The sequence below is a fragment of the Vanessa atalanta genome, chromosome 23, assembly GCF_905147765.1.
Source record: "Vanessa atalanta chromosome 23, ilVanAtal1.2, whole genome shotgun sequence".
In the NCBI taxonomy this organism is placed as follows: domain Eukaryota; kingdom Metazoa; phylum Arthropoda; class Insecta; order Lepidoptera; family Nymphalidae; genus Vanessa; species Vanessa atalanta.
This window is the reverse complement of record NC_061893.1, coordinates 7,415,673-7,549,055: the sequence shown is the minus strand read 5'-3', so window position 1 is coordinate 7,549,055 and position 133,383 is coordinate 7,415,673. Positions and strand designations below refer to the sequence as shown.

The window sequence follows — 133,383 nt, the reverse complement described above, 5'->3', positions numbered from 1 at the left end:
CTTACTATGAAGCTTGGACTCCAAAGAAGGATATAGGTTTTTTATACCTAACATCTGACGACTATCCCTTAATACGTCAGTAAAGTCGCACGTGACTACTAGTATTATAAATATTAACTTAAAAACTTGCAAAGAACACGTAATCGTTACAATAAATGCAAAGATAGTTACAGAAAAGAGAATTAATTTTAAACTCGACTCTACCTTAAGATTAAATATTGTTAAGTGTAATTCTATTTGCCTCTTTTTTATTATTTAAATAATTAAAAAAAAAACAATAAGTATTGCTTGTATGTTTTGTAGTTTTTGTATTCTTAATTTAAATAATTTAGGAAATATTTACAGAAATTCTTAAGGAACTAGGAACTATTTAATATAAGAAAACACAGACTAACTAAATTCTTTCTCTATTCTCATTTTAAATTGTGAGATAAGCGATTAATAGTTTGAGATTATCGTTATAAAGATGCCACTTCTATTGTTCTCTGATCTATGAACTTAATAAAGGGATGTTTCAAAGGGCTAAGTGTCCATACACGCGTTGATACCAAACCAATGTTTCCGGTCAACACCACCCGCGTCCGGCCCGGAAGTGAGGGTCGACTTACACGTGCTCTGATTAGCTATCGTTTAACATAACGATTTAAAATTGAGATTATACTTATAATAACTCAATCGTTAAGATATAATCAATTTATTACTTGATCTTACTTGTCTGGAATTAGGAAATACGCCAATGTGCCATCTGATGGCGAGTCCACAGACATGAAAACTATTTTCTATACCGGCAATATTATAATTATGAGATCTGAGTTTCCCCTTGTGCCTTTTGTTACAAAACTTACTCATCTTTCAAACCAGCAGTGTTATTCTGTAAGAATTCACTTCGTATCTCACTTGTGAAATATTGACAGCCGACTAGAGTTTGCCGTTGGTCTATATTCATCCAGTGTTTCCCAGCCACTTGCACTATGTTACCAGCCCAACGTGCCGCTGGTCTTCCTCTTCTTCTCATGCCTATAGGCCCGGACCAAGAAGTCAATCATTTTGTCCATCTGTTATCAGTCATTCTAGCTATATGTCCAACTCAGACGTTTAATAATACGCCATTTTAATTAATGTAAAATATCCCATTTTGACATTTCGCTCATGTTCTGCGATGACTTTCGAGTTTCTTCTTATATAATACCTCTACACAACAAAATAATACAGAACAACAAATATTTGAGGAGCTTGCATAAACGTGTATCGATAAAAAAAAAATGTTCAGTGTTCTACGTAGCCTTATAACTTCTCTATATATGCTTGATTCCGTTAAAAGTCGTAAAGATTTTTAATGCCAAATGCTGATTGGTCTCAAGGAACATAGATCAGCTTGTTGATTGGTCTTAAATAACATAAAAATCTAATAAAAGAAACTGGAAGGGGCCCTCCATTGCTACATTTTTGACAGAACCAAGGAACTTCGCGCGAATTCATCTGCATGATTTCAAAGTCAAAATTTTTATTCAATATAGAATCGTTGAAGTTGCTTATTGACTGTCAAAAATCCATGACTGGATTGTTAATAAGAACGAAAAAAAGCGGTTTTTGTTGTGTCAAAAAAAGGAATTAATTTCTCAACGAAGTTATTAAGTATATTTGAAATGGCCCTTGGCGATGGTTTAATTTTAATATTTTTAGCATAATATAATGCAAAAATATAACAGCTCGTCTGGGTAAATACGACCCACTCACACACCCATTCTCCAGCAAAGAGCAAAATTTATTATTTTTTGTGTTGTGGTTTGAAGGGCGAGTAAGCCACTACAGGCAGAAGGGGCGTAACAGTTCGTTCGTTCTCAAGGTTGGTGGGGCATTCACAATCCAAGGAATGAATCAAATCATCAAATCAAAATATACTTTATTCAAGTAGGCTTTTACAAGCATTTTTGAATCGTCATTTAACAAACTTTAAAGTAAAGCTACCACCGTTTCGGAATGTAGATTCTACCGAGATGAACCGGCAAGAAACTCAGTAGTTACTCTTTTGCAACATCTAAAAATATAGTCATGTTAGTTAAATACAATTATATACATATGTATATAATTGTGTAATGTGGAATATGCTGCAAACCTTCTCCTCAAAGACATTTACGGGCTGCTAATGGGGTGGGTATACATGTGTATGTTATGTAAGGAAAAAGCATTATCCCCCTCCCTCTTCCTCTTTTTTCTTCTCGTTGTTTTTCTGTCAAGAGATTCTCTCGAGCAGCTCTCAGTTACTGAGTTGACAGAGTTCGCACTACATGGCGTACGGCGGACGGGTTTAGGTTAGTCTCCAAAAGCACGTGATGCTGTTGGTTCAGCTAATCCATCTCCAGTTATGTCAAATAGCTGTCCCATCAAATTATGACAGCAAAGGAACAGAAAGTGTTGTTTCATCAATTCGCTAGTCTCTGATATTTGCCACCGTAGTCGCAAAAGAACAGCATTATAGGTGTTCTATTTTAAACACAATATACAAGATATCTCTAACCAAATTATTCAGTATATGCCAAAAAATTATATACATTTCACAACATTGCAGCTGTTTCGTGTTATTTAATTCATTTGACAATTAACTTTTGCTAATATAACTTATATCAAAACATTTTGACAACAAATGCTTACCAATAATTCGGTAATGAAACAAACGCCCTCATCGCCCTTTTGTAAATATATCTATTTAATTAAGCGATTCGCGATATTAATTCGATTATTACTCCTCGTAAAAACTTACAAAACAGACTTTTGCCGCGCAAACGACGTGCCGTCACGGAACACGCCATGCCATAAAGCAATTTGGATTTTATCGTTCGGTAATAGAGATTACATTGGTTTATCACAACAATCCTCTAATTACTGCCGCGCATACAAGCATTAGCACGCCACCAACTAAATACATTGTAAAAGCAACCTTAAAAATATGCAACATAGGGTATATTTTTCTTATCATCTATCAAGATTCTAATCAAGTAATCTTGAACAATTACATTTGAAGGAAATTTGACTTTAAATTTAATGGGACAAGATTTGAAATTCAACAGTGGGTAAAAATGTATGTAGTGTCATCTATCGGACATTAGATCGAGTTAGTTCGTTCCGGAATGTTAATTTAATTAAAATTGGAACGTTTTGCCGCGTGCCCCCAAGTGTTGCCACGCGACACGACGGATTTTTGTCGTTATTCAACTGTCACTTCATTATTGGAATTGAATTTGGAACGTTTGCGGGTTTTTAATTTTTTTATGCGGCTCTTATCTGATTGCTTGTTAGTTTTGTATTTCGAAAGATTTTTCCTTTAAAATTTTATGCACTTTTAATTATTTTTTTATAGGAATTGTTGTTGTTGTTGTTCTTGACATAATAATAAAACATTATTATTATGTCAAGATGAAGTATCTAATAAAATTGTAAACGACAAATAACATTTAAAAAATAGTTGAGCTATAAATAATTATTCAATAAAATGTTATATTATATCGTAAATTAATGTTATTTTAAAAAATAAGGGATTACCAATAATCTCACTAAACTTTGAATGATATACCTTCGTTTACAATCTGGAAAATTAGTGTCAAGAGTGTTATAATCCAAGAATATATAAGATTATATATTAACAAAAGGCAGATGGAGCGCTCGGGCGATAATAGTGAAGCGACAAAGGCGAATACAAAATCAAAAACGAATGCAAATTCCCTGTAGTGTGAAACGACGCGTCTTTGTTTAATACATAAATAATTATTAATAATTAAAGGAATTACATAATAAATAATACTTCTTATTATTGTACTGACAGTTAGGTCTATACAACCAATCGTAACTGACCCCTAAACTAAATCATTCAAAACCGGTCACCCATTCAAGACACAGTATGGGGCGTGACCACTTACTATCATTGATATTATATCAATCAAGGTAATTATTTCATGAATTTTAAATGCGCTTAAGAGGTGGACATACGTTGTTGACTTTGCTCGGGTGTTACCAATAAAAGTGTCGTGGGGAAACCTCACACCTCCTGAACCTTCAAGTTCAGCACAACGCCTCGCCGATTTAATAGACGATAGAGGGGTTCCATAGCGATTTTCGCGTGGGAAGAAGACTTGCCCTGGTCTTATCCCAGTAGTGGGATATTCACAGGCTGTTAATTTATTTTAACCTTTTAACTAACCCATGACCTTATAGTCATATATATTTTAGATTTTTTTTTATAAATACTAAATTAAAAATAGAATAAGTATATCAATTAATTATTTGTGTACCTTTTTTAAATTCTAAGAAAAAAGGTTTAATGGAAATATAGGCATTTTTTTAAAATACACTGAATAAACCAACTAGCTAGATTTTCTCACATTTCTGTTAAAATTAATCTACAGTGTGTGTATGACGTCATAGTTGCGTGAGACAGTTGATTTGTCCCATTCCGTCACTAACGTCACTAATGCCCGCAATACACGAGGCTATGAAGCATTAAGCTTGTACACAAGCTAGGAATAGGGATCGAAATATTACGAGTACTATTTATTTATCATTTTGTTTTAGTGTAACAATCAGTACAATAACACAGATAATAAAAAATGAAATAACACACAAACCAAGTTCAAGTCTCCACCAATAATTAATAATAATGAGAAGACGAAAGTGACTACTGAGTTTCTTGCCGGTTTTTCTCGGTTGAAATCTACTTTCCGAACCGGAAACAGCTTTACATTTAATTCAACACTGAAATTATTCAAGAGTGCTTTTATGACTACTTGATTATGGAATATTTTTATTTTGACCAAAAAAAATGAACAATATTGTACGTTCACTTACCACCAAGTTATATCGAGCAAAGAATCAACATCAAGCGAATGAATATATCAAGAGAAGCCCTACGCGATAGGGCTTTTAGCAAGCCCGTTAGGTAGGTACCACACACTAATCACATATTCCACCTTTAAACAGCAATACTACTGTTTATTCCCGGTATAATTACAATCACAAGGCACATAACATCTCAACTCCCAAGGTTGGTGGCGCATTGGCGATGTAAGGCTTAGGTATTTTTTTTTATTCTGTCCGGGTCCGCATATGACTTCACTGCACCTGACGGTAAGTGGAAGTAGAGTCCAAGCACGAAGACGACCAGTATAGTCAGCAAGAATGAGCTGAACTAGTCTCTTCACGCCTCGTTTGATGGCACCCAGGTTATAAGAGGAGGGAAACTCGTGTGCTGGTAGAGAGTTCCAATTTTTGGCGGTGCGACAAATAAAAGGTTACCAAATTTCTTTGTGCGCGATGGGATCGATGTCATACTTTGGCGGTGACATCGCGAGCCAGTACGCGTAGATCTGTAAAGGAAAGGGGAAGCAGGAATTAGAGAGAATAATTCCTCAGAGCACTCACCGTGAAACATTCGATAGTAAACGCTCTGCGCCGCTATTTTTCGACGCAAGCGTAAAGATTCGAGGGTGTTGTGACTTTTACGTCGCCAATAATGCGGACCGCACGTCGATGCAACTGATGCAAGGCATGAATACTTAGCAGAGCCATCCCAGAGGTGCGAGCAATATTCAACGCAAGACCGCACCTGTGTTTTGTATAACAGGAGCAGATGTTGTGGCTTGAAAAAACACCGTACCTAGTTCAGGAGGAGTTCCGAGTTTCCGTGAGGCTGTTTTGATAACAGTCTAGTTATAATCCCTTGGATTTAGGTCGCAGCGAACGTCAGTACCCAGTACGGAAATTTGGCTTTGTATCATTAGCGTAGTGCCACGGAGGGATGGAACAAGGGAAAATGGTGACATTTTCGTTGTGAAAGTGCATACCTGCGTTTTCTTGGCATTAAACTCGACAAGAATATCAGAACCCCATTTGGCAATGAGTTCTAACGTCCTATCGAGTTCAACAACAAGATCCTTCCGCCTCTCCTCAGTTTCGGCGTGCTCAGCTACTGCGCGTCCGTGGTAACGTTTCTGTATATTACAGTGGTGACCACTTGCCCATTTGACCTTTCGCTTATCTGAATTATAAAACGAAGTTCTCTGTAGTATAATGAATAAGATTACTTTTAAGTTAATATCGGGAATTAAAAAGTAAGTGAAAGACAAAACGTTCATTGTACTCATTTTTGGAATGTTCTATGTAACAAATATTATATTTTACGGCATTACAGTTAGTAAGTTTCATAGACAATATTACTCGTCTTATGTTCTTAAGAATGTCTACATTTATACGAAATTTAGTGTTATTTTATAAAGTTGATTCCATAAGTGTAATAATTTCGTAATGTCTGAAACAATGAAACGATCGTCAATTAATTACAGAGTAATTAGAATGTGAAATATCATATATCCAATATGCTGTCAATTCCTGTGACAGATAAGCGAAATGGCCGCTAATGGCCAGCTCGCTGTCAACTATGTTTGTTTTTTAAACATGTAATTATTCAAATTTCGAACGGCAGATGCGTATGGATACGTTAATCGATTTTCGACGCGTGTCGCTCGCTTTACGACTTTCAAATTGTATTTGAGCGAAATTATACCGTTTTTACATAGCTATAAGTACTAATTTATCAAAGCTAATAGTTTTAGTTGTGATGAATTATTTTATTAAATTAATAAAAAATACTAATACGATAATGGTCTTTATTTTGTTGAGAATAGAAACGTTTTTTCTGTCAAATGTTAAACTTAAGTTTTTTATAATATTGGTAACATCAAAGTTAATGATGTGTTTGATTACGATTGTGTTAGTGGAGCAATTAAATGGATTAATGACTCGTGTCTGTTAGTGATACTGAGTAATTTTTCATTAAACTGAGTTTACGATTACTTTGTGTTACCGTTATCAAATAATTAGTTAGTAAATATGTGTAATTGAAGATTGCGGATTCAAGTCCGGGTAAGCGTCATTGAATCTATATATGCTCAAAGAAAAACAACGTCTGAAAATCTTCATGTGGTGGTAAGTGCAAGCCCGCCAGAGTAGATACCACACAATCATCAGGCATATAACATCTGAGTTACTAAAATTGGTGGTGCCTTGATATGAGGAATGATTAATATTGGTTCAGGTGACCTTTGCCTATATAACAAAATAAAAAACTGCTGTTACGTAAAACGGATATAAGGTTCAAATAAATAAATACTGTCCCTGATAGAGGTTTGTCTATAAGTGAGATCGACGGCTCAAAGGATTGATATACCGAGTTCTCGCGGGATGCATTAAAATATTCTCACGGCGCACTATTGATTTGTATTCGTATAAATCCCACTTTAAGTACAGTGTATCTTTAGATTATTTATTTATTAACATAAGTATTGTATTAATAATAAAATATAAACAGTTACAATTCATTGCGTTTACCTACTTATAACTATTTGCATTTTTAATTATTAGATTAGTGGTACGGTATACGATGAATTCACAATAGGATTAATTTTGTCCTTGTTTTTTTTTTATAATTATGTTTGTTAATGTTAATAATTTGTTACTAAAGCATTATATAATATAATAATTTTGGCTGAGCCCGCGGCTTTGCTCGCACAAAATTTCTAAAACTTTACCTGATTTGAAAAAGCGACTTATGTCCATGTTAAGGGAATCAAACTATCTCCGTAGCAAATTTGATCTAAATAGGTACAGAGGTTTAAGAGATAACAGAGAAGGTCATTTTCGTATTTATAATATTAGTAAACATTTTTCTCTAACGTAGCTAAATAATTTCGATACACACACGAGTTTTTGAATGGATACAACCGAAGCCACAAGGCGAAGTTGTGGCACAATGCTGTGCTATAATAAATAGGTCATCAGTAGACGGTCGTGGGCTGATGATGATCATTTTGTTGTAAGCTGGTCAGATCACTCGGGTCTCATGGTCTCATGGAACCTATACATCATGGTTGCAGTTCGTTACCTTCTTATTGATCGTATTGTGTAGGATTATCACAGGTAGTCACCATTGGATAGTCCAGTAGTACTTTATAAAGGCAGACTAATTTATTGGTCTCCTGAACCCTCAGAAGTAGCTTTGCCCATAGATACTGGCACTGTTAAATATAACAGCAGTTTCTCGTCAATGCACTCTTAACTACGAATACTAAGATGTTTTATCGGTCGCAGATTTATATGGATAGCTGTCTAGATGATACTGTTGTCGTCCGACACGTTGATTTTACTAATTCAAATATTACGAACGTCTGACGCTGTGACAGCGCCAGCGCCAGGACCAAATACCTCACTCAACAAAGAACCCACACTGACAGATGCATTAAATCTTTATATTTCCACCAGTCGGCTGTGTAACAAAATACGTGCACGTCTTATATTTTTTACAATTGACATCTCACAACTGACAATGTATAAAACACGTTGTGTGTTATTGTCATTCTAACAAATGAGGTCGTATATAGGTCACCAAAAGTAAATTTACGAAGATACTGGCACTGTCTAATATAATAGACGCTTCTCGTCAATGCACTGTCAACTACGGAATCGAAGATGTTTTATCCATCGTGTATAACTGTCTCACGGGTGGCCTGCCTATAGGGCCGCAGATCTTCAGGCTCTGGGTTCCAACCCTATTGAGTCATTAAAGTCTGGAAGTAGAAAGGGCGTACACTCTTGTGCATCGGGAAGCGCGTAAAGTCATTCGTTTTGCGCTTCAACACTTTCCAGCCGTATCGGATTACCCGTCCCGTCGGATTATGGGATTGTGAGAAAATAGACCGTAACTGTTTGTGCACACACTTGTCCACTACAACGTGTTCTGCGTAGTTGGCTGGTCTAAGGAGGTCAGAAATCATCAATACTTAAAATTTGTAATAAGTTACTGAGCTATCTTCATTTCGTAGTGGTGATACCTTTGTCTATCAATAATCTTCTTTATACTTATATTTTACTGCCAACGTAACGTTTGTTTCCAGTTTGAAAAAGAATTATAATTTTTTACCCTCGTTCAGACACCTATCATCGTTATACTGTACATTAAAGATGAATTCCCAGTTTCGAATAACGGTTTTTCAGGTCAAAAGTGTTAATATCCTATTCTATCCTTATAACCCTTGGTTGTTTTTTTAGAAATACTTTGATGACTTAAATTTTTCATTTTGATATACTTACTGGTGGTAGGGCTTTGTGCAAGCCCGTCTGGGAAGGTACCACGCACTCATCAGATATTCTACCGCCAAACAGCAGTACTCAGTATTGTTGTGTTCTGGTTTGAAGGGTGAGTGAGCCATTGAAACTACAGGTACAAGGGACGTAACATCTTAGTTTCCAAGTTTGGTGGTGCATTGGCGATGTAAGGAATGGTCAATATTTCGCCATTGTCTATAGGCTTTAAACTTCATTTTGACATGGTTGTGTTATTGTATTTATGTGTATCTATAAAGAGATTAGTAAGCAACGTATGTACGTATAAATGCAAAGTAATTCGCTCACCCAGCCCGAACAGAATAGAATTTAAGACAACAATAATTGATGGTATTGATAACGAGCGGATGCCGTGTTTACGATGTGTTTATAAGAATTTTTCATTTTAAGGCTAAGTCGATTTTTTTTGTTTCTTTGCTTAATATCGTGATTCGTTATGAGAAAATTTAACTGATAACGATGGATCATCTTAAATATCTTTTTTAATAATTATTAAAAAATATATCTTACGCAAAAGTATTTATTAAACAAATATAAATTTGTTTGTTTGTTTTTTTTTTCGTATATTTATTATTTCAATATTCTCGATTCATAAAAGTAGATTTATGTAAAAATGTAGAGATAGTCTTGTTATTTTTTTTTTTTGTAAATTTTGAGGTAAAGCCCTATACCGTTCAAGCCAAATTTCAATGTTCAATCGTGTATATACTTAACGATAAATTGTTTAATTAAATATTTAAATATTTTATACTTAATATTTTGCAAATTTCTATACCTTTTATATAAAAATCTAAAATGAATAGTTCATTTATTGAGAAAGGCTATGTTTTTAAAATAGCTTAATTCGGGAGATATTACAGGTAGGAATCGGCAAATTATTATAAATATATTTCATAAATATAAACGAAATACCAGTGACTGACTTATCATGAGATCTCTGGTCTACTACTAAATACCTAAACTATAGGTCCGATAAACTTGAAAATAAACATAGTTACTCCTTCCGTACAATGAAGAAGGTGGGGTTGAACTCTGAGGACGGACAAGTAGTAGTATTTATACTGATACTTACTTTAGAATTCAATTAAAATCGAAATCTCAGCCTTCGATGGTATAGCAGTTTAACTGTCTGTAATTATGTCTTCAATTGGGAACACCAGTATTGGCTGTATCCGTCTATCCCACTGGGCTAAGACGAAGAGAGTTGGACAAGTTGGCCTTGCCCTTCTAAAGTTAAGAAACAAACTACCTGTAGTGGACATGTTAACAGTTTTGGACGTTTTGTAAAGTACACACAATAATAATATATATTTGAATTATTTTAAAGAAAAAATTACATAAAACTGGCCACTATATTTTAATTTTTTTTTAAATATCAAAACCGTCTTCCCCTTATCTAATACCACTTCTAATAACACAAAGTGGGTTCGAATATAGCTGTAAGAAATGTTGATAGTTAATGCTTTTGTAACATTTATTGATTCATAATTCATGTTAGACTAAGCGACCTCGTGACTTTGCATGTTTGTTTAAGGACGTGATTAATTCAGTTCTTTAGTTTTGTTGTAATGCCTAACTGAAAAAAAAACTATTGAAAGTATCTAAACCTTATATCAGAGCGCAGCGCGTTAATAAATCTGACCTAACTAATTTTAGGTTATTTATATAACTAGTGTCTTGCAAAAAATATAATTATTTATATAACTAGTGTCTTGCAAAAAATAGAATTACGAATACCGAAATAAATCTAACATCAAATACATTTAAAGACAACACGGCATTCAAACCGACATCCACGCGTCTGCGCAAACACAACGCGCTTTTTTGCGCAATCTAACTGTTTGTAAATAAATCAATGAACGTTAAACAACGAATTGATTAGTGTACGTGAGTAAAATTTGCACAAGTAAGCTCTGAGCTGATCATATGGTAACTTAACAAGGGAAGGAAAACTTAATAGTAATTAGGTCACTTTTAAAAACATATTGTATTTTTATTTTATAAGCAGTTAATTATTTAGAGCAAAAATAAATTTGTCAATCCACCAAACTGCATTGGGATGTGTATAGGCTTTTAATTTAAGTTACTTAATATAAAATTGATACTGTTTCGATATCATCATAAAATAAAACAACTGGTTTTTATTTTGTACTAAATTTCTACCTAAATCTCCTCCATAAAAAAAAAAATACGTAAAATAAAAATACTGGCAAAATTTTTACTTCCTTTTTTTTAATCATTTTTTCGAAACAAAATCGTACTATCAGATGTTAATTGGTCATAAATTTCGCAAGTCAGACATTTGCCGGAGGGTGGTCGTGTTCTAATCAACATTTTGAAAGTTTTATAATTAAATGGGTACTTATAACTCCAAATGTTAGTCAATTATAAACATACATTTAATAGGTTTTAGTTCTAGTTCTTCTTTGGTAAAAAGTTTTATAATATATGTAAAAAAAAGTAAAGTAACAGCTCGTAAATGTTTCACTGCTGGGTTAAGGCCTCCTCTCCCCTTCGAGGAGTATGTTAGGTTATTCCACCACGCTGCTCCAATGCGAGTTGGTGGATACACATGTTGCAGCATGTCATTGAAACTAGACAACATGGAGGTCATATAAAATAATTATAAGGTGTAATCTAATTAATGAATCATTAATATACTTTGAGAATATATAATAAACGCTATTTAGTATTGTCAGAGTACTTCAGTAATGCAAAAAACAATGTTGAAAACTTTTTCGATTTTAATTTGCCAATCACTACGATATAATGAATAAAAACTTTGCAGGATACAGCAACATTGTTGCCCCGTAAAAAAACAAAATGAGGTCACGATGACGTCATTAATTCTCCTATATAACATGCTTCTTATGGAATAATAATAATGATAACCAACAAGCGTATTTAACATGACAATACAAACAGACAGAAGACCGTTATTCCTATCTCGGTTAGATCTATATGTAGATAATTATCACATTTTCGGGGCCTGCGCACGCGCAGTATAATTTCGACTTTCGCCCCAATTTTAATGATCGAACGTAGAATGAATATGAACTGTTATGCAGTTTAATTTACGGATGAGCCACACGCAATACACGCTTATACCATTAGTGTGACACATTTTAAGATATCGTACATTATATTTAATTATTATTTTATTACAACAAGACTAGGGACTGGCAATCGCACCACCAGACGGTAAGAGGTAAATGACCGGCCAAGTGTGAGTCGGACTCGCGCACGAAGGGTTCCCGTACCATTGACTAGGTAAACAACAGTACCGCAGGAGGAAACAACGCTACCGAACCTTCTCAATAGCCGCCTCAGGGACTAGGAGGATTCTCAGTACCTCGGGAATCCCGCGTTGAACTGACCGACCGACGAGGGCGTCACAGTAGCATGCGAAAGTGATCCCGTGGCGCCCGCTGAAAAGACGGAGAGGGTACCGCTGGTTTTGAGTAGGTATTCCGGTGTAGAGCGCAGTCCTGGGCACCGGAGAGTCCCACACGCACTTCACGTGGGAAAAACACGTAATGCGTTTTTCCAGCGAGAAAAAAAAGGTAAACAACTGTAGGTACACAAATTTAATATTGAGTACGGAACCCTAAAAAAGTGCATGACGTATTATATATGTATACATATTTATTATTAAAGTTAAAATACAACTGAGTATTTTGTGAATATTTCAAGTGGCTATCTACTACCAATATTTAAATCGAGCAAAAAAATCGCGTTTGTTGTATTTGGGAGTCCCCCATAAATATTTATTTTATTTTGTTTTTAGTATTTGTTGCTATAGTGGCAACAGAAATACATAATTTATGACAATTTCAACTGTCTACCGCGGTTATTGAGATACATTCTGTTGATAGACAGACGGAACGCACAGACAGCGAAGTCTTAGTACTATGGTCCCGTTTTTACCCTTTAGGTGCGGAACCCTAAAAATAATTAAATACTTTATAAGCATTTCTTACATCGCCAATGTGCCATTAACATTGGTAACTAAGATGTTCCTTGTGCTCGGAGTTAGACCGAATCACACACAATTCAAACCGAAACACAATTGCTGTTATCGTTAGATTCGTGATGAGTGGATGGTACCTACCCAGACGAAGCTCGATGGTAAGGCTCTTTGCCTTACCATCGAGCAATTATATCCAATTATCGGCAGGAAAAAAAAAACAATCGCGCGTCTATTGGCATTCTCATTATGAGAATACTTTTACAGATTTGGAACATTTATTTAACTTCTTCATAGTAATAATGAATAGAGCTGAGATGGCCCAGTGGTTAGAACGCGACCATCTTCAACCACAGGCAAGCATCACTGAATTTTCACGTGTTTAAAATGTGTTTATAATTCATCTTGTGTTCAGCGGTGAAGGAAAACATCGTGGGGAAACCTGCATTTGTCCAATTTTAACGAAATTTTGCCACATGTGTATCCAACAACCCGCATTGGAGCAGCGTGATGGAATAAGTTCCTAACCTTCTCGAAGGGAGAGGAGGCCTTAGTCCAGCAGTGGGAAATTTGCAGACTGTTATTGTCGTTGTTATTATGATTCAATAAACGTATTAAAATTCAAGACATGTCTATCGTTAGAAGCTCTATGGCATAGCGAATGACAAATCGAAATATCCTTAAAATATTCCAGAACACAATCACCAAGCCAGCGATAACGTATTCACTAATTAATTCGATAATTAACATGAAAACAATTAATATACGTTACACGAATTGCATAATGTTGTTTTGCCTTCTCGTACATTAGCTTATCGTTACAGACAGACAGATGTAATTAGGCAATAAATTTACTTCCTTATGAACGATGTGATAATGTTGAATGGCTCGCTGTAATGCAAACGCGATGGACGAGGGTGCGACGGATATTTAAATTTCGAATGTGTTCGAATATTTAATATGTTTTTTTTAATAAGTAAGAAGATCAAGAATCATCAAACATACAGCCATCGAATATAGATGTGCCAATATTATACTGTAAGAAATATTGATAATATGTCCGTTTTTGCGGTAGTTCTACTGGTTTACTCGCCTTTCAAACCTGCATGCAGTATATATTTTTTATTATGCTTCTATTAGAATATTAAACATTATCATCAACCAATCGCAGTCTACTGCTAGACGTAGGTCTCTCCCAAGTTGATTCACAGCTCCAGGTTCTTCGCCTTTCACATCCAGAAGAATCGCAGTTAGATCCCGCTGCGTATTCAGGTCATCAGTTGAGATAATGCCTGATGCTGCTGTTAAGTCCTGTAAAGTGAAAATAAATTGTTGTTCATGTGTTATGAATTAGTCGTTGATCTAGTGTTTAGTTTATAAAGCTTCACATCCCGAGGTCCTGAGTTAGATGGAAAAAAAGATGTTTTTTCTGACTAGGAATTATATCTGTCATCCAGTTTGGAAGTGTTTACATTGCCTCAGAGAGCACGTAGAGCCTCCATCATTCATGTTATATTGTATTTTTTATCCAATTGATTTTGAGAGTTAGTAGAATATAGTTATAAATTAATCTAATAAACACTTTGTCCCCCGACATTGCTACATGGAACGAGTGTTTCATAAAATGTATTTTTTTTTATCAAAGTACTTTTTAACTAGCTCGAGGCTCACTCTGTTCGGTCGTATGTATGAAGCCTGAGGGCGATCGCTTCACTAATGTTTATTTTATGTAAAGCGCACGTCCTCACTAGGAATTAGTCAAATCCAATTACTGAGCCGCGATCGAGCGAACCGTTGCGTAACATGGAACGGTACGGCTTAAACCTTTAAGATAATATATGTTTTACATATATAACAATTCATATAAAAGCAAAAGTATGTTAACAGCCCGTTATCCAGACTCCTTGCATGTCTCAATAATAAAAAAAATTGGAAACCAACATATTTTTATATCAAAGCCTAACGTTCTATTTTTAAAAAATATTTTTGATATTGTATAAGTATGCAATGTTAAGGTGGTATCAGACAAATTCCTTTGAAGAACGATTACACAAGTATAAGTATTCATTTCGATGCCGATAGCTTATTTCTAACATTTTAAGATCGGCGTACTAATTAATTCATTTGTCACTTTGAGTGACAGAACAAAACGAAAGACCACCATTAGGAACTAAATGTAATATTACAAATTAATTTTCTATATATTTTGTATAAATTTCTTACAATATAAGGAATGGTGACTAAGGCTTCTTTCAGTCAGAACATTTACAATCAATAAAACACAGCTGTATATTTTACTATTTTTTATCAAAATGGGCTGAAAGTTTTTACTCCTTCGTGTCGTTATTATTTATGCGACTACAAAAATAATAATTAATTGTGTCTCTAGTCCGCGTAATAATTTCTAATGTTACCATACGCTTCTTCATCGTGTTTATAGAAAATATGAGTATGTATACTTTTTGATAATAAGTAACTTTTAATTACTAAGCAATGACTCAATACATATTTTTTTGACACTAAAAATGAAGTTAGCATAACCTTAGCCTTATGTTCGCAATTTAAAAATAATCATTGTCATGTCATCGAAGATTTAAACTAAACAAAATATCATGCTTTAAATATCGAACAATCGATTGTAAAAAACCACCTCAATTCAATAAAATAAGCAAAAAATAACTGTATTCGAAGACGATAAAGATCACATTAATATAATGAGACATCAAAATATACTATAAAAAAATATCATAAAGTTACAGGAAAATGAACTCTAAGTCCATGGTGATAGAATTTTAATAACAGCAAATGTGTTTTTTTGTAAAATCTTAATACGTTTTGAAATTTGAGGTGTGAGTGACGACAATTCGAACGCCGTTGACGCGTCGTATTTAAAAACATTCGATTCCAATTTCAAGCTTTTGAGAAAGAAACGTCACGGCACAAAGAAAGTTTGTATTTATAATAATTTTTTAAGTGTTCAGATTACAAATAAATTGTAACAAAAATAAATCGTAAACAGGCTTCAAAAATTGAGTATACTAATATTAAACGCTTTAAATACATATTTTTTTGGTTTTTTTTTAAGGACTTTTTGTTACTAAATTTCTAAAACATAGATGTATACGCTATATACTAGTATGTTAATGTGATATATTTAACAGTATTTCTACAAAACAGGATTTATATCAATTTAACGTATATAAATTAGTTTTCAATAAAGCCTTTTCACTGGCTGGTTTTAATCAAATCGACGTTGAATATTGTCTGCCTCAATTATTTTGATCATACACATTTAATTCCAGTATCGTTTGCACAATACCGGTTCAATTAACAGCAAATAGTGCTCAATTGTAATTCTGTACTAACGTTATTTACGTTTACGTATAAATCAAAGATAGCTTTCATGTTATATACCTATTATTGTTTGCTATTTTGATCTGTATATAAAAGGTCTATTTATAAAGGAATTATATTATATTAAAATATGAAAGATAAATTTATAAATAGAATTTAATGCGAAATATTATAACAAATACTTCCTTGTTGCCGCACCCGGGAGGGAGTGTTCAATGACATCTACTGATGTTTTGAAATTAGAACGCCGCATTCGCAACTTGAACCTACGAATTACAATTTTTAAAAAAAGAAGGGCGATGTTTTATTCTTTTCTGCTTCTGTTACCGGCGCAAACTTTAATATTGCCCGTACTAAAAAAAAATAAGCGAATTTGCGTCTTATTTTCAAATACAGAGAACGTATAAAGATTTCGTAGTTATAAATTTATGTTTGTCGAATCATACAAAGGCGTTTATTTTTCTCTTTGTCGCGTATTAATGCGTCGATTTGGGCGTTAAGTTCCTTTTTTGAAAAATGAATAGGTAAATACCATCGGGTCGTGTTGCATGGCGTTTAGTATAAGCGGCTTGGAAATGATAGATTTATAGAATTATATACTTTAATATGTATGACGTAAATTTCACTTTACAATAACGGAATAGTCAAATCAAAAGGTATTTAGATAATAAGCTTAAGCATGCGAAACAAAATAAAATATGTTAGGGGAACATTGTTTCTTAATAAATAACTTTTGTAATGTGTCGTATGTGTGTGTGTGTATGCGTAAAAGAAAATTATAATATTTAATTATGTAATAATTATTAGTCATTAATAATTATTGATTGTAATCGAAGCTTTCATTGAAATGATTTCAGTTGTGAAGTGATAATTTCTTATGGGTACGCTTCGTTACGTAACGCGTTACGGCGCCAGTCTGTCTGGCTTCGCTTTATCTTACGCATACGACAGCGGTAGGCAGGCAATAATGATACTAATAATGTACAGTCAGAGTAAGAAAACCTTCGTCAGTTTTCAAATTCATTCCTTTATCAAGTCATAAACACTTAGTAATTTTTGAAACTAAAGCATTAAACAGAAAACTGCACATAAAATGAAACTAGCATAGTATAACAACTGGGTTCAAAATAGTGTACATTGCGTCGTAATATGTCATACTCAATCGGTAAAGCAGATTATCGCTCATACTGCGCACACGAAAATAGACCTTAAGGTGACGAACCTTTTCCCTTTTATACATAAAATTCTAATGCATATTCCAGAATTTTAACTAAAATATATTTTATAATCAATTAAATATTTTATTAATAAATAACCTATAATATTAATATATACATAAATTTAAGCAATAAACTTATGTTTTCAAATAGTTTAACTTAGATAAGTTTAAGTTATCACTTCTGTAAGGCGTCCCGAGACGATATATGATTATTTATTGAATACTGTATGTCGGCGGCTTGGATGGACTAGTTGATGGTAAGTGGTACCATTTAAAGGCATTGATACTGTAAGAAATATCATCCCTTCCAACGCCAATGCAACACCAACATTGGACCAAAAATGTAATGTCTATGCCTCATTCACCCTTCACATCGGTATACAAAATTGAGTATTTTTGTTTGACAGTATAGAATATGTAATGAACCGCATCTCTTTCACGAAGGCTTACTAAGAATACTATTGGAAGAAAACTCACCACCACCAAAAGCAACCACTGAACCAGACGGTTGACAAATATACTCTTTTTAACAGATATATCAACGGCAGATGGACGGAAGTTACGATTAAAATTAAATTAAATGTGACAACCCCATTTCCTAAGGGTTTAATTGTCCATCGCGACCTCCCCTTATCTGTGACTATGATAAAAATGTATTATTATTTACCTATCATAGATAAAAAAAAAATACAATCCAGAACTTGACACAAGTATTTTAATATATTTGTATTGATTGGCTTGCTAGTAATGTTTAGACACGCAGGAGCGTGTCAGCCAAGTACAAGTAACAGAACTGGCGAGCAGCACCTTGTGTAATATTACACGAACCATTTGGAGCCACTTTTGACTTTCTCATAACTCAAAAACTATTTGCCATAAACGTGTCAAAATTGGCTCATATATTGAGACTCGCGAGATACATATGTGTTCCTTAGCCAAGACAGACCTTAGGCTATAATATGTTATCCTAAGTTATAAGAAGAAATGATATTTTATGTAGTTATAAATAAATTTCAGGAAGGACCATTGTACTTGGCACCCATTTAGATCTCACTTCTTTTGTCGTTGAAGTCAACAATCAAGGTATATATTATAATATTGGACTTGGCTCTCATTTTTACATTTATGTTTTTGATGGGATATAAGTATTACTAAATTAACATCATTACAAAGTATAAAACAAAGTCATAAGTAACAATACCACTGTCTGTCTGTCCCTGTGTATGGTTTGATCTTTAAAATAATACAACGGATTTTGATAAATTTTCTTTTATAGATAGATTGATGGAGAGAAACATATTTAATTATAATTTTAGAGGTTTCTAAAGTGATGTCGTAAATAAACACATTTTTTTGCGCTTACATTGCAAATGCTGGCTGAACCCTACAAGATAGATCAAAATAATGTTCTACAGTATTGTACACCTTAAAAAGTTTTTCAAAAAGGGCAAAGATAGTATATTTCTATCTCTTAGGGATAATTTACAATTACCATTTTTAGCCTTTACTTTTTACGAGAAGTAATGGCTTATTTTCGAAGCGATTTTAAGCAATACAGCAATAATCCTTATCCAATTAAGTACTTTAAATATATTGTTCTATTTTTAACTAAATTGTAACGTTACTCGTACGTTACGTTTAAAAATAGAACAGTTGTTAATGTTCTAAACAGCGCAAGTCCTTAAAAAATCAATAATAAAAGTGTTCATTTTCAATATAATAAAATTGTAAAAAAAAATTAAAAAAATAAATAATAAATACAAACTCCACATGTCTATTGCCGTATATTTTATTTTTTAAATAAATAAACACTAATTACTATATCATCAGTTATAATATTATCATAGAGAGTTTGATTGTCATTTGTCATGTTTGCACAGAGCAGGTAAGTAATCTACATACAAAACGCAACGTATAAGAGTAATTCTAGTTGCTTACAAATCTGTAGATCACGAGATTCCAGGTTCAATGAATGGGTTAAGTCATTAAAAATTATTTAAAGGTTGTCGTTGATAAAAAAGCGTGGAGCTAATACTTAACGTCCAGGCAGGATATATTATATAATTGTATTTAACTAACATGAATTTGTATTTTTAAATATTGAAAAAGAGTACCTGAGTTTCTTGCCGGTTCTTCTCGGTAGAATTTACATTCCGAACCGGTAGCTTCACTTAATACAGTTTGGTAAAATGACGATTCAAAAGTGTTTGTAATAGCCTACTTGAGTAAAGTATATCTTAAATTTGTAGATCCCGAGATTCCGTGTTCAATTGGCGAATCTTTAAAAAAATATTGGGTTTTGTGAAGAAATTCTCATCAGCAGTCCGGAGTCTATAAGCTGGGAAGTTACACTCCTGTGTCTCGGATAGTACGCAATCCGCGAATAATTAAAAATTTCTTGGGTTTTGTGAAGAAATTCTCATCAGCAGTCCGGAGTCTATAAGCTGGGAAGTTACACTCCTGTGTCTCGGATAGTACGCAATCCGCGAATAATTAAAAATTTCTTGGGTTTTGTGAAGAAATTCTCATCAGCAGTCCGGAGTCTATAAGCTGGGAAGTTACACTCCTGTGTCTCGGATAGTACGCAATCCGCAAGTAATTAAAAATTTCTTGGGTTTTGTGAAGAAATTCTCATCTTCAGCCTAGAAGTTGGGGAGTTACAATCCTGTGATAGTACGTAGAGCCGTTGGTTCTGTGCCTGAATCACTTCTGATCTTCGGAATTACTGTTCACTATAGATATGTCAATCAGTTGACTAATGTGGACCATTTTCATAAGAAGGTCTTTTTATAATTTTTGGTTATTTATAGTCACGGACATAAGGTTTTAAAATAAATCTTCAAAAGTACATATTCGTTAGATTGGAATGTTTATTGGCTTTTACCTAAAACCCCCTTCCCAGTGGAAGGAAACTAGTATTATATTTTCTGTTCAACAAATAATCCTTAGTCATATTTTTTTATGGTATAGGTTGGCAGAGGAGCCAATGTTCCACATGATGGTGGTCACCAAAGCCCATAGGAAATGGCGCTGTAAGAAATATTAACCATTCCTTATATCATCAATGCGCCATCAACCTTGGCCGAGAGCCGAGATGGCCCAGTCAGTCAGATGGCTAGAACGCGTGCATCTTAACCGATGATTACGGGTTCAAACCCAGGCAGGCACCACTGAAATTTCATGTGCTTAATTTGTGTTTATAATTCATCTCGTGCTCGGCGGTGAAGGAATACATTGTGAGGAAACCTGCATGTGTCTAATTTCAACGAAATTCTGCCACATGTGTATTCCGCCAACCCGCATTGGAGCAGCGTGGTGGAATATGCTCCAAACCTTCTCCTCAAAGGGAAAGGAGGCCTTTATCCCAGCAGTGGGACATTTACGGGCTGCTAATGCTAATGCTAATGCCATCAACCTTGGGAACTAAGATGTTATGTCCTTGTGCCTGTAGTTACACTGGCTTATTCATCCTTCAAACCGGAACACAACAATACTGAGTGCTGCTGTTTCGCGGTAGAATATCTGATGAGTGGGTGGTACCTACCCAGACGGGTTTGCACAAAGCCCTAGCACCAAGTAAACTGTATATTTATATTTGAAAATAATTGTCGTATGTCTCATATTACTTAGTATGTAATTGTTATTAAAAAAACAGAAAAATTATTAAACAATGTGTAATATTAAAATGAGCAAGTAATTGAATTAGAATTAATGCAATGTACGCATTCCGAGAATCGAGTTTATAACGATTAATTTTTGGACAAGAACATCCGATTACAATCTACACTCCCCGTGTTTTGTGGTTAGACTACTAACACTATGAACTTCAGTCCTTTATGTTTGATAAAATATATTTAAGAGCCGAGATGAGCTAGTGGTTAGAACGTGTGCATTGTAACTGATGATTGCGGGCTCAAACCCAGGCAAGCATTACTGTATTTTCGTGTGCTTAATTTGTGTGGTGTAGGAAAATATCGTGAGGAAACCTGCATGTGTCTAATTTCAACGAAATTTTGGTTGGTGAAAACAACCAACCCGCATTGGAGCAGGTCAGCGCAGAGCATAAGCTCCAAACCTCCTTAAAGAGAGAGGCGGTCTTAGCTCAATTTAAATTATTTCATAAATAATTTAAATTTAAATCGACAAATTAAAAAAAAACTTCAGCTTAGAAAAAAAAAACATTAAAAAAATTGTTCCAAGTTCAAACTTATAGAATGATAACCTATTATCAGTTGAACAAAATTAATCAAACACGTTGCGATCAAAACAGCGCGTGTCTAATTGTGTTTTTATTCAAATAACGTTAGGATCGACAGATAAGAAACGTTTTATATTAGTATATTTACATACAAACATACGCGCGTCCGAACATATGAATCATCGAGGTATTATGCGTATAATAATTGATTATTTGATAAGCTTTTTAAACTTGGAACTCTTTTAAAGTGGGGGGAGTTATTTATGGGAATTATACCGTCTGGATGTAAGTGCGAACCGTAATTATATGACATTGTAGGTCCTAAAGGTGGTCAATGTAACTGTTGCTAAATTGGAGTGGGGAGAGGGTATTCTTTGTTAATTAGGCGTTATTTTTCCTTTAATAAAACAATGTCTCGTACGTTCAGTAATCATTCCGGATATTTCTATATGTAGAATAAATTATTAAGGTTATTTTAGGGTGTGATGTTGTTGTACAAGAAGTTTGATCGTAAGTCACAAATTATATATTCAAATTTAACTCGGAATTAACTAAGATTGGCCATTTATTTGTATATAAAAAAAAAAACTCCTGCAATAGAACGTAAGTGGTTTGTTTTCTACTTAACACAATTTTTCGGACACTCAATCTATGCATTAGGCGGACTATTGAGCTTAGTGGGGCTCAATCATGTAGTACACGAAACTCTCAACAAATGATAAGCAACATTGACAAGATCTTTTCACATCAAATAAATAATCTGTTAATAAAATAAACTTAAAAAATTTAATCTAATTTGTATTTTTTTCTATCCTTACTCTCACGCACACTAAGACATCCTGTAGTTACGACCATAACTCATACTAATGCACGCGGATGATAATTTTACGTAGACAGCTTTCGTGAGTGAATAGATCTATTTATACAATAATTATAATATTTAACGGATACACGCCTCATTATACCGTATCCCCGTAATTCGATTTTAACATTTTACGTGATTATTCATCGGATCGAGCATCGAATATCTTCATTTGCTAGATAATCATAGTGTATTTATAGATATGGGAACTCCCATATCTATAAATACACTATGATTATCTAGCAAATTAAATAGCACCTCGATAGTGTATTGGGGTATGCGGGTTCTTAAAAGCGTATTAAGTGTTTCTGTCACGAAATCTTCAGTTTAGATGTTCATCGTTTAGGTTCATTACATTTTACATTACATTACATAAACAGCCTGTAAATTTCCCACTGCTGGGCTAAGGCCTCCTCTCCCTTTTGGAGCATATTCCACCACGCTGCTCCAATGCGGGTTGTGAATACACATGTGGCAAAATTTCATTGAAATTAGACACATGCAGGTTTCCTCACGATATTTTAGTTTACCGCCGAGCACGAGATGAATTATAAACACAAATTAAGCACATGAAAATTCAGTGGTGTCTGGGTTGAACCCGAAATCATTGTTTAAGACGCACCCGTTTAGGTTCACTTAAAAAAAAATTAATGTATTTGAAGGTTTTATTTGTTTTAAAAGATTATATTTTTCTTGTTATATGGAAAACTAAACCTCACACGAGTACGATAAGGATCTGTTATACAATTTTGAGATCGAAAAACAAACATAAATAAAATAGATTCTTATTTTTTCCGGCTACAAAACGGCTATTTCTTTTAAAATACAAACCATACAAAACTTCCTCTTGAATCACACTGTTTATTGTTGAAAACCGCTTTAAAATCCGTTGCGTATTTAAAAGATCTAAGCGTACAGACATGAAGCGACTTTGTTTCAAACTATGTTTGATATAATTTATACTTATTAAATTGAAAAGCGAAATGTTTATGAAGACTGATAACGATTCAGATTTAAGCGAAATTGTACGTTACTGTCATTGATGTCGCTTTTATTTTTTTCTAAATAAATATTCAAAAAAAGAACTCTTTCTTACCATACTTAATGTATTTGTATTATCTATGATGTACTAATATGGCGTAAATGTCTTTATATGTACGGGTTGCCATTACAAGATGGCGATTGAACCTTCATTGGCATTAAAAGACACTTGATGCCCCTGCGACTTGGTGCGCGTTGTTTGAATTTAAGTTATTTGGATATTGTAGCGTGATTTTATTTTTATTCTATATATAATTCTAAAATAAAAGTAAAGTCTAAGTTACTCCTTATTACAACCGCTATCTACCAGTGAAAGTCTCGTCGAAATCGGTTCAGCCGTTCCAGAGATTAGCCGGAACAAACAGACAGACAGACAGAAAAAAAAAATTAAAAAAAAAATGTTATTTTGGTATATGTACCGTGTTTACATACATATGCATTTAGTAAAAATGGGTTATTTTAATATTACAAACAGACACTTTTATCATATGTAGGTATAGATGAGAAAAACTTAGATTTGAAACAAATTCGGATGATTCTTTATGTATATTTTTAAAAAAGACAGATGTACTATCTGTTTAACACTTCTTACTTTCACTGGAATATATTAACGAACCTATACATCAATTATCAAAAAGTTATGTAACTGGTGCTTGTAATTATTACCCTGGCTCACTCACCCTTAAAACCGAACCACAACAATACTGAATGTACTATTTTAAGTGTACTACACTATTTGGTAGTCAAATTTGTGGTGAGAGGATGGTACCTACATATATGAGCTTAGACAAAGCCCTACCACCAAGTAAACTCTATTACAGGAATAATAATTTAAGCTATTGAGATATATAGTATGTTTCAATTTACACATAAATGAGCAATACCGTTCGTCAAAAGAGTATGTAGTGTGTCTTAGAATATATATCTAACTTTGTATGTAATGCATAGTCTAACATAACTGACGCTCGGTTCAATAACTAATGCCAGTTAAAAGCTCAGTAACGTACAAAACTCATCTCTATGCTCCCATACGAATATTAAACCATTAGCCGCGAAGCAAACGAAAACAAATATGTGACGTCATACGTTACGATAACGTTACGTAGAGCCGTAAATAAAACACGTTCCAGTAATGACTGTATAACTGATATTTACGCGTTTTCATCAAGGAATATTCTTAATGCGGCTTAGTGATTCGATACTTTCGCTAATACGTAATGTGTTAAACTTATTAAGAAATTGTATTTGTTTTATCCATAATTATTTGTTGTTCTCGGTTTCGCATATAAAAGTAGACTATGTCCTGGAGTTTAAACTCGCTTTATACCAAATTTCATCAAATTCGATTCAGTAGTTTGGCCGTGAAACAGCAAAAGACTGACAGACAAACAAATCTACTTCCCTATTTATATTATTAGCAGAGATGTTTGATTTACGATTTTCTGATGCAAAAGAATTCAAAATTGTAACGTATAGATTTATAAATACTATCATCTAACATTAATGAGAATCATTTATTTGTCAGATTAAATATAGCTGCAGTACAAATCATATTATATAGAGAGAGGGGCTTATTTCTCTATACATATATAAATTTATTTATTTTTCCATTTTTTCGTTATTAGATATCATCATTGTTAGACATTTGAACATGAACATAATTTAAATCGGTAATTAACTCTTCCAGAAAAGTATGTAAAACGGGTGCAACGTACATTATGAAATAATATTATTATTAAACTTCTGAGCCCACCTTACAATATAGCACAGAATATTGCTAGAAAAACATCAATATTTATTAAGTTTGTAAACTTAAAATGTTGTACATTCACACGAACTGATGCACAGATATTAAAACTATGAATAATGTAACTGGTATCGAATGAGATGGTCGTAATACGAACACACATTACACCGAAGCCGTGCAGCAGTCAAAAGTAATATTCGACGAATAAAAAGCCAGCCGTAGTTATCATAGCAAAACGAATTAAAAAGCGGGCCTTCTAAAAGTATGGTTTCGGCAAAGGATTGGATAAAATGATAAAAATGAAATATGATGGCTCGGAGCTCGATGCGAGTGAGGTGCTAGTGATGGGAAATAAATGTATCGATATTTTTATTGGATCATGGAAGTTAAATGATCATAAAATTTTTCTTGATAATTATTTGAGCCTGTGTCTTGATGAATAGGTATATTATTTTTGTGTTAAATATTCTACAGCTACAGATAATTTTGTTTTGGGAATCAATTTATGTTTGATAATAGGCGTTTACTGAAAATCTCCTAAGTTATACTTCCTTGTTATAACTGTGTGTTGTGCAATATTGTCGCTAATTGGAAGCCGATTTCGATATTAATTTTTAATGTGTATCTTGTATCTTCAAAGTGTTAACATTTAAAACCATCTACATAGTCTCAATAAATAGGTAAAACCGCTGGTCCTGCGCATGAACTCTTTCCAGTTTCGTCGGATTCGCCGTCCCATCGGATAATAAGATTGAGGGAATAGAGAGTGCACCTATGTCTGTGTGTGTATGAGCAACATTGAATATCCACTTTTCCACACTCCAACGGCTACCACACGTAAAAGAGTAACAAAGTCGTGAGTCTATATTAAAAAAAAAAGTGTTGTTTTCTGCTTCCCATGAATTTGCTAATTTTTATGAGTAACTAGTTCTAGCCCACGGCTTCTCTCGCGTTTTAATGTTTGGTATAAATGTGTTAGGCATTAGAAGTAGTAATATGTCCTTCCTTAGAGTTCAAGCTTGCTTCATACCAAAATTCATCAAATTCAGCTCAGTGGTATGGCAGTGAAAGAGCAACAGGCATACCGACAGAGTAAATTACGCTTTTATAATATTAAGCATAGATATATGTTAAAAAATTACTTAAAAATATAAAAAACTCAACTAATAATTTTATATAGATATATAACTTAAAAAAAACTTATTTAAAAGAAAACTCATCGATAGCTCTCTTCCGTCCCTACACACGCGAACGCGTGCCAGGCCCATCGTCAAAAGAATTAAAAAGTGGCGCGCTGCAAATGGGTTGCAAAAAATCGAAAGCTGAAAACCGTCAAAGTAACGTGATTAAGGCATGGCTTTGAGTTCGGATTACGAAAATCTAGATATTGGTGCATGAAATATTGCTAGAGTAAATTAATACATACATCTATATATTTTAATAAATTAAATTATAATTACTGTGATTGAATTTACTGCTGGTAGGGCTCTGTCGAAGTACTTCTGGGTAGGTACCACCACTCATAACATATGAGTAACAGCAATACTTAATATTGCTGTGTGTGTGTGTGATACTGACTGACTAACATTCGGTTTTAAGAGTAAGTGTAATTTGAGGCACAAGGCGTTTTGATGATGTAAGGGGCTGATTAATATTTCTTACAGAGTCAATGTCTAATGGCTCTGGTGACCACTTATCCTTAGATGGTCCATTTGCTAGCCTATCTACATTATACTAAAAAAAAATATTATTAAAATTACTATACTCTGGTCATTGTCTATGGATCTATAGTTTGGTCATTGGTTATTATAACACACGAGATCGCCAAACACAAGTGCTATACTATTTCCTTATTATCAGGGAACGGCAAATTGACAAAACCAGAGAGATATACAGAAGGAACGATTTTACGTGTTTTCCGAGGTGAGGAGAAGTGACGTCACTATTGGCTCACAAACCTAGACCATATATTTTGGCATACAACCTAGCCACTAGACCAGCAAGACAGACAATCCAAAACTTTCCACAATGAAGAACTAGCGAGAGACTTATAGTATTAAATACATTCATTTTTTGCTCACTGATATAATTTTGAGCTAAATAATTCCTTATCTCCAAATCTCTACAAACGTCAATAACTATATAAAAAAAAATCATATAATAATTCCTTAAATTCATTCGCTTCGGCGAAAATAAAACAAACGTTAAATTTCAAGGCGGTATCGAATACAAAAAAAATGGCAGACGCCACGAAAAAAATTGGCTTGTCTATGACCAACAATAGTCTTTATACCCGACAAAGGAATTACCGATGGTACTATAGATAAATAATATTTTTCATAGCCACTGTTTATGTGCGGTCTTTGCAAGAGTTTGCAGCGATTTAAAAAAAATAACTTTTGCCTTTCACATATATATAGTATTGTACAATTTTGTAAAGTCTACAAATCTGTTAAACTTACTATATTGTGGCCCTCAAAAGTTTTTTAAACTTAGAAATTTTATTATGTATGTATGAACATTAGCGAAGTAAAATTAAATTGGTGCTGCTGCGGCTGAAATTGGTCAGGAGTATCGTTTTAATATCATACATATTATATCAATATACATTACTAATAATGTTAATTATTTTTTGACGTGTGACGTTGACCAATGAGCGCGCGGCGCTGGACTTGGCCTTCAAATGATATCAACTCATTTGCCGAATGAATATTGTAACGATAATGATACCTATTATGAAGGTGAGATGTCAGACGTTCCGAATCATATACGATTACTGTAAGACTCGTTTTTAATTTAATATTTCTACATATTATTTATGCGTTGGACACGCATTTATTGGGTTAATTGCAAATCAATTAATACATTCGGAATTTGTAAAAACTCTATATAATATCTTAACTATTTCTTCCTCCTTAAATCACCGGTGATGAAAAGTTATCACCTTATTATTTAATGGTGTTTCTGTTACTGACGTCATACCCGCTGTAAGCTCACCCCGTGGAGCTCGAGTGAGGGTGCGCTAAGGGTGTTTCATACGAGTTATTAGCTCCTTTGTCGATGTTCTATATTTCACGCATCGCTGGTCTCGTGTGGGAGTGCTCGGATCTGACCGACGTTCGTTTTAAGTGCTATTTGTTAACATTGTTAGATATTTTGTTATAATTTTTAAGTGTAAAGAATAACTATTATGATTTTTAACTTGTTCAGTTTTTTATTTCGTTAATGTTTTTTTTTGTTTATTTCATTGGTAAAATTACACAAATATATGTTTTTTCTAAAGTTCAATCGCTATTTATAATTATTTGGATTATTTATTATAATTTCTTGGGATCCATTTGCTTAACAAAATATGAAAAAAAAAAAAACAAAAACATTGATATAAGTAATTCCTTATTAAATGAAAAGACTGGAAAAGAGTACTTAAGAAAGTTATTGAAAAAAATATAACGGGTTCACAAAAAAAAGGCTGGCCGGCAATAATTTTAAAATAAACGGATCATGTGCGCCTAATTTCACCAAACTGTATTCAATGGCTTAGAAAATCGCAAATTTTATCTATATACAAAGATGGCCGCTTGACAGATGTAAAACCGCGCCGAACCCTTTGGGAAATGTCAAATGGTAGCAGATGCCGGTAATTTGGTATTTGCCAATTTGTTGACAATATCATTGTAGTTTAATGAAGTGTTATAATTGTTTCGACAGTTAAACTTATCTTTGTACGCGTGCGTCCATTTACATTTTTTGATTTTTTAAATATATTTTCATTCTTTTTTTTTATGGCTTAAGGTAGTTTGGATTCAGCATAAAATTATTCTGCCTTTCAACTATCAACAAGTATTGTTTGTTAAAATATTTATTTTATTAAGTACATAATAATATTCTGCTGATATTTTTAATTTTGCCGATTTTTAAATTTTGTTAAAAAAATTTAATAGATAAGATATTTTATTTACCATAACATTAAAATATGATAAAAAAGCGTAGTTCTTTCCGGTCGAATCTACATTCCGAACCGGAATATATATTGTTCTGTAAAATGACGATTCAAAAGTACTTGTAAAAGCCTACTTGAATGAAGTATATTTTGATTTTGATTTTCCTTATTCAGTGTAAGAAATATGGAAACCATATTGGTATGTATTCCCTTTGGAACTTATAATTTATTAGCCATGTAATATTTAAAATCTAATCGTATAGCAAGATACATAATTTACATAAATACTATTTACTAAAACAAACAATACTTAAAAATTGATCCGTCAACTTTAACCGTTCTGATAAATTATGTCTTCGAAAAACGTAATAATTAATTAGAAAAAAAAAAAATTGGTCAGCTTAATGTAATGTATTCAAGAAAAAAACTGGTTGGAGGAACTATCTGTACAATTTATTTTAAATTAAAAAAAAAAAAAACTAAAATTATTAATTATAAACTTTAATATAATTTTACTTTGGCAATACTATAATCAACAAGTAAATAATAACACTAAAATAACTGAGGATGGAAGAATTTGATCAAGTGCGTGTACTACTTCATTTAACGGAAGCTAAATCCATTAACAGCAGAAACGTTTGATTCAGACGTTACATAAAGTAACTTTGCCCTCAAATGCGACCTTGAACGTGTTTATTTAACTTTCGGCACCAATATTACGTATCAATTTTTTTTTTATTATGGTATAGGTATAATTTTGAACCACAGACCCTAAACATAACAGATTATGAGACATTATTTGGTTTGTTGCCTATGGGGCGAGTAATTGGAAAATCAAGTAACCCCATGAGGGTGTGGCGTTCGAGTGAGGATAATGGGTTATGAGATTATAGTTAATAAGCGTCATTACTTTGTTTCGTTTTAATATTGTTTAACTTTTTATTCAGTTCAGACAAAGTTACATATAACATATATAATACATATAATATTGGTTTGTACAAATTAATCTTATTTCAATTGGGTGTAGTGCTGTACTCCTCGCTAGGTTATAAAATAATCTGTAATAAGGAGTAACAGTCCCGTTCCCTTCTTTAAGTGTTTCTAATCATTGTGTACAACATTTGAACACGTTATTAAGATTTACAAAAAATATACAATATTATATTCCATAGTTATTTTACAAGTGTGTGTGTATGTGTTTGTGTGTGTGTTTTAATATTGATGTTAGACTTCGCACATATGAAAATTGAAAGTGCGCTCAGCAAGAAAACATTAAGTAAGTTTATATATAATAAAATCAAACCAAATCAAATCAAATCAAGTTTATTCAAGTGAACGTCACAACGAAGCGTTTTTGAATAATATTTTTTTGATGAAATTTGATATAAAGCTAGCTTGAACTTCAAGAAAGGAAATCGGCTACTCGTTATCTCGATTACCGCGGTTAACATATATTATATCATAAACGAGAGACTAGCATCATATAAAAAATGTTATAATCGTAGTATTATTGTAAAAAATATTTCTTTCACTTGGGGTCTCAAAGCCCGTCTCGGTAGGTACCAGCCACTCATCAGATATTCTACGCCAAACAACAGTACTCAGTATTGTTGTGTTCCGGTTTGAAGGGTGAGTGAGCCTGTGTAACTACAGGCACTAGTGACATAACATCTTATGTTCCCAAGGTTGGTGGCGCATTGGCGAAGTAAGGGATTGTTAATATTTCTAACAGCACCATAAGCGGTTTTTAACTGTTAAGGTTAAAATATTGTTCGAACCAATTATTCGACTACTCGTTTCGCAGCGATCGTTTTTTTAGTTGCAACTAAAGGCACAAGGGACATAACATCTTAGTAAAATACAGTTTTAATCAATATTAAATTGCCAAGTTTACCAATATATTTATAAAAGGATTAATAATTAAATAAAGATAATTATGTATAATTTTTGTTTATCTGTAATATGTGAGATATAGTTCTTATGAGTGTATCTTAGAAGATAGAAACTTGCTATCCCGTAATCTTGTGCCGTATCCATAGCATTTAAGTACTTATCTCCAAGTCTCTACAATTTTTTAATATATCTCCTAAAGTTTAGCCAGTGTTAGCCACGTAGGAGTGAGAAAGCAGCTTAGAAGCACCGCCATTGTTCAACTGTGGAATATTATTATAGAAATGAATACCATGCCCTAGGAAGGATATATTAACTTTGCTTGTCGATAATTGGTGTTATTAGTTTACCATATACTAAATAAATTATAAACATATGAACTGTGACTGTTAATCGGGTTTGAACCACTAATTTTTAGTTAATATTGACGAGTTATAACTACAGTACCATGTCAAAAGTAGACATTAGTAAAAAAGTAATCTTCAACGAAGTAGTATAAATCTCCTCCATTCAAGTGCCACGAACAATGGGTCTTCAAACACCCTAAATGTATTCAATCATTTAACTAGTGTTTATAGTCATTAAGTACCCGGATTTGTCCCCTAGCAATCCCGAGCGATCCCGGATGAATCCCGCGAGGCACATCGCAATCCCGCGAGACCACGCATCTGATATGTCCATAAAATTGCCATGTTTTGGCAGTTGTTTAAGCAATACCTATATGGGTTTTGCTTGTGGTTTTTTATGTCTGCTGTGGGATGGGGAATTGATTTGGTTTTTTATGAGTTCCATTTTTGATTATATCTATAAAAAGTTTACAGTAAAAGTCGTACATTTTAGAAATTGTATTTTTCAAATAGATGATATTTTAATGAGCCGAGATGGCCCAGTGGTTAGAACGCGTGCATCTTAACACAGGCGCGCATTACTGATTTACCGGTGGTGAAGGAAAACATCACGAGGAAACCTGCATGTATCAAATTTCAACGAAATTCTGCCACATGTGTATCCACCAACCAGCATTGGTGCAGCTCGGTGGAATATGTTACAAAACCTAGTCCAGCAGTATGCTGTGTTTAAAAAAATAAAATAAAAAAATCTGATTTGTGTACTGCCTGGCAATGAACGTGACTAAATAAAAAAAGTACAAATTAAAGATTTACAGATATGTTTGAGACATAAATAAAACAATAAAAAAAAAACATTTGAGTGTTTTTGTAAAGTATCCAGTATATAAAAAATTTATTTAATTTACTTTATATACCACTGGCTACGAATGCAGATCATATCCGCCTTTAACTATAATCCGGCAGTCAAGTACATAGATGATTACAAACAATTTTTCACTGCGTTGTACCTAAATGTATTTGGTACGGCATTAGAAAGACTTTTGTATGTTTATGCACAGGTACGCGGATAGGCAAATAGGTCAATTGATGGTCAGTAGTCGCCATAGCCCATACACATTATTCCCGAAGGAAATTCAGCCACTCCTTACAGCGCTAATGGTAACTAAGATGTTATGTGGTACATCAATACTAAGAACAGCTTAGCAACAGCTGCTTGGTAGATTACATAATGAGTGGGTTGCACACACACAGGCTTGCACAAAGCCCTACCACCAACATATATATATTCACTAAATTAAATTACAAAACAAAAAAAAAAACCAGTTTATTAATTAGTAAAAAATATGGACCAAACTAAATGTTAGGTTTTCATAATATTGCATTTATTTCTAGAACATCTAAGACATACCAGCCAACCCCCGCCCGGGGCGCCACTAGTCGTCCAATTATCCTCCCTCGCAAAAACGCTCTTATGCTATTGGCCGAAGAGTAATTACTACGCGACTTAATATCACGTACCCTTTGATGTGCCGCTTTGATGTTTTCGGTCCTTCTAGCCGGATGCGTGTATGAAGTTATATCGTTAATTTTTGTTATTATTACTTGTTTATCATTTCATTTGATTATTACGTAAAAAGAAAACACTTATTAGTTAAATTTAATCTTGTTTATTTTTTTTAAGATTTCTTTTAAAAATAGCCTTATTAATATTATGCATTTACTTATTTTACTTTACCTTTGCCAATTTTAAATTAACTCGAATAAAAGTTAAAAGTTCATTGATCGTTTAAACACATTTCCAATCAATCAGATTCCAAACCTTAAATTCGAAATCAAAACTTGTTACAATTCGAAGAGTCGAATTAAATCGTAACCATCGAATCGAAAACAAATATCTCAATTCAAATTTCGAGCGGGCTTATTCTAAATTCAAATAGACAATGCTGGCTAAAGAGGCACATTAGAGATTTGAAACAGCAACGCACACTAAAATATGATTTTATTTTTGTCTTTTCTTTAATTTTTTATTGTAGATACTAAAATTCATTTTTAGTCAAAATACACTCGCTTTTGTCCGATGTATTTGTAGCTGGCCACCTGCCAAATGCCAATTTTCCTTGGGAATCATATTGCTAGTGGATTGGATGGAGATCATTAGTGGATAGAGTAGAATATAATAGAATAGAAAAACTTGAGATATATATATATTTTAGTGCTGATAGATCTGAAATGACATTGACATTATTAAGGTATTACGTTAAAGTCTAAATGAGTACCAGTTTAATTATTTATGTGACCATATAAAAAAGTAAACCAATTAAGGAGGTTTATTATAAACGGTTCGTTTATAAATTCGAATATTTCCAAATTCTCCTACACGTTGAGCGTATTTAATCCAAGAAGTATTTCAGTGTTAGTTATTCTTAACGGGACTATTACACGACCGGTTGGCCAAATGGCGCGAAATCCGACCCCCGGCCGAACCCAAAACATTGGGGCGGGCGCGCCATAGATTATAAAGCAATTATTTTAAGTCATTTACAGGATACAAATAACATTATCTTAGGTTTATTTATGTCCAGAGCAACTCGTTTTGAGGCATTGCAGTACAATATTGTATAACTACCCATATTTTTATATTTGCTTAGTATATTACGTCGTATTTACGTAGAACGCCCTTCGCTATTTTTCGTCTATGACAATCTGACTCTATGGTCATTTATTTATCTGTCTCAGAAATTTCCGAACACATAGACTGATATACTTTTTACTATTATATTTTTATAGTACGGCATGATTCGGAATAATGTTATTTTTGCCGCCTCTATCGTGTAGTCTTTGCCGCATTAGGCCGGAGCGCCCGCGGGACGCGTAATGGCGCCCCACTAATGGCCCCAACACATATTTTCAATTCATTCCGACCTATTAGCGGTCGTCTAGCTCCGGCTTTATTATAACGGATCAATTCTTTACGATTATCTTATCTCTGTTATATTGTCTATGGTTTGAGGTTTTATATTACAGTAAGTAATATTTTCATGTGTGTGTGTGAAGTGACTTTATTATCTGTTTTTAAGTTGCTGTATTACTAAAGTAAAGTGTAATCAGGCCGAAAAAACTATTCAAACAATATTAATAATAATTATAATTAATACAATTTAATTCTCTGTGGACATTTGCGGTTATTTTCGCGTCCATTTTGTTTATTATAAAAAGAAAACATACATAATAGGAACTGTCTCATTAATTTTTAAGTTCTTTATTTAAATATTCGAAATTCAAACAACAGTACAATTTATCACTAAAAGTAACAAATGAGATAATAAATGAATTTAATACCTTACGAGAATAAAAAACACATCCACTTAATTGCGACATTAATTTCAACATTACGTCATTTATTTACCGCTAACTTGTAATGGGCTTAATGTCATTACTTTAAAAAAAAAAACAGACACACCCCAAACATTACGGCCAGTAGTAATTTTATTCATAAACACTAATTGACACGGAAACTGATTCATATAGACTTAATTACACGCGCCACCCTCGCTAGCGGGTTTTAACAACGAATTACTTTTTTAAATACTCGACGATCTTCATGCTTTTAAAAAAATAGCCACCGTCAAAGGGATCCATGGAAAACAGCGCGAAAAGAGGTTTTATACATTTGTATTACAGCGTATAATCTGTGTGATCACATGCGACCTTCCGATTCGGAATTCGAACGGCCCATCTGCCGCCACAATGGGCACTTACATGCGCACTTGGAATGCTTTTTTGAAAATCGAATGTCATTTTCTTCTTTCATTTAAAAACAACTCTATTCGTTATTATTATAAGGTACAAATTCATGTGCTTAATTCGAAGATCTCCCTCGATTTTATTCGGATTAAGTATAATGAATCGTAAATTCGATCTTTGACACCTTTTTCATTTGGATTCCATACATTTCTGTGATTGTGTGATATGAGTTCATACATTTATCGCATTTATTACATTAACAATAAGGTTCAGACTTGTGTGTGTCTTCAACGTGTGTATTAAGATGTCTATTCGATAGTGATTTGGAGGGTAAATGGAAGCTAAGCTTGATTCTATTTGTAATGTAATTGTGTTCTCTTGTGATGTAGACCATATTTATTTTGGTAGGTTCTTTTATGATATTTAATTTTTATTAATTTTAAATTAAAGCATGATTTTATATAACTTTATTTTATCATCTAACAGGTTTTTACGATTTATTAGAATTGAAATCGTAGTATTAATTTAGTAAAAAAGCAATAGTTATACTAATTTTTTTTATCAAATATTTTAATAGCATTATATTTTATACATTTATAATCTGCTGTTCGAAATTTAAATCTTCAATTATAAACTAAATGAAATATCACTGAAAGCCCTCGAAATTACTAATTTTTGTGACGCGCGCTCGCTTCGCTTACAGGCGACAGTGATTTTAAATTTAGAATTGTTTTTTTATTTAAATATAAAATTAATAGATATTGATACATCAAATGTTTAAATAAAAGTTTAAAACATTTTTTAAACTACGTATGTAATTGTCTATATTTTAGGCTTTAAATGTTGAATTTTCATATTCTCTTTATCATAATCTGTGGTTTATAGTCTATGCTTGCTTGTCAAGCTACAGAGTAACCGCGCCTGATTTCCCAGAGGCACGCGACGCGCCAATCACAACTCTCTGTAATAGGGCTGACTCTAAATTTTTTTTAAATATTTAAACTCAACATAAAACATTTGTATAATACGAATAAGTTTTTAGAAGCTTTTTTATTTTTTAACATTATTGCATTCAAAATTACTTGGTGGTAGGGCTTTGTGCAAACTCGTCTTGGTAGGTACCACCGACTTATCAGATATTCTACCACCAAATAACAGTACTCAGTATTGCTGTGTTTCAGTTTAAAGGGTGAGTGAGCCAGTGTAACTACAGGCACAAGGGACATAACATTTTAGTTCTCAAGGTTGGAGGCGCATTGGCAATGTAAGGAATGGTTAATATTTCTAACAGCGTCATTATCTATGGGTGGTGACCACTTAACATCAGGTAGCCCATATGCTCGTCCACCAAACTATACCATAAAAACTGACATTTTGTATGGGGAGTAAAACTGTAACTGCAGACTCAAGGGACAAAATATTTTAGTCGCCAAGTTCGATGGCGTATTGGCAATGTAAGGAATGGTTAATACTTCTTGCAGCACAATTGTCTATGAGTAGAGATAGCCTTACCATCAGGTGGACCATTTGGCAGATTGCCTACCTATTTTTAATTAATAGACAATTACGATCATCATTACATCGTCAATTATTATTATAAGCACCTAAGCAACAGGTATATATATTACCTATATATCATTTGTCTTATATTATATTGGAAAACTATTTTAAATATTATATAATATATATAATTCTTTGATTGAACTTTGATACCATATAATCATTTACAATAACATTTTAAAACAATTCATATTACTATGGAACAAAAAAATATTGTAATAAAATGTAGGATTATAATTGCGGTAAGGTGAGTGGCAACCTTGACCCCTAATTCAGCTCTCAGTAATCAACAACCACCTCAAAGGTGTCGCCCTATATTCCGAATTAAGAAACAAACGTACGTCACTTTTGAAATTAGAACGACGTTCAGTTCGTCTTCCTGTTATATCTTAGCGGCTAAGTCAAGAGGTACTATATCATCAGAACTATAATACAATAAATATATTTGAAAGCAAAGTTCGGTTTTAACATATGTACTTAAATTAACATTATAAATAATTTAACTTGGCCTATAAAAAATTTGAAGCTCATATCAAAATAAGGTGTCTTACTCAATACAAGGTTATATTTAACGACCTCCGTGGTCGAGTTGTGTGTACACCGGTTTTCATGGGTACGCCACTCCGAGGTCCCAGGTTCGATTCCCGGCCGAGTCGATGTAGAAAAAGTTCATTAGTTTTCTATGTTGCCTTGGGTCTGATTATCATGCTTCAAAGTCAATAACACTTATTGACTTTGAGGCATGATAATTATATTTCAATTGTATTTGAGTGACGTAATATTTTTTAAATGTTTACAAAGAGTAACGATTGACTTTCTTACCGGTTTACGTCAGTATCAACGTTCCAGATCGGTTGTAACATTTAATTCCGTAAAATGACAAATTACAAGTGCTCGTAAAGACTTACTTGAATAAAGTATATTATGATTTTTGATCATTTAAAAAAAATTATAACCTATTATTAATGTGTCGCGAATTGATTAAAAGAGGTAGATAGATCTTAGTGGTGGTTATCTCTGTACCAAGTAACGCAAATAACGCAAATGCGTGATACAACGTATCACAGTTTGCAACTCAAAGGGTAAGTAACCCAGTGTGATGACAAACACAGCGAATACAACGTCTTAGACTCATGACAGATCATTACACGTGTACTAATGTAAAGCAACTTAAAAAGGGAACAAGTGTTATGTACGACGCGTACGTTTTTTTATCTATACTAATATTATAATAAGATAAAATTTATTAGTTTGTATGTAGGGGGTAATCTAGTAGGTGATAGGTTAAGGTCGGAAATGCAAACACCATTAAGACGATAAAATATTTTATTGTCAATAAGTTCGAGCACATTCTGGAATAAAAGTGTGAGAGCTGTCATAAAAAAAAATAACTAGACAGCTAGGGATCATTATTCGAGACCCAATTATTATTAACCATTTACACGGTAAGTTACAATGGACATTATGTAAGACCTATTAAATTATTATTTACCTTATGACATTGCGTTTATAAAGACAGGTCTAAAGGTAAACTACATTATTCCTAAGTATTATAGGGTATGATTCATACTTAAGTCACAACCTAGTACTAGGTACCATAGTTACCTTCCATAAGTAAATTGTTTTTGGCCTAAGAGGTCATAGCCCAGCCGTGGGATATATACAAGCTTCTTTTTCTAGCACTTCTTTTCTTAGAATTATTAATATTCCTATCTCTCCTGCTTGCGTTATAAAAGGGGAGAAATGGGTACCTTAGGGACATTCTTTTATTATTACAAACTAATAACTCTACACTCTACACCAACCATGAGAGGAAAAATAAACAACATTTGACAGCAAATTGACGCGATATCATTGGTCGAGAGCTTGATTAATCTATGATATTCACTATGGATTTTGAACGTTTTGAACGACGACGAAGCTGTTATCGGAATTTTGGAAGTAAAATTAAACTACATATAAGGAGTTAATTGTAATAGTGTTGTATTATAAATAAAGATATATTAACCATAAACTCCTAATAATGCACGATAGAGTTATTAGCAAATTGCATAAAATACGTAAATCTAAGGTTTGTTTATCTTTATTCCTACTTCGATTAGAAAAGGCTATAATTATGAATATAACAATTTTTTTATCAGTCGATTGGAACCAGCAAACAGCGAAGCAATTATAGACACTGAACCGTGAAAATCGATGTTATCAGTTATTATTATTAATAATCGATTATTCAAGCTGCCCTTCTGTATGATACGTATCTTCTAAATACAAAATATTTTTTATTTTCGTATTCTCGATTGAAATAAATCGCATTGAATACTATCACATGCTATTATAAATCTTTGTGTATTCTAAAACATGGTATATGCCTAATGTTAATAGAACAGACATTTTTGTTTCTGTAAGCTGGTGTTAATGATGTCTATGAGCGGTGGTAGTCACTTTCTATCAGGTGAGACTCCTGCTTCTTTGCCAATTGTTCAATAAAAAAGCGTAAATATATTTGTACAAAGTTCACAAGTAGAACTTTCGGCAAACGTATCTGTCATGCATTGTACAAGGTATTTAAACTTTTTTCGAAAAGCGTTGTATATAGGTCGTTATAGTTAGGTCCTTTTTTCAATTGGTTAGTATAAAAAACGCTCCTCAGTTATTAATGTGTATTAATTATTTTATTTAATTAATCAAAAAATGCTCATTATTATAGTGAACCAGCGATTGAACTACGTTTAGTGAGTGTAATTAAAGTTAAAACGACCTATGTTTTAGATATGGAATAAATTTCAAATATCGTTAAAAATAAAGGAAAATTGCGAAATTATTATAATAAAATGTAATGGCAGTTATGAAGTTACACGTCTCAATCCGACTATTTTCGTGATGACATTTTTTTTCATCCGATGATTTTTCCGTTCCACCACACTCGCGAATGACTGCGTTCTCATTTGAGCAATGGCATTTGACGGCTGTGCCTTTGTCGCAGTGGAGTGAAAAAAAAAATGTTTTTTTTCGTTCGCGCCATTTTTGATTGAAGCTTTGGATACAAGTCTTTTGGGTTCAGTGGGGGAAAATTATTATTTTGAATCGTTAGATATTGCGAGATCAATAATGTATTTTTTTTAGAAAATTAAAATACAGATGATGATACCTTTGGATTGTTTTGAATTGTTGCCAATATTGTAAACGCTCTATATGTATATTGTCATACAAAATATAGTATACAATGTAAACGTACGACTTTCATATTATTCTTATTAGTCATAGCTCGATAATTTTTATTATTCAAGTCATACATTTCATATAAAAACACACATAATTACTGACAAAACAAAGACAATCTTTATAAGATTTTAAATTAACATGGTTATTTTTATTACTAACAGTATTTAAAACTGGATATTTACCACGGTTTTTATTTTTATTTGTTTTATTTTTATTTGATTCTCCTGAACAAGACATTCTACGAATGTCGAAATATCGAGCTCCAACAAATAAAAATAAAAAAACATGGTAAATATCCCGTTTTAAATACTGTTAGTAATAAAGACAATCTTGTCTATTATTTTATGTTTGAAATATATAATTAAAATATTAAAAAAAACATAACACGTCATATTTTATCTGTACACATCGAATAATTAAAATCAAACTCGATATAAAAACATTCATTTGAAAAAAAAAATACAAAGTCACGAAACTTTATTAATCAAAGTAAGGGAAAACAAACTCGAATAATCCAATAGGATCTGAAACTCATCAATATTTATTGAAAAAACTGTTCGTGTCGAATGTTAAACAATTCCTCTGTTACATGGCAAGTCAGGTGAAAGATTATTCTGGAACACCCTTAAAAAACAAACACATGCGAAAATAGCACTTATCACCTTTAACATAAGGCCTTAAAATTATTTTCGTAAACGCAAATATATTGACATAACAATGTTCAAATACAAATTACTTTTGCGTGAAAGTTAATCCAATAAAACTAATAATGGTCCGTATTCCGATTAAATAAGATTCAGTTTCAAATGAATTGTGTTCCTTATATACGAATGTTGTTTGTGGTATATGATAATACCATTTTTCATATTAAAACTTGTCCAATGCGACGTGTCATTCCCGAGTGAAATATTGAAGGAATGAAGTTGTAGAAAAAAAAAGGAGATTTTTTGAATCAAATCTATTATCCCCGCGCTTATAGAAAACATTATCTATTAAAATGAACTGTGAAATTTTTGCGTTTTGTTTCAATATATCGATTATTTTTTTTTTTTATATATTTAATCACGAGATATTTATGTATATGTTTTAACAAGAGGATCCCAGACAACGTTCGAAAACATCAAATTGTAAAATTTAAACGATTTTTTTTATCGAACGTTTAAACAATTTAACAGGCACAAAACACGTAACACCTTCGTTCATAAGGTTGGTGAAGCATTGGTGTTGTAAGAATTGGTTAATATTTCTTACGGCGCCAATGTCATAGACATTATAACCATTTTCAATCAGATGCTCCATTTGTCTATTTTATAAACATAAACTATAATTAAAAAGAGCCGAAATGGCCCAGTGGTTAGAACGCGTACATCTTAGCCGATGATTTCGGGTTCAACCCAGACAGGCACCACTGAATTTTCATGTGCTTAATTTGTGTTTATAATTCATCTCGTGCTCAGCGGTGAAGGGAAACATCGTGAGGAAACCTGCATGTGTCGAATTTCAGCGAAATTCTGCCACATGTGTATTCCGCCAACCTGCATTGGAGCAGCGTGGTGGAATATGCTCCAAACCTTCTCCTCAAAGGGAGAGGAGGCCTTTATCCCAGCAGTGGGAAAATTTACAGGCTGCTGATGATGATGATCATGATGAAACTATAATTAATTATATTAAAATGAACTGACGTATGCACAGACAGACAACACAATAGAAGTATAACTTTGTCAATTAGCACCAGTTACCATTTAGCGAAAGAAAATTACTTAGATTAGATTTACAAAAGACTTCATCATATTCACATTGGTATATATAACATGGAGTACTATCGGTTCTGAGAATTCTGTTTCTCTCATGTACAAACTTCGTTTATCCAGTTATGTGACGTAGGGCGTAAAACTAAGTCCCCCATGATGGGGCGAGAAGTCGACGGTTATCCCTCGAATGGGCATGTAAATCCTGACCAGATGGAAACTAAATATTTTAAGCTGAAGATATTTTTTTCAGGACTTAGTAAGAAATATTTAGCCTCCTTGATATTTCTTTAAGTCATAGCCTTTAAGTTTAGAATTAACAGGTTTCTTTTGGATGAGCGTGTACCATCTTCGTCTTCATCTACACTTTCCATCAGGTGAGATGGAAGACAAACGCCTTTTCCATTATAACTACATAAAAAAAATAGGGTTACTGTGATAGGAAACACAGGTGTTCCCCAATGTAAACTTGACACCTCGAGAGTATTACGTCACAGAGGTAAGGGTTCTTCATGCTTTAAAAGGCAAAGTAAATTTAAGGACTATGATGTTGCTCAGAATTTCTTAAAAGTAAGAACATAACTTCTTATTGCCCGATGCTGGGATTCTATGCATTTATCTAGAAACGTACTGTGATTGAAGCTAGGTACTGCGTTGTAAACTATCAATTACATTGAACTAACAGCTGACTATCACCTTAAAATAACAATTTCAATGTACAAATGCAGGACTGAGGACTTTTTCTCTTGTTTTAGTTTTTGGGTTTCCACCACCAATATTGATTGCGGTTTGATCTAGCTGATTCACATTCGACACCTACAGATTTCCTTACCGTATCAAAAATGCGAAAAAATATTGTACAACGCTATTTTTATTTTTTATTCGTATATAATTAAGGATTTAATGCAAATAACTCTCATGTAAATAATAAAAAAAAGTATATTATTAACAAAAAATAACGAAAACGTTCATAGCATTCAATATAAAATAGTTTCAATTTAAAATATTTTCATTCATTTAATTAAATATATTATGAAAATAAAACAGCTACATATATTTGAGATAGTTTTCTATTTATTTAACTATTTATTTTATTAATATATATACTTTATTTATAATAATTATACACGACAAGGTTAATATACGTTAAACATACTACAACAAGCCGAATATGTCGTAGTTAGCGGACTATTAAGACTTTTTTTTTTCTTTTTCTAAGTCTCATATGTTAGTTGCACATAATATTCGGCGTAAAATCAAAACTGTTAATTTTCTTATGATTTTCAATTATTAGGAATTTTAGTCAATTTTGTAAGTATTTTTACCCGTTGCACTTAGTCGTATAACCTTGACTTGCTACAAGGCAGAACTATTCGTAGTGAACCGTTCTAAGAAACGTTCATCTGTAATGTCATTCAAAACATGCAAAAAGCAATCAATCAGACACATGCATTAAAACCTCTTCCAATTACAACCCCAGTTATTTCGATCGGGCAACACTAAATTACCGAATAACATGTTGACGACAAAATGCTTTTCAATCAGTACTAACAATATTCCCCCAAAAGGGCCCCTTTTGTACAGTGGCCCCCAAATGCCAATCTGAGAAGATTGCTTTTTTTCTTTTGTTAGTTTTCAATGCGTGTATGTAGCTCTGAACTCAACGAGGTCCTTTGTAGGTGATTAAATATGGCGTTCTGTCAAAATACATTCCCTAATATTTCGTGTGTACTCTGTGGCGCGTGACGTAGAGTATAAATTGAAATGTCATTTGAGTTTTGGCGGCAAATTGTTTTGCTGTATAAAATACGGATTGGTTGTTTAATGGTTTCTTGATTCGAGTACGATTTATCCAGTGATTAATTCCAAGCTTTGAAAGAGATGAATTACTGTTTAAATATACTGTCAGAAGTGTGTCATGACTTCATTACGAGGAATCAATATATATTTTGAAAACGTTTTAGCAATATTTAAATAATATTTTGATTATTATTTTTGTTTTTTTTTTTGTCTACAACAATGAATTAGTCGAGTTGTTGTTTGTCAGTAATGGTGAATTTGATATGTCATTACTTTGGTAATTGGATATATCAGTCATTATTACGCACTCATTAAAATATGTTAAGTAAAGACACCTTGTTATTTTTAATATAGGAAAAATATCTATTATTACTATTATTTTTATTTAATTATAATAGGCAGGCGAACTGGACAGTGGTCTACCTTATGATTAGTGGTCACCACTCACCACACTACACACTACACTCACAGGTGCTATAGGAAATATTAACCATTCCTTGCACTGCCAACGCGCCACTATATTTAGGACCTAAGAAGTTCCTTCTCTAGTGCTTGTAATTAGTTGTGCTGTTTAGCAGTAGAATAAATGATGAGGGAGGTGGGATCTCCCCAGATATGCTCGTAAAATCTGTATTTTCATGACGTGTTCCTATATTACATAATGGTACCATGCTAGTTGATATAATTAAACGAATCTTCATAATTTGTTTCTTGATATATTTATAGGTGTAAAGACAATAATTAAACAGTAGTACAATATTTTCAGTGTTATGGACAGACCAGGCTATAATAACAACATGAAGATGAGATCATAGCCAGTTTGCGAGCATGACAGATGAGCAATACCTGCGTCTGCTAATAAAAAAAAAATGTCAGAATAGTTTAAAAAGATTTTATTAGTCCAACAGAAAAAAATATATAAAGCTTTATAAAGTAGCTGCTTTAGCGTTTGCACCACCGAGATTTTTATTGTGCACAACAATAAATAAAAGTTAAATACACTTTAGTTTATTCGACAAAATTCAGACAAACTTTAACATTGGAAAAATATGGATTTTTTTTAATGTATAAAGTATGCGGACGGGCAATTGGGTTACCTGATGTTAAATGATCACCACAACCCATTGGCTCTATCAAATAGCCTTCTAGAGCTTAGTCCAAAACATCGCTCCACGGTAGGTTGGTGAATACATTACTTTATTTTTAATATTAATACTTGACTGGATTTGAACTCGTAATCTCTGTCCACTAGGCCATTATGGTTTTCATTTATATAAGTGCAAATCTTTTTGGAGTTGGACAGAGGGGACAACTGATTTTTAAAAGGACGTATTTAACTTAAATAAATTAAACAACAATTTGCCTTTTGTCCCTCTAAAGAGTTTCCAAATTCATCCCTTCCTTAAACAACTCATAACGAATCTAGATAAGTTACAAATCAATTGAATGTATTCGTATAAAACACCAAAATGTATGTAACGGATACAAGTTTTGCGAAAAGTTATTTTTTTTTATTTATTGGAAAAGTTACACCATCAACTTATCACTAAGCACTTAAAATTAATTTCTGACTTGGGTAACATACAAACTGATACGTCTTTAAAGGTGTAAACAACATTGCCCTTCAAAAATTTTTTTGATAGTAAACTATATAAGCCAAACTAACCTATATAAAATATAAAATTAAATGTTAAAAACGAAATAATAATTGAAATTATTGAGCCGAGATGGCCCAGAGACTAGAACGCGTGCATCTTAACCGATGATTTCGGGTTCAAACCCAGGCAGGCACCACTGAAATTTCATGTGCTTAATTTGTGTTTATAATTCATCTTGTGCTCGGCGGTGAAGGAAAACATCGTGAGGAAACCTGCATGTGTCTAATTTCAACGAAATTCTGTCACATGTGTATTCCGCCAACCCGCATTGGAGCAGCGTGGTGGAATATGCTCCAAACCTTCTCCTCAAAGGGAGAGGAGGCCTTTATCCCAGCAGTGGGACATTTACGGGCTGCTAATGCTAATGCTAATGCTAAAATTGAAATTAAGATAACAAAGAAAAAATACCGTACTGAGGAATATAAAAGCAAATTAGAAGATTTATAAAAGAAAAAACAAAACTTAAATATATTACTTATAAGGTATGAGATCGAACAATGAAATCTTTGGAATGTTTAACAAAATTAGTTTCATTATTATGAAAGATGTCAATATCGCCGTTAGATAAAAAGTCATTGAACGAATTCATTAGTCTGTTAAGAGGTGCATATTTACCTAAATTTGTCATATCATGACCGAAAAACTCTATGAAGATGTTGAATTCGCTTGCAAAGGCATTTTTCAAAATCCTATACAGACATATATTATGAAAGAACAAATCCAGACGATACACGATCGTGAAATATCAGAAGGTTATAAAAAATACACGAACATTACAGTAATGTTTGTGTTTTAATTGTTTTATTAGAAGCGAACAAATGGTCTAAATAGTCGTCTCATATTCCTAATTGTTTTTGTCTCATGTTCTGTTGAAACACTTGGAGTATCGTTGCAAAAACCCTAATTAAAACCATAAAAAACTCGCCTTCTTGCCTTCATTGGTGACAGGAGGGCTGGTTCTTTTTTTGATTTAACGGGGAAATGCTGCTAGCATTCTTGCCACCATTCCACGCGGTCAAGATTTATACAGAAAGTATTCTTAATTCATATTTGTATATAGTTAAGACCGTATTGTTAATAATTGTTATTAAAATAAATGTTTATTATTTATTATAATCTTATATTATTTCTCTCTTTTTTAATTTCACGTCTTAATCACTACATATTATACAATGAAGTCCACCCACCGTGTACTAGTATGTACGTATAGTCTCAAAAACTACAAAACGAATTATTATACAGCTTTCATTATTATATGCGGCGCAGTAATTCGTGATGAAGGTAGATTTACAATGAATTGAGATTTTGTCTAAATTGAGAGGTTGTCGGAAATATTATACCGACCAATGGAGATGTAAGTATGAAAAAAGGTAATTAACCTTACATTAACGTATTTCATACGATTCGCAAATAACTCAGCTATATTGTGCACTACTAAGAGTTTATCATTAATATATCTTTATTTATAATACAACACTATTACACTCAACTACTTATTTCCCCTTTAATTTTACTTCCAAAATTCCGATAACGGTTTCGTCGACGTTCAAAACGGCATTTTTTCGCAAATCCATAGTGAATATCACAGATTAATCAAGCTCTCGACCAATGATATCGCGTCAATTAGCTGTCAAATGTTGTTAATTTGGCTTTTCTCCTATTGTGGTTGGAACAGAGTATACATTAAATTATTATCGAATATTGAAGGCGCCTCTCATTCATAAATAGATCTAAACCTACCTACTCCAAAAGCGCTTACAAAATATCCTTAATTATTATTTTTTGATTTTAATTTCTTATTCATTCCATGTTATTATGATAACATAGTTTTAATACTGTAATCTAGGCGACACCTTGTAACTTTGACATTAAAAAAAAAGAAATGTCAAAGAACTGATTATTTATCTTAACATGATGTGTATTATCATTGGCTGTATGAAAGTTAACAATGAATTTTGATTGAATATCATGTACTTTGAATGCATCTTAGTTATAAACTTTAATTTTTTTTTTTAGCATTAGCAGCCCGTAAATGTCCCACTGCTGGGATCAAGGCCTCCTTTCCCTTTGAGGAGAAGGTTTGGAGCATATTCCACCACTCTGCTTCAATGCTGGTTGGCGGAATACACATGGTATTAAAGTTTCCCGATTAAAATATAAGCAAAATATTGCTGTCAAATGTTGTTTATTTGGTTTTTCTCCTATTGGTTGGAATAAAGTTTAGTATTATACTTACGGGTCTGGTAGGGAGATTTTATTATAATTTCACTTATGTTTTGCATATATAATAAATATAAATAATAAAGGAAATGTAATCCTTTATTATTTTTATTAATATAATATCAGAATGTATAATATAATATAGAATGTATGTCAGTATCTATGTATGTATGTATGTATGTAAGTAAGTATATATTTATATATTTTTGTATGACTATGTGTATGTATATTATATGATAATTATTATTTAATATACATTAACAATTATAACATGTGACACCACACTTCTCTGAAATCATGACTGTGTTGCTAAGCCCATAAGGTTGTCTGGTAGAAATCGCTACCTAGCGATAAGACCGCCTTATTGTGCATCTACTTTTATTTTGTATATATTTCATTTTTATTGTTAAATTACTGTGTTACTGTGGTGTACAATAAAGTAAATTATTATTATATTATTATTATTATCAGAAACTATTCTCGGTTAAGTTTTGTTATTACCATCTATTCCAATCAATGTAACACTACAGTTTCCACATACATTGTACTTGTATATGTTGAATCACTCATCATCCAAATTGAAATGAATCAAAACTAGTTTTAATTTTTTGAGTTAAAAAATCTATTGAGTGGAAATCATGTGTTCACGTATCCGCGTTAGCCGAGATGAGTTAGAACGCCTGCATCTTTATCTAGGCCAGCACCATTGAATTTTCATGTGCATTTGTGTCTATGATTCATCTCGTGCTCGGCTTTGAAGGGAAATATCGTGAGGAAACCTGCATGTGTCTAATTTCAATGAAATTCTCCCACATGTATAGCCACCAACCCGCATTGGAGCAGCGTGGTGAAATATGCTCCAAACCTTCTCCTCCAAAAGGGAGAGGAGGCCTTAGCCGAGCAGTGGGCAAAGTTACAAGCTGCTAATGTATGTAATGTAAAATATAACAAATTTTATGGATTAGTATGTATTTAAAATTGTTCAAGAAGATACGAAAATTAGATAAAAGACTCATTGATAACTGAAAAGAAAGTCATAAGCGCTTACAAAAATCAATATTAAAAATTAACATATTTTTTAAGAATAGTTTTTAAAGATAAAAAAACTAGTTAATAGTTATTCAAAATATCAAGCTTTTTATGACATTCTTAAAAAAATTAATTAATTCAACGCAAAATTTATATTTAGAAAACGTTATATTTTGATAATAAAAAAAAAAAACGCTAAAGAGATAGATTTAGTTAAGGTAATAAAAAACGAGTTTAACGGTGTTGCCAGCTTGGCTCGCAAATTACCTCGACAGAGTTCCCCCTAATATGGGGGCTGGAATCACGGGAGTTCCAATTTAGTCTGTAATGTACCGGCTTTAAGGTGAGTCTGAGGTGTTATTTTATAGCCGGAGTATGTACAGACAATTTTTTTTTATTTGTAAATATATTGTGTTGCTTTTTTGGTTATAGCGTTTACATAATATGCATTTTTCATTCTTTTTTAAATCATTGACTGTGATATACTAGATCTAGATTAGATCTAGATCAAAAGTTTCGTTAATAGTTACAAAAACTGCATTTCATAATGCCTAACAATTAAATGCACATGATAATTTTATAATTACTAAACAAGGCGCTGAAGAAAGTAGCAGTCGTGACGATCTGCATACCATAAGAAAATCATTAATAGATACTAGTTACTATATAACAATAAATTCTAAACGAAGGGATATATTATCTTATTATTTTAAAAACCAAACAAACATTAATATAATGAAATTTCTAACAAACAGAAATATTTAAATTTCTACCACGTATAATATGGAACCTGTTATACAATCAACACTTTCGTAGCGTCTAATAAAATGTGGATGAAATAAATAAATTCAGGGCTAACCGAGCGACAGCGAAAGTTAATTTGAAAATGGAATAAACAGCAACCGACCAATGGAGTGGGGGCTCGAGGGAGCGTCGGCGAATCACGGCGCGGGAATTTTCGCGCGCTGAATTTTTATTAGCTCAGATAATAACGCCATTTTGCTACTCCCTTCTTCGTTATTCTGTGTTGCCACATGAGAAATTGAAAGTGACGTAAATGTGTATGGAGTGGTTACGTGACCAATTCGTTTGGGGATCTCTTGTATTATTTGTTGTTTTGTCATCGTGATAATAACACTGATGGTTTTTCACTTTTTAACTGATAATTGATAAAAGTTGTTACAGAAATTTATTTTCACAGGATTACAGATAGTAAATTAATTGCAATTAATAATATTTATTGTAAAAAAAATAATTAAGAAATGCAATACTTAATCGTTTTTAATTAAACTTATTATATAGTATCCGTACGCGGCTACGGTCGCGTGAGATGCTAAGTGTGTTAAGTAAACTTTTCGGGAATAAAAATAACCTATGTTCTATTCCAGACTATAATCTACCTAGATCTAGTTAGATTATAGTCTGAAATAATACAATCCGTGCCAAAGTTCATTTAGATCCGTTCGGATATGATTTAGAAACAATCTATCCATCCAAACCAGTTATTAAAAGTTTTAGTAGTCTTCCAAGTTTCATAATTTATTTTTAATTTTTATTTAATATTAAGGTAAACATATAATATAAAAAATAATAATAAAAAAAAACACAAAAAGTAAATAAACAAAGAAATTAAAATATTCAAAAATAAAATAAATACGTACTAAATATAAAATTGTTGGGGACATACATACTCTTTCGTAGAGATCGGGACGGAGTATGTATTAAAACCGACTGAAACGTCGAGAATGCACAGACGTTATGTACTAAATATATGTAATGTATGTGATTAATTAAATACCGCATTGAATACGTTAATATAAAGTCGATTATCTTTGCTTCTTCTTCGATTCGAATACGCCATAGACGGGAACAGAGCAAGCAAATGGGTCGATTGGATCGATCTTGTCATTACATAGTATAAAACAAAGTCGCTTCCCGCTGTCTGTCTGTCCCTGTGTATGCTTAGGTCTTTAAAACTACGCAACGGATTTTGATGCGGTTTTTTTAATAGATACAGTGTTTCAAGAGGAAGGTTTGTATATATAATACATACATAATTTAGTGGAGAATCACTGATAATTTTAGAGGTTTGATGATGTCGTAAATAAACACATATTTTTGCGCTTACATTGCAAAGGCTGGTTGAACCCTACGAGATAGATCAAAATAATGTACTACAGTATTGTACACCTTAAAGAGGTCTACAAAAAGTCCTCGATGGTTGGTTATCTTAGGGATAACCCACAATAGCCATTTTTTATCCTTTATGTTTTACGAGAAATAATGACTTATTTACTAAGCGATTATAAGTAATACAGCATTAATCCTTATCCAATTAAGTACCTTAATATATTGTCCATTTAATAAAGATCAAAATGTGCCCTGCACAGCAAGTAATTTAAATGAATATTTTTGAAGATATTACAGATTTAAAATGCAGGGACATAGCTGTTTGTATTTTCTAATGAAAAAAAAAACTGTGAAAGTTGTATATATACACATTCTGTAGTATATTTAGCATTGCACTCGTGCGAAGCCGGGGCGGATCGCTAGTATTTTAATAGTTTAATAATTGCGCGTATCGGGAAACTTTAATGCCCGTATGCAGTCTGGTTTCTAGTTGATACAAAACATATTCGACGCCTTTGATTATTTTTATAACCAGAGTGACGCACTACAAAAAACTAAATAAAAAAAATCCTTTATTATCTTGGTCGGTGTGGCAGCTACGCGTACTTAGTAGCCAATTTTATGTCATTTTTTTTTTGGATGCGTTCTCAACATTGGCAGTCCATATTAATATGTGGAGAGAAAATTTTGAACAGTTTTTTAGGATTATGGTGCGCACGTGTTAGACTTGTCTTAGTTAAAGTTTATAGAACTAAGATGTATTCAAAGTATTCAATATAATACACGACATGTTAAAGTTAAAGATAAATAATCAGTTTTTTGACATTTCTTTTTTTTTTTTTTGTGAAAATGACAAGGTGTCGTCTAGATGGCCTTTTTTTTTTTTGTTTAACGAGGAGGAAATGCATTTACGCATGCCGCCCGGTCGGAGGACCGGGACGGGTATGTGGGACTCAACCGGGAACTAATGCCCCGTGCCAGGGCACGTTAGACTTACCCACTAAAACCATCCTCGGGTTTCCACCATGCCGCCGAGTGGTGAGGCCACGGGATCGCCAAGGGCATGCAACCGCGACCCCACCAGCGGCAGCCGCCGTAAGGCGGCTGAATATACATGGAAAGCGCGCCTAGTGCGCGCCTTCCTCCTCATCCTCCACACGGGAATGTGGCGAACTCCCCCGAGTCCGCCACTGGAGGCCGGGCGTCAACGAAGCTGACGCCCTGCGGCGGATAAGATGGTAGGCTCCGCCGCAAACCGCCGGTGTAAAACACCTGGGAGGCTCGAGTAGCGAGCCCTCCCACTCCCTCCTAGCCAACGAGGCCACTCACATGGTCCGCCCTGACGCCGATCAGGGACGTACCAGGAGCAGCCCCGCGGCATCCCTCCCGCCAGTCTTAGCCGTGGCCGACGAGCAAGCTCAAGCCGGCCCCGTTGCCCAGGGTACACCACGAGGAGGTGACTGACATGTACCCCGTCGTCTAGATGGCCTAATTTTATCTATCTAACTCATATTTTTATTAAGAATGTATTTCGATCGAATTTTGACTAATGCGCGATTTATTTACAGAATTAAAACTATGTTGTCATAAGAACATGTAAAGAAAATAATTAAGAATATTTTGTAAGTGCTTTTTTTTCATGGCATACGCTGGCGGACTGGTTGGACCATATATATGTATAGACATGGCGCTGTAAGAAATATTAACCATTCCTTACTTCGCCAATGTGCCACCAACCTTGTGAACCAAGGCCCACTAGTGCCCTTGTTCCAGTAATTAATTTGTCTTATGTCCCTTGTGCTTTGTGCCTTATACACTGGCTCACTTACATTTCAAATCAGAACAACGCAATACCGAGTACTGTTGTTCGGCGGTAGAATATCTGGTGGTACCTACCCAGGAAGTTGAAGTATAGATCTATTTACGCATGAGAGGCGCCTTCACTGTCCGATATTAATTTGACATAGCAAAGGCGCGCCTTCATCTGTAAAAATATCTATAATATTTTATAACTCTACCATGCTAAGGAGCCGAGGTTTGTTTAATGGGTAGAACACGAGGATCTTAATTGAAGGTGAGGTAGACTTTCTTCTTCTATCTTGCTCTTTAATTGTTTAAATGTCATCACTCGTTTGGTGCAGTGAAGGAAAACAACGTGAGGAAACCTAAATGTGAAACCAAGAACAGCGCAATGAAATAAATTTCTCTGCCCAGATGTGGGATAATATATTTGTGAGGTCTTACATTAACTGTTACTAACATAGCCGTTCAACAATACCGAATTCTGTAACAGAGATAACAATAATAATACAGCAGTATTTTTTATAAACATTTAATATTGATTTATTATTTTTTTATTATTAAATATTAACGGTTCTATTTGTAAATCTGTTCAACACTGATTATCTCTTTCTGACATTAGTGATTTAACATGGGAAAGAAGAAGACGGCATTAACTAATCACCGCCGCAACAACATTCATAGATAAAGTCATTAATTTGTTAAAAAAAAAAAAAATATTATAAAACATTTCAACTTAAAATTAAATTATTAGTATAAATTAAATTGAATAAGGTATAATTCGAACGAGTACTACACTGACTTTGTATAGCGAGTTTCCTCAGCCTCGGGCGGAACGCGGGACGGCTAATTATTTCCCGCCCTTTCCTTCCCGCGCCCGATCAACGCTTCCGGAGCGTGGAATTTATATTCAAATTTGAAATGTTCAATTTTCGAATGTATATTGAAAATAATTGTCAATGTGCCACGAAAAAAGTTTTTATATCACGGTACACTTTTTAAGCAATTCTTTAGCCATTTTTTTTTTAATTTGGAACAGATATAATTATTTAGTTTATTATATTTTTTAAAAATGGAACAACTTATATATACAAAATCTATTGGTCGCCATCGTGCATAGTTGGTGCCGTAAGAAATGTTAATCAATTCACACAAACCAATGCACCACCAACCTTGGGAACGAAGACCCACTAGAGTCCTTGTTCCAATTGTTGTTGTAATTAATCTGGCCTCTCAAGGCGAATAGATTCACATCAAGAAATGATAAGAAGGCTTGTGAAGAAACTGGTCTACACTTTTGGGACCCCAAGCGCCAACGCTTACTGCCAATGCTAGACTCTGTTAAGCTATCAAATACAGAACCTAGCAGTTTGGAAAGGTAACATCGCTATCCTGCAATGCCATACAATGTATATTTACTATATTTTTTATATTATGTCTGCTGTAAGTACAAGCTTGCGAATTCCTCACAGCTGCGCTGAGACTACTCTTTTTTCAGGGAATAAATTTGGAGTTTATTCTACCACGCTGCTCCAAAGAGAGAGGGTATATAAATACAGATACCAGTGACAAATTCCATCCGAGACATGCAGGTATGATTTTAACACCTGGAAATTAAGAGGCGCTGATCTATGTTATGTTATATATAAGATTAATTTGCTTTTTTTTATGTAATAAGTATGCGTACGGGCAAATGGGCCACCGATATGTTATGCCCTTGTGCTTATAGTTACACTGGCTCACTCACCCTTCAAACCGGAACACAACAATACTGAGTATTACCGTTACAGTTATTTGATAGGTGGATATTCAGGGCTAGTATGTTTATTTAGTTTGATGTTAGTTTTTCATTTCTTTGTTCAGACATTGACATATAATTCAACACAAGATTATATAGATGATAAGGGTGGAGCTAATACTTGTTGACTTTCAGGTAGGATAAATTATATTATATCATTGTATTTAACTAACATAACTTTCTAAATTAAATGTTGGTAAGGTATTGAGTTTCTTGTCGGTCCGTCTCGGTAGAATCTACATTCCAAAGCGGTGATAGCTCTACTTAATATACTTCTGTTAAAGCCTAATTGAATAATGTATATTTTGATTTTGTTAAAAGGGACATACCAATACAAATAAACATATAAATTCCCATTTAAACTCAAAATATTAGCGGTGACGTAACTCCAAATAAACCTCCCTAACATCTAAGATGATTTCTCAAAAAGGAATAATCTTATATACAGTTTAAAAGACGAAATGATAGCAATCTTTTATCTTTTACCCTTCTATATTAAACTTCGCGAGGGAACGTCTTCATAAAGATATGAAAGAGATAGGAATACGAGTTTTCACAGAACAGCGGGATTGAACGAAGTGCTGCCGATGACTAACGATGTTACATATACTATTAAATCAATCGTATTGAAATTGAATTTATAATTTACCTCTTGGATAGAAAATAATGACTTGAATCTGTATAAAAATCAAATGAGATCAAAATACTTTTTATTGTACACCAATAAACACATACTTTAGTCACGTTTAAGAAAGAGCCACAAGAGGCGGCCTTATCGCTAAAACAGCGATCTCTTCCAGGCAACCTTAGGGTAGAAAAAACACAGAAATAGAAAGTATAGATAGAAATAGTAATATATCATCATATTAATAATCTTATATATTAATAGCGTAAGCCGATTTTTGTCCCAGTTTTGGGACGAGGGCTGCACATAAAAATCGTTTACGGTCTCATTTTGAAGACCTCCAGCCGTAGATGTGCAGAAAAATAAAGAGGATTCTTGATTGCTATTTAATAAATGGATGCGATTTAACAAATAATTAATTTTAAAGAGCGGAAAAAAGTTACTGGCCGATTAGAGAGCGGTGCTACGGAAAACGCAAATATTCTGACTGATCTAATTTATACTGTTTGATATTCGAAATCTTTTGGGGCCAAACGTCCAAAAAAATATTTTTAGTAAACGCGAAGTTTCACAGGAGACCCACCAGTAATAATTTTAATATAGTACGACACAACTTAGATGTAACATCGGCAAAATTCATAATTTGAATTCCTAGATACTTGAATTTCATTATTACACTGATTTAAACTAATATCACTTCAAACGTCATCTACTTTTACTACACTACTATTTTTTAATAACTGTTAAAATCGATGTTGCTAGTTGCAATAATTATAATATGAAATAAAAAAAATGTAACTACGAAGTTTGAATACGCTTTCCTGTTACTTTGTGCATTCCTATAAATGACATGTTCATACAGATTTTTAATTTATACACACACACATAGTAATTAGAGCTAATATCTATGGACAATGTATATCATTTGTTTATTGACCTCTTACTATCAGTGACCCAAACCAAACCTACTATGTTTTAAAAAAACCATCAACTTGCTTGGAGCTACGCTGTTAAATCATTACGTAGAATACCACGACCAGCAGAGGAACAGATACCGCTGTATAAAATAGACATATATTCAAAATATATCTCTTCCGCGGTAACGTCTGTTCTCAGCTCGTATAGGTAATTAGCGAGTCCCTCGCAAACGCAACTTTATTTATTTCGACGACTCGCCTTCATTTAAGAGGTTTGGGGTTTATGTGGATGGAATCGTTTTGATACAAGGATTAAAAGTTGATATCTATTTTTTTTTTATATACAGATTTAAAATTCATTCAAATCAAATCTAAATATACTTTATTCAAGTAGGCAATTTAGATCTAACACCGGTTCTGAATGTAGATTCTACTGAGAACTGATTAGAAATTCAGTAGTTTTCTGAAAATCAGTTACATATGTTATTAAAAATATTGGATTATTACTTGTACACTTTTTAATCATCTACTTAAGCCTTTATAAAATAAAACGACTTATTAATCGAAGTTTGATTGAAATTTAGTAATTGGAAAAGTATTTGAGAAAAGTTGTGTTCCGGCTTCAGTGAGCCAGTGTAACTATTGGCACAAGGAACATAATTTCCTACAGCACTAATATCTATGGTCAGTGGCGACCGCTTACACTCATTTGTTCTAACCACTGCGCCATCTCGGGAATAATAATATACCTACTCAAAATAGCTAATATAAAAAAAATACTATCAAATATCAAGTGGCTTCTGTCGAGCTATAAGAGTTTATTCATGCTCTTTAGAAGAATATCTCAAAGGTGTAGAGCTAAGTTACAATATGAGATACATTTGCGCGCATAAATCTTAAGTAGATACAATATATTAAACTTATATATTTATGTATAATGAGTTATGTGGAAGTTTGAGTTAATGATAAATATTTTATATTAAAATCATTTTTGTCTCCGAATTTATATCGTAGAAAAGAATAATAAGCAATGATTTATAAAATGCATGTTTTAATAAAAAAAATGTCAATGTCATGAAATAATAATTATTGGAGCTGGCAATGCGAGGTGACAATTCTTTGGTGATTTTAGAAAAAAGTCACATCTATGCCTGGGACTATGTTTGAATTTTAACCGACTTCAAAACAAGAGATTATAATCGGTTATATTCATGTTAGTTATCTTATTTCGTCTGTCATTTATGAACTGATTTCAATAATCGTTTTTTTGTTTAGGACTGTATACTTACCGTCTTTTTCCCATTTAAATTTAAAAATAAAAAAATAAATCAATTTGTTTATTTTTTCGATATAATTTCATATAGTAACTAAAATCAACGAAAATCAAAAATTTTTATTAATACCTTACTCAAGTTCGTACGTTGTAAGAATAAGAACATTTGAATAGTCAGTTTATCAGTTTAAAGTATTTCTTATATACCACGATAACATAAAATATAGGAAACATTGTTGATAAGCAAAACATGCGAATACAGAAAATAGAGTCAGCATACTATGTAAAATCCTACAAGGTAATCTTTGATGGCTTGTATCTACATAGTATAAAACGAAGTCGCTTCCCATCGTCTGTCATCTGTATACTTATATCTTTTAAGCTACGTAACGGATTTTAATGCGGGTTTCATCAATAAAGAGAGTTATTCAAGGGGAAAGTTTATATGTATATATACAAATTATAGAAAAAAAAACCGAAAACTTCCCTAGCCTCTAAAAAAATAAACTTTTTCTTTTGTTCTTCAAACTTAAATTGTATACAGATCCTTATTGGTACTCATAATTTGTATATATATAATAATATATTTACTTGCTATGTATTTTTATTGCATGTCGATTGGGAAAGTATTTCTTATCAAATATTATTGCGTGTTGATGAAATCAATTATCTGTTCTTAAATAGTATTTATTACAGTAATTTAATGAAACACTTTTCTCCCCGAGCGTGTTTTAGCTAAGATGGTTTTCTCCCACAAATTTGGCCGGCGCTGCTTAACACTAAATGCTGTATCGTACACCCACGACGACGGCTTCGTGTGGACATGCTTAATCAAAGATATAAATACATTTATTTATTCTTTATTGCGCCAATAATCAAAGCTTAATTTTACATATGGATTAAACAAAAGTTGCATGAATACTATCTATTCTAATGTTATAAATGTGAAAGTAACTCTGTCTGTCTGTCTTTTACTGCCAAACCAATGTACCGAATTTGACTAAATTTGGTATGAAGCTAACTTGAACTCCAAGGAAGGACATAGGCTACTTTTTTAGCCTAACACATGACCAACCAACCCCCTAAAACGCGAGTCAAGCCGCGACCGACAACTAGTTACACATAAATATAAATTAAAGACAGATAAAGAGCCGAGATGGCCCAGCGGTTAGAACGCGTACATCTTAACCGATGATTTCGGGTTCAAACCCAGGCAAGCATCACCGAATTTTCATGTGCTTAATTTGTGTTTATAATTCATCTCGTGCTCGGCGGTGGAGGAAACCTGCATGTGTCTAAATTCAACGAAATTCTGCCACATGTGTATTCCACCAACCCGCATTAGAGCAGTGTGGTGGAATATGCTCCAAACCTTTTCCTCAAAGGGAGACGCGGCCATAGCCCAGCAGTGGGAAATTTACGGGCTGTTAATGTTAATGTAAAATGTTTAAATATAAATTAAAAATAGTTAAATCACCATGGCAAGAATGCAGCATTTCCCCATTGAATCGCAATTCCGATTCTCTGGGCAAAAAATGGACTAACTGTCACTAGTATAGATAACAAGGTTAGGTGTTATACTTTTACTAAAGGTATCACTATCACACCAAGGATTTAATAACTTTTAGTTTAGTGAAACCTCAGGGCAAATGGCAGTGACATACTAGGAGGAGGAAGGGACGGCTCGCCACAGACCTCCAGTCTTGGAGGCCCCCAAATGCATCCGCGTTCCCCTGATCAAATCCTAAGCAAGACTTTAAAAATGTGCTCAGTACCTACATAATTTCCTCAAGATAAAAACGCTGCACTCTACAGTCATCTAGACTTTTTACACATAAATATATATACTCATTGAGTATAAATTTTTTTTTTAAAGTTGTAGGCCTTGTTCGGCTTTGCCGCTCGGGCCTCTGACGGCGTAGTCCGCCACTGGTATGTGGCCATCGAGACATAATGTCAAAAATCAAACATAATTTTATAGATAATATAATTAAATTATGTTGCAAACAATGCAAAGTCAAAAATATTTACATACCGATAGCAACAATAAACTATCTTAAGAAGATTTTAAATTAACATGGTTATTTTTATTACTACAAGTATTTAATACGGGATATTTACAATGTTTTTTAACTTTATTTGGTGGAGCTCGATATCTCGACATTATCTACGAATGTCTTGTACACGACTTTCTTCTTTATTCTTTCATATTAAACACTTGTTGTAATAAACTATTCTTGTTTCCGAATAATATCTACTCACACCCAAAAATATTAATGACACGACATTAATATTTATGTGATTATTTTTCATTTAAAATGTAATTCCTAGCAATAAGACTGTTTCGTTTTTTTATGTAGGTCGAAAAAATAACCCCTAATAGTAGTTTCTATTAAATACTAAACATATTGAAATATCTAATGAGTTACTTGACGTTGATTCGAACTCATTTGAATTTAAAACTTTTTTTTTAAATCATCACCTCTTCAGATTCAGACCACATACATCATCATCTTCAATATTTTTTTAAAACAAGTGTTTTAGGAATCAGTTATACTTGCTTAAAATAAACAAATAACTTTTTATAATATGAGCTCAAATTAAGCTATCCAGTTGACCGCGATGATTGAAAACGACGAACCTCGCTTTAACCATTACTTACATCACCAATGCCCCAAAGACTTGAAAACTAAGATGTTATGACTATAATTTTGCCTGTAGTTACACTAGCTAACTCACCCTTCAAACCGAAATATTGTATCGCGGTTTGACGCTAAAATTTGTGATGGGTGGTTTGTAACCCAGAAGAGTTTGTATGAAAGTGGAAGGATAAAAGAGTTCGTATATAATTTATTAGACAAAACTAGCGACATCTTATATATAAACGTCTTATCCATATAATTTCAAGCGACTCCTCAAGCCTCGGGGAACAGCAAGAAAGTCACAAGTAAAATTTAAGTAATTATAAGGAGCGCTAATCAACGGAGTTTCTTAATTACGATTAACGGTCCGTCCGGCCCCGCGAGATGCTATCGCTTGTTCGCAATTTGAATTTTCAAATTTAGAAGACTAATATAGAAAATAGACAGGTATTTTGTGTGGATTTTTTTTTTCTTTTTAATATTTAACAAAGACCGATAATTTTGGCTTGTCGTATAATTTGATTTGTCGTTGGTAGATTTTTATTTGTTTTTAATCTATTAAAAAATTAAAAACTGGCTTGCATAATGCTCACCACCAGAAAATAATACTGGAGAATTTTAATTCGATAGCATTTTAAAAGGGTTTGAATCTGAAATCGTTACGAATTATGTGACGTAGCCTCTAGTCCATTTCAGATTCGACCTTCGACTTTTCAGGGTATATGAGGTGTTTTGATCTTATACAAATAAATAAAAGTTATAAATTTATCAATTTATAACTATCAAGATTAAGACAATATTAATTAACAAGTTAACAGTCAACACAATTACTATTTTAATTTTGTCTATCTGTGGAAAATGTTAAAAACTCAACTCAGACATAACTATTATAAATATTAAGCAAAAAAAAAAGCCATCTCACGTCATCATCCCTTAAAACAAAAAAATAATATAAATACCGTATCCATTGCAAGTTAAATCTTTGGGCAATATATTTAATGTTTACATTCCTTGAAAACATCCTAAATTGAAAGAAGGGTTCCGGATGTAAGCGACAAAGTTATCTCAATCTTAAGAAACTGGACGTTAAACTTGCTCCTATTTCCTCCAAATGAAATATAAACAATGTATAAATACAGGTTATACTGATCGAGAATCTAATCGAAACTGGGGCCGTGCTTAAGTCTCTTCAAAGGTGTAAAATCAGCTAACGCTAAATCAGGGTGTGAAGGTGCTTTTTTTCAATGATATATGTAGGCAGGTAGGTCTTTCTCGGGGTTTGAACCAAAGGCCTCGAAATCTACAGCCTTGTAAACTAGTTACTAGAAACCGAGTCAGTCAATAGCGTGTACTAAGGAAACATAATATACTAACAACACAAAGTTTGACTAAACAATGTGCATGTCTCTGCAAACGTCACCGCGACAAAGGGTTCGGATGCTATAGATTAAATCAATCCTTTGTTCTCTGTGGTATGTTTGTCTTTGGTAACATCTTTACATAGTTAAGGTGAACTGAATTAGGCCTGCGTTTTTTCTTGTCTTTGAAACGTATTTGATTTGCTAGGATTTTTTATACCATAAGAATTATCATTGCAAAGTCCGCCATAGGTTCCATTTCTCGTGGTATAATGTGTTCCGTGCCTACCCAATAAACCTCGTACAATGCCAAAATGAAAAAATAATAAAAAACTGCTCTAATTTAAACATTATAAAAAATACGGTTGAAGTTAAGGTTAATAATAATTATTTTTTTCATCGAGCTTTAAACCTCAACGATTCTATAGATATTTTACTTTAAAACTATTTCAGCATTGTAGATCTAATAATAAAATGTTACGTAACCAGGACAGTGTACACAAGGGTTAATCCGTCACCATAGACAGTATGTACACAAGCTTAAAACGTATAGAATGCAATTCCGTCACAGCTTTTCCGCCCCATTTGCAACGTCCTCGTACAGTCGAAACAGTCTTTGAGCCGTTTGAAAATCGAACCTGAGCGTCAATCAGCCAAATTGGAGGTCCATAAAGATCGGAATTTAAAAGCCCGTTTACACTTAATCGAAACGATTTTTTTTAATTTATCTGCTTATTACATATTAAGTATATATTTCATGTTAAAATGGTATTATGGAAATTATTTCAAGATTATTTATATTAATGTTAATAATCGCAGTTGTATAATACAAATGAACTTTGAATTGGTAGTAAGTAGTGTATCGATTCTTCACTTAGCAAGATATTAATGATAGCTTGGACTACTTTTTATGCAAGTCACAACAGCCTACTAAAAATATTGATTTTTATATACTTTGTAATTGATTGTTTAATTTGTTTTAATTATTTAATATGTCACGTCACTTAAATTCGATCTTCATTTTTACTTTTGGGTTATTAAAGTCAAGGCATCTTAAATTAAGTCTCATGAAATCTTTAAATAATTTGCGGATCGACAAACGCAAGCCAAACATAGCATACATTTTCATTATTTAAATCGTTTTAATTTTTTGTAAACGGTCCCTAGCGCGGTCCTTTTACGATTCTCAATTCAAATTTCAAATTCGCCACGTTTTGAAATTGGAAATGAATGGACGTTGGATGCGCCTTCTGTTTTACGATATTCAAATTTTTTTGCTGAAAACATCTATGGCCTTTTGAGTTTTATTTCGAATGCTCCTGAAAAAATGTTTAGTGGTAATATTTATGGACGAATGTAAAATTAAAATTACTGTTACTGTTTTATTCCAGTGTTGAAACATATATGTATATATATATATTTGTTATTTTACATATTCTGACAACAAGAATAATATCATAACAGTCAACCAATTTATATTTTATTAAAAAACAAATGGACCAACACTATATTATCTTGGTGTGCGTGGTGTGCTTGGAACTCGCCAAACGTCATACTTTACTAGTGTGCGTGTATTACACGTTAAAAAAATAATGGTCAATTTTTTGGTGCGATCCTGGATATAACAGTCGTTCTAGATATATAAATAATCGAAGATCATATATTTAAAATGTATGAATTTATGTATCGTGTGTATGTATTCTCCAAGTAAACTTCCTTAAAAAAAGGCAGAAAATCACTCAAGAAATAGAAATAGTCGCGGCCATATTGTATACATCGTTTGAAAAAATACAAAACTGAGTTCATCATTTAACTATCCACACAATAGTTACATTGTTATTAATACTTAACACAAGGGCCTTTATGAACTCATAGAAACAAAAATATTCTATTATGACCCTTATTTCTTGATACATAAGAACCATCATAATTGTAAATGCTTATTAAAATAATTATTGAATTTTGTACCTTATTGTTTCAGAAATAAGAACGATAAAAAAATAAGCTTAAATATGGAAATTTTTGTGAGCCTTATGTTTAACGTGATTAAAGCTACATTAGAAAAAACAATTCAGATTCAAGTGCAATATTGATACACCACGCGGCTATAAATTGGCGGGAATGATGAGTTTTTTTTTTTTAATAATTGTTATTTTGATAATATCTATAAAGTCTAAGGTGCACAAAATTTATAAATTATTTTGCGTTTTCCAAATTTAAATATTCTTAATTTAATATTTTTTAACCATTGCCTGTGTTATAAGAAAGTTATCTTTTACGTAAATATAAATTAAAAAAAATATTGATTAGCTTCGTACGCCTATTAGTTTTATTCTACATGAAGCGGTCACTAATTTTGAGGTACATGGTATGTACCTATTATTATCATACGTGTAACAAAAATTGTTGTTAATTGAAACAAAAAGAAAAATTTCAATTACAAACTCAAATATTTCAACAATAGTTAAAATATTATAATAAAAAAAAAAAAACAAACCTTTAAATGTAAAGCTTTCCACACACGCGCCTCTTTATCGTAAAGCTGATTCTACACGGTTCTCACAGGCATATTGTATTTAATTAAGGCGGTAATGGCAGGCGCGTGGCCCTCGTTTATTCGAGTACTTAACTAAGTGGAGGTGAGTGGGTGCTTTATTTTTTTGAATTTGTAACTGAAGTATCGTTGGTTTATTTAATGATTGGGAATTCGAGTGCGGGTATTGATGTATGATTCGAAATTTAAAAAGGGGTTTTGTGATATTGTAATGTTAAAGGTTTGTTTTTGAATTTAGATTATGATCATTTTAATTTTATTTTTATAAATATTTGTATAGTTTTTTTTTGGCTATCAATTACGCTAGGCAATGTTATAATTCTCTTATTTTTTTTTAAATTAAATCTATTATAATGTGCTTGACGACTAATAATGTGTTTATTATTAATAAAAAATATAAATTACTTATAATAGATAATATAAATATAATGTAACAAGAACTTACTTTGTGGTATTTACTTGGTGGTACCACGCACTCATCCTACATCCCACCACAAAGCAGTATACTTACTTATACTTAGTATTGTTGTGTTCCGGTTTGTTTGAGCCAGTGTAACTATAGGAACACGGGACATAACGTCTTATTCTCCAAGCTAGACGCATTGGTTATGTCAGGTCACCGATGTCTATGGACACCGTACGATGCCAAAAAAAACTTACTTTAACCTTTTGGTATGAGTTTTTTTGTATATTGGTTTAGTAGCTTTTTCAAATAGGCATTACAATATAAAAGTGTTACCGTTATATTATATTTATAATAAGTGACGCAATCTATAGCTATAAATGAAATATATGTCACCAAGTCACTCAAACAGACTACTATTCAAAACGTATCAACTTGTATGTATATATATAGCTATATGTATATTATAGCTATATGTATATTTGTAATGTTGCTATGATTATATTGTATGTATATATATAGCTATATGTATATTATAGCTATATGTATATTTGTAATGTTGCTATGATTATATTGATTGTTTTTGTAGTTAATTATTTTTACATACCAATAAGTCATTTATAAACATCTACATAATATAATTGAAACGATAATTCAAAAAGATAAAATGATAATATAACCCTCCACACTAATTTTAGTCGTTAGTCAGTGAAAATTGATATATGGCGCAAATTGTGGGCACGTGTGGGGAGGCCTTAATGGATTCACTAAGTTGGTAGAACTGACTTGTATTATAAAGAGCTGTCACATGATAAGCCCTTGTATGGAGTTGAGAACAAAAGAGTTTGTATATGTTACATTGCCGTTACGAAAAATAATAAGCAATTAGTTACCGATATGGTGGATTTTTTATGTTATAATTAGGTTGACATCTCTTAGTGTCACTGCCCAGAGACATTGGTACTGTAAGACATATTAACCATTCATTACATCGCCAATGCACCACCAACCTTGGGAACCAACCTTGGTGCAAGTAGTTACACACCAATACTGATACAGATGAGCTTGTATAAAGCCCAAGGGATAACATCTTAGTTCACAGGGTTGATGGCGCATTGACATGTAAGAAATGGTTAATATTTCTTTTAGTCTATCGGTGGTGGTGACCACCTTAAATCAGGTGGCACGTTTGTCCGTACACCAACCTGTTACATAAAACGAAAACTTAGTACGTGCAATAGTGAGGAATAAATTGATCGAAAATTAGGTTAGTATTTGTCTTCAGTTAAGTTCTTACGTCGCCTATCTCGATTTAAGACGAAAGGGTCTACCAGTGCGTCATTTCATGACGTACGCTGCTGAAACGAAGATGAACAACGACTGAGGGACTGGAGAAAATTTCAAGGTCGCGCAGTGCGCTATGTAGTGAGCTATCATTGAAAGATTAAATCGGCTATAACTGAATCCGGGGAAAACCATAATATATTTTTTTACAATTTTTTTTATCATCGAATAAATTTTGTCAGTGCTATATATTCCAATGCTCAAAACTAAGCTATATAAAAAAAATTACAAACGTCCTGACGACAAAAATATATATTTATTTTATCCTATAAAGTTTACAATTCTCAAAAAAGATTAAATACTTTCAAATGTATTCCTTTGCTCTTGTAATGATTTTATCTTAAAAAAAAAAAACCTTTTAAGCTGAAATCGTAATCCGAGACGGTGACGCAAAGGACACTTTCTAGTACTTATCACGTGATCTGGAAACAAATTGTAAACAATTTGTAAACAACGCTAACGCTCTGACACACGCGCATAAAGATCTTACGACAATTACTTTAGGGTTCCGCGTGCAATAAAAAAAATATATTTTAATGTATATCTATATAAAAGCGAAACACCGCTCACTGATTAATCACGAAATCTTAGAAACTACAATACCTAAAAACTCGGCAGGTAGGTTCCTTATAGGGTATATACTTCCGCTATGAACGGATTTTACGAAATTCCACCCCTAAGGTGGTGACCGGTTCACCGGTTGGAAGTTCGTTTTTTATAAATTTACACGCGTAAAGCCGCAGGTTCAGCTAGTTTTATGTAAATAACATATTAGATGCGGAAGTTTTTATAACGAACGGTTTCACTTTAGAGTGATCAGTCGTCCTTCCTTGAGGTTTAAGCTTGCTTTATACAAAATTTCATCAAATTCAGTTCAATGGTGGTTGTGAAAAACAACAGTGGTTACAGACAGACAGATTTTCTTTAGCATTTATAATATAGTATAGATATTATTAATGACTAAAAACGACAGTAGTTACGATTTTTTTTTTTAATTATATACGGAACCTTATGAACTCTTAAGCACTCACACCTGAAAGTTTTCTCTAAGAATTGCTAATTCGATACTAATCCATTATCAGATGATATCGGCGCTGCGACGAACACTTCGGGCGCCATTATTAACAAAACATTACGCTTTCGGATTCTTTGGTATCTTTGTATAAAATGGTCCGCGCGGTTCGTATCAAATATATTAACAGAAGATTTTTTTGTCATTTACAACGAGTTAAATAAATATTGGAAATTTAGTCGAATTTTTAATCTTAATATATTAAATAATATACATTTTTTTTAATTTGTTGTAAAGTAGTGAAAAATTAATAATATTTAAAATAGTGACTGTAATTAGGTAGAATCACGAACGTTAGTAAAATACTAATAATTCCTTAAAAGTTCATATTAAATTGTATCGAAACAAACCAATAAAAAAACTATATCACGATCAGATCGATACGATTTGTCTATTTAAAATAATCAAGGATAATATAATATACTTTTGACAAATATAAAAAAACAGCATTCATTCTAACATAACATTCGACGCTTCCTCGAATACGGATATCGTTTAAAATTTAATTGAAAAGAAATACAATTTAAAAAAGCTAATCAATGTCGAAAATATTTACATTTTTAAGATAAATCTATCTCTTTCTGATTGATCATTGATTTGACATTTGCCAGAAGGATACAGCCTTAAAACACCTTTGCAACATTTACAGGTAAAAACGTTACAGATCACGCAAACCAAACTACACTCAATTTCTTTATTAGAGACAATATTGTGTTTTTTGTTAGCATTAGCAGTTCCAGAGACAATTTTTTTTTTTTTCGTTTAACGTCATTGAAAGTAAAAGTGCTCGGATTGAGGGATTAAGGATTTTAAATTTCGAATGAGAGTCGGTAAGTGTTTTGATATATGAACTTCAAATGCTAATTCTACTTTTTATATAAGATTCACACCATAGATATGATAGAAGTAGGAGTTACTATGACTTTGCTTATAGATCAACGACCTAAATACTTTCAAGCAAACAACTAAACCTCCATTTGATTTGTAATAGACATTTTTTTAATTTCTTTTTTTTTATTATGTCTTCATAACGTCCTTTCAGTGTTTCTATTGTATCTTGTATAGACAAGATCATTCCATAGGGATTGATTTAAGCTATTTCAATGCATTTGTTTATGTTTTGTAGATACACACGTGACAGAATTTCATTGACATTAGGCTCATGTAGGTTTCCTCACCATGTTTACCTTTATCGTCGAGCACGAGATGAATTATAAATACAAATTAACACATGCCGATCCAATGATACTTGCCTGGGTTTGACCCGCAATCATAAGTTAAGACACATGCATTCTAACCACTGAGACTTCGAATCAAAGCTCTTAATTATGTACAAATTTAAAAAAGTGGCTGCTGTACAAATCTCGACCGCGTGGAATTTATGCAAGAATGCTAATTGCATTTTTAAGTTGATTGTAATCCTCTTTTTGACGACCTCCGTGGTCGAGTAGTGTGTACACCGTTTTTCATGGGTACGCCACTCCGAAGTCTCGGGTTCGATACCCGGCCTAATCGATGTAGAAAAAGTTCATTAGTTTTCTATGTTGTCTTGGGTCTGGGTGTTTGTGGTACCGTCGTTACTTCTGATTTTCCTTAACACAAGTGCTTTAGCAAGTAGCTAAAGCACTTGTGTTATGGAAAATCATCATTGGGATCAGAGTAATGTATGTGATGTTGTCCAATATTTATTTATTATTTACTGTTTAAACATTAGCATCGTTTGTGCCACTAATTAATAATACGATCTCGCATCGAATTTGTAAAACGTCGTAATCCAATGTTAGTTTAATCACTTAACTCATAGAAAGGAGACAAATACGTCCTTCTAAAATTGAAAAAAAAAAACATCAGTGACGTCACAAACACGCAATAAATCGTTACGGAATTACTTTTAATATTTGCGGTCAAATTGTAATACTCCATTACGGCCCCATAGAGAAACGCACAGTTCTTAGGGAGTTTATCGCATTAGATCACAGCAGAGTGGCCGTTTTTTTATCTAAGTCCGACAAAGACGAACACACAATGGTGTTACGTAATGTGAAGCCTTATGGCGTTTCAGACGAGACATATTATTATGATTATTATTTTTACTTTTTACTAGTAATTACTGGTTGTTGTCCTGTGTCGCTCAACAGGGTAGATTCCACCCCCCTCATAAATTAATCCGTTATGGTGATGGTATGTTATAACGCAGTACCACAGGGCAAATAAACTTATAATAAATGTACGTTAAGCTTAATTATTTATTAAAATTATTATTGTATTAATAAAAGTAAAAGGTTTAACGTAAAATGAACTCATTTAATTTTATATACCTAATTGTTATGAAATGTGTAATGTTTATGTTGGCGATACTGTACCGTTAATATATATACATATATGTTATATACATAAGGGAGATAAATGAGGATCTTGTTATCATCGTAGCTAATTCAGATAATATTTTACTCTTTAAAATCGTTTATTATCTTTTTATATTTTGATTGATAATTCATTTATTTTCCAATGAAGGCTGTCAACCCGTGATTGACGCTAATACAGTCGCCGCCGCTCCCTCTGCTTCACTCAGGCGTAAAGATGATAGTGTCATTCTTTTAAGTGTGAGATGGCAACTACGACATATGTTACACACACAGGACAGGAAAATGAGCCATCTGTAGGTGTTCTGCTCATAGATATTGGCGCCGTAAGAAATGCTAACAATTCCTTACATCGCCAATGCGCCACCAACCTTGGGAGCTAAGATTTTATATCCCTTGTGTCTGTTACATTGGCTCACACACTCAGAACACGACTGTGATATATTTTATACGTGATGCTATGGTTAACACTCGTATTTATTGTTATTCGAGTTGCTATAAATAAACTAACAAACAATTGAACGTGTTTTTTTGTTATCCACAACGACATCCACCCAGAGTATGCGTAGAGTTAAGTATACATATATAAAAATTATTATAAATAATTTCGTTCCTAAACACTAAACTATATTTATTTTTACAGAATATCCAACAAAAAATAAAAACATCCGTGTGAAACAGCCTTAGGAGCTTATAAATCTCAATACGATTATCATAGGGATTATGCCGTACGACCGACACTTACCTTTAACCAACAATGCAACATTGGTCAATAATGTCTACTTATAAACCAATTCAAGCGTTAATCATGGTCACTATTGATAAATATAATGTAACACTCAGAAACAGCAACAAATGCGAATTTGCGAGATCGTCGTTATCTATATAGTTATAAAAAAAAACAAGTTCGATTCGGACTCGCGCAGTTCCGTAGCGCCAGACACAGATGTAGCGGCGAATTGCCTTGCCTAATTTCTTGATTCCAGATCAACGGGAAGTACCCTTTTAATTGGGAAACGTGATATAAACGACAGGCTTACCTCTACGCGTTCCTGAGAAAAGGGGTCTTCCACAATGACAAACGGAAAACAAAGTCTTATATAAGTTTCCTGTAGTGGTTCAGAACCCTAAACACGGTCTTGAGATTTGACGTAACGTACAATACAAATTATTTTAGCAGTAACTCCTGTCTGAATTAGCAATACAGCCGTCAAGAGTATCGATTCATCAATATGCCAAAAATCCAAGTATATCGATTGCAACATATTATAATCGTATATTAAATATGACCCTTCGTTTCTGTGATACTGGTGTAAAGTTCTGCTGGGCGATGACCTCTTCCCTCAGGTTTGGGAGTTAGATGATAGAGATTCATCCGACACTTGTATTGTCATTTGGGCATGAGAGAGTTTATGGTTACTGGGCTTAAGGCTGTAATCTCCAGGCTATCTCAGAGCTTGTGTCTACACGCTGCGTAGTTCTGACAAAATATTCTTATAATGTCAATGTTTGTAAGCAAACTTTACTAGTATATGTCGTGGCTGGAAGTCCTCGGGGTCTGTATCATACTAGCCAATAGACTTGCGAAGTCACGATAGGTACACTCTATTAAGTACAGAAAAGAACCAATATATATATATATATATATAATATGTCAAAATATATCTTATCCACATAATAATTTTTTACCTTACGCCCTTATGCGAATATAGCAATACGAATATTAAGGGTTAAAATTTACAATTTTTATATTTTTTTGGATGTCCCTCTAGGATAATAAGAAATGTCAGCTACCTAGGATAGTCAGTTATGCCGAGAATTTTGTTTATCTGGCATAATCCAAACCCAAATTATAAAAATTCAAATAACGGCGAAGCACTTCGAGAAAAAGGTAGGTAGTGCCCTTGCGCTGCGCTTGGCTCGTCTTGATGGGGACACTACCGCGCCATAAGATTCTTATTTATTAAGATTCAAAAGTCCAAACAAACGGCGATCCATCGACGTTAAATTACGAGACGGCTGCCGTTTGACGTTCTACCAGGTTGACATTAACGGCAAAAATACACAGTCACTCTCCTCTAGAAATTAATACTCTCGCTGTCATATCTATACATATATATATCGAGTTTTGTATATCTTATGAGACAAAAACATAAGAAGCCTCAATCAATTACAAGACGCGGATAAAAGGGATATGATATAAGTAGAGTAATCATGGCTATTACAGAATTGAATTTCCCTTTCACTCATACACATGTCTGGACTCAGCTTTACTTGGAATTATTACAAAATTATAGACGCATTTAAACGTGACCAATATCGGAACGGAGTGCTCGAAATCGGGACAGATACAAAACTTGTCAAGGTCGTTTTTATGTTATTAATTCGTGGACCGGCGAATGGGCCACCTGATGTGAACGGTCACCGCCGCCCATAGACAATGGCGCTGTTAGCAATATTAACCATCCCTAACTTCTCCAATTCGCCACCAATCTTGGGAACTAAGATTTTCCTTGTGCCTGTGGTTACACTTGCTCAACCTTCAAACTGGACCACCACAATAATAAGTACTGCTGTTTGGCCGTAGAATATCTTACGAGTGGGTGGTACCTACCCAGACAGGCTTGCACAAAGCCCTACCACCAAGTAAAAACAAGATATAAAGCTTGTCAAACTATCACGTAATTAATCTTTTAAATATATCATCATATATTTTACCGCCAAATAACAATACTATGTACTGCTGTGTTCCGGCTTAAAAAGTGAGTGACCCAGTGTAATTACAGATACGGGACATAACATCTTAGTTCCCAGTTACTATTAGTTCCATTTCATCAGAGAGATGGTTAATATCTCTCACAGTACCAATGTATAGGGCAGTGGTGACCACATACCACCAGCTGACCAAGATGCCAGTCCTGGCCTAAATAACATTAGATTATTATCGATTTCGTTTTCATATTTGTTGAATTTTTCTCTGCGCAGGTAATATTATGCTGCATACATGTGTGACTGTGTGTGTAAACACACGTGCACCCCCTATTCCCTCTCATAACAATCTACAACCTTGTAATTTTATAGTTACGTATTTGCGTTCAACTAGAGGCTTATTACTGACGTGGGATTCGAACCTAGTACCTTTGAATTTGTATCAACATAAACGAACCACTACAGCCACACTGTTGTTCAACAAATAAACCTTGCGTATCAATATGGCTTTATACAGACATATTTTGCAACAATTTTAAACCGGAAACAACAGTAATAAGTATTGTCGTTTGACGGTAGATTGTATGAGGAGTGGGTGGTTTCTACCCATCTGGGTTAGCACAAAGTCCAAGTAAATACAATTAACGTAACAAAGAAAACAAAAGGTTGAATAACTTAATAAAACAGAATTGTAACATAAAGACAGGTCGACTTAGCTTTTATATATATAAGCTCCAAGCGGATTTCTTAAGGTTGAGTTGCGCTGTCAGCGACGTGAGAGGTATAGCCGGGATGTATCACTGTAGCGAGGGGAGGAATGCTGGAAGGGAATGGAGAAGGCTTCTTTTAAACTAGAATTACACTTTAAGTTAATTCTAAGGTTATCTAATGTTAAATAAAACGATTAGAGCCAATTCCACCACGTTGCTTAAATATTGGTGAGTAAAAAAAGTTCTTTCCGTCATCAACGCACAAGAGGTAAAACCACATAAAAACTCAAAAGTCCAATCAGATTCATACTTGAGATATTTTCGAAAGGAATTCAGAGATCACAGTTCACAGCTGACCAGAACCTGTAGCCGTCAAATTCTGTCTCTTGATTTGGGACAGAAGATATTTTTCATCAGCATTAAGAAGATTACAATAAGGTTACAATAAGATTCTATACACAACTTTCAAATTAAAGGAAATATTATAAATTCTTGTTTCCTCCGACTAGGAAGGTTGAAATTCTCGTCTTTACATGTATTATACATATAAACCTTCCTCTTTAATCACTCTGTTTAAACAAATCAAATCAATTTTATTCAAACAAACTTCACAACGAAGCGTTTTTGAATCGTCTATATTAAAATACTACCACCGTTTCGAAAAGCAGCCTCCAGCAAGAAGAGAAACTCGCATAGTTGCTCTTTTCCAAAAAAATAGATTTACAGTGCTGTTTTTTTTTATAATAATTAGTGTCATGAAACCCGAGATTAAAACCAGGCGTTTTTTCCTAAAAAGTACTCTTTTAATGAATAATAAGATTTATCTATTAATTTAGTCTTAATTTATTGATGATAATCAACCTTAATGGAATCCGTTGCCTAAATTAAATGATCTAAGCGTTATCATGATTATTATTATTAATTTCTATATTGATATCTGGTTCTCATATTTATCCTGGTGAGCCAATACTATTTAGTTAGGCTTTAAAATCTGTAAAGTAAAGCAGCCCTAACATAACCTCAAGTAAGGCCTCTCCCGATAGACGCCGACTTGAAATTTATTCTACTACGCTGTTCCAATGACAATCGTTTAACAAATATATTCATGCCTGATGGCTGAGATGTCTTTCATACCAAGAACTTGAAAAATTATAAGTACAAATGAACCTGTTAATACTGCAATTATCAACGGCGTGTTCGAATCAGTGTACCATGAAAATAATATTAAAATGCTGAAGTCTCTTCCATAGTTGGCTAACCTTCCGTCACATCATCTCGTCCATATTTCACGCAAACAAATATAATAAAAGCCTCAGTCTGAGGTATTTCATATTATATTGTGTTATACGTTTTCATTTCGTCGCCTCACTGAAGGCAATTTTTAAAGATAATATTATATATATGATTTCAGTCGACTTTGATGTTACCTTACCTAACCTATTTATATAATAAGGCTTTAGCGTTAATAATGTTATAAATGGGAAGGTGTGTTTGTTTGTTTGTTATATCTGAATTACTAAACTGATCAGGGTGATAATTTTGAACAAACGTAACGGAAATTACGTCGTAAAATGGGGGAATACTCAACAGTTTTCATAGTTAGGGAATTAACGTGACGAAATCATTCGATGACGTATTCTGAAATAATGAGTAGGTCCGATGGCTAATCGCGACCTGGGTTCGACCTCGATACAGGCCATAAGAGCAGGGCCGGATCTACCATATGGCTTTTAGGGCTTCAGCACAGGGCCCCGTGGATTCATAGCCCCAGCTATGTAAGTCAAGTTAAAAATAGACGATAATGAATCCATAACTTTAATAAATTAAACAGATCGTATGGTTTGCAGCCCTGCGAGTCCTGCAATTAATCAAACCCATTCAAATAATTGACGGACGAGCATATGGGCCACCTGATGGTAAGTGGTCACCACCGCCCATAGACAAAGGCGCTGTAAGAAATATTAACCATTCCTTACATCACCTATGCGCCACCAACCTTGGGAACTAAGATGTTATGTCCCTTGTGCCTGTGATTACACTGGCTCACTCACCCTTCTAACCGGAACATTGGGCTTATGTTTGAGCTCTCTCCAGTCCCAGAGATGCACCTGTGTTTATAGTTTACCTAATAAGCACCATAATATATGTACATCTATTCGCTCACGAAGGCGCGCCCCTCAACGTAAAATTATCGGCGTGCATTAGTGTGAGTGACGCTCGTGCTGACAGAAATCTTGGTGTGCGTGAGACTAAGAGTAAAGTTTGAAAAAAAAAAGCAAATCTCTTTTGGATTTTCTTTGTTTAGAATGACCGTCGTGTAATAACATTCATATCGATCACAATGCTTTCTTTCACGTAATAAATGGTCATGGGTCGCGGTGGTCCAGTGGTAGCAATAGCAAGCCTCAATTTTCAAATAATTAATTTGTTTGTGTAATTCATCTCGTGCTCGATGGTGAAAGGAAATATCGTGAGGAAACCCGCATGTGTCTAATTTCAACAAAATTCTGCCACATTCATCAACCAAAACGCAATGGAGCACCGTGGTGCAATAAGGTACGAATCTTCTCATTAAATGGAGACAAGGCTTTAGCCCAGCAGTGAGATATTTGCTTACTTACTATGTTGTACACGCTATATGTATATATATATATATTATTATTAATTAATTCATATTTAAGTTATTGATATAAATATAAATTTAACTTTTTCTTTTCCTATGTGTAAGTGAGTACTTTTGGTATTTATATACATTTCCGTGCGTGTTACGAAGTCTACTACATCAGTGTATAGAATTTACGTTATAAATGGTAAAATGTATCTTTATAAATAAATACATATCAAAACTTATATATTGATTTCTAACAATAAAAATAACATCTTCGACTCATCTTTACCCTGATAATTTAAAAAAAAGAAGATTTTTTCTCCACAGTGCGTCCGCCGAAACGAATCAATGTGATCGGATTTCAGATCTAAGTGCACTCACCATAGTTAAGGTAGCTCCGACTCATTGACTCTTAAGTCCTTTATGAAAAAAAAACATAAAGAAATAAAACTCTATATCAATGCAACAAAGTTTAATTCGCAACATCGATGATCGAGTCGGAATCAGTGTTACTAAATAATTGTTTGTTGTATCACGCCACCCGCGGCGTTTGTTTGAATATAGACGTTTTTTTTAAACGCCCCTCGACTATTGTTGTTATTTTTTCCCTTTACATTATTAAATAAGCTAAATACCGAATATAATGAGTGTAAAAATTGCGTAATCCATTGTTGTGTTGTTACTGTCGTGTGCTTATTTAAGCGAAAGCAATGCATATGTCCATGTAAGAGGTTTAAGTATTTTAAGTTTTGTTTTGATACTAGCTGTGCCCGCGACTTGGTGCGCGTTGTTTGAATTTAAGTTATTTGGATATTGTAGCGTGATTTTATTTTTATTCTATATATAATTCTAAAGTAAAAGTAAGTTACTCCTTATTACATCCGCTATCTGCCAGTGAAAGTCGAAATCGGTTCAGCCGTTCCAGAGATTAGCCGGAACAAACAGACAGACAGACAGACAAAAATTGTAAAAGATGTTATTTTGGTATATGTACCGTGTATACATACATATGCATTTAGTAAAAATGGGTTATTTTAATATTACAAACAGACACTTCAATTTTATTATATGTATAGATGTAGTTTTTGTTACGTATTTGATTTTAGTTTCATTCACATATAATATAAAAATCAAATACAGTAACTCGGTGTTTATATAAAAATAATAACTGTTCAAAAACATTAGTCTTATGTTACAACGTTTAAAATAGTTTATGATTTGACGCAGCTTAGGATGGTTTTCCATACTAAAATGCATTGTCTTTTAAATAGACAGAAATACAGACGTTTTTCGTAGCTGTCTATTAGTTCCTTAATTTCAGTACGCATCAGATTCTGTTGCGGTTTCCATAGAATTCCATTGGGTTGTATTATTAATTCATTTATTTATTATTGATACGAATTTTACACACAAAGGGTTAACGTAAACTATTTATGTTTCTCATAAAACATCAAACAAATCAAATCAATACAACTTCTAATACATAATAATACATAAATATATACTTATACAGAAAATAAATATAATAATAATAATAATAAAGCTTTATTTTCCTTTTTAGTTATATATAACAGTTTCATCGTTTATCTGTTAGTATTTTAGTAAGTTGTTTTTTTTTTTTTTTATATGTTAGTATATTTATTTATTTATTCTATTTTTGTCTTTTTTTTCACTAATGTATACAGAAAATAAATATAGTAGAATATATTCATATAATTATATATAATAATTCTGAACAATTACAAACAATACGTAGTATATTCCAAACGAAGTAAAACAAACTAATAAATAAAAAAAACTTTAGATTTACGTATTCCATGGTATTCGCTAATAACTCAGCTATATTGTACACTACTAAGAGATTATGATTAATACATCTTTATTTATAATACAACACTAATACACTTAACTACTTATTCCCCCTTTAATTTTACATCTAAATTCCGATAACGGTTTCGTCGACGTTCGAAATGCCATTTTTTCGCAAATCCATAGTGAATATCACAGATTAACCAAGCTCTCGACCAATGATATCGCGTCAATTAGCTGTCAAATGTTGTTTATGTAACTTTTGTCCTGTTATGGTTGGAATAGAGTATGTGTAAAATGGGGCTGTTACAAAACGAATTCTATTTTCGTCTTAATTTAAAATTTACTAAGAAAAGGTAACGTTCAATTGTATAAATACAGAAATATATTTTATATTTAGATTGTTCCATATTTAAAAAAAAAAGTTATATGATAAGAATATATGTAGTCATGTAGGCAGGTAACCTTAGTTTTGCTAATAATCTTAATAATATGTTAGTAGATACGAGATTACAAAAACTCGTATTCATAGTCCAGATAATTCTAGAAACTTTTTGTTACCAAATTTATTACGTTCGTTTGAATTGTTTATTATTTATCTAAATTATTACTGACAGTAATTTAAGAAAAACGACACCAAAGGGTTAAAGGACAATAGAGCTTTCGAACTATTTAGGTAACACAGTATATATATGTAGAGTTTGGTGAAAACGAATAATACAACTCGAACCAAACTTCGAAAATAATCGCCTCGCAATATCTTAAGGCATGCTCATCATTGTTAAAATGTCCTCATTTTGATTAAGACGTCTCTGTTATGTCGAGAATTAGTCAGAGAAGAGAATTACCTAAAATTATTTTGGTAGGACAACGTAGTTTTTATTGACTCGAGACTAAATGGTAGCCGTTTTACTGATATTATTTTTTAAGTATCTATTACTATTAGTAAATGTTTTAATATGTTAATAGAATATAAATTTAATGTTTTGTAAATGTTAAAAGGTGCTATTAGGGTCCTCACACGTTTTAAATATTTAAGAGATCAGTAAGTATTCATATATTTAAGGAATTGGAAAAAAAAATGACTGACACTGACGTTTAGTTAAGTTTATTTTCTAAAAGCAATGACTGATAACCATCAGTTGGAACCAGTTGGAACCAGAAATAATGAAGTCAAGTATTGAACGTTGAAGCCTGCCAAATCCTCTATAACCTTTTTTTGACGATCAATCTTTTTTGCAATGTATTAAATAATTTGTTATTATTATATTATTCAAAAAATAAAAAAAGCATTTATTAATATTTAAACCGACTATTTTTTTTAATTGTAAATATTTTATAGGTAGATAATAGTAGGTTTCATAGATTCAAGTCATTTGTAAAAAATACCTCGGTAAAGAAGGCATATTATTCGATACAAGATTATATTGTTGAGTTAATGCTTGTTGACTTCCAGGCAGGAGACATATGTTGAAAAAGAGTAACTACTGAGTTTCTTGCCGGTTCTTCTCGGTAGAATCTACATTCCGAACCGGCGATAGCATTACTTTAATAGTTTGTTAAATGACGATTCAAAAGTTCTTGTAAAAGCCTACTTGAATAAAGTATATTTTGATTTGATATGTTTTTATTTAAAAAAAAAACCTTGATTTATTATGTAAATTCAAAAAGTTAACACTTCTTATGAAGAAATGATAAAATTGTTTTATGTTATACAAGCGACATCTATTACGGAATAGCTGAACATAAAATAGAACGCACTACTAGTGACATCTACTCTTAAATAACAAAATCATTCCTGTTGAAAGCTTGTTCCTATATTTGTATACATAGATGGCGCTTATAACAAAATTTTAGAATGGTACATTAAATATTTATTTATAAAAGTTAACGAATTGAAAAGGATTAAAAACTGAAATTTTTATTTACTTAGTTTTTTTATCTCTTTCCAGCATTTTTTCTAGAGAGTTAACAATTAGTCATCCTCCTACCCTTGTCCCAATTTTACTTGGGGTCGGCGCAACATGTCTTCTTCCATATTTCTCTATAATATAAAGTATGTATTTTACTTTCGGTTTTCTTCCATACAAATCCTATCAGCGCCCCAAGCGAAAACGAAGAGGAACTAAAATCGGTAGTACGAGTTTTTATAACTAACTATATCGACTTTTGGCGCGGTTTTCAACATTTTGGTAGTACGCATAGATAATACATATATACTGAAAGTAGTACGAGTTACACCTTTGACAAATTTACGTTCTTGTCGAGTTTGAACTCACTTGATTTATTTTGACGAGAGCAAGTGAAACTTGGCACCACTGAATTTTCTTGTGCTTAATTCGTGTTTATTATTCATCTCGTGCTCGGCGGTGAAGGAAAACATCATGAGGAAACCTGCATGTGTCCAGCGTGGTAGAATATGCTCCAAACCTTTTCATTATAGTGAGAGGAGGCCTTAGCCTAGCAGTGGGAAATTTAAAATATAATGTCCTATTTATTTAATTGAAACAATAAATATACTAAAAAGGATTTGTCTCTTTATTGAATATCTATTATTATCTGTGATTTTATAAAATGAATTTGAATTAAGAATAATTAAAAAAAATGCATCATTATATAAGAAACATCTATACATATATATAAATACTCTTCACTATTGTGATTTGTTATGAATACTCTAATAAATAATCAACTTCAAAAACTTTCTTATTGCTTAGTAAAATACTATGTTGTTGTTATTTATACTTTTTCAATAATTGGATATATTAAAACAGACAATTAAAACTATTAACTCTTTATTGTTTAACTGAAATAAAAAGTTTATCTATATAGTACATATAATTATAATTTAGGAGAAATAAAACACAAGTTATGAAAGTAATTATTATTTGTTAAACTATATTTTTACAAAGTTTCTTGTAGTTATAGATGTAGCTTCACACTGGAAAATGCAGCATGGATGTATTTGTAGTAGTATCTAGGTTTGTATGTCTTCTTTGGAACTGTAATCACAAACAATATTTTTTATTAAAACATTCACAAACATATAAAATAATCACGATCATAGAATATTCATAATCTAATAATATAAATATTAGGTCTATATATTTAATGATGTTTAGATATACTTATTATTATAATATACTATAACACAAACATCATTTGGGTATTATCAATATATCATAATCATTTAAGCATAAGTTATCTATAAAATGACGCGAAGTAAGCCACTTAGTTTCAAATTAAACTTTATAAACAAATTAGAACAACAATTTAAATATGTATAAGTATATCAACGTAAAATTGTAAGGAAATTATTAAATTTACAAGACTTGTAAGTTGTAGGTTAGGTTAATTAAAGTTTAACTCAAATTCCTCTATATTAAAAACAATATACACTGTTTATAAGTTTTTAAAACGTTTCTAATCTCTATTATAAATTTGCTGTCCTTACAATTATTACGGATCGTATTGTATATATAATAAATTTATGTTTACATACCTTTAGATGAATTTTATAATAATTTCCAACTCCGATAAATTAATCTTTAAGCCAATCATGTTTCAATGTAATTTCTTCTATTTTCACTACTACTAAAACACTTACAAATTAATACATTCACAGTTTTATTTATTTCTTTTAATACAATAAACATTGTAAAATAAGATAATATAACCTTCAAAATTTTAGAGACAATACTTTGCGACAAATGTCAAATACAATAAGAATATTAAAAATGGCCGAATATATTTTTCTCACCTTTTTTTGCGCGTGTAGGTGAGATGGAAATATAAATTGTGGTGTAGTATTGTTTGTTCAAATGTTTCAAAAAATCTTAGTAATTTATTTGTATCAAATACTTTATACTTGGTGTTACGGTTTTGTGCAAACTCGTCTGAGAAGGTACCACTGACTTATCAGATATTCTACTGCCAAGCAGCAAAACATAGAATCGTTGTGATCTGGTTTGTAAGGTGAGTGATCTTAGCTTCCAAGGTTGACGGCGCAATGGTGATGTAAGGAATGGTAAATATTTCTTACAGCGCTTATATCTATTGTCAGTGGTGACTTACCATCAAATGGCCCATTTGCCGTTCGCCTTCATAAAAAAAAACAAACAAACAAAATTATAATTTAATATAATATAATTTTTATTTATTTAAAACATGTTATAATTCTACTTTTGCATATTTTTTCCTGTTCGTTATAGAAATATTCAGATTATCTGGTTTCCAGTCTTCTTCCACAATTCGTTGTTCTATAAGTCTTTTATAAACTAGTGCTGACAGTCTTGCTTTTCTCGTTTTCTCTTTAGATTCGAAGTTCACTTCATACAATCCGAAACGTTCGCTGGAAATTCAAAAAAAAGTCATATTAAAATATGATATGATAAAAATTATCTGAAAAATAGTTTTATTAGTACCACGTGTTGACTTATTTTTTTTATTACGTATTTCTTTTTCCGATTCAAAAACACAAATAATTTGTTAAAAAAAACATTCATAAATAAGGCGTATAGACACAAGATTATTAGTTGACAAAAAGTTTAGAGCTATTTGCTCTACTTTCAGGGAGTATATCTATACATATAATAAAATTGGAGTGTCTGGTTGTAATATTAAAATCACCCATTTTTACTAAATGCATATGTATGTATACACAGTACATATACCAAAATATTTTTTTTACAATTTTTGTCTGTCAGTCTGTCTATCTGCTTGTTCCGGCTAATCTCTGGAACGACTGAACCGATTTCGACGGGACATTTACTGGCAGATAGCGTATGTAATATGTATAATAATAATATATAGTAATATATAAGGAGTAACTTATAAGGCTACTTTTATTTTAGAATTATATACAGAATAAAAATAAAATAATGCTACAATATCCAAATAACTTTAATTCAAACAACGTGCACGAATTCACGGTCACAGCTAATAATAAATAATTGTATTTAACTGACATAACATTGTACTTGAAATGTTGGAAAATAATAGCTACTGTGTTTATTGGCGGTTCTTCTCGATATAAACTATATTCCGAACCGTTGGAGCTTTACGTTTAATACAATTCTCTAAAACTACTTGAATAAAGTACCTACATTTCAATTTTGATTTTTATTCGTTACCTGGTACCAGCGGTCCATTCGACATTGTCCATCAGACTCCACGCCGTGTAACCCTTCACGTCAGTACCGTCTTCAATGGCTAAGAGGAGGGCATTGAAATAGTTCCTCAAGTTTTTAACTCTGGATGAATCCTTCAGACCCTTCGTCGTGGACCAGCCGTGTTCCGTGATGAACACGGGTGGGTAATCGTACACTTTGTTTATGTGTAGACTCATCTTGTATAGTCCATAGGGTGCGCTCTAAAATACCAAACAAAACCCTGCACACGTTTATTGTATTTATTTTATAATTTGTACTGTATTAGGGAATTTTAATTTGTAGCAAAAAGTGGATAACATAACATAACATAAGCAGCCCGTAAATGTCCCACTGCTGGGATAGAGGCCTCCTCTCCCTTTGAGGAGAAGGTTTGGAGCATATTCCACCACGCTGCTCCAATGCGGGTTGGCGGAATACACATGTGGCTGAATTTCGTTGAAATTAGACACATGCAGGTTTCCTCACCAAAAAACTCTCAAACGTGGATAAGAATATTAAAACTACAGTACTATCGAATTTTTGAGCATGAGCTGAGCTGACATATTGTTTGATTAGTTTCAAGTAACAGACGAGCAGTGATGCTATTACGGTTATAGCATAGCACTTGACGACCTCCGTGGTCGAGTAGTGTGTACACCGGTTTTCATGGGTACGCCACTCTGAGGTCCCGGGTTCGATTCACGGCCGAGTCGATGTAGAAAAAAGTTCATTAGTTTTCTATGTTGTCTTGGGTCTGGGTGTCTGTGGTACCGTCGTTACTTCTGATTTCCATAACACAAGTGCTTTAGCTGCTTACATTGGGATCAGAGTAATGTATGTGATGTTGTCCAATATTTATTTATTATTATTTATTATTACTTACTTGGTGGTAGGGCTTTGTGCAAGCCCGTCTGGGTAGGTACCACCCACTCATCAGATATTCTACCGCCAAATAACAGTACACTGTATTGTTGTGTTCCGGTTAGAAGGGTGAGTGAGCCAGTATAATCACAGGCACAAGGGACATAACATCTTAGTTCCCAAGGTTGGTGGCGCATAGGTGATATAAGGAATGGTTAATATTTCTTACAGCGGCTTTGTCTATGGGCGGTGGTGACCACTTACCATCAGGTGGCCCATATGCTAGTCCGCCAACCAATGCCATAAAAAAAAAAAAATAGCAACTGTTGCTATTAAACAAATGTTGCTTTCCTTGGAAGCTGACGTGGTAAGGCGTACATTCGTCAAGACTGGAAATGTAATAACACGATGGAAACCATTGGATAAATTCTTAGTTTCTGAAAGGTACTCCACATGTCTCTATCTCTGTCTCCCTCAGTTATTCTAATAACGCCTCTTGGTGATAAAATTACTGATAAATAAATGGTACAATCCGGGACTTTCTCAAATTCTTGCCTTAAATAAAAACTATAGATCGTTTACTTAGAACTGAAACGTATTAAAGATTAAGACAGATTAAAAATAGTTTTACCCTTAACCAACTCGATTGCGAAGTTTTCCAATCCGATGGTTGACTGAGCTCGACACCGATGTCGTCATCGATAGAGGGAGATGGAAGACGCTTCTCTGCTTTCTTTACAAAATACGTTGTGTAATGGTTTGCTCCTAAGAAGTCTGCTGACCCTGTTAGTGAGAAAATTGTATATTTTATTAAATATATTTTTAACTTACATACTATTTATCGTTAGAAAAAATAAAAAATAAATAATTGATAGATACATGCTTTATTTCACGAATATTTTGCATATACTTTATGCCTATACTAAAAACTCTAGTTGAAATTCAAAATGGCCACCAGTAACCACCATCGAACATCATCGAACACATCTCGCTTATTTTTAACGTTATAAAATATTATATAATGTTTTAAAATGTTATCTTTTTATTAGAAACGATCGTCTTTCTGAGAAATAAGAATTAATAATTTTATTCAAAAACTTTTGTTAGACCTTTTTTTTTTAATTGCGGCTTGCTATTTTGACAACTCCAGAATCTAATATGAGTGCCAATTGACATATCTATAACATTAGGTACTTTTAAATATGGAACACGAGTTATGTCCTTTTACTTATGGGTGATTTAAATTTATCAGTAAAATAGTATTACCTTTCAAAAGCTTTATCTCTTCTGAGTTTAATTCCGGCAGCCTAGACTTACGGTAACCCTGTTCAATACTTTTTTGCAAGACTCGCTTTTTGACTACAGCCGGGAAATCCCCTTCTTTCGACCATATCGGATTCATGTACAAGCCGATCTGAGAATTTATAAATTTGTTTAGTAATTGACTACAACTGTATTTTAAATTGTATCGATCTACACGTAGTGTTGTTTGTGTGTGTATCTTGTTATCGTTGTTATTATTTATTGTTTATGTGTGTGTAAATTTTTATTATAATGCGTGTATTTGTTAATTATATTAAATTAATGATATAAAATTGAGAAGTATAAAATGAATTATATGTAAATATAATTAAAATATTTATAGAGTTTGATATTAAATACTAACATAACTAGAAATCATTAGTTTTTATTATTAAGATGGCGGATTGGCAAATGACCTTGTCAATAGGACTGTGAGAAATTTTAATCATTCCTTACACCAATGCGCCACCAACCTTGAACTAAGTTGTTATGTCCCTTGTGCCTGTAGTTACACTGGGTCATTCATCCTTCAAACATACACACCACAAAATATTGCTACTTGGCAATAGAATACGTGATGGATGGGTAGTACCTACCCAAACGGCTTGCACAAAGCCATACCACCAAGTGACAAACAAACAAAAATACTAAAATAAATATTAATATCATTATTGAAACTAATATAACAATTATACTAAAACTATATTACCAAAATATTATCTTATCAGTGCTGATATAAAAATATCACAAGATATTTCAAGCGTGCCTATTATCTAATTTAAGTTTATAAAAAGATAACTCACCGAAAACTCTCTGAACAAATCAGTGGATTCCACATTTTCAGTTTTATTATCGACTGAGTCAGCCCAGTTCAAAGATAAAGATATGCCCACGGAACCTAAAAGAAAATCAATTAAAATTTATATAAAAACTCCATGGTTACAATGATAAAATTTTTGATTACCGAAAATTAAATTCGAACATTCATCTATTTGAATGAAGAATTTGTATTATTTATAAATGCTCTTTTTGTATTCATTTTTTTTTTTTGATTTTCGCCTTTAATAATTTATTTATTTTAAGAAGGCATTCGGGTGTCATGTCGCCCTGGTATGAATCACAGATTATATAACAAAAGGCAACAACAATTTGTTGATACGTCTAGATAACCTTATATATTAATAGCGTATACCGAATTTTATCTCAGTGATCTGAATATAAAAAATCAACTATGTTCTCATTTTGAAGAGTTCCAGCTCTAGTGCTGTTTTAATTTTAGTAATTAGTTCAGTTAGAATTGGAAGTTATTTATAACAATTTACTTTAATTTTGTTTACGTTTTTCATTTTTTTTTTCTTATACAGTCGAGGTACTGCTCTCTGGCGCTGTTGACATTTTTCCGCTGTCTAAAATTACGCACATCTAAGGCTGAAGCTCTTCAAAATATGACCGCAACCGATCTTTTATTTGCAGCCATCGTGCCATAATCACTGGGACAATAATCGGCTTACGCTATTAATATACAAGATAATTTTTTAAACTTGACATGACATTTAAGACTGGAAAAAATACGTATATATCATTTTTTTATTTGATAAGTTTTATCTGTTACAAGAAAGAATGAAATGTTTACGAGGGATTATATATTTATAGAAATATATTTGTTGGAGAATTATTATCAAGCTTGAATTTATTCTGTTGTCTCATACAACAATATTTTTTTCTTAATGAAATTACATTAAGTAAAGATTAAACAATAACAATCACAAAAAAAAAAATCAAAGTGTCTCGAAAAACAAATTAAACGCGGGTAAATCAAAAAGGCCTGGCTGGTATTCTAACATACCTTTGTATTTGGTTTTATATTCCGTTTGGTACAATCGATACGCTTTCGCGTGCGCCAGTAAAACATTCTTAATGCACAAATAATCTGCAACACCACTGGACCCAACCGCTGGAGCAAATTCAATCCCTCCATATCCGTCCACGCATATCGAGTTGGGTTGGTTCATTGTTATCCAATATTTGACCTTGTGGCCAAACTTTTCGAAAACAATCTTAGCGTAATCTTCGAACCATTCCACGGAGAGAGGGTTGGCCCAGCCTCCCAAATCTTGGAGGTTTTGCGGCAAATCGAAGTGGAATAACGTGACCATTGGTTCTATATTGTATTTGATGAGTTCGTCTATCAAACTGTCGTAATATTCGATACCTTTTTCATTAATTTCGTTGGAGAAACCTAAAAAACAATGAACATTAAATATATTTACAAGACGAAATAAAATATTCATAAAAATGAATATCCAAATTACATTGAAAACAATATCCATGATATATGTTAGATGTAGACAGGTGAATGGGCCACCTGATGGTAACTGGTCACCACTGCCCATAGGCAGTATGAAATTTTAACTATTTCTTACATAACCAGTGCACCATCAACCTTGGAAACTGACATGTTATGTTGTTACACTGGCTCACTCACTCATCAAACCGGAACACAACGATACTAAGCATTGCTGCATGGCGGTAGAACATATGTGTGGATGGAACCCAGCCAGACGGGGCCGCACAAAACTTCAAAGTATTTATTTAATATTGGATATAGCTTTTCCCGAGAATGACTAAGAATTGACTATCATCAATAACGCGTAATTGGCAAAGACCTACAAATATACTAATTGTATCTTTTCCATTAAAATCAATTACTAAATGGGTATCGATTCCATCCCATTCCTGTTTATTCTATATCATTTATCTAACCTAACCGAACCATTTTATACTAGGTTGAACACAATTAATATTATCAAATCGAATTGTGCGATCAGTTCATTAAAGAAATATCCCATCTAAATATAAGAGAAGATTTATTTATACAGAACATGTCTAAATATCTCAATAAAGACCTCTTGACAGTTTTTCGGTTATAGAATATTGTGCGGATAATTTTATATATCTACAATTTACTATAATACATAAGTGAGTGGGAGATAATATTTTTAATCAAGTTCCGGTCTTACAACACGGTTGTGTAATTGACTCAAATGAAAAGTCTTTACAAGAAGCTCGACAGATGTCAACAGATCAGAAGCGTTTCAATGTTGAACACGGCACTATCGGTGCTTTGAACTGTTTATTTGGTAACAACCCAGGTGAGCGTATTGTTTTATTTATTCTGTAATTATGTAATTTAACTTAATTATTTTATATGGAATTCAATATTGCTGTTATATTAAATATACTTTGTTTACTTATAAGTTAGTTTTATTTAAAAAACGTATAAGATTAACACATTGTATATACATATAAAAAAAAATATTTACCAGTGGGAAGTATTCTGCTCCAAGATATAGAAAATCTGTAATGATCAACCCCAAGTTCTCTGAGCATCTCCACGTCCCTTTGGTAGTTGTAGTAGGAGTCACAGGCAACATCTCCGTTCCTACCATCAGCGATCACACCAGGGTGCTCGTGCAGGAACCTGTCCCAAATATTTTCGCCTTTGTCTGTTCACAAAACGAACATAAAGATTAATTACTGAGCAGATTTTGATGTAGGTTTCGAGATTTGTATACATGTTGGGTAAATATTTAGGCTTAGAATACGTCCTAGTCTGTTAGATCTGTAATTTTATACTGTTGTTAAAATATAATTTGTAATCGTTAGTCAAATATATTAATAGCTTAAACCCTCTGTCCCAGTGATTATGGGACGATGGCTGCATATAAAAAGCGGTTATAGTCTCAATTTGAAGAGCTCCAGCCGTAGATGTGCAGAAAATTAAAAAGGATTCTTGATTGAAATTCACTAAATTGTTACGATTTAACAAAGAATTAATTTTAGAGAGCGGAAAAAAGTAACTGGCCGGTTAGAGCGCGGTGTATCAGAATAGGAATGAATAACGTAAGCAAAATTAAAGTAAATTGCTATCGACAAACTTCAATTCGAACTTGACATTAAAAACAAAACATTTGAATCCGGTTTCATAATTTTGGCGCCAAATGTAGATGAGTGACTTGTTGTTTACAATGAAGTGAAATTAAAACAAAACCTCTCATATTGCGAAAGCAGTCATGGTTATCGTGCCTTCGTATTGTACAGACTATACAAGAAAGGATGTAAATTACCAACAATTACAATTATTTTAATCGCTATGCTTTTAAAAATATGAAACTAATATTACATGTATGTTGTTTATAATTACTTATGTGTGTGTGCGTGTAAATGTGTGAAGTTCATAATTATAGTTTAATTAATGCAAATAATATAGTTTATACGATAGTTGTTGTATGATGTATGATGATGATGTATTTAGGATGATGACACGTCTCGTCAAGACAAAATGCAAGAACTATGAGCTGGACGACTTCTCCATGAGATATACAGCCAAACGAAGTACGAATAAAGATAAACAAACCTTAGATTTACGTATTTAATGCCATTTGCTAATAACTCAGCTATATTGTGCACCACTAAGAACTCATGATTAATATATCTTTATTTATAATACAAAACTATTACACTTAACTACTTATATCCACTTTAATTTTACTTTAAAAAATCCGATAACAGTTTCGTCGACGTTCGAAACGCAATTTTTTCTCAAATCCATAGTGAATGTCACAGATTAATCAAGCTCTCGACCGATGATATCGCGTCAATTTGCTGTCAGTTTGTTTATTGGGTTTTTCTCCTCTTATGGTTGGAATAGAGTATACGTATCTTAGGTACACTTTGAAGCTATAAAAAATGTTACCCATTAAAGATAAAGACACTGCATATTTTATAGTTTATACCGGAAGCGAACATCAAGCATGAATAGTGAATACTATTCCAGGATAGCGAGTTGATCATCTCACCATCAACATCCCAGGCCCCCTCCACCTGATACGCAGATGTCGCGACACCGAATAAGAAGTCATCACGAAATCTTCTCACTTTCGTGTCCGTCCAGCCATGGATTCCTGAAACACTGTCACAGAATATTCAATGGTGATGACCGATTCTTGCTCAGCCATATTATAGTGATCAAGTGTGTGTGTGTGTGTAAACAGAAGGTACACACTCATGATTGAAAAATCCGAAATATTAAAGAGAGTTCAGTACCAATGATTTTACTTTAACGCACTGTTGATATCCAAATGTTGGTCTGCTCCTAAGAATTTATTGACGGAAAAACAAATAAGTTTGTTGCTCCGATCCGTGATTTTAACCTAGAACCTTATATTATAAGCTATACACTAAACTAACACTATGATTAATCCTTAAGATTTAAATCGGCGTCATATTATCGTCATATAAAATCAACGATTATTATCTATGGTATTCCAAATTCATAATTCAAACCAATATAAAAAACAGGATAGATCTTTTGTTTTAACAACCATTCCTTACATCACCGATGCGTCACCGACCTTGGGATGCAATAAATTGCGTCCTTCGTGCTTGTTGTGACCTTGCCTTTGGGGATAGAATATCGGAAGAGGGGGTGGAAACTATCCAAGCCTAACACAAAACCCTATCATCAATTTTATTCGGATGAATGTAAACTTAGGTGATTCGAGAAAGCGAAGTGAATACGAAACGTGAGCTCATTACTCGAAAGTCTAGTTTAAAATCAAGCAAATAATAAACATTTATCGAATTGTGTCGTTGGAAGCGGATGAAAATTGAGACAAATCCTATCGTAAGAATTCTTCCTTCGCATATAAGTCGTGAAATGTTGACAAGTGACTTACGACTTTCGCCATTTTAATCCGTGTATCATATAAAATCTATATTACAGTCAATGTGAGTTTCGAGTTTTTTCTTACAGAATAACTCTCCTTTTTCTCGTCTGTTTGTCGAACGTTTTTTTTTGTTTTGTGGCGATTGATGAGGTTTAGCATAGAGTACAAAAACACATATAAGTATGTTTGAAAATTCATATGTTCTTTTTTTTTCCAAAAAACGATTATGATCGATGAACCGACATAAGGCTAACACTATTTTATTATATGTTTGTATTATGTTTTATATAGCAACTATGTATTTAAACTGTTTCATGTGTTAAATAAAAATCTACCACGTGTATCCAACCCCGTCGGAGCGGCGTGGTGGAGTACACTTTAAACTATTTCTCGTAAAGGATTGGATGCCTCAGCCCAGCAATGAGATATTTGCATGCAGTTAATCACTTACTATTATTAATGTATGATTGTTTTAGATTTAAATTATTTTTTTTTAATGTATCCGTTTTTCTGACATTTTTCTCAATGCTGAAAGTTTTAATTCAAGCTGCGAATTGCATTAGTTTAATATAATTAGTTTTAGATATGGATATCCGTTTGATTCATTCGAAAAGGACGCTATAGAAACCGGCATTGATATAGCACCGCCATATTGCTTTGACTTTTTTTAAAAACAATAAACTGTTAATATAACAAATAAAGCTTTCCTAAATCGATCGTGTGCCTCTGTGATGGAATCTTTACCAGGAAACCCGTCAATGTCTCCGAAATGTACAATTAAATTAAATAACTCACGTGATTAAAACTAAAATCACTGTATACATTATATCACGTCAATAATAAAACTTTGAATGAAGAAACAGGCGATAAAGATAATAATTAAATGATAATGTTAGCGACACAAGTGTTTAGTGTTGTATCTATAAAGGCATGTACACGTATGTTATATTTACAGCCGCGTTCAGCAACGAAACAGTCTATTCAGCCTATTGCAATGTAAGTAATATTAAAAATAAACAAGCCTTAAATTTAGGTTTTCCATAATTTACTAATAACTCTGCTATATTTTATACTACTATATATCCAGAGCCTCAAGCTATGCTGGGGCCCTTGGGTACCCATGAATTTGGGGCCCTTTTGCTAGATATTTTTTGGTATAATTTGGTAAATTGTTGGTTCTTGGGGGCCCTCTCAGGATGGGGGCCCGGGGCACGTGACCCATGTGAAGACGGTGAAGACGGTAATGTATATATCTTTATTTAATATACAACACTGTTCAACTTTTTTAAACATTTTTCGCAAATCCATAATGAATATTAAAGTTTATTCAAACTCTCGACCAATGATATAACGTCAATTTGATGTCACGTGTAGTTTTAATTGGCTTTTTTCCAATGGTAAACGCCATAGTCCGTTATCGTAACCGAAACTTACGGGTATCCGAAATAAAAATGTATTCGAAACCGTAACTGAAGAAAATAAAAAAAAAGTATATTTATTATTATTTTGTATCATTATATACATAAAGCAAAAAAAACAAAAATTGTTATTTTAAGGCTATTTTCGTGACTATACCTAATACCAAATAAAAGCCTACAAATAAAGTCAAATTAGTACCTTTTATATTTTCTCTTCCTAAGTTTCTAAATAATCTAATATTCGCGTCATCAAACTATCCGAAACGTTTTGTATCCGTGGCCTGCGACCGTATCTGACACCAGTAAAATATTATTCAAATATCCATATCCAGATCCGAAATTACATATCCATAACATACGTGCTATAATGCTATAGATATTTGGAATAATGACGTCGTTTTTAAACGAAGATCATAGAATACGTCATTAATATCGGATGCTATTTTTGACATTGACGGACCGAAATTTAACTCAAAAACCATTATGGCTTTCTCGTTGTAAGAGTCCACTTTCAATAATAGACAATGTCTCTAATAAATGCTCTAGGGTATAAAGTATTTGTACGAGTGATAACTGAATCACTAACCCTTCAAACAGGACCACAGCAATATATGGCCGAGTTACTCATACTACCGGTGTACTATAATCAAACAGTGAAATCCTAAACAATATCAAATACTTCGTAATTAGACTGTGCCCAGGTTTGCTTACGAATGACACAGAATAGGAATGCCTGGAAGAAGGTGGCGCGAACAGTGGTGGCGTGTACAGGAGAGTCACACGTACGGTGGTCACGACCCTTAGCAATGAGGAAACGACTAGGCAGAAGAATTAGCCTGTACTAGCAAAATAGCAATTACGCACCAAGGTAAGAAGCACACTTGGCAATATTTAGATACAGAAGGCGCTTAAATAATCGCTAGTATATGTATATTCTATCTAAATAACCGTTTGAGATGCGTTTATGAAATTTGGAACACATATGTATCTCGCGAGTCTCAATCTATGAGCCAATTTTGACACGTTTATGTCAAATAGTTTTTGAGTTATGAGGAGGTCAAAAGTGGCTCCAAATGGTTCGTGTAATATTACACACGGTGCTGCTCGCCAGTTCTGTTACTTGTACTTGGCTGACATGCTCCCGCGTGTCTAGATACTAATTTACATCGTTTTTTGGCCATAAGACCGACTCAACCGATCCGACGAATCGAAAATGAGTTTTATTTTTACACTCTCATTGTGGTGTAGAAACAAAATGTACCTATATTTAATCGTATCCGTATAAAATTGTTATTTTATCGCAATAATAAAACAGTCAATAATAATATTGCATTACATACAATGATTGTAATTCAATTCAAAGTCCATCTTGGCTCATACGTCATTTGCGTAATTTTATACCAATTATGTCATGGCGCCGGGTTATAGCCGCGATGACTTAGTGTATTGATAATTTTATGATCAATTATTCCTGTACTTTAAACATTATTATTTGACGAATGCTCGACGATTACGAACGTCCTAAGTTATGATGGGAACCGTGGAACACCCAAAATTTGTCAAATCGATTGTTAGCGACTAGCCCCAGCCTCCACTGCGGTGTTACGTCATAGGATGTCTTAATTAATTATATCACATTATTATATATAATGATTATAATCGAAACTATTTACTTTACATTATCATGTACTTGTACAATTATTGCTGTAATTAATTGTGTAATATTTAAGACTGGCATAAATACATATACTTACTACGTTTTTTAAAAATGATTGAGCTGTCATAAGGAAAACAATTGGATGATTGTGAGGCATTGTAAAGAAATATAGAGAGATTGGAACATCATTGTAAAACTGAATTTTATTTTGCCATCCCGAACTACTGAAATTAGACGATATATTTATATAATCTTCTATTAACTCACTTGTTAATCTTGTGTGTGTGTGGCTTTAGGCAGAGGTTCGATGATTAAGTCCCGAAATGGGCTATTAACATGGCTATTGTACTTACATTGCACTTTCCGGTCGCGTAGTTATTGTGCCGTATTGGATTATGAGAGTGAAGTGATATGTCGCAGCCAAATTGTTAAATTTGCCTTTTAATTAATAGCCTAATTGTTTTGTTAAGCGGTGCCCTTCAAACAGCGACCTGAATGAGATCAACCAACACATATGCCTACGACATTTAAAGTGTCGTCACCGTCATCATATATGGTAGAAGCTAAATCCGCGGTTTGGTCCGCTTGGAATTCACATTGTGACGAAAATGCTTCAAGATCTTGTACACAACAATTTATACCCTAAATAATACCCTCAAAAGGAGAAAAAAAATTGGGTTCAAACTTTCTCATACCAAATTTCATGAAAGTTGATTCAGTAATTTAGCTACGAAAAGCGTAACAGACAGACAGACATTTTCACATTTATAATATCAGTACAGTAATACAGGAACGTGTAAATGTATTCTGTATTATGATGTAATATTGACTCTCTCTCGAACCTAGTCTCTCTATGGCTCATAGCACGTTTCAAAAATAAAACATATTTTGTGCTTATATAATAATTTATTTACATCGTTGATCGTTGGCATAATTATATTCAGTCTAATGTCCTTCATCGATCCACATGGTGAGAGTATCAGGTTCATAGTTCGGGTCGATAACACGCGTCTTCAGGATCTCCTTGTAAACAAATGCTGATTTTCTTGGGGTTCGAGTCCTGTCCGGGTGATCGAAGTTCACATGGTACAAACCAAATCGTTCTCTGTAATTTTTGATAAAGTTTAATATAGTTTTAGAAATAATGATACGCTTAGCTTTATATCAATATGTGAAGTAATAACTTTGCACCCCTTTTTTACCAAAACGACGTGGACGAAGGTGTATTAAATTTGGCACAATCAAGTATTTAGTATGTTTATAAAATATGCGTAAGAATAAATGAAAATGATAAAAACGCGTGCATCATAACCGATGATTTCGGGTTCAAGCCTAGGCAGGCACCACTGAATTTTCATGTGCTTAATTAGTGTTTATAATTCATCTCATGCTCGGCGGTGAAGGAAAACATCGTGAGGAAACCTGCATGTGTCTAATTTCAACGAAATTCTTCCATATGTGTATTCTACCAACCCGCATTGGAGCAGCGTGGTGGAATATGCTCTAAACCATCTCCTCAAAGGGAGAGGAGGCCTTAGCCCAGCAGTGATAAATTTACAGGCTGTTAATGTGTGTATAAAAATAATACACGCTCTACAATATGCTTAACACATACACGCCGATGTACATAGTATACATACATATAATAGTTTACGATCACATTGCCAATGACAACACACGTCATGTCAAAGATGAAAATCAATGACATTTTTTTTATTTGATTTATTACCGCAGAAGCGACAAGGTATCGTCCAGTTAAGTCTCATTTCTCCTACGTATCTTTAGCATCAACGCATCTAATATTTTATTACGAATGGATTACGGTCGAATTTCGACCTACTAGCGACCACTGGTTACTTTAAGAAGAGAATTATGAATCTTTCCTTGAACTTCCCAGACATCAGAATAAAACACAAATAACCTTAAAAATAAATCATTTTCTTATGGGATCGTTAGGTGGACGTATAAACGAGCCGCCTGATGGAAAGCCAGTGGTGGTAACCAATGACAGCACACGTTGTCGACGTATGTTTTTTGACCAATTCTTACATAACCAGTTTGAACCAACCTTAGGAACTGAAATATTACGTCCCTTGTGTCTGTAGTTACACTGGCTCATTCGCCCTTCATGCTATAACACAACAACACTAAATATTGGCTAACAGCGCTTGGTGGTTAAACGTATGAGTACGTGGCAGAATTTCATTGAAATTAGACACATGCAGGTTTCCTCACGATGTTTTCCTTCACCGCCGAACACGAGATGAATTATAAACACAAACTAAGCACATGAAATTTCAGTGGTGCCTGCCTGGGTTTGAACCCGAAATCATCGGTTAAGATGCACGCGTTCTAGCCACTGGGCCATCTTTTAAATTAGATGGATTATAATTGATACTTACGTGTAGCCTTCCATCCATTCGAAATTGTCCATCAAACTCCACGCCATGTAGCCTTTGACATCAACACCAGCTTCAATTGCATCTAAGAGACTGTTCAAAGCCGTTCTGTAGTATAAAATTCTATCATCATCTACTAATTCACTATCTGGAGTTGAAGACCAACCATTCTCAGTAATATAGAACTTGGTATTTTTGTATTTGTTGTGGAGATGTGTAAGGCTGTTGTATACGCTATTTGGTGACAGCTAGAAAAAATAAATATTTTTAATTAAAGGTCATTAGATTTGAAGCTTAAAATAAAAAAAAAATCTTCACTTACTTTCAACCAAGAAGAAGCGGAAGCGAGCCAATCTGGTGGTGTGTAAACACCAACATCGATGTCAGAAAGCAAGGATGGAGTAATGTGATTGGACTTATATTCTTCGGCTGATACGTAAATGCCAGTGTAATGATTCACTCCAAAGAAGTCGGAAGTTCCTTGAATGTATTTTTTTTCTTCGTCGGTGAATTCTGGCATACGTGATTTCTTGTAGCCCTGCTCGAGACTTTTCTTTGCAACGATCTCTGACAACTCCTTGGGGAAGCCTCCATCTTCGGAAAATATTGGATTCGCGTATATTCCCCACTTAAAAGAAAATGTAAAAGTTTCATTATTATAAATATTATAAATTAAGAAGTACTTTTATAATAAATGTACTATTCAGTACTTACTTCAGCTTGTCTTTTTAATTCAGCTGCATATTCATCGTCCGCGCTATCAGTCAATGGTCCAAACCAGTTGACACTGATAGTGATACCACACTCGCCATTTTGGCTGGCCTTAAAGTCATTAACATAGGCTTTGTATGCATTTGCATGCCCTAGAACGAGATATTTGGCACAGTAGTACGTACCGATATCGGTAGCGTTTACGATAGGAGCTTTAGTACTCCACCCATAACCTTCGTAGCAAATTTCTCTTGGCTCGTTAAACGTGATCCAGTGTTTGACTCTATCGCCAAACTTCTCGAAAACCACGCGAGCGTAATCCTCGAACCATTCAGGGAAGAGTGGATTAAGAAATCCTCCTAAATCTTGCAATTTCTGCGGTAAATCCCAGTGGTAGAGCGTAACCATTGGCGTGATGTTATATTTAATCATTTCGTTAATGTAATTGTCGTAGAAAGCGACTCCAGCTTCGTTAATATGGTTGGAAAAGCCATTTGGTAGGATTCTTGACCAGGACAAGGAGAAACGGTAGGCATCCAGACCCAACTCTCTCATCATCTCGACATCGCGTTCGTAGTTGTTGTAGGAATCTGCGGCCATGTCTCCATTACTACTGTCTTTGATGACGTGAGGTTTAGTGTGAGTCATGCGATCCCAAATATTTTCACCTTTACCTGTAATAGATCACCATGACCATGATTAAAATTGTTTAAACAAATATTTGTAATATCAGCTATCAAGTCTTCCGCATCTGGGTCACAGTTCAACGATATCACGCTATAATAATTAATTATTACTTCAATGACGTATATTTTTATAATCGTATGATAAGAGTTCTTAAATGTGATGTATTTTTGCATGACTTCAATTAAATGCGTAGATAGATAAGTTCAAAATAAGTTAGTCAGATAGTATATTACATTGAAATGGGAGTTGAACTTGGAGCTATGTATAGTATCGTAGATAAGTACCAGTCCACAAATGTACCGCGAGATAAAAAGTCTTGGAGATTTTTCCACTACCACAACGAATTTTCGGTGCTGTTTAGTGGATACATTTAGTCAGCATTTTATCCATAGCTTCCTTCGCGAGAGTATGAGATGAAATATGAATGAAATACGTTTCAATCACTTGAAGAATTAGTGATACTTGCTCTAATATATTCCTATGAAGAACAACAAATTCTAGTTGTTTTGTTATTCAAACGATTTTATTAAAGTATTGCCATTAAGCAATATCAATGTTGGAAAAACATAAATTTTACTAGATGTGTTATAATTGAGTAAATACCGTCAGCGTTCCATCCTCCTTCAATTTGGTAAGACGCTGTGGCTGTTCCGAAGATGAAGTCATCCGGGAAACGCCTTTCTTGCTTCTGCTGAGCATTACAGCCTGCTATTATTAAACTGTAAAACATAAACAAGCTACTATTATTATAGGAGTCATGATGAGGATGACACTGTAAGCTTATAATTTACAAATTGACCACATAAAAGTCCAACGTGATACGTCAAATGTTTGAACAAACTTTTGCGTACTCGGTCACCGCCGTATGTAGGTAACGCCGCTTAAAGCGGTTTCGATTGGTTAACTTGTCTGAGCACAAGAATAATTCTTGTGCTCATAGAATGTTGGAAAAGATGAGGAAAACGACTTTGAAGAGTTTTGATTTTTGAAACAGAGAAAACGTAAAAAGTAAGTATCGATTTACTATGACGGATCGGTACCTATATCAGAAATTCTTGTAATCTGAAAAAATTGGCCTATCAAAAACGTATCCTCCAACAATGATAAATGTATTTAATATATCGAGAAGTGTAGAGATGGCCTGCAAGGTAACGTATCGTAAACAAACATTACGACATCACTAATAATTTTAACTTTCATTACTAATAAAAATGTCCTGATTGATTCCCCTGATTGGTAGAGGATCTAGCTATTTCTATATATGTATATATCAGGCGTGTCACCGACGTAAGATATATTGTTTTCAGATATAGTTATCTCGTAAACGATGAGTGTACGCACCGATATAACTCGGCATAAAAAATATTCGTATAGTCTTACTGTTTCCATAATAATGCAATGCATAATAATCTTACGTCAGTTGAGCTATAACGAAAAAAAAAAACTAAACCAAACACGAGAAAAGTCAAAAATTGATATGCGATGTTTACCATGATAATTATGATGATGTGATGTCATGACCGACATCGGCGACGGTTTTCAATCTCCAGCCAATTCACTCGGCGGTAATGATTTGTGCCCGTCTGGGTAGGTACCACCCACTCATCATATATTCTACCGCTAAACAACAGTAGTCAGTATTGTTGTGTTCTGGTTTGAAGGGTGAGTGAGCCCGTGTGAACTACAGGCACAAGGGACATAACATCTTAGTTCTCAGGGATGAGCATTAGCGATGTAAGAAATGGTTAATATTTCTTACAGCGCCATTGTCTATGGTGCGCAAACACCCTCTATCCTGTTAATCTCATAATCCGACGCGACCGGAAAGATTTCAAGCACGGGACCAACGGCTTTACGTTACACTTGCACATATTTAGAATTACTGGATAGAAAAACCCGATATTATCGGTCGTTCTAGTTGAACCCAGGACCTCTGGATATATGGCCTTCAAATTCCTTACAAGATTTCTACCTAGTGGATTGATGATTCAACGATCATTGTTCTTAGTGTCGCCTTAGGGTATTTTTTTTATATGTCACAGGTTAACTGTCACACAAACCAAAGCCATTAGAGATGCAAAAATCTTACAAACGTCGCAAATACGTCACCAACATTTCGAACTAAGATATTACATCCCTCGTGCTTGTTCACTCTTCAGACCGGAACACAACAATAGAAAATATTGAGTGGGTGATACATTAACAGATGGGCTTACACAATGCCATACATCCAAGTATATAGCAGCGACGTATTTGGCTACTACACAAAGAAACTCTGGCTGAATTGATGTTTCTTGAGAAGGTACGTATACTGAGGGATTTTACCTAATAAATTACTAGCAGGTAATATTGTTTGCGGTGAATTTTTTGTCATTTTAAGAAGAATATACTAAGATGTACATAAAGGTCAGGGGAAATCAAAAACATTACAACACTTTTACGAGTTGACATAAGAAAATTTCAATGGAGGAAAACAAATTATATATACAATACTATATCAATACTATATACGAAAGGTTTTTCCTGGTACTTAAGACAAGTATACATAATTCCAACGGCAAAACGAGTTGAGATAAAGTTATAATTATGACATTGAATTGACATGGTATTCTCGGTTGAAATTTGAAAGTAATCTGCGGTCCATATTCGTAAAGGATTCAAAGGATCCATCCTTTGGGTACCGCAGATTACTATCAAAATCATTTTCAATATCACCGCTTGATTATCGGCGATTTTAACGACCCATATAAACGCTATTTTGAGCAATCCATGTCCATCATGGATCGAAACTTTGGAAAAAAAATAATACATAAATATATATTTCTTATAAATAAATGTATATTCATCACAAATTATTATTTTAAATGCATAATATAACAGAACTATTAGCGAATCGCATGGATTATGTAAATCTAAGGTTAATTGTTTACCTTCAATCTACATGCTATTGGAACATAGTATAGATAACTTATAAATTAACTCATTATCAAACTCATTTATATACAATGACATCATAATTGACGTGGTCTTAATAAAATACAGGCTTCAATACAAAATACTTCAGTTTTGTGGTGTAAAATTTAAATTATTTTTCATTGAAAAGGGTAAAGTTAATGGTTACTTATATTAATAATATCAAGATATTAAGATTGTATGGTTGAACGCGCTGATTTAAGGATATGTAACAATAGCCCGATTCGAAAATATTTCCATTGAATAGCCTATTTATTGAGCATCTCGCGACGTATATATCCCACAGAAGCGGAACAATAATGTTAAACAAGATTAAAACCGCGTGGAGCTATAAGTTTATATCACTAAAAATCTATTTAATATTATAGCCCGCTAATTGAAGAAGTTCTTGGTTGAGTATATAAAATCACACTTCGAATTTAAGAAGCAACCAAGTAGGAATGACAGAAGTCAATCAACAAGATAAACTAAGAAACATAATAGTTTAATTAATTTTAAAGTTAATAAGTAAGATCATTAAAATTGTAATTACATCAGTAATCGTAGTCTATACCTTTTGTTAGCACGCAGGAAAGCTTCAAAGGGCACAGAGGTCAGACAAATGGGTCAGGGGCAATCCGGGATGTGTGGGATTCTTACCCATTAAAACCATTTTCTTCCTGGTCGTACTGACTGGAAGTTGTCAAATCAGAAACTATGATCAAATGTCAAAAACAAGCGGCCCTGCAGGGTCAGCGGGAAATTAAAAAAAAATACAGAATTCCTAGCAGATGTAAAACAAATGTCTAATTGAAGAAAACCAATGAAGATTTATGAAGTAAAATTAATCGAAGCATCAACAAATTAACTCTTAATACAACAATATATAAAGTTTAAACTTTCTCTGATATTCTATTTATATTGAAGAAAACACGAGAAACTTTTATCATAAATGTTAACGCTTCCCTAAAAAGTTACCCCTACATTACATTGATATTTCACTCAAATTAATAAATTCATAGATAATAAAACAAATAACCCATAAATACTAAATACTATAAAACAAATCTATTTGAATTTTATCGTAATTAAATACGTACATTAAAATATACAAACCAGTATTTAAATGTTACCTTGCAATTGTTTTATAACAATCGTTTTTACATATTTAATACTTGTATTAAATTTAAATATATAATAAAATACTTACCCTATATATAATAAGTATCTCATTATGGTGTCTGTACTGTTTTATGACATATACAAAGTTTACGGTCGTTGTGTTAGTTTATATAGCGGCCGTTTTGAACGAGCCACTCCAACGGACTAATCTTGTAATCAGATAATTTTCATGGCTGACATCCTCATATTATGTATAATAGTGTGTCCATTAAATATTAAACACCAGGATAAGTGGTTTGTTTAAAACACGATTACAAAAAATATTTAATTTGTTTTTCCATGTATGTAGTTAAATGATTTTATTTTTTTAAATAATTTTTTTGTTCTATGGTCTATGCTGTAATGAATTGTTCTTTATTGGGCTTTAAATGTGAACCAAGAAAAAGGTCAGGACGTTAAGTCATTATAGCCTAAAAGACGCTAAGCTCAATCATCTGATATCCTACCTGATCAATCGTATTTAGAGGGTTCAGGGCCGGATCTACCATATGGCTTTTTGGGCTTCTGCCCAGGGCCTCGTGGATTCAAGGGGACCCCAGCTAAGTCAAGTCAAAGTCATAAATAGACGATTATGCGAAATGATCCATAACATTATTTTGGTTTTATATGGTTTGTAGCCCTGCGAGTCCTACAATTAATCAAACCCATTCAATTAATTTAATTCAAGTCTACGTTCAGATATGTCTTAGGTGGGCCCCTAATTAGTGTTAGCCCAGGGCCCCCTAAATTTACGGTCCGGCCCTGAGAGGGTTAATGTAATAAAAAAGCGTAGTATTGTATTTTTTATTTTGTTTAATTTGTATTTGTTAATATTAAGACTTATTGTACTGTTTGTTTCCCAAAAAAATAAAATAAAATAAAATAAAAATAAAGTAGTATTAGACTAGCTTTAGCTTAATATAATAATTAAATATCACTCATTGAGCATGGAATATTTGACAATACTAGGATCTTTACAAGGATTAAACGTAGTTGTTCAGGTCTGTACGAGCGGTTTAAGTCATGGAAATACCGTTGTAACAGATGGTGATTTCTTCAGGAACGAAATTAAAATACAAGCACTTGGATTTTATATATAAATATGCTCGGTATATAACCATTTTTATTTCATCCTGAGTTTTAACTCTTGCTATACCACTAAATCCGTATAAGTCTCTGCACGCTGGTTGTTTTCCTAGGGGGTGGAAGTCTGCCAAAATTGTCACGGTAAATAAATCACAGAGTGATAATCTAGTTTGTGACCATAGACGTATTCAATTATTTTTACCTTTGCCGAAGTATTTAAAAGGGTCGTCTGTCTTTTTATTCATATCACTTTAATAGTTATCTTGCCACTGAAAAGCAAGGTTTTGTTAGATCTAAGTCTTCAACTATCAATTTAGTGCCATTTTCTGTATTTGAGGCAGGGCAATTAATGTAAATAAACAAGGAGGCGTGTAATAGACTGATATTACTAAGGCGTTTGACACTACTAAGCAAATAATTGCTCGTGATATTCTAATCCTTAAATTGAAGCTCACTTTTACATTGGCTATCATCATACTTAGAAGACCGATCATTTTATGCTGTTGCAAATGGATAGAATCGCCTTCTTATGGGATCGACTCAGGTGTACCTCAGGGATCACATTCAGAATGTAATGTTTTTTTAATGATATTTCGACGTGTCTTAATCATTCGTTAGTTTTTATTCACACTGATGACTTTAAATCCTCTATTTGTGTTACAGAACGAACTCAAAAATTCAATGCCTTGTAGCTCATGCAATATGTCACTTAAATCCAACAAATGCTTTACTTTTAGGCTGTGTTTACTTTTAAGTAATACACACTTAGAAAATAAGTTTGTTACTAATTATTCTGTAAGTGTAAAAGTGCAAGTGATTGTAGGTAAACCTAATAAATAAATCCCTCAAGACCCTCAGTCGGTCTTTACTTTTCACAAATTTTGTCACCTTACTTACTGATTTGTTCTGAAAAGTTAATACAATTGGTCACCCTAACGGAGATTGACGTAAGATTTTATTCTGTTGTTTCTTAAACTTTAAAAATGCTTAAATACATCCTTAACTATGTAAGATTTTTTAAAAAACGGCGTGAATTGTTTGCTAATCTGTTTTGATTTTTTACGAACATTTTGATTGTGTAGTTTTCTTTCTGGTTGGAATCGAGTAGTTACTTTTATAAAAAGTTTGGAATCAATATTTTGGCAGAATATGACGCATGTACATTACTGCATATATTATATCATTTAAAATATATATTATATTTTGCAGATATTTTGCCACGATTGGCGGATAAAATTCTTTTTTATTTACATAACACCAGTCGAAAAAGTAGAAAAATAATAGTTAATAATTAGAATAAGAATGTCTCAATTAAAATTAACAAAGTGAGAAGAATACCTACCTTTTTTATCTCGATGGAAAGACGCACTGACACATTTTAATACCCCATGAGGTGGGGGTTTGGACGATTGGTATATGGTACTAGCTAGCGTTCAGAGCGCCAGAACGCCCACTAAAAATCCTGCGAGAACCACTCCGTCAAAAAACACAAAATCACTGTGACGTCGCGATGGTCTCCAACACCTTGGTTTTAGCTGTACAGAGAATTGTCCGACGACTCTTATGACGGGGAAAAGGTGCCGACGACTTCTGCCTAGTCTTATTCGGCGAAGCGGGTTAGCAGAGGCATTTTTCTGACGCTCCCGCTCCCTAACAGTTTACTCCCAGCAGTTGTCGCTACCGTGTATATATTTATCGACCGTGAGAGGTGGGTACCTCAACTCGAGGGTTCCGCCGAATTATAGGTTCACTACATGAGTTCATACTAACGCACGCATTTGTGAATCTATCCCCTGTTGAATGGGGACATACTGGAGAGTACGGCCCATACCTAGACGGCACTTGAACGGAATTAAAGAAATGACGGCTCATAAATTCATGGTAGGGTGTCCTCGGGTTCGTGATTTCGCATTGAAGTTTCCAAGAACCACTATCGATTTTGGTTAATGCCAAAAAACTACAACTCTGAAAGAACCGAGGTTATCTCGAACTAATCGTAGTTGGGGGAAAAATATGTTCCCAATACTATGTACAATTCCCATGCCACTACTTCATAGTCCGAGCCCCAGCTGGAAATATCTAGCCAGTAGCGTTATTGAGGTCATGACTTCGTGACTCTTGACTTTTGCGTCCGATACTTAGATACTTTTATAGGAAGAGATATGACCAAAAAACCTTGAAAATTTAAGAAAACAAACATTTGCCTAATATCAAAAACAGTATTTTGTATCTGTGCTAAAAATGAGAGTATTGTACAAGGATTCAAATTAGGCCCTTTTCTATTTTTTGTTTATAAAAATGCATACTAACGTAATAAATCGAAGTACCTATCCAAGCTGATATACTCCAAACCCAGCCAATACTTTATTTATTTAAAAATAAATAATTTATTATAAAAAATGTATTGACAGACATTTAGGGTGGAAAGGTTATAAATATAATTTATCATTTATTTGTGTACAAATATCTAAAGTTACGCAATATTATGATCATTCCAAATATGTCAATGACATGTTTAGATACTTTCGATCAGCCTTATCACATACTTGAAATATATAATAATCTATGTATTTTGTAACAAACAAATATCTTACATAATTTTCATTGAACATGGATTTTTTTACACGTTAAAGTGATTTCGTTCCAAAGGAAATTGATGATAAAGATATATGCAAGAAATCAATTCGTATTCGTAACATACAAGATACATTATTTTTTTACCGTTTGTCCTTTAGGGCGCCTGCATTAGCGTTTTGTTTGCACGTATACAGACGTTTCAGAATACACGCGCGCCACATCAGGCGCTTTCAATCTGGACTCGTTTACCGGAGCATATTCCAGCGTGTTCGCTCGAGCCGGTGAGTGGAATCAGTGGTGAGTCAGTATCAATATGTTTTCTGACGAAGAGACATTGTTACTAATTCGTTACTGCACCGTTGACTAAGACGAAAAATATATTGGATGTCACCGACAGTTTCATCGAGACTGAGAACCGGCCAGTTTAATGCATTTTTTGTGTCTTTGAGTACTTTTGATGAATTATTAAGTATTCGTAAATCAGGGCTAGATCATGAGGTTCCTGTGTTAAGGAAATGCGTAGTCTCTCGTGGCGCTAATAAGCTCATATAAGCGATTCAACACTCGTACGAGTTGCGCATGTGAAAAACGGCGCACTACTTGCACATAAAAAACGAACGTATAAACGTGTACAAAACACTTAGTCTGCCGCCGCTCTTAAATTTTAAAAGTATTATAATGAACTAGTTGTCGCCTGCGGCTTCGCTACAGTTTAAGGTTTTGGTTGTCAGACGTTAGGCATACCAGAGTAGCCTAGGTCCTACCTTGGAGTTCAAACTTGATATTCAGTGGTTTGGCAAAAAGAGCAACAAACAGGCAGACAGAGTTACTTTCGCATTTATAATATTAGTATAGACGTCAATTCACTTTCTATCATTTTACGATCGTTTTCTGCGGTGAGTTTCGAGTTTGTTCGAATAGAATAAATTTACTGATAGTATGTTGATAAGTACAGGTGAATTTTCAAGTGCATTTACGTGGGTGGGCAGATCTGATTACAAGCGATATCTGAAGATGCTCAAGGTCTCTAGAGATTGATTGAGAAGAAAACAAAAATGGAATCCTTAAACTTTTGTATTATATATTTTCCTTGCCGATCCCGCTAATCCCGTAACATATTATATTGATTTAAAAAACAGTATGTTATAAGTAATAAATAATCCCATCAAAAACATAAATGTAAAAATGAGAGCCAAGTCCAATATTATATACATATATATACCTTGGTTGTTGACTTCAACGACAAAAGAAGTAAGCTCTAAATGGGGTGCCAAGTACAATGGTCCTTCCTGAAATGTATTTATAACTACATAAAATATCATTTCTTTTTACAACTTAGGATAACATATTGTAGCCGAAGGTCTGTCTGGTGAAAGGGTTCGTGTAATATTATACACGGTGCTGCTCGCCATTACTTGTACTTGGCTAACACGCTACCGCGTATCTAGATAATATCTCTGCACCATTGCCTGCCTATTGGTGGTTAAATGTTTTTTTATGGCATTGAACGGCGGACGTACAAAATTACCACCTGATGGTTTGCGGTCACCACTTTCCATATACGCTAGCGCCGTAACAAATTTTAAGCATTCCTTACATCACCAATGCGCCACCAACCTTGGGAACTGAAATGTCTCTTGTGGCGGGTTTGCAGAAAATCATACCAAGGATGGAACATTGGTTTCAAGGAAAACTGGATATGGATATACCAATTTAAATTTTTCTAGAAGGGATCTCATAATGTTCCGCTTCGATTACAATATTGTTTTTTTTAATATGCGAATTTTATTTGATTGAGAAATAGATGATTTATGTCGCGGATAATATCAAAATTGCGACAAATAGAACATTTTCAGTTAACTTTTAATTTCCATGGTCTGATTCATCATGTGACACGGCATTTTATATTTCTACAGCATCAGTATTAAATATTTTTTCATGGAAGTTTTTATAGAGAGAGTTGTTTCCTCCTGCTTGGTCATGGGTCAAGCTGGGTACGGGCCTCGAGGCCTTCTTGTCCGGGCTTTCCCTCAATTAATTTTGACAAAGTGGGTCAGAATTAATTGACCCAGTGGTGTATAGTAGAGGTTTTCATACTACCCCCTTTCATTGTATTCCAACACGCCGCTAGATGGCGTTGCAATGCATAAAATTCTTATCTAGATGCTTTTTGTTTTGGTTAGATGAATCAATTAAATTACTATTTTACTAATACATATAATACCTAACATATACTAAATTAAATATTAATTATACAATGATATAATTATTGTTTCTATTAACATTATACCTATTTCCGATCATCACCGAAATTTTCATTTTTTTCTCAAAATGCCAGCATATTTTTACGGTAGTATTTTACAATTATAAATCAGGATAAAGTAACTATACTAATCTAAACAAATGTACAAATATTGTTTATTGAAGATGAAAATATTCGCCCTGAAATAAAAAATATCAAAATTCTCAATTACAATTTGTCTGGAAATATAAGCGTAGCCCGCAAATACCAGCTGCTTTGGTGCCACGAATCACGTTAGAGCAGATTTTACATGGTCGGTCGGAAATAACTATTAAATTATTTTAACAGAGTGCGCGCATGAAAATAATAATGTCTTTTTATAACCGACTCAACAAAAAAAAATATCGAATTCATTAAGAATACAAATGAATTGCTGCTGTTAAAAGTTGCCAGTATTAAAAATTTGACAAATTCATAGTTTACCAATGTCAGAAGTTAACAGTTAGGAAGTTGGGTTGAAGCGCAATCTGTGATGAATTAGATTATTAATTATCTTCTAAATTAAAAAAACCATAATATACGTGACGACTTCTATAGTAATTGGTCAAAGAGTGTCGAAGTTTACGCATCTGGAACGGGAAAATGATAAGATCTACATAAAGTAATACATAACTCAAGGATAGACTTATGTAAACGTTGCAATATTGTTTCAGAGTCAACACAGCATATAACTGGCGCATGTAGAGCAATGGCGCAAACAGATTATAAATACAGACATGATCTGGTAGCGAAAATAGTACACCAAGAACTGGCTCTGAAATACAAATTAATATCTAACAAAACAGCTTACTATAAATATACACCCGATACTGTACTAGAGAACACTTCTCACAAATTATATCTACGATAGAGCAATACTTACACATCGAATAGTTCACTACAATAGACCGGACGTAACAATAGTCGACCAGATACAAAAAACAGCTTTTTTTTAATTGACATTGGTACTTTGGTGGTACCTTATACTTGGTGGTAGGACTTTGTGCAAGCCCGTCTGGGCAGGTACCACGCACTCATTAGATATTCTGCCACCAAGCAGCAATACTTGGTATTGTTGTATTCCGGTTTGAAGAGTGAGTGAGCCAATGTAACTACAGGCATAAGGGACATAACATCTTTGGTGATGTAAAGAATGGTTAAATGGTTTTTTTGAAGGGCTTTTTTATCCTACTAACATATCTCATCTTGGTAGTAGCTTGATTAGCTCTAAAAATATATTACAATGATGGCAATACCAACTTAGTTACCAACAGGTTAGCCAACATATAATAAGGATTTAAAAATCATACTTATATATATATAGGGGTCATACTTATATATATCATTTCTTAGATCCATTCTAAGAAACAAAATGTAATAAAAAAACATCATTAATTAAAAAAAAAAAAAGTAATGTATCGTGACTTGTGTGACATCTGGGTTAAAACGAAGTTTCAATCTGTATTAAAATAATACAAACAATATAATAAATTAACAAAGGTCGAGAATTATTAATTAACAAGAAATAAAATTTTTAGTAAAAATTCAAAACAATATGAACAAAAAAATTTAATTTTATTTAAATACTAAGCCGTATATAATAAGAAGAAACAAAGAGAAACAGAAAAGGGTAGTTGACTAGAGGAGGCATAATGTTTCCTAGTTCACTCTACTGTAAGCCACGTAATAGAACTTCGTATCAAAAACCATGTAGAGCAGCTCCTATTGTTCTATTTTGCAACCATCTTTCGTGACCAATATTTTATTAGACGAATGTATTGTCTATACTATAGTGTAAGCTTTAAGTGTACCATTGCCTTTAATGTTGAGTATATTTACTCTGTAGAAACATAGTGTAGTGATTATGTACTCTGTGCTCTGTAGTCTACTGTATATGTCTATATTGTCTATGTTCTGAAACTGAATTGACGGACGACGGACGATCGGTCCAGGACGAGTTTTGTATATTACTCATCGTTGATTAAGGCTGTGTTTTTAAATATCAAAAATTACAAAAAGTATTGTTAAAGAAAATAAATATCAATATTTATTATTATTGTGTATATATAAGGCAGGATGCATCGTCGTCGAGGTCCAAATTTCACCTACGTTAGTGGCTGTGTGAAATATATGATTTTTGTTTTGAATTTTATTTTTTGGGTAAGCACCATTTTTCATTAATATTACTAAGTTTCCCATATGGAAGAAGAATGAAAGTCTCGTTGTTGTATTTGTAGTTTGATTCTATTGTGTGCATGTTTTAATTTTCATTTATTGTTCAGTCTCAGTGTGTGAATCACAATCATTGTTTGAAGCGATAATGTGAGAAGATTACATTCATGAACAATATATATATATATAAAAAAGTAGATATCTGTCTAGTCGTTTCCGCTAACGAAATTACTAAATTGTTCAATTTGGTTCCATTATGTTACGCTTAAAATTAGGCTTAAAGATACAGTTTAAAATGACGTGAATTTAATAATTAGGTACCTACATTTATCGAATGCGTTTTCCGTATTTGTGTATTCAAATTTAATTTTCTTGTTTCGTTGTGTTAATATATAAGTTAAAGTTCGTAATTCTCAGTAATACATAGTTTGATATTAATGTGTCCATTTAAACCATAAATGTATGCAGAATAAATTAAATAGATATAATATTGCTACTCGTTTTGTTTATAAATTTAATATTATAAAGAATCCCTATATATGTAGATAATTTTAGTAATAAAATAATAAATATTAAAGCTAACAATATTCTTAAATTTATTTTACACACTATATTATTTGTAAGACATTAATTATGTATATAAACAAAAAAAAAAAAAAAATCAATTTACAAATTATATTTGATTTTTGCCTTTTATATTAAATACTGAAAATAATTAAATAAATATTTAATTTGATTTTATTGTATTGCTTCGACTTGGTTAATATTTAACAATAAACCTTTATAAACTGAAATAATTGTGACTGTGATTATGAAATCCTCAAAAGACAAAGGTCACCCGGAATATCTCTTTATTTGCTAATAGTGTAAAAAATATATAAAATATAATCAGTACATGACATGAGGTACTTGTTTGTTCACTTATAAATATATTTAATTTATTATTTATATGATTTTTTAACGCAAAATCATAATATGATGATTCACAGATTCTTGTTTGAATTACGGCAAAGCTTTGATGGTGATAAATTTAATATTATCAATGTTTTGTTTTATTAAAAAACAGAGTAATAATCTCTCAGTTAACACTGATTTTACTGTAATATAATTTTGTTATTGCTATTGTAATAATAAATATCATTACATAATTTGCCTTAAAGCTTAAAATTATTTATTCAGTTCAAATAAAACCATAGACAGGAGTCGTGCTTTTCTGACTTTCTATTGTATGTAAAACTTTTATGTATATTAAATTAGTAGTTTTTTTTTAATTTGGCCATAGAAATCCTCATTTATAAATTTAGATAAAATTAATTACTTATTATGTACAAGATATTATAAGTAGCTTATGCATGGTCGTATAAAAACCTACTTTATTTAAATCCATTAGCTCAACAGTTTAGCCAGCTATTAATACATGTCTGTCTCTTATATTGCAATCCGTTTGGATTAAATGCTTACTCTTTCCTATGTCAAGGGCAGAAGTTGTTACATAAATATCTCACAAACAATGTTTGAAATAATATATACAGTCTTATCAGAAACTAATATAATTTTCAAAATACATTCTTGATACGAAAACCATATTTTTTTTTTTATATACAACCTATCCATTCTATAGGGGTAACCTCCCATGGGTATTGATAATAAGAAATACAAGTGTCAATTCCCTATCGACCATGGGATATAAGATATATAAAATCTATGTCCCACGTAACCAAAATATTGCTGTAAAGCAAAGTATTACTGTAGAATGAATAAAATGTCACTACCAATTGGTTAAAGTTAATCCCCTCTCCCCCCAAATGAACCTATAGCTCCCTTATAAGGCCGTTAAATATATAGTAATATGTTCAAATTCTGAATTGCATCGAATACTTCTTGGATTTTTCTGTAAAATTTGCGAGTTAGTAAGTCGATAATGAAAATCTTGATGACCAGGATTGCTATCCCTTCTGACTGTGAGATCAAGGGAACAAATAGTGCACCTGAGCTTGCACACGCTTGTGCACTACGATATTTTAACTATAATATAATCGCGGAAAATTGCCCAAATTTGTCCGGTAAGACCTTATTGTTTTAATGAATTATAATTTTTCAGCTATTCGGCGGCTTACTGATCGGTGTTGGACTTTACGCGTTTATCGACAAATGGCAGGCGACAGGTCTCATAAAGGTAAACATTTACATTATACCGGAATAAAATGCACGATTAAAATTATACGAATATTTTTAATTTTTAAAATTATATTATAAATAAATTAGTAACTCTGAATACGTATATGTATATATTAATGACATCAAAGTGTTTACAACTCAGATTATAAAACAAACGGCAGATAGAGCGCACGGAATATTATAGTGAATCAACAAAAGCGAATACAAATTTCCGGTAGTGCGATACGTCGTTTTGTTATGACGTCAATAATTAAAATTACCACAATTTTATATGGAATATTACAAACGAAAATAATAAGATCGGATTTAGATGGATTTTGGACTTTTTGAATTCACCCCTCGAGTGGGTAAAATAGGGGGTGACGGTTTGTGTGCTATAAGTAAAGTTTTATAAATTCCGCGCGGTTAAAGCCGTAGGTTCAGTTATCTATACTATCTATTCTTAATATTATATATGTGGAAGTAACTCTGTCTGTCTGTCTGCCACTCTTTCACTGCCAAACCAATGAACCAAAAATTGGTGAAGTTGGATATGAAGCAAACTTGAACTCCAAGGAAGGACATGGGTTACTTTTTTGCCTAACACATGACAACCAATCCCCTAAAACGCGAGCGAAGCCGCGTACGACAACTAGTATTATATAAAAGCGAAAGTAGCACTGTCTGTTATATTCTTTCACAGCCGAACTACTGAGTCGGATTTGACGAAATTTGGTTTGAAGCAGGCTTTAAATTCAAGGAATGATATAGGCCACTTTTTATGCCTAACACCTAACGACCCCCTAAACGAGTTCAAAGCCGCGGTGACAACTAATATTTTATATACATAATATATTATAATTGTTAGTATAATATTTGGAAAAGGATGAATATTTTCGTCATTAAATAATATAAAAACGGAGCGTATAACTTTCCTTGATGTGATGACGTCACGCGAACCGTTTAGTGGTGTGCAGAACGGAATTCGAATTACACTTGGTCATTACATTTTTATTTACAAAAAAAGGTCTTTAAAGTTTTTATTTATAGTAAGCCTGAATGTCGAAGCGAACATTTTTTGTTAGTATTTATAAACGATCATTTTTTTAATTATTGTAATTATTTTACAAATAATATGGAAATCTGAATTTAAACTTCGACGAAAACAACTGGTTCGCATAACGAATCAATGAATAAGTTATCCTTAGAGGTCAATGGACACTTGTACAGTCATAAATAATCCAGAAAATTGTACCTTCAAAAAAAAAATAAAGGCGAATTATACAAGACTCCTACTTGATATTGGCGAAATAATCTGCGCTCTTTCGGCACAATTTAAAGCCATTAAACAAAGAATTGAATTACTATTGTTACTATTGTTGTGTATTATGTATTTATTATATAATAGACACAATGTAATATAATGTATGTATGTAATATATATAAGCGAAATACTAATCACTGATTAATCACTATAACTCAGAAAATATAACACCTAGAAACTTGCAGGTAGGATCTTTCTAGGGTGTAGACTAAGGATTTTACGAAACTGCACCCCTAAGGGGGGTAAAACGGGGGTCGGAAGTTTGTGTTTTACAAATTCGCTCCGTTAAAGCCGCAGGTTCAGATAGTATATTAATAACAATGCAGAGTAATTATATGAAAAAAAAAATACATTGTTGTTATAAATCCCACGTGATTAACAACAACAACAAAATAGGAAAGGTCGTGTATGCTCGTTTCTGCCGGCTCGGTCTACTGTAAGTCGCGGAAACTTCGTTCCAAAAATGTCAGTGGGGTAGAGGTCATCCGTCAGATAAAATAAATTGTGACGGTTATCTTTGGAAATACCTATTAAAAAAATATTTATTTTTACGATTGATAATGGTACAGTGTGACATTTTTATGTTTTTAACGTAATTCATAAATTCGCAATTTAATGTAAACTGCAGTAACTAAGTCGGTGCATGGCGTCAACTTCACACGTCGCTTAGGTCCTTTTATATCTAATATATTATAATATATCCAAATCTGTGATAGATTATTAGCAGGTAAAGTGTCATTGCCTTTTAATTCAAATGAGATTTAGGCCTTTAGAGCATTAAATGTGTAGAAATACTTTGGACGCCAATACATCTTTGCTATCATATGTGAAAAAGGTATTTTCATACTTAAAAAAAAAAGAAATAATTTATGACTGTATCTTATTCTTTTTGACTTTTTATTTTGTTATTCTCAAATGTCATTTTGCCTTTTATTGAAAACACAATAATGCATGGCGAAAGGACCTTCGTATAAACTGGTTGTCTCGCTAAATGTATAATAGCACTTATAATATAACCCCCCCCCCACCAATAGTAAAGCTTTTGTTGAGAACCTAACAATTCACATTGGGCGTAAACTCAAACAACTCAAACTCGCGAAGTTAGGATTAAGCAAATACAACATTAACGTCACACGTCCCCGCGAACCCCAAACCGATGACATAAAGTCAGTCATACTAAAACTATGATTTTCCGTTGATGTATGTATCTTCTTCGCTTCTCTTATGACTTGTATGATTGTTTTTACAGCTGGACACAGTGTACGATGTGATGCTGAACATAAGCCTGCTGATCGCGTTACTCGGTGGCGTGGTATTCATCGTGAGCTTCGCTGGATGCATTGGAGCGTTGCGGGAGAACACGTGCCTCTTGAAATTTGTAGGTTAACATTTCGTTCGTATTCAATTCTCTTAGTTCTTTTCTATTCTTAAATATATAAACGGATCTATGTCTTTGATCACCGATGTATGATTCGTTTATTCGATAAGCGTATTTTTTGTCTATTTGCACAAACTTAAAGACATCATAGTACCACGCCGGTCTTTTCCGGTTAAATCTTCGGTGAACGCTGAATCTGTGGTGCTAATAATACAAAGGGATAAAAAAAAGGCCGGCAACGCACCTGCAACCCCCCTGGTGTTGCAGATGTCCATGGGCGGTGGTAATCACTTTCCACCCGGTGAACCTCCTGCACGTTTGCCCCATAACATAAGCAAGTAGTATAATTGTTATTTATTAAAAGGAAATATAATTTAATAAATAACAATACTCAGGAAACTCACGTATTTACAGGTGTCGCAAATTTCAAATATAATATGCAACTAGGATGTCATGAATCAACCAGGATGGATGACATGAATTATAAAAATTTACAAGTACTTTTCAAGAGTACTCATTGTTACCACTTTTGAGTGAGTAAGAGTACTCGCTCTTGAGAAGTATTGTAAGCTAGTCGAAATGAAATTATAATTCGCAAAAGAATGCAAAGCCCGAGCTAGGGCTTAAACCGCCTCCTAGTCGGATCAATAAATAATTCCCAGTAGTCTGATCTTTCCGAATTGACAATGTTTACACTGCCTTCCCCCGGGAAGCACGTGAAGTGATAGGTCAGTAGAGTAAGTTTAGTTGCAACTCGCCGGACTAAGGATTATATGAGTGATTGATATAGAGAGTGCACATACACTCGGTAACTATAAAACGCAGCTGTGCCGTGACCGAAGTTATGGCCCAGTGGGCACAATGCGTGCATCTCAACCGATGATTAAGGGTTTCAGTGGGTACCCGGGCCAGCGCCACTGGATTTCTTGTACTTATTAGTTCGAGCTGGTGAAGGGAAACATCGTCAGGAAACCTGCATGTGTCTAATTTCGAAGAAATCAGCCGTCATCTACGAGTGTACCAACTCTATTTCGTTTAGCGTCCTAAAATCAACTGCAAAAAACGGAGGAACCTTACTCCACCAATGGGACTTAGAGGCTGTTAATTTATGAAAAAACATTGTTATTTAACACATTTTACCTTCAGGCATCATCAAGCTATACTTAGTATTGTTGTGTTCCTGTTTGAAGGTTTCCACCTTTTAGTACCAGTGAAGTACCGCCCTTAGGTAATGAATGGCTGTTTATTATTCATCTCGAGGTCAGTAGTGACGGAAAACATCGTGAGGAAACCTGAACGTGTTACTTGAATCTGTCACAATGTGCATTGGAAAAGCTTGGTGGATCTAAAGTATAATTTAATTACTTTAAAAGAGATATATTTGTTTTTCCAGTATTCCCTCTGTCTGCTCATACTATTCCTGGTGGAAATGGGAGGGGCAGTCTGCGGTTTCGTCTTCCCCCGTTCGTTGCACGGTCTCCTTGAACTGAGCTTCACTGAACGTGTCGTGCATGCGTATAGGGATGACCCAGATTTGCAGAACTTTATTGATTTCGCTCAAAGTGACGTAAGTATTTTTTGTGTATCACAAATAAACAAGCCTTCGCCTTTGACTTCGTCTGGAATAATAATTTTATTTAATACGCGATCGCTGCGCCACGTACCGGTACCAAACTAAACCATCTATTCAAATACATATTAAAAAAAACATCAGAATCAGTCCAACCGCTTAGGAGTTCAGTTACATAGACATATACAGAAGATTTATATATTGCATCCAGAAGAAAATTGAAACGAAAGTGCCCCGAGTGGACGTTGGCTCCCACCAGCTATTACGTCAGACGTCGCGAGGGTGGTGTGCTTCGGCAGAGTCGAGATGTTCGACACATACGAGCGAAACTGTCTGGTTTCCAATAAGTGCACCAAGATCTCCATGACTGTGCTTAATGACTAGTGTTCGCTCAGGTATCGAAATTCCAAATCAAAAGCAAAATTTCCAGTTTTTGGTAACTTCTATCAATTTTTGTTAATTGATAATACTTTTAATACCAACCAAAACAAGGAGTTGAAAAACAGGAAAAAATGGTATTAAATGTTTCGTCTGCCTATCCATATATAGATTATCATTTTAAATCCGTTATTAAATTTCAGTTTCATTGCTGCGGACTGACGTCTGACGGCTACATGGACTGGTCCAAGAACGAGTACTTCAACTGCTCATCGCCGTCCGTGGAACGTTGTGGAGTACCGTTTTCCTGTTGCATCAACGCCACAGATATTAGTTCGGGTCTCGTGAACATTATGTGTGGTTATGGCGTACAGAACTTTCCCGTGAGTTAAAAAAGGATAGCTATATTTTATATGTTCAACTCAAATAATGATATCCGGTTAAAGAGGACCAGATAGCCTTTGATGATTCAAACGATGTAATCAAACCCCTACAAGCTACTGGCGGACTGATTAATCACCATTCCATTCTAACACGGAATACTATCTCGTTCTAAAGTATATTTGAGTGGAAAATTAGTTAAGTTGGTGACGTCACTTGTGTCTAAGTAAAGTCAAACACGTAACGATACTCTCTGTAACATAAGCATTAAAGTGATGTCTAAATAAATCATACACGTGACAGAAGTGAAACGTTTTTGCGTCAAGTAAAAACAAAAAAGAAATTAAGTAGGTTTTTATGAGCACTTTTTAATCGCTATTTTACAGGATTTTATGTAAAGCTACCATCGGTTCTACATCATCATTTTTTAAACTGAACTCTAATCGCACGCGCAGGTTTCAATTCAGTAGAACAATTTTTTAATGTCAAAAATCAAATATGTTGCTTTAGTGCTGCATGGAAGAACAACCACATTTTCAAAATGGCAATATTAATTAAGTAGATGTAATGTTAGTGGTAGTAGAAATAGTGTAATAGATTTTTAATAATGCACTCGTATTAAAGATCATGGTTCTCTATCTCCATCTCTATTTCTACATTGCATAAAAAGAAGTTACCGACGTGTGTACGGTTAGATCATTAAAACTACGCAACGGATTTTAAGTGTAATATATATATTAGATATTATAGTGAAGAAAACCCGAAATAATTAACTTGTTCCTTTTTATGCTTGTTTTTGAATCTAAAATATAGAGTAAACTCTTATTGTAGCCGCGTGAAGACGGGACGGATAGCTTGTATAGTTCATAAAACTTAAACAATTAATGTTGGATCATTTCAGGTCGCCGAAGCCAGCAAACGTGTTTGGACAAGTGGATGTATAGAAATCGTCCGATCCTGGGCGGAGAGGAACCTGTACACCATCGCCTCAGCAGCCCTGGGAGTCGCTCTCTCACAACTCTTCGTCATATACCTCGCTAAGACTCTGGAGGGACAAATTGAATTGCAGAAAGCCAGGTACGAAAACGTAGCTAAGTGCACCCCGCAGCATCATCGACATAGATAATTAATTCTAAGTCATAACTTAAGATTATTTTTTAACTTATATATGTGTAAAGACCTTGTAAAATTTGATACTAAAGTTTATCTGTAAACTGCTTACTTGGATTGTTAACGAGAGCTATTAAATATTTGGAAAAAAAATCTATTACTAAGAAGAAACATGACAATCTATATACTTTTAAATTCCGATATTATTTTTAATCTGTGCATTTAATAAAAACAGCTTTTCCACTAACAACTTTCACTCTTACTTATGTAAGATACTTATGTCTAACTATAATGTAAAATTAATATAATTTATAAAATCCGGCTCGAAGGACCATTTATCTAAAAACATTTATGTGCAATATTTAAAACGAGACATATATGGAAATTTGTGTGACATATACTACATATCGCTAATCGACATATTGATTGTTTGTAAAAAAAAAAAAAATGAACGTATCTTTAAAATGTATCGCTAAGACTGAATAGCCAAAATTATTTAAAGATAGTTTGATATCTAAACATATAAAATATACCAAAATTCCATTATAATTACGAATAAAACACCCAGTGTTCATAAACGAAAATCTGTATATAACTAAAAATTGATATTACTCATTATCGTCTAGACGGAATTCTTCAAAATGGCGGAAGACTTGGAGTATTGACGTTAAAAAAGGCTTTATTGTAAAGTTTACTCGAATAGAATACAAGTATTTGATAAAAAATCGAGTTTCTTTTTTTAATTATATTGCAATTTTCATATTAAATTTTACATAATTATAATGTGCCGTATATGCACATAGGTATTAAAGTAATATTAATACCTATGTGCATATACGTCATCATCCACAAGACATTTAAGGCAAAATAATAATATTTTTATGTAACTATAATTTCACTTGATAAATTTCTTTACCTTACGAAAAAAAAAATTAAATAGTTTCTTAATTCGAAATTAATTTGTTTTGTTTCTTCTCGTTTATGGACACATCTGGTCAAAGTATTTTATAAAGGATTGTGAAGTTCGGCCGCTGATGTAACGCTTTCCTGACATCTATCAATTTTCGTCATTACTAAAACAATACAATAATAAAAAGTGTTCATCATTTAGGAGGTGTTTAGTAAAACAGTGCTGTCTTCCTCTTGCAAATGTCAAAATAATGTCGATAGAAAGAGATATATCAATGTTAACTAAGACCGGTTTCTTTTTTAAATCATATTATTCGTAAGGAAAACATTCGATCACAAATCGCACAGGAACAGTGGCCGGATATTAAAAATGATTGCAATCGGTGGTTCAGTGGCTGTCAGTCTCACCTTTAACCGGGGAGGGAGAGGGGGTTGGGGGTTCATCCTAGTTTATACTTATGATATAACATTATAGATAAGTAAATAGTTTTAAGTGAATGTGTAACCAAAAATCATTGTGTATTGTAGTCAACGTTTGCCATCTACATAATAGTGTAATAAACTAGTATGAAGTCGATTTCAATAGAATTGCTACAAAATATAAGCAAAGAGATATTATATTTCAAATGTAGTTGTAACTAACGAGAGATTCAGAGTAGACTCTATTCTGCATGTTCATAAGGTAGGTAGAAAACCTACCTAATGAACATTTTATACGTATGATAATGTGGTTCGAGTCAGCCGTACTTGAACTACATAATAAATGATTTTAAAATTAATTACAGCTATTTGAACAATCAAATTGCTTACCGATGTTATGTAATAACTCCTTCGACTGGATTCTGAATACCCTAGAAGATGTTTAACTGTTTATAAGAGTGAACACAAACTAAAGTATTAGCGTGACATGTTTGCACGTAGTACTAACTTCGGGCACGCTTGGTTGAACGGCTTTTTGGGATCTGGTTTAATCTTTGTAAAAGATAAAAAATTACATTTGGCGGACGACACATCGCCTTTGCTCATATTGTGACGTCATTGCAGTTACTATAAAATGGTTGGGTAGCGTAAGCAAAACAATTTTTTTTTACATACGTGAAAATAAGTCATTGGCTACGATACGGGATTAAAGTCTTTGATGTGTTATGATCTAAATCCAATCTGCTTGCAAAAAAAAACACACGCAGACAAAAGCGTTGTGTACTCTGTCTGTCTGTTTAATAAAAAAACAAATAGATGGAAAGAAATTCTCACTAGCAATAGAAAGTCTGAAAATCGACAGTCCCGTCAGGAGTGTCCCTATGTCCTTTACTAATTACAACTCAGAATATCAGAACTTAAAAAAAAAAAAATCTCTAAGATAGTTTTGTCTTTGAATTTGTTCATATTCTATCGATATCGACTCTTTAACTATCGATACAATGACTGATTTTACTTAGCATATAAAAAGCGTAGAATATATAAATTACCTATGTAATTGGATCATAATATTATGTATTAAGATAGTTATGTAATTACAATGTATATAATAGAAATCGCTTTAGACGTGTTCCGATTTTGATGCGGCTCTAATGATTTTATAGAGATCAAATATTGATAAGTTAGTTTTAGGCGTGGTTATGGGTAGAGTATATATATATATTTTTTACTGAGATGACGTCACTATGACGCAGTAGAGTCATTTCAGTAAAGATACTAAAAGGCATATAATCATAACAAAAAGGAAAACGAAATAGGTAATTTCTTTTTCTAGGTGGCAAACATGAAATAGGGGTGCAGCGGGCGCTTATAGGGACGAGTGCCGGCGTGCGCTGCTGTAGCCGGGACTCGAACCCGCACCGCCGCGCACGGCGCCCGCTGCGCTGCACATGTAGACTCGTTACCGGCCGGACGGACTGGGCCTTTCCAAAACTATCCAGTGCTTTCAGTGTCGATATAACCAGTGTTGTTTGAGCGTTACTCGACTGACTGTTGTATTCCGAACGTTTATTCTTTAAGGGGTGATCGGTTACACGATTCTCTGTCTTCTTCTTTTGAATGTCAAATCGTTGATGAATGAGAGAGATAGATGTATTTAACTGACCACCCGCTTAACGAAATTGATTAGTAATGTTACTTTGGCGAAAGTGAAGGTGTTATATAAGTGTTGTTATAATTTTAATTATAAATAATCGCTTGATTAACACTATAAGGTTAGTGCGCTGTTTAATCTGCGTCCACATATAATACTCCATGGCTCAATTGCGTAATGGACCTTAAGTCACGGTAATAAGGATTAAAATAGTGTTTATTTTACCGGCATTGATCCTGTGCCATTGTATTTAAGACTGAAGCGATTTTAGTCTATTAGATAAATAGACCTTAATTGGATATAGTTCCAGAAAAATATCGGTTATTATAATTTATATTAACGAGTTCAAATAAGGAACTTCGTCGCATTTATATGATCTGAATGTTTTATTAATTTTAATGAATTGTGATTTTATTTTATTTTTGAGAATGGAATACTGAACACACATAGAATACCGTGTGTTTATTGGTTAGTTCAAATTTGATTATTTAAGTTTCTCATTGGTATATTATGACGTGATAGATGTAATGAATTTAAGACGCCCCAAAAAAATATTAGCGGACTTCCACAATTTTACTTCCTCTATTAAATAATATATTGCACTAGTTGTCGTTCGCGTCTCCACTCGCGTTTAGCCATTACCTGCCTTGGATTTAAATTCTTGCTTCATTTCAGTTACTTTCGCATTTATAATATCAGTGTAGATTTTCTAATGATTCAATCTAGATATATTTATGGTCTTTGCAAAACAAATGTTACATCAGAATAGTTCATCACCAGCCCGGTTACTACATTAAATAATGATTAGTTTATGAAGAGCAGTATTCGGTTCAATAATAATAATCTGAAAGATTACTCTGTGAAGACGTTGGCGCGGTATGAGACATCACACTAACGCGAGATCAACCTTCAAACCGGAACACATTCATTGTATCTGGCAGTAGCCAATGGTACCTTCAGAATTATGCTTAGTGGTGTACTAAGCGTAAGATAAACGTATATATTGAATATAGTAACTGGGCTTACTTTGATTTTGAAATTATACTATCTTGTGACATAAACAACAAACTATAAAAAGGATTAATCTATGACGGTTTTATTTTTAATTTAATTGCATTATCTTCTACAGTAAATATAAATGATTTATCACATAATGTTTATTCACAATGACCACTGCCGTAAGACTTTTAAAATGTTATCTTTTTTATAAAATAATTTAAAAAAGAAACTAAAATTCACAAGATTCCCGCGTTTTTTGCCCTAATTTCAAAGATAAAATTTTATTTACACTGAATAGTAGTGAAAATAGATAATATTAACATAATTACATTCCAAGAATAAATAAGTTTTTTTTTTAATCTCTTGCTTGCATCTAGACACAGATATTCTTTAAGTGACTAATGTTGCCAGACCAATCAATGTGTTAAAATTTCGTCGATACATTTTAAGCAAAGCAGAATGTATTGTGTGCAATGTTTTATCAAACGGGACAATTCCACAAAGAAATTTTCACCGCATCGTAAATTACTGGGAAAGTAACTATAATAAATTAGTAGAATTGCCCTTAGTAACCATTTATCTGAAGTCGATTGATTTTAGTGAGGAATACAATCGGGGAAGTATCGTAACCCCTGTGACAGTCAGACTGGCTATTGGTGTGGTACCATTAAGATGGTAGGTAGCTCTTTTCGTTTATTGACATATAACAATAGTTAAACTCATAATATTTGATCCTTTTGGTGTGTATAACTATTACCAAGACCACTGCCATTTAGTATAAAAATATTAGTATGTACATACATAATATGAGTGGGTTTATAATAAATATAGTGGTGTGTTTAAATATTTGATCTGATCTCAGGAACATATTCGTACAGTATTACAGACAGAATTTATAATTATTGAAAAAATACTAAAAAAAATTTGAGTTGAAAAATACATGTTTGAATTTAAATATACTAACTTTTAGTTTATAACACTACAATTAATTTGAATATATATTATATAACGGTCTTAACTAAAACGCATTTATAATAAAACTTTTTTTTTTTTTATATCGGCTCTTGATACAAGTCCTACCATAAAGTATCTCATAACATTCCTTCAACAACTTGCCAGTGATGAAAATAATACTGAAAACTTATCATAGATTTAGTAGTCTTAGATATGTAAGACAAAATGATGGATTCCATTGCGATTATTAGAAATATTATTTCAAATTAATGCACTTGCTTAAATAAAAATAATTATTTTACTTGATAATTATATTTCATATCTCTAATCTATAAAAGTCACTCTCCTATCGTTCTCATTTCTCACTCGAACTCACTCTAACCTTAATTTATATAATGTGGCCACTATCTCATTACGACCTACAATACACGTAATTAAATCTAGCTTTACAAATAAATGCTCAAAACGCTAACCAAATAATCTTTTATTATAATTAAAACATTAAAAAAAAATTAAAATTAAAACTTTGTTTATTAAATTTAATCAATATTCGTAAGCTTCGATTTTTAAATTTAAAAAATTTCGAACGTGTATTGTTTAATTCGAATTATTAATATGTATTTTATAAAAAGAACAGGTGCAATATTGTAATGAAACATTTTCAAACTGTGCTCGTTAAATGTGAATCGTATTACAACTAGTTTAAGGTGCATTTTCGATGCATTTATTTTCAACACTTAATATTAAACATTTAGTTACAAACGTTGTTCAAGTTGTATTAGCTAAGCAATGCTGTATTCTTCTATCGAATGTCAAACGACACACGATAGAAAGAGATGAATATATGTTTAGTTATACACGCTAAACGACGTTTGTAACGCCGTTAATAAACAGTTATTATATATGATATTCAATTGTTAGTATTAATATGAAATTAGTGTAGTTTTATTTGATATTGTCTTTATTTACCGGAATGTGTAATTAAATTACAATAAAGGTTACAAATGTTTGTATTTCTATTATATATATTGTAGTTACTGGTTACTCGATCGCAACCAAATAATCTGTATATAGATTTTAAGTATATTTACATTATGCTTTTATTATTCAAATTAATGAATAATGATATCGATATTATTTCATAATATAACAATTTTAATTATAGATTTTATGAAATTTATTTCGATTAAGTTTTTTCTGCCATTAACATTACAATATAATTAATGTACAGTTCAGTAACGGCAGCATATAGCATTTATGTAGTATATATAATTTTCATTCCCTCTCGATTTCCTGCAATCTGTGGAAATGATTTCTTGATTTGGGACGGAAGTGTGTAACATCAACGGAAGCGCGCGCTATTTGATTTGACCAACGAGAACGCCGTGCTAGAGTTGCCCGTCCAATGGCAACAACTCGTTAAACGAGAGGGTTAATTTTAGCGGTGTTTATTACCAAGACTTGCGATGTTTTTCTTAGCTGAGTACGAGATGAATTATAAACGCGAATTATTCATATGAAAATTAAGAGCTTGCCCAAATCGAACCCGAAATCATCGGTAAAAATTCATGTGTTCCACCCACTGGACCACTTCGGCTTATTCGGTATCATAAAGGAATCAATTATATATATTATTTAATTTAGTTGTCCAAAATGTATTTCATATTTTTAATATTGTAAATAATTCTCAATATATTTGAGTTTAGTCGCCATTTTTAATCTCATGGCATAATAATAATATAAGTATTAATGTAATTTAGTTTAAGTATAATATCTCGTCATAATGTTTAAGATTATCAAACAGAATTCAATTTAAATCAGACGCGATATCATAGTTTTGTCTCGTTTCATTACTCACTTAAACGACATAAAATTGTATTTCTTGTCTCGCTCGCACTTCATTTTGTAACAAGAATAATAATAGCTTTGTTTATTTCGATTATTGTAAAATTTACTGAAAATATTTCTTTGCTGACTGTATTTGTTTTTTTTTTTAATAGATTAATTCATATGATATCACAAGTTTTTTTAATTGTATATTCGCGTACAAAAAGTTTTAAATTTAAATTAAATTTTATTTAATGTGATAAATGAATATTCCAATATCTTTATGTTTATTAGAAATAAGTTTTAAAATTATTCGTTTATAAGTTTGTAACGTCAGAAGGAAAAAAAATTGTAACGTTTGTACTGACCGTACGCGTTCGGCACAATTACATTATCTTGTATAAACGAAGATGTTATTCTTATACATTGTATATGGTGTCGTTTAAAAGATAGTCAATAAAACAATTTGTAATCACTTTTATTTTATTTTCATTTTTTTTTTGTTTATTTCCTGTTCGAAATTCAAATATGATCAAATTGTTATATTTTTGGAGCCTATTTTTTTATATGGTATTGGTAGTTGGACGGTTTAATGAGTTAGTTACCTGATGGTAAGTAGTCACCAATACCACATACCACCATAAAGATTGACGCTGTATGTAACTTGAATCATATCTTACATAACCAATACGCTACCGACATAGAGAACTTAGATTTCATATCCCTCGTGCATGGTATACTTGGTAGTAGGGCTTTGTGCAAGCCTGTTTGGGTAGGTACCACCCACTAATCAGATATTCTACGGCCAAATAACAGTAATCTGCATTGTTGTGTTCCGGTTAGAAGGGTGAGTGAGCCAGTGTAATCACAGGCACAAGGGACGTAACATCTTAGTTCCCAAGGTTGGTGGCGCATAGGTGATGTAAGGAATGGTTAATATTTCTTACAGCGCCTTTGTATATGGGCGGTGGTGCCCACTTACCATCAGGTGGCCCATATGCTCGCCCGCCAACCAATCCCATAAAAAAAAATGGAGTTATAACCTAATTCTATGTTTCTGCATTTATATACTTAAATGTACGACAAATGTATAATGGTCTATCAATATTATTAAAATAATTAATCTCCAATAGGACTCGGATAATTTATACTGGGTTACTTTTTCCCCTTTCCTTTCCCCTTTCCCTTCACCTCGGGTTCTGGTTCTGGTTGCGGTTCCGGCGGTGGTGGTGGCCAATATTTGTCGAAGAACTCGTCGTCTGCCGCAAAAGCAAGCGGTAGAATGTGCGAGCGACGATTCCAATCTTCACGGTCCTTGTCTTCCAGCTCTTCGACTTCGCGTTCGTCTTTAGCTTTGAGCTGATAAAGAAGGAAGCTTATCACAGTATTATTATGAAAACTTATCTATAATGTTTAAAATTTAATCAGGCTTAAGGACTTAATGGTCATGTTACAGTATTGAGTTAAACGTAAAGATATCACCAGTTCGGTAGTTAATTATTATTAATTTTCATTAGGACAACCAACAGTAAAAAAAATACATTTCAAAATAGATAGGTAAAAGTTCTACTACTTACAGGTAGTCACCATGCATTATCATATTGTACACTATGTATTAAAAATATTAAATAAAGTAAACAATAATTAGAAATAAGAAGCTATAATACATTTTATAACTATAATATAATTAATAAAACCAATAAAACATTCCATAAAATTAGAAATGGGCACAAATAAAATTCTTTATTTTTCGATTGAACTGAGGGCGGCTATCGTGACATGTCTAAGTCCTTTACATGATTACTGATGGATTTTTTATATGTTGATACTATCGAGAAATACCGTCAAGAAACTCCGTATTTACTATAAGTGTAATATTTTTATTGGTGTGTGGGTCTTTTATATCGGGGTAGGTTACTCAAGTTACAAGTGAATATTTTTTCTACCGCCAAACAGTAATACTTTATATCGTTGTTACGGTTCAACTAGTAAAACTTCAAGGCACAAGAGATAGTATATCTTACAAGTTGGTCTTATATGCGACATCTAAATGAGTTAGAAGAAATGGCTTCTAATTGTGACAACAACATAAGCCTTCCGCATAAAAAAAAAATGTACATCCATCATGAATCGAAAACTCCACTTATTGCCAAAACCCAAAGTGAAACGAAAACAAATTATAGGAATAAAAAATATATATACAAACATACAATACAAGTATTATTGTTTTTTTAAATACAGAAAGCTGAGAATCACAATACTGATGAATGTATTCATTCGTGTATTTTCAGGTTTTAGTACAGTTGATTCGACGGAAAAGTTTATTTGGACTATTTTGATGATTTTCTATCAATTCAAATTAGTTTTTGAAAAATACAGAATTGATTTTCATTGAATTATCTTTACAACTATATACAACTCCTGATTCAGTGCACTAACTAAAAAGTATATCAATGAATATAAGTAGTTGCCGATATAAGACGAAAAATAGTTTCGTAATTTTCTGATGCTTGGAGTCGTGCAAAAAATGAACGTCATCTGAACTAGATTATTTATCGGCAGCCATATCACGTAAAACAAATTGAATGAATATCAATGAGACATCGCATCGCGTACAAGTACATTCACGGAGAAGACTGCTCACAAATGTTCGGAAACGATACGTTATTAGCTGATGTTGACTGAGTCCTTAAACTAAGACACCAACATTTTTGCTCTATCTCTATCCGAGTGTATTCATAATAGCTCAGTGGTTAGAACAGTTAGCATAATGTCTGTGTAATATAATATAATAGTCGTACAGTGGAAGTGGATTGCTATAGGAATCCATACTTATTTGATCTAAAGAACGTTTTTATAATTTTAATATGTACTCTTTCAATTTTCTTAAGTATTTTACTTTTCTACACACAAGAAGAAGGAGGCACCACAGATTAAAAATAAAAATGTTTATAAAAATTTAATGTTGCTTATTATTTAACAAGAACAATTCTAACTGATGATCGTGTATTCGATAAGCTCCAAACCCTCTCCAGAGACCTTAAGGTCAGCAGTGAGATATTTACAAGATTATACCATAATTCTCAGGAATTTATTGATTTAACGAACAGAAGCAAATCTGTCTATCGTCTGTTTGTATGTGTTACCTTTGACACTCCAAGAAATACAAGCCAATCCTTGCACAACTGCGTCGCTTACATTGGCATCTAAGATATATTGGTTTAACCACACCTAGGTAGGTACAGCGATACAAATTAATGTAGGTACTTGTCTAACTATATGCGGAAAAGCAAGAAAAGCCTTCATGTCAAGCTTTGGAAGGTATTCACAACATAATTATGATGACCGACTCACCTCTAGTAGAGCCAAATATTCCTCCGTGTCGACATCCTTTTTCTTTCCTTTCGCTGGTGGTTTCTCCTTTTTCGGAGATTTTTCTTTCTTCGGTCTAGGCTTGAGTGGGGCAAAGAGTTTTTTTGGATTTTGTATTTGGAACGGGGCGTCCAGTATATTATATTCCGGTGTGAATGTGAACACAGAACGGACGAGACCGTATTGGTAGTCTGTGCTGAATCTGTAGAACATGAAATGTATTTCTTATTGTCTACTAGCTGTGCCTGGGACTTCGTACGCGATTGAATTTAACAAAAAAGTTATTGCTCAGTTCGTAGTTTTTACTATAACTTATAAATTCTGTATAAGGCAGCTTTTGTGATATTAAGTCGTTGGTGGGAGACACCCGACGTGACGACAGTGGTGGCTTGCGCGATGGCTGCGCGCAGTACTGGACAGTATTTGGACTTTGGAGCGTGGCTATATAATTCTAAATAAAAGTAGCCTTAGTTACTCCTTATTGCATCAGCTATCTGCCAGTAGATGTCCCGTCAAAATCGGTCTAGCCATTCCAGAGATTAATCGGTCCAGAAAGACGGACAGACAGGCAGACAATTTTTTTTAAAAATGATACTTTGGTATATGTACCATGTATATACATACATATGCATTTAGTGAAAAGCGGTTATTTCAAAATTACAAACAGCACTCCAATTTTATTATAAGTAATATAGATTTTAGTTAGGCAGGCTGGCAATTGGACCACCTGATTCTAAGTGGTCTCTTGCTATAAGAAAACCATCCCTTACAGCCATATGTCACCAACTTTAAGAATTAAAATGTTTTCCCAATGAGCTACCCAAAGACCCCCCCCCCCCCTTATACGAAATAGGAACACTCTATAGTATTGCTTTTTGGCGATAGAATTATTTTGTAATACAGTCATCCATGCGATGTTAGCTAACTAGACGCACGCAAAGCCCTACCACCAAATAAATATTACACAGTATTAAACAGTAATATAGTATTTTACAATTAAAAAAAAACCTAAAAGAATATCGCCGATATTTATTTCGTATTTTAAGTGCATTGACAAAACTGGAGCCCCAGAATGAACTATGACTATCTCGAGCTTGGTCTCATAAAATGTCGGTCTTGCCTTACCTCTGATTATACTGAGAGATAGGGTATACTATTAATAATATGAAAATGTTTTTGTAACTGTAAGAAATCCAACCAGCTTGCAAGTATGTATATATGTACACATAGCGCTGAAAATAATAAACTGTGAGTAGGTATCTATTATTTGTGCTTACAAGTCATATATGTAATGTATTATGTTCGTGAGATCTCTCAAAGAACACTCATATGCAGCTCCCTGGAACGTGACCGACTGCTTTGCCTCCGGTGATGCTTGGGCGGTAGTTCTCCCATCTGCGTCCGCTTTATAGAATACACCAGCCTCTTGCGGCGTTGGTAGACGTTCTTCTTGTGCTATGAATCTCGCCGCTGATAGCATGTTCTCCTAGATTTATAAACCTATTTTTATTTATAGTTTGTTTAAAATTTAGGAAGACAGGATACTGGGTAGGTGATCTGATGGTATGTGGTCGCCAACGGTAAAGACACTGTCACTTTTAATAAAATTGTGCCTGTTAATAATCAAAATTAAAATATAATACTTTATTCAAGTAGGCTTTTACAAGCACTTTTGAATCATCATTTAACAAACTATTTAAAGTAAAGCTACCACCGGATCGGAATGTAGATTCTACCGAGAAGCACCGGCAAGAAACTCAGTAGTTACTCTTTTTCAACATCTAAAAATACAGTCAGGTTAGTTAAATACAATTATATATGTATGTTATATATCCTGCCTGGAAGTCAACAAGCATTAATTCCAAGCTTTTTTATCATCTACTTAATCTTGTATCGAATAATGTGCCTTCTTTACCAATGTATGTTTTTTACAAATGATTTGAATTTATGAAACGGCAAAGTTAAAAATGTCTGCGGAATTTTATCATAGAAACGGATACCTTGCCCCAAGAATGGTTTATTGACTTTGCGTAGTCGGAAACTTGGCGTTATATGCTTATCCTTACTTCTTGTGCACATACATGATTATCACTGTTTTTTTATAGATTGATTAATGTACCAATTAAACTCGAATATACCGATACAGAATATTAGGTACTTATCAGTAGAAAGATAGTAAAGTAAGTGGACAGTATCCACCCAGATGCAGTCCTGACGTCTGTTTTGTTTGTTTACAATAATATATTTTAGAACTTTTTCATCGATTTACCACGAAGCTAAGTCATTATTTTATTTTTATTTATACCTTAACACAAATAATGTTTAAAGTTATGTTAGGCTAAATTTGGCATAACATATAACAGCGGAATCAATATTTCAAGTACAAGACTTACGTGATAAGGTGATAATAACTCACCCGAAACCGTCTCAACGTTCGTTGACGATCAGCTGCGTCGAAGTTTTGTATCTCTTTCATCCACTCGCAAAACCAAAGTATTAAGACTGCTTGCGAAGCTACAAATTACACAGACATTTAATGGATGATGTGCTGACCGATTGCGGACACGGCGGCCAATTCCAAGGGAAACCAGTCAAGTACGCAGGACATATTATGATGCACATGTGTTTTTTTTATGATATCGGTAGGCGGACGAGCAAATGAGCCACCTGATTGTAAGTGGTCACCACCGCCCATAGACAATGGCGTTGTAAGAAATATTAACCATTCCTTTCATCACCAAAGCGCCACCAATCTTGGGAACTAAGATGTTACGTCCCTTTTCCCTGTAGTTACACTGGCGCACTCACGCTTCAAACTGGAACACAATTACTGTATGGCTGTAGAATATCCTGATGAGTGGGTGGTACCTACCCAGACGGGCTTGCACAAAGCCCTACCACCAGGAGTGTGCGCAAACACTCATTTGGGCACTATCTATCTATTCCCATCGATGGGATGGCAATTGCGACAGGACTGGAACGAATCCAGGGGCAGGACCAGCGTCTTGGCATTTAAATTTTTGTTTTTGTTTTGAATTTTTCGGCGACAAAACTAAATAACCTTTTATCGGCCTGATATGCAGCAAATCTTCTCCTCGAGAGGAAAAAACACACTAATGAAGTCTTAGCTCAGCAGGAGCTCATCATTATATTAAATGGCGACATAAATATAACGAACACTTAATTCTAAGGAATTACTAATATTACTATTTTCGACCAATGAAGTGGAAAGGTTGTATTAGAAGTTTTAAAATATTTAAATTATAGAAAATTATACAAACATCTATCCATTTCGGCTTCCTGAGCACGTCTCAGTAAATTGGCCAATGTATCCAAAAACCAAAATTCAGCTAAACTTTTTTTATAGTGCGTACAGCCTGTGATCGCTCCCAATATATCGATACATTTTTGCTGCGTCGTCATGTCTATTTTAGGTATAGCAGCTGGATCGAAATCAGTTTTGAACTCATTCGGTAGAACGTGAATTCTGTTATAACCCTCTATTTCTCGTACCCTTTCGGGAAGGATTTTCCTTAACGACGGCGTGGGAAATATAGCTGCTTGCTCTTCTTGGACTTCTTCAACCGATAATTCTGTTGTTTCTTCTTCAATAAATTCTTCTCTAACTTCTTCTTCCTCCTCTATTACAGGAGCTGTAACAAACGTTTTTATATTAATTTCAATTTAATTGGATGCTGCAGTTTAATTAATATCTAGTTTACTATTGTTAGGTGTTAGGTTAGGATACCTCACATTCTATGAGCTAACTTAACCTACACCGTTGATTCCCTGGAAGAGATCGCTATGTGAAGATAAGGTCGCCAAAATTGTAAGCCTCTTTTGTTTATGCTGTATCCACGTTGTATTTATTTATTTTCTCTTTTGTGTTTACAATAAAGTATAAATTTAAGTATTGTTCACGGTGCCAGAATTATCAGAAAAACTTGAACACCTTTAATTACACAGGTCAATTATTTGCTTGTCTTAGTATTTATTTAAAAAATATGGGCATTTTTAGTAAACATTGCCCATTATAACCTTCTTCAACTTCCCCAGATTCTGAGGACGATACCAATGTTTCTGGCGCTGATCGCACGCACTCCAGTCCAGAGTCTGAGAGTAGTTTGTCCAGAAGTAATTTGTGTTCATCTTCTGTTTGACGAGATGACATTTTCGAATAAACTCTGCTTAACTAGTTACTGTACTTCCTATCTGGCGTAGGAAGATGTTTGAGAATGATCAGTTGCAAAGACACCTGCAATGTTGCAAAGATCTAAAATAATAAAATAAACACATTTTATTAAATAAATTGATGATTTAAACGTAATCTAAGTAGCCCTGTCTTAAGCACAAGAATGGCCCGGTGCAAGTAGTCATACGGAGATCTCCTCGAAAAGATATTTAAGGGACTTTTGAGGCGCCACACCGATGATCCAAGAGTTAAATTTCATCGGCAAGGCGCCTACCAAATCAAAAAATTTTTGCCTGGATTGAGAGGGGCCTATAAGTAATATATAATACATAGAGAATATATATATTCGTGTTAAAATAAATAATAATTAATGATCGACGACCCTTCGTAAAGAACAGCGTACAAGGAGTATAAGGAGATACAGAAATTCCCGTACCGGGTAGAATCAGATTTGCGAGCTTACGTGGAACGTTTATATTGAAGGACAAACATATAAAGAAAAATCCGTGATTTTTTATTTTAGGACCTTTTTCGGACCTGCGTACATTATTGCTTTGGAACGTATACTGCTTAAAGAGACAGACATCGAACCATATAGCTTTTTACTAAATTTAAAAAATATTATTGAAGGAAAAAATATTCTTCAAATATATTTGAAGGATCGTTCATATTAAACTTTAAATATTTACTAAAATATATCCGTACCTACTAAAGTGCCTAGACATATTATAAAAAAAGCGATCAAATTTATTCTTAATCTATGCAATATTTTTAGTAAATGAAATCTAAAAAAATACCTTCCCAAATTTGTCAAGAGAGCCACTAAAAACTAAATAAACTTCCGACTGAAGATTTATTAACTGTCAAGTCGGTATGAAGGTTTGTCTAAAATGGTTCCCACAAAAAAGTTTCGACATAAATTTAACTAATAAAATTATTGTGACAAAGAATTTAAAATCGAATCACCTAGTATATGAATTAGTGTAACAAGGACCCGCGTCAAATTCAATTAATTCCTGCATTAATAGTTTCGCTAATACCACTTCGCACAAATTTCGCGTTACACTATCTTGAATTAAAAATTGTAATTTACAATTCGACAAATCGTCCTTATAACAACATATATAGAGTTCAAACTACTATATAAGAGTAAAAAAAAAAATTCAAATATAAACAAGTACATCAAACAAAACCGAGATTTCATTAATTTGACTTGACAATTAGTGAAACACTAATTGGAAAACCAAAAATGGGGCCCTGTGAGGGGTTAGGTACCGAAATATAGTAAAAGACAGACATAGTTTATGTATTTCAATGTCATGGGTCGATGAATGCAATAGTTTTGGGGGAGAGGGTGGTTAGTGGAGACTAGTTTTATGGAAACATGTTATCGGTATATTGTATTTTAAAGCGCAGTCCTTTGCCTGCCAGTTTAAAAAAAAAATTACTCGCTGACATTGCACGAGAGAAAATATCAACGGCTTCTAAATTTAAATTATCACAACTGACAATTAACTTTTACTTAACATGACATAACAAACACACAGAAAAAAAAACGATTCAAAAAAACAAACTGGACAAATCGTACTGAAATTTTATTTTCTTCGCCTATTTAATAATAATAATAAAAAAGTCGTGACGCGGTACATCCGGTTGGAACCAAATTGCTTTTGCTGTATATTATGTATTAAATGACAAGAAATAAAAAAATTATAAAAATCACGTGTGAATTAAAAAATTAACAATATGTACTATTATTAAAAAGCTGAGAAGGAGAGAAAGAGAG

The 133,383-nt window shown here is 33.2% G+C and overlaps 4 protein-coding genes across 5 annotated transcripts; 1 reads left to right on the top strand and 3 right to left on the bottom strand.

The window, feature by feature from the left end:
• Positions 1-80,966: 80,966 nt before the first annotated feature.
• Positions 80,967-90,779, bottom strand: LOC125073041 (myrosinase 1-like). Its single transcript, XM_047683721.1, has 9 exons — positions 90,670-90,779; positions 89,005-89,117; positions 87,469-87,651; positions 85,992-86,384; positions 84,949-85,043; positions 84,110-84,257; positions 83,475-83,626; positions 81,965-82,203; positions 80,967-81,183 (listed from the first exon to the last, which is right to left on the bottom strand). Exons 1-9 carry the CDS (start codon positions 90,696-90,698, stop codon positions 81,003-81,005), a joined length of 1,533 nt encoding a protein of 510 aa, XP_047539677.1. The 5' UTR covers positions 90,699-90,779; the 3' UTR covers positions 80,967-81,002.
• Positions 90,780-93,841: 3,062 nt separating this feature from the next.
• On the bottom strand, positions 93,842-101,027 carry LOC125073008 (myrosinase 1-like). Its single transcript, XM_047683664.1, has 6 exons — positions 100,909-101,027; positions 97,350-97,465; positions 96,063-96,733; positions 95,671-95,976; positions 95,352-95,596; positions 93,842-94,054 (listed from the first exon to the last, which is right to left on the bottom strand). The coding sequence occupies exons 1-6, from the start codon at positions 100,929-100,931 to the stop codon at positions 93,895-93,897; spliced, it is 1,521 nt and encodes a 506-aa protein (XP_047539620.1). The 5' UTR covers positions 100,932-101,027; the 3' UTR covers positions 93,842-93,894.
• Positions 101,028-108,739: 7,712 nt separating this feature from the next.
• Positions 108,740-121,394, top strand: LOC125073215 (tetraspanin-33-like). Of its 2 annotated transcripts, XM_047683954.1 has the most exons (7): positions 108,740-108,963; positions 111,077-111,151; positions 113,706-113,834; positions 115,228-115,401; positions 115,986-116,165; positions 117,065-117,240; positions 119,936-121,394. In XM_047683954.1, exons 1-7 carry the CDS (start codon positions 108,880-108,882, stop codon positions 119,946-119,948), a joined length of 831 nt encoding a protein of 276 aa, XP_047539910.1. In that variant the 5' UTR covers positions 108,740-108,879; the 3' UTR covers positions 119,949-121,394. The 2 variants fall into 2 exon arrangements, with proteins under 2 accessions (XP_047539910.1, XP_047539909.1); XM_047683953.1 differs by lacking the exon at positions 119,936-121,394 and having other exon boundaries at positions 117,065-117,986.
• Positions 121,395-125,188: 3,794 nt separating this feature from the next.
• On the bottom strand, positions 125,189-131,576 carry LOC125073216. The gene is made up of 6 exons (XM_047683955.1): positions 131,444-131,576; positions 130,687-131,046; positions 129,822-129,919; positions 128,683-128,891; positions 127,388-127,607; positions 125,189-125,392 (listed from the first exon to the last, which is right to left on the bottom strand). Exons 1-6 carry the CDS (start codon positions 131,574-131,576, stop codon positions 125,189-125,191), a joined length of 1,224 nt encoding a protein of 407 aa, XP_047539911.1.
• Positions 131,577-133,383: the final 1,807 nt, after the last annotated feature.

Excerpts from the sequence above, each read along its gene's own strand:
- LOC125073041 (XM_047683721.1), bottom strand. The coding sequence starts at position 90,698 with ATGTATACAGTGATTTTAGTTTTAATCAC. Across the intron at positions 89,118-90,669 it reads GTGATTTTAGTTTTAATCAC|TGTTTCAGGAATCCATGGCT; the intron begins GTGAGTTATTTA and ends ATTCTGTGACAG. Across the intron at positions 81,184-81,964 it reads GAATGGACCGCTGGTACCAG|CGAACGTTTCGGATTGTATG; the intron begins GTAACGAATAAA and ends TTGAATTTCCAG.
- LOC125073008 (XM_047683664.1), bottom strand. The coding sequence starts at position 100,931 with ATGAGATACTTATTATATATAGG. Across the intron at positions 96,734-97,349 it reads AGGAGGATGGAACGCTGACG|GTAAAGGTGAAAATATTTGG; the intron begins GTATTTACTCAA and ends GATCTATTACAG. Across the intron at positions 95,977-96,062 it reads AATTAAAAAGACAAGCTGAA|TGGGGAATATACGCGAATCC; the intron begins GTAAGTACTGAA and ends TTTTCTTTTAAG.
- LOC125073215 (XM_047683953.1), top strand. The coding sequence starts at position 108,880 with ATGCATCGTCGTCGAGGTCCAAATTTCACCTACGTTAGTGGCTGTGTG. Across the intron at positions 108,964-111,076 it reads TTTTGAATTTTATTTTTTGG|CTATTCGGCGGCTTACTGAT; the intron begins GTAAGCACCATT and ends ATAATTTTTCAG. Across the intron at positions 115,402-115,985 it reads TTGATTTCGCTCAAAGTGAC|TTTCATTGCTGCGGACTGAC; the intron begins GTAAGTATTTTT and ends ATTAAATTTCAG.
- LOC125073216 (XM_047683955.1), bottom strand. The coding sequence starts at position 131,576 with ATGTCATCTCGTCAAACAGAAGATGAACACAAATTACTTCTGGACAAA. Across the intron at positions 131,047-131,443 it reads ATCTGGGGAAGTTGAAGAAG|AGGAGGAAGAAGAAGTTAGA; the intron begins GTTATAATGGGC and ends CTCCTGTAATAG. Across the intron at positions 127,608-128,682 it reads ATACATTACATATATGACTT|ATTCAGCACAGACTACCAAT; the intron begins GTAAGCACAAAT and ends CATGTTCTACAG.